Source organism: Xyrauchen texanus, chromosome 27, assembly GCF_025860055.1.
Source record: "Xyrauchen texanus isolate HMW12.3.18 chromosome 27, RBS_HiC_50CHRs, whole genome shotgun sequence".
Taxonomy (NCBI): domain Eukaryota; kingdom Metazoa; phylum Chordata; class Actinopteri; order Cypriniformes; family Catostomidae; genus Xyrauchen; species Xyrauchen texanus.
The window spans coordinates 35,691,290-35,835,468 of NC_068302.1; the positions used below are offsets into that span (position 1 = coordinate 35,691,290).

Genomic DNA, 144,179 nt, shown 5'->3' on the forward strand with positions numbered 1-144,179 from the left:
ATATCAGTGGTTCAACACTGGTTTTGCAGCCTGATATCATTATTATTCATAGGTATTCATTTGTAAAATGTAAATACATTTGTGTACTGTAGACACTGAAGCATACAAAATGGATGTATATTGTATTGTATTGACTCAATAATTACCGCATATTGTAGTCTTGGTTAAAGTGATGAAATCCTTTGAAACACATTGACAGTTGCACCAGAAATCACGCAGAACAGAATGAAACTGTTATAATGTCAAATAAGTTAAATGTGTAAACTGCCTTAAATAAATGTGATGCATTGAACATTAAATAATCTCATTGATAGTAAATGCAAAAAAATTAACAGATTCATTTCATGAATTTAATATTTATGGTTTCAATAAGGATTTGCAAATATTTGTAAGTCTCTAAAGTTGTAAAATTATTTACATTTTGAATGCTACGTTTGTCTTTGCAAGCATAAGCAAATGTACATGTGCTAAAATCACACATTATGTAAGAGCTGCATATACTCATGAGATCACATTGTGTGTTGCTTTAGATCCAGATTTTACATTGCGTAATTAAGTAATGACCCAACACATCCAAAAATCATTAAGTGTACAAATGTAGACAAAACAGCTTAAAAGATAAACACTGAAATGTATCAATATTACCATGAACTGCAAATGCCCAACAATTTGATACATTATCTACATTACATAGGTAAATAGAAAAATGGTTTCATGCTCTCAGCAGCCAGTCATTCACCAGTGTGTGTCTGATAAATACATCTGCCGATTTTACAGCCACCTTGAGAACAAAACCAGGCTTTATTGTCTTTGTTTTTTTTTTTTAAATTGAATCATTGTTATCAATGGACCTGGTTGGAGGCACCTCTTGTTTACTTTGCTGTAATGGTTTTAAAGCCTGAGGCAACACACTGACTGCATTGCTTTCTGTAATCTGCTGGAACAACAGATTTCAGATGAAGGTTCTTCTACAACAGCTCCTGGAATTGGGAATTTAAGCAGATCAAACAAAAATTGTTACAGCTATGAACCTTTTTTTGCCTTATTTGTGGTTAGGCGGAAAAGTGGTTTTATGTGGGAAAATATACCAGTTAAATATACATTCGAATCTTTGATCATTAAACTGAATGTAAAAAAAAAAGTGCTAGTCTAAACAGCGGCAGAAATAACACATTCAAATAGCAAATTTTGGTTCGTCCAATCGTTTCGCTCCTTACAAATATACTTGAGTCTACACTGAAAAAAATATGTCATCATACTAACCGTCATGTTACTCAAAACTCGTATGCCTTTTTTCCCCTGTGGAACACAAATGGAGATATTATCACAATGCAACAAAAAAAAAAAAAAAAAAAATGTATGGTAATCTATAAACACAAAATAAACACAACATTGAACCCCAGTCCCCTACATGCTAAACAAACTGTGCCACTAACATCTAATAACATAGACTGATATATCTTATTAATGGAAATACTAAGCTTAAAATATTGCTTTGATTGTGACTGGTAACAATAAAAACATACACATTTATGCTAATATCTGTTATGTAAAATAATTACAAAAACATCTGTATATTTTAAGGCAAAGTGCAAATAGTCTACTTTGCTTTAATGCTTGTAGATGTCTCTAGTTGTTGACTGGACTTGAATAAGGTTTAAGTGTTGTTTGTGCAAAATAAATTAATAGCAAAACTGTTTTTGTTCTTCACATAGTATAGGTCAAACCACTCAACTGGCCCACTCAACCTGTGTGAAATTCTTTCTTCAGGTACAGTAAAGCCGTACAGGGTTTAAGACTCTGCACATGCTCTGATCATTTGTAAAATAAAGGGACAAAAGCAGCAAAGAGAGAGCGTTTGCACAGAGATGTTCAAGTACCTGAGCAATCAAGCAGCAGACAAGGTATTTTTCTTTCTCCCTTTTTCTCCCCAATTTGGAATGCCCAATTCCCAGTCCTCATGGTAGCATAGTGACTCACCCCAATCCAGGTGGTGGAGGACGGATCTCAGTTGCCTCCTTGTCTGAGATCATCAACACACGCATCTTAGCCACATGATCTTATCATGTGGCGTGTTAAATTTGGTTGCTTAGGAGACCTGGCTGGAGTCACTAAGCTCACCCTGGATTCAAACTTGCGACTCCAGGGGTGGTAGTCAGCGTCTTTACTCGCTGAGCTACCCAGGACCCCAGACAGGATATTACAAGCTCATCACAAACTCTGCTTTCTTTAAAAAGAATAAAATAATCATCATATCAGTTTTAAGTTAATTTCAACCAAAGCTAATTATTACATTGTCCCCCCCAAATTAAAATGCATTGAGTCCAATTAAAATGTAATGTAAATGCATTATTATTGGTAGTACATGCATCTATAATAGGCCAGGCTTAGGATGTCACACATAATCTAGGTGCACCAAGTGAAGACATCTCACAAGCTTTATGGCTCTCTTAACTCTTAAGAGCTGAAGCTATTAATCCAACACAACAATCAAACTCTTAAGTCACTGAATAAACTTTTCAAAATCTCCTTTGAACGGATTAAAATGGGTTTTTAACTTTAAACTTTCTGTGAACCTGACTAAATGGACGGCGGTTGCTGTCAAACAAAAGATGGGAAAATTCGTTAAACCACTGGAGAGGCACTCTAATGCAATTCCTACTCAAAGATACTCAATGCAACAATGGCTAATCATGTGACTTAAGACGTTTTTAAACTCAATACAGCAGGACAAACTGTCAACCAAGCTTACTTAGAGCCTTTATAACTACCTTCTTATTACATCTTTACGTAATCCCAGAGTACTCGTCTTTGCAAGCATGCTGTTCAAATATCACTTTCAATCTATACTAATGCTTTTCCACAAATATAAATATTATATTTGATCCTTTTTCATAGGTTTGGAGGGGAAACTGGGCTGTGATAAAAGGTAAGCTGTGTCAAATCAAGGTTCATTGTTTCTGAACTCCTTTCGAAAAAGAAAAAAATGTTTGTCCTGTAACTTTGATGCAAACCGTGCTCTCTTTCTCTCTCTCTCTCTCTCATCATCCATCCAACAAGAATAGAGCAAATGCAATTTGAGTTTGAGTATCATAACATATCGAGTGCAGTCTTTGCAATGATCCCACAGGACTCAAACTGTCTATGTTTCTTTCTCTTAAACACGCAGGCAGACATACACGCACACGCACGTATACACAAACATAGTTTTTCCATGCTTTATGGGGACTTTACATAGACCTAATGGTTTTTATACTGTAAAAACGTTATATTCTATCCCCTAACCATAACACTACCCCTAAACCTAACCCTCACAGAAAACTTTCTGTGTCTTTACATTTTCAAAAAACATAATTTAGTATGATTTATAAGCTGTTTTCCTCATGGGGACCGACAAAATGTCCCCACAAGGTCATACATTTTGGGTTTGACTATCCTTATGGGGACATTTGGTCCCCGCATATTGATAAATACATGCTCACGCACGCGACGCACGCGCACGCGCACGCACACGCACACGCACACGCACACGCACACGCACACACACACACACACACACACACACACACACACACACACACACACAGGTTCTGCACAGAATGGTCTCTAAGGATTCCCCTCCAAAGTAAACGGTTTGGTCTCAGTCTCTAACATGCATAGGCAGCCTTAAAATTGTTTAGTGCTGCTCACAGAAGCAGCTCAAGCGTACAATGATGTACAGATAAAAGCACATATACTATCCTCAGTTCACTTACAGATCAGGATGCATGATACTGACATCGAGGAACAGAGGAGCTCTGTAGAGGGATCACCTGATGGCATTGTGTGCTATTATTACACTGAGATTTTTGCTCACATTTCAAAAATAGACACGAGGACAATCTCAAAGCCTCATAAATTATAAAAGAGGCTTGTTAACCATGTATATAAACTTCCGAATCAATAAACTTTGCTCGTGTTAGAAACACTAAAGAGGTTACAGCAGAGTGGGGAGCTTGTTCGGGTAATGGACTGAGCATCCAATACTTCTTAAAGTCACCAATACAAAATTGACTATTTTAATTTTCTTGTTGGATGTTTCTTGTTTTTATTCTAAACTATTTATTGGTGCATCTGTGTTTTTTTTATGGTTTGCCCTGTTAATCTTTAATAAAAAAAAATAACTTGGCTGGAGTTTATTTATATTTTTTATTGCAGCCAGAGATTTCTTGGGGTGTTCAGTCTGAATAAGTGGTCTTCATTCATTATGTTTGTGTATTGTGATGAAGACATGAATATTTTATTTTTTACTGACACAACGGCTCCCACCCTATCTTAAGCAAAGTCAACGATGTGCTGTGTGCGTTTGTGGGCTGGTTATTTAGTAATGTTGACAGTCAGTCAGTTGTCAAAATCTTTTGAAAAGCTGGCCGGTATTGAGAATGCTTCTCAAGTTCTCCCGGTAAGTGACTCTGACATGAGCAGCATAGTGGAAAGGTGTGTGTGTGTGTGTGTATAAACTAATGTATATTGGCTTTTTTAAAAATGTGATGAGTCGTTCGACATGTCCCACCCCCATTTCCTGTTTCCGTATAAATACGTCGAACAGTGCTCACTAGGGCACTTCAGTGCAACTTTAAATGACTCAATTCAATTAGTTCCACTTCTTAAAGGGGTAATAACATGCCTTTTTTATTTTAATGTTCCTTAAGGTTCGCTTATAGTATAAGTGTTTTGCACAGAAAACAGTCATGCATTTGTAAAACATTATCATTTTCCACCCTCATTCTGAAAATCTGTCAGAAACGCTGTTTTTGTGCTGCTTCTCCTTTAAGACTTGACTATAAACGGCCACTGTTATGATTGGCTCTCTGGTTTTGACTGACCTGCTCTCTCCTTGCCATCTAACTGCTCAATGCCACAGGGCGGCCTACGAAAGTGATAAGGTAAATTAGCCATTGATGTCTGGTTGTGGAGGTTGCAAATATCAGATGCAAATGCACAAATCACAGTGTGACACCACAATGTGGAGGAAGTAGATAACGAGTCATTTTTGCAGCTTGATTTCAACAAATGCTCTTTTTGCAGTGAGGAGGAAGTTTTGAGTTCTGAAACTTACAGTATGTTTTTATAGTACAATAACCACTGTCAATGTCAAAAGATCAAGAAAATATTATTCCTGGTGTAAAGTCCACTTTAAGGAGCATCATTGATAGTCATAGCCAAAAAAAAAAAAAAAATAAAGAAAAGTATTTGTCTTTTTTTTCCCAGTAAAAATATTTTACAAATTTTCAGACACATTACATGACTGTGGCAACTTTATTGCTAAATTATTGTTTAGTGGTGCATCTATGACAATTTTGGCTCACATGTCATTTGCATCACAAGTGCAGCGCTGTAACAGTTGAGCTACTCCAGAATTTGATCGTGTTTGAACAATCTTTTAAATGTAGATGGTAATATAATGCAAATGTTAAAATGTCTCACGTAGCAAGTAAAGCTATGGTAAAAGTGTTTAGATGTAATAAGATAGTATTGTGTGAGAAACAGGGTGAAAAGTGTTTATGAACTGATAATCTGCTATTTTACTTAATAGTAACTAGTGTAGCACCTTACTTCACCAGGAAACTTCCGCAAAACACACATCAAAGCACGTAAAATTTTTCAAAAATGCAGGCATAGTAAAGTGATTCAATTAGACCAGTTTGAAACATTTCCTTGAGAACCAAAATTGTGAAAAAAATTTTTTTTTAAAGAATATATTTTGAATTGAGTTTATCTTTATTCATCCAAAGGCAAATTAAATTTTTCTTGTTTTAAGCATAAATCTAACAACATTTACTGAGGTTTATAAATGTATCTGTTGCAGATATTTTGTTCTGGAAAATAGGACAAAATAATGATTAAGAAATGTTGTGCTTGGTCGTGCAAAAATTGCTGACACATTAATAGGGCATTTTGGGATGTTGCCGGGCCATTGCTTTGTGGTTGCTAAGGTGTTCTGATTGATTGCTAGGCGGACATTTATTGGCCAAAGTCAAAAGTGCCCTCCCACCAAGTCGATTTTTTTATCTGGTCCCTAGATGTGGCTTGGGTCTCTCCATCAGTGTAAGTCATGGGATTATTATTATTTTTTTTACCATTTTATCATCCGCTAAGCATCGTAAGTGAGATTGCTTTGAAAAGTGACAGCACATCAAGCCGCTCAACTTGAGGCATCATTCATATATAACTCAAACGGGATGAGTTATATGTCCAAGTTTAATACGTAGGTACGGTGGCCCAGTAGTGCACAACACAACAAAATTCAAAAAGCAAACATAAGTTCACAACACAACGGAAACAAGCCACAACACAACGAAATAGCCACAACACAACGGAAATGATCCCGACCACTAGGGGGCAGCATCGGCACTAAATGACTAAATTTTGACTGTCTGATCAGCCTCACGTTCTGTTCCTGTCAATCATACACAAGGTGTCAACCAATTATACGGCATGAGGGAGGGGCTGAGCCATCACACACACACACACACACACACACACACACACACACACAGCGTCAAACTCGGAGGAGAGGAGAGGAAAAACACATGTGAAAACAAAGCAAAAGCAGGAAAATGAGTCGGAAGCACAGCAGCATTTGAACCACTTTAATGATGTGGACAATGTTAAAGCACAGTGCAGAATTTGCCAAAAAAAATATCGCATAAAGCCGGTTCTACGCACAACCTACACCGGCATATGCGAACTGTGCACCCAACTGTGAAGCTAGCGGAGCTTCGAGAAACAGCTTTTTCTTTAATATGGGTTCTATTATGTTCAGATTGTATTTGTTTTGAATGTTGTTTCTATACATTAAAAAGTTCTAATGCAAATGCTTAATAGTATTATTTTTTCATAACAAATCAATGCATTTTTAAAGAAATTGTGAGACATTGCGAGTATGAGTTCATATAATAATTGAATTAGAATTGTTTTCACACCTATCACAGAGAAAACATTTTTTTTTTAAAGAGCCGTTTGTGAGCCAAAAGAGCCGGCTCTTTTCAGTGAGCTGAGTCAAACGAGCCGACTCACGAAAAAGAGCCGGATTGCCCATCACTAATCCAGACCGCCAGCGATAACGCATGGGAGATTGAGAGCAATTTACCGTTTCCGGAGACCACCTGTCCCCCTAGTGGTCGGGAGCATTTCCGTTGTGTTGTGGCTATTCCGTTGTGTTGTGGCTTGTTTCCGTTGTGTTGCGGCTTTTTTGCGTTGTGTTGTGAACTTATGTTTGCTTTTTGAATTTCGTTGTGTTGTGCACTACTGGGCCACCGTACGTAGGGGTTTAAGGATTTTGAAAACCCCTAACCATAAACAATGTCCATTGCAATATCAAAGTCATGGGTTCAATTCCCAGGGAACATTGCTTTGGAAAAAAAAGCATCTGTCAAGTTAATTACTGTAAAATGTCATTTAAAAATTATGAAAATTCTAATTAACAATGAGTTTAAAAATATAATATAGGTGTTGATGAATGCCTGTTTTTAACTTTCACTGTTTTCCAAAGCCTTGTTTGGACAAATTTGGAATAACATACACCGTAGAAAAACTAAGCATGTTGCAAAATTGCATCCTGCAAAATAAAGTCTTATATTCTCATGCATTCATTTTTGTTTATGTGAATTCTCCATTGAGTGAGAATTCTAATGACTCTAGAAGTAGCATGATGGACATGAATGTACAAATGTCTATGTCTTCAACAATAATTATCGTTTAAGCTACACCACTAGAACTGTGGTATTTTCAAACTCAAAATGTGGCCTGTCTTGTCATTGCAGAAAAAACAAACAAATTTTAGATTGGACTGGAGAGCAGGCGGAAGGTATAAAAGATGCAGTGAAGAGCTTGTGTAGAATTGTCAGATTGTCAGGCGTTGGGGCGAATGAGAGAAGCTCCGCTTGGCTGTCTCTGTTGTTTTCACTAATGCAGCTTCACCCTGACAGCGGCAGGAACATTCCCCGGCTCGCAGCCAACCCGAAGCGCAGGTAGCACAGAGCAAAACATCAATTTTTTATTGGGTTTTCCCTGTGAGCCATAAATACAGTCTTTAAAAACATACTCCTACCAACGTTGCCTTTGGGGAATCTTGCATTCTGTGAGTGGCTTGGGCAAACAGAATAAAAGTTGAATGCATATTTATTTCCCTTTTTTTTTTTTTTTTTTGGATTGACAGGATTTCTGAGGGTAGATAAAAGCACGATAAAAGTCAAGAGGCACAAAGTCCGGTCTCAAAGCAATTTTCTGTCACCGTATATGCACACAGAAGCACTTACACAGTCTAGCATTCAAATGCGACATGTCTCATATTTAAAACATAGGTTTAAGTTGTCACCAGCTGTTTTTCTGGGACCTGTACACTAAGACACACTTATGGTGAATGTTAGAGCTCAAGTGTGCTGTCGCAAGCTCACAGCTCTTGAACAACCACCCCTGGGAGGCTCCTGTAGTGTGATACATTGCTGCTTTCCAACAGCTGTCATTGAGATCCTGTTTTAAGTAAAGCTTTGGCTCTGTTAGAATGACCCCGATAAGAGATGGCTATCTTGCAGCTCTCTGTGAATGATGAATCCTACACACAAACACACACATAAACAGTTGTGTGTGGCGGACTTCCTCTCTGGAATAGTTTTATTTTATTTTTTTTGTCAAATGTAAATATATGTTCCAATAGAGCTGATCCAGTTGTAGTCCAAAAACCCAGAAGAGAATTCGTCATGGGTTCCACAGGATTTTCCTGTGGGTTTTTATAATAGGTTTTTTCAACTTGTCAGTAAAATAAGGTCTGTGGTATACATTACATGATACGTGGATGTTTTATTCTACAACATAAATTACACACATTTACACTCAAATGTGAATTTTGAAGCTGTATTGAATTGCATACTTTTTTAAAGTTCATCCTAAAATAAAAACTTTCTCACCTTTTACTCACCATCATGCCGTCCCAGATGTGTATGACTTTCTTTCTTCTGCTGAACACAAACAAGGATTTAAAAACATTATATACACTACCGGTTAAAAGTTTGAATCACTTACTCATTCTTAATATATATATATATATATATATATATATATTTTATTATTTTATTCACATTTTAGAATAATAGTCAAGTCATCAAAACTATGGAATAAGTTAAATAATAATAATAATAATAATAATAATAATAATAAATTAATGGAACTATGGGAATTATGTTCTGACTAAACAATATTGGCTGCTATTCTTTATTATTTGGTCCAAGTCATCAATTTCAAAAACTTTGTTTTTTAAATTAAAATTTACTTTTATAATGAAATAAATTAATATGGTGGCAATTCTGGGGGGAATGGCCTTAACCCTCACCCTCCGATCCATCAGGTCCCAGACGTGAGATCCGGGCTCTTCGCTGGCCATGGGAGAACACTGACATTCCTGTCTTGCAGGAAATCACGCACAGAACGAGCAGTATGGCTGGTGGCATTGTCATTCTGTAGGATCATATCAGGATGAGCCTGCGGGAGAAGTACCACATGAGAGAGGAGGACGTCTTCCCTATAACGCACAGCATTAAGACTGCCTGCAATGACAACCAGCTCAGTCAGATGATGCTGTGACACACCGCCCCAGACCATGACGGACCCTCCACCTCCAAATTGATACCGCTCCAGAGTACAGGCCTCGGTGTAACGCTCATTCCTTCGACAACAAACGTGAGTCCGACCATCACCCCTGGTGAGACAAAACCACGACTCGTCAGCGAAGAGCACTTTTTGCTAGTCCTGTCTGGTCCAGCGAAGGTGGGTTTGTGCCCACAGGCGACATTGTTGCCCGTGAAGTCTGGTAAGGACCTGCTTTACAACAGGCCTACAAGCCCTCAAGTCCAGCCTCTCTCAGCCTATTGCGGACAATCTGAGCACTGATGGAGGGATTGTGCATTCCTGGTGTAACTTGGGCAGTTGTTGTTGCCATCCTGTACCTGTCCCGCAGGTGTGATATTCAGATGTACCGATCCTGTGCAGGTGGTGTCACACGTGGTCTGCCACTGTGAGAATGATCAGCTGTCCTTCCTGTGTCCTTTTAGCGCTGACTTAGGCGTCTAACATTGCGGACATTTAAATATATTGCCCTGGCCACATCTGTAGTCCTCATGCCTCCATGCAGCATGCCTAAGACACGTTCACGCAGATGAGCAGGGACCCTGGGCATCTTTTGTTTGCCAACTGTCTATAAGCTGTTAGTGACTTAACGACCGTTCCACAGGTGCATGTTCATTAATTGTTTATGGTTCATTGAACAATAATGGAAAACATTTGGAAAGTTATTTGGATTTTTACAAAATTATCTTTAAAATACAGTCTCCTGAAAAGGGACGTTTCTTTTTTTGCTGAGTTTATATATACAACATTAAAACCACCTGCCTAATATTGTGTAGGTCCCCCTTGTACCACCAAAACAGCGCCAACCGCATCTCATATTAGCATTCTGAGATTATATTCTTCTCACTACAATTGTACAGAGCGGTTATCTGAGTTACCATAGACTTTGTCAGTTCGAACCATCTGGCACCAACAATCTTGCGACGGTCCAAATCAATGAGATAAAATGTTTTCCCCATTCTGTTGATGTGAACATTAACTGAAGCTCCTGACCCGTAACTGCATGATTTTCTGCACCACACTGCTGCCACACGATTGGCTGATTAGATAATTACATAGATGATTAATGCTGCCAGACAGGGTTGTTTGATTATTTCTGTAACCGTTGATCTCCTGGGATTTTCAAAAACAACAGTCTCTAAAATTTACTTGAATTTACGAATGGTGCAAAAAACGATAAAACATCTAGCGAGGTTCAGTTCTGTGGACGGAAATACCTTGTTGATGAGAGAGTTCAACAGAGAATGGCCAGACTGGTTCAAACTGACAAAGTCTATGGTAACTCAGATAACCGTTCTGTACAATTGTGGTGAGAAGAATAGCAAGTCAGAATACTATTCTGAATGTGAAAGTAAAGATTGATATCAAAAATCTTTGGTGGTGGATGATGATGACTAATGAGTCTAAAAGAATGTAAGAACGGACATTGAGAAACAGCAAAGGTCTTTAAGATTACTTGCAGGTGTGTTTGATAAGGGTTGGAACTAAACTCTGCAGGACAGTGACCCTAAAAGGAGTGGTGGTGGCGTAGTGGCTAAAGCACAGGGCTGTTAATCAGAAGGTCTCTGGTTCGAACCCCACAGCCACCACCATTGTGTCCTTGAGCAAGACACTTAACTCCAGGTTGCTCCAGGGGGATTGTCCCTGTAATAATTGCACTGTAAGTCGCTTTGGATAAAAGCGTCTGCCAAATGCATAAATGTAAATGTAAAAGACCAGAGCTGTATAGCCATAGGGATTCGGCTTTCAAAAAAGGTTAGAAAGCAACCCTTGCTTTAGAGGAATGAGCTACTGCCACTCTTGCATCCTCTGAGAAAATGGCTCCTAACACACACCATCAGATTCAGCACTATCCCGCTGTACACACGTGCACTTAACTTCCTGCACACATGGTCTTCAAAACAATCCAAGTGCACATAACACAAAGCCCAAACCACACACATCAAAACCCCCATCAAATATTGTATATCCCAGCCTAGCATAAAACAGATTATCTCCCTGGTGGCTATGCTAGAGCTTTAGAGAACTATTTAACAATCTCCCTCTCTCTCTCCTTCCAATCTATGGGTTATCCAAATTGTTCCGCTAACTCATTTAACTTTAAACCTGCAAAGATTTCAGATTTATAATAGTGTTTAAGACACTCTTGGTTTTATAATGTGCCTGTGTTCGAGACACTCTTCTCTTTTATTTCTGCTCTGGGCTTGTGCTCCCTTTTTCTGGAAAGTTCTTTCATTCATATTGGGTTGTGCACCACAAATGTGAGTGATAGCATTGCTGTGTTCTTGGTAGTTACAGACCAAAGCATGGAGAGATCAGTGACTAAATAGCCTGAGCAGGTTGCTGGTCTTAGCTGGTATCCCAGCCTGGTCAGCCTGTTTGCTGGTTTTAGAGGAGATTTGGACACTTGTCAGCTGTTCAGCCTAATCTAAATCTAAAACCAGTCTGGGTTTCTGGTCTTAGCTGGTATCTCTGCCTGGTCGGTTTGCTGATTTTAGAGGGGATTTGGACACTTGTCAGCTGTTCAGCCTAATCTAAATCTAAAACTAGTCTGGTTTGCTGGTCTTAGCTGGTCTCCTAGCTTGGTCAGGTCACCTTTGGCTGGTTTGCTGGACTTTGCTGGTCAGGTCTTATTTGGCTGGTTTGCTGGTCTATGCTGTTCTCCTAGCCTGGTCAGATTAACTTTGGCTGGTTTGCTGGTCTTGGCATGTCTCCTAAACTATTCAGGTAAACTTTTTCTGGTAGCTGGTCTGCTAGCCTGGTCAATTCAACCTATGTCTGGTATTCTGGTTGTAGCTGGTCTTCTAGCTTGGTCAGGTAACCTTATGCTGGTCTAAGATGGTCTCCTTGCCTGGTCAGCCAAGTTGCCTCTCCTAAATTATTCAGGTAAACTTTTGCTGGTCTTAGCTGGTATGCTAGCCTGGTCAGGCAACCTTTGGCTGGTGTTCTGGTCTTAGCTGGACTCCTAGCCTGGTCAGGTCACTGTTGAATGGTTTCCTGGTCTGAGCTGGTATGCTAGCCTGGTCAGGTAACCTTTGGCTGGTTTTCTGGTCTGAGCTGGTCTCCTAGCCTGGTCAGGTCACTGTTGGCTGGTTTCCTGGTCTTAGCTGGTCTCCTAGCCTGATCAAGTAACCGTTTGATAGTTTCCTGGTTTCCTGGTCTTAGCTGGTCTCCAAGCCTGGTCAGGTAACCTTTGGCTAGTTTTCTGGTCTTAGCTGTTTCCTAGCCTGGTCAGGTAAACTTTGGCTGGTTTGCTGGTCTTCTAGCCAGGTCAGGTAACCTTTGGCTGGTTTGCCAGTCTTAACTGCTCTCCTAGCCTTTTCAGATCCCCTTTGGCTAGTTTGCTAGACTCCTAGCCTGGTCAGGTCACCTTTGGCTAGTTTGCTAGTCTTAGTTGGTTCCCCAGTCTGGTCAACCTGGTTTGTTTCTGGTTTTAGAGGGGTTTTTGGGCACTTGCTAGCTGTTCAGTGTTTCCCTGTTGAAAAAACAAAACAAAAACATCTTACACCATTGTGGTTTGCTGGTTTTATTTTGTCTCCCAGCCCAGTCAGCCCAGCCTGTTTGCTGGTTTTAAAAGGGTTTTGGCTAAGGATTTGCCTAACCAGCTGATACCAGAAATCCATCTTAGGTTGGTTAACACTTTTTTTCCTTCTTTCTGCAGCCTAAACTGGTATGCCAGTCTCTGTTTGATGGTTTTAGAGGGGATTTTGACATTTGTCAGCTGCCCAAGCTGGGAGACAATCTAGACCAGGTGAATACCACATTGACCTGGCTGCAAGTGCAGATTAGACCAGCTAAAACCAGATTAGGCCAGTTTAAACTATTTTACTTTTCCCAGCAATAGCATGCCATTTGATACAACGAAATTAAGTTTTCTTTTTCTTTTCACATATTCAAAGCTTTACACTCTTTAAAAACTGCATAAGTGCATAAGTTATAGAAAAATGAAAGTGGAGTCTGCAGACAAAGTGGATGATCAAATCTCACTATTAACATCCTCTGACAGGGCGAATACCAGCACACAAAATTAATAGTCTGGGGTTGCCAAGCAACGTGCAGATTCTGACGATAACCACGTACTGTAACATAAAGAGAGAACCTGGTCTGATCACATGACTCTGACTGAGCACTAACACATGAATTACTGTGATTGACTACTAAATTATGTCGACATTAGCTATTTGATGGATTCTGGGATTTTAACCAGTCGTACTCGTCTGTTTACAGCAAGGTTTTGCTCAGTAGATACCGTACTGATTGGCCACTTAAAGCAGTTGGAAATTACAGGTCGAGCAGAAACCACACAGGGACACTGTGTGGGAGAATTTAATTCATGCTCTGTTAGGTCACTTGTCAGAGCTCTTTTGAATGTGCAACTGAGCTAATCTCATTTTTGGCCACTTTTATGGATGTGAGAGATAGGATAGGAAATGATTGGGAGAACATAAGAGAAATGGGATCATTGCTATTTGTATTCAAGTTTCCCACCCACAGCTCCATGTGACAAGAGCAGAGGTGGATAGTAACACACTACATTTACTCTACGTTACATTTACTTGAGTAATTTTTTAGATTTCTTTTATTTTATGTTTATGTTTTATGGTGGGTACTTTTCACTCTTAAGTAAATTTCTGATGATAAAAATGTACTTTTACTTTGTTACAATGGGTTGTGTTCTTGTCATTACATTACTGGTTTTAATTTGTGTTAATAAATGTTATCATCAGAAATTTATTGAGTGTTAATAAATGCATAATTTATTGAGATTTTTGAATGGGACTCTTACGACAGCAGAACTTCACAGCTGCATGCTGTCACTCGAGTTGCGTTCAACACTACAGTAGCAAGCGTGCAAAATGAACATTTCTTCACTCCACACATGCCTTCATTTAACACCAAGACAAGGATATATTTCAAGATTAAAACTGCAGCTCCAACTTAAGAAAGCACAGTGAGGTATATTTTAGAGCTTGTGACAATGTGGGCATGTCTGTGTCATGGTGATACTCATTCATTTTCAGTGTGAATCTGTAAATGTGGGCTCTTATGACCTCAGTCTCTAAGTTTACATTTTTATATCAGCGCTGCAACATATCAGTGCCTACTGTATACATCCTTGTAAACATATGCGTTAAGTGCAAATTTGTTGTGCTAGAAGAACTGAAATGGATTTGAACACGGGCCACCAGCACAACATATTTGGCCACATGCACTACCTGTGCTTCTCTGTTGAATTCACTCTACTTTCCTATATTTAAGCTTAATATATTATATTTAATATATTACACTCACACTTTTAGTTCCTTTTAAGCTTTAAAGAGAGTCTCTTTAAACTGCCATTGCATTGAAAATACAGACCATTTGTATTTCTGTGTTCAACATTAAAATAAATTAATGTAGTTTTAGAATGACACGGGGGTGCATACATTAACAGAATTAAAATTTTTGGGTTAATTTAAGGGATACTTTAAAATACACAATTTTCATTCTTTTTAGCTCACTTCAAGTGATCAATCCAGTCTTAGAAACAAATCAACCTTTTGATCATTGGATGACTTCCAAAATTCTGTGCAAAACCTAGAGAAAAGAAAAGACAAAAACACAGAGAGAGCTATGGAGGAAAAGAGTAAGTTAATAAAACACATTGTTTTTTTTCTTCCCTGTGACTATTTATGAATGCATCTAATGCTCTAGGTGACAGTTTTTGTTTAAAATTTAAATAATTTTCCCATCAGGATTCCATTTCAGATATTTGTGACAGTGAAGGATGAAATGTAAATGTGCAATGAAATTTCACCATAGAAAACGTCCCACCATCCTCCCTGATGCACATGGGCGCTATACATCAAGCCTAGCTGCCCGACCCCAGCACGCATCACTGTTTTCCACGCCATAATGGAACCTTTGCTATCTTTTCATTTACATTTGTTTGAACAGGGCACCTGGCAAGAAGCAGAAATCATTGCACAGTGGGAGAACTATTTGAATAGTAGCTCCATTTGCTCCGATAAATTTTTCAGAAAGATGTGACAACCTCATGCATACTGATATGATGCCTCTGTTTTGCATATGGGCTCCATGAACCAAGACTTAAGGGGCAAATTCACTAAACACATGCACCAGTTTAGCACATATTTCAGTGCAAAAATCTTATTCACTAACCACCTGTTGTCTAGTTTAACCAGGCATTATCAGTGTATGGCACAATGCTTAGTTAAATTAAGCAATTGTCATTATTCAGCACACACATGCCACCTTAATATGTAAAGTAGGCTAATTGAAGATTGCACATTATTTACAAAAGTATCATGTCTCATTTAACGTTGCAGAAAGGGAATTGTGTTTAAACGAGTTGTTTGTGCACACATAGCGATAATGTCTTCAGCAATTCATCATATGTTAAGACACAATGTGTGGACAGGCTCACTTTTGGCATTTTAAAAAGCCAATTCAAGTTCCTGGAAAATAACTTTGTGTAAATTGTGATGAGACTTTCCAGTGTTATGGAGGTCGCTATATTTACTGTAGGCACTGTTACTGTGGTTATCTGTGCTTTTAATGACAATTGTGGGAATAGAAAGTGGCTTGACAGGTGGCGTAGTGGGCTAAAACACGGAACTGGTACAGAACGTTTCCGGTTCGATCTCCACAGCCTCCACTCCACCATTGTGTGCTTGAGCAAGGCACTTAACTCCAGGTTACTCCAGCTGCTTACAGGGACTGTCCCTGTAATAAATGCACTGTAAGTCGCTTTGGATAAAACATCTGCCAAATGCATAAATGTAATTTTAAATTTGTGCTACTTCTGTTGAATGAATTAGACAGTTACACCTGCCGGTAAATGATGTGATGCTCATGTTTCTGTCCTAATCTATCAAGTTATTCAAAAATACATAAAACAAAATGCAATTCACACATAAAAATACCCTGAATACACCTCTTCTATAATGAACATGTTGTCAATAACTGAGTTCAAAGTCATATATATATATATATATCCCCTGGGGTTTAAAGCAATAATAATAATAAGTCTCATTAAAAGCTGAAATTCTTGAAAAAAATTGTTTTTTGGCATTTGTACGTCAGAATAATGGCTTTTATTATTATAAAAAAATTGTTTTTACTTTAAACCTCAGGAAAAAAAAAAATAATATATGTATATATATATATATATATATCAAGATTACAGCACAAGCTCCTCAGCTCAGACACTCACTAAATAATGAGACAAGACAAGAACAGTAGAACGAATCTAACAGCTTTAAACAGTGCAGAGGAACTAGATAAGTGAGAGGAAAGGACGAGTTTAGATGAGGCGGGGAGAAAGAGAACGAGCAGATAAGACATAATCAGCTGTGAATACAATCTACGAAACGTACAGATATAATATGGTATTCCAGCTAGGCTTCTGCCTCAGTAGTAAGGTGAAGCAATCATCATTTTCAGGAGAATGTGCAAAAAGTTCTGCGAGATCAATGCTGTGAATGTGGACTCGAATCCATCAATCAAGATCTCAGACAAACCCCAGATCGTTGGGCTGGTACTGAACTCAAGGTATTGAGAAATTTAGGCAGCGTACCGCCTGACCTAGCACAAGTCTTGTGGGCCACCAACCCAGCAATTAGTGGCCGACCCGCTCTACCAATCGAGCCACAGCCACCCAGAAGTGCCTAGAGGCCCTAAAACAACAATAAGCATTTTACTTGCACGTTCTTACACCGATTATGCTTAATAAGAAAACAACATGTGTGGTCATGTAAACTCATGAAACGGCTCTACTTTATTGGTGTAAGGTCAGAAAATTTCAAACTCGATAAAGCATTAATCTTCTCAAGTAAATTTACATAGTTTAAAGGATATTTGTACTGGGAAACAAGACAAAAAATACTGACCATTTTGACCATTTACAGCAGTTCTAAACAAAAGAAGCTATTTTTGAGAAATGTAGCTGAAACTTACAAACTAGCAATGCTATTATGTCAGTAGAACAATGCAATTATTATTGTTTAACAGGTTCATTTGTTCAATATAATTGACATGGCTGCATACAAACAACAGGTGCCATGAATCAGCCAAGCATTTCGTTATCCAATTGTCTTTATAGAGCTCACTGTCTCATGGACTCAGACAAACACCCTGTCTCGACACCACCGTTGAACCGAGCTGGAGAATAATGACTGAGCGCAAATGGACCGAGTTCCATTCGCAACCTGAATTACAACATACCGGTAAATAGAGTGACTTGTCCTAATTAGAGGACAGAATAACAGGATTGTTACAGTAATCTCGGCCTGTTGCTCTGCGGTGCTGTTGTCATTGACTGAGAGCAAAAACAGGAGGGGGAACTAGAGCAAAAACTATTCATTAGCCATAGTCTCCAATGCAATCAATAACACGCCTTTCCAATTACACCACTCAAGATCCGCAGGAAATTCACGCTGTATTTAAATCAGTAAGCACTGAATGCTTGGAGAATTTTCGACTAGACTCCACTTAAGCCAAACCAACTAGAGACATGGAAACAGCTCTAAGCCCCTCTCATTCCTCTTAAAATAATAAAAACAAAAACGCTTGGAAAATGTGTTTTCATCTTCTTAATTGATCTTACATTCAGTACTGGATTTGATTCTGCTGTGATTTAAACACCACTCTTTCCTCCCCGGAAATATAAAATTACATTTAATTTGCATTTTAATCAATTTTTTAACAGATACATCTGTGGGAAATGATTAGAATGATGGAAAATGAAGCAGTCTGTTTACATCCACTTTAACATGATAATCTCGCCACGGATATTGGCACATTCATCTTAAAGGGCAACAGAGGCAAATGTTGCATACAGTTTACAAATCCCCTTAAATACGATTGGTTCTGAATGTGACTATTCGAAATTCAGCTAGCATATAAGGGCAAGTGAACAATTTATGGTAAATTTGCATCGGCATGTCATGTTGGCAAGAATACAGTAATACACATAACCAAGATTGAAATGTAGGCACATAAACATTTATTTTTAAATAGAATCCTACCTAATAAAAAATAATCTTAAACAAGCCTAAACTGTTTTTTCCTGGTCTTTCCTGGTTTAAGCAAGTCTTTTAGCCTGACCAAGTTGTTGCTTGGCTGGTTTAGCTGATCGACAAGCTGGTCTACCAAACTGACCTGCTGAAAAGTTCCCAAACCCCATCTCAAACCAAAAAATGTGCTTGACCAGGATGTGAGACCAGCAAAGACCAGAAAAACAGATTAGGTTGGTTCAAGATGTTTTTGTTTTTTCAGTGGAGTAATCAGACTACGAACAAAACCCACTAAAACCAACAAAAAGGCAAGCCTGACCAAGCCTGATGACCAGCTAAGACAAGTTTAGGCTGGTTTAAACCGTTTTTTTTTAAGTGACATGATCAAACTATGAACAAAACCAGTCTAAAACCAACAAAAAGACCAGCTCAGACCAGTTTAGGCTGGTTCAAATATTTTTTTTAAGTGGAGTAATCAGACAATGAACAAAACCCAACCTAAACCAACAAAAATTCCAGCCTGGCCAGGCTTGAAGACCAGCTAAGACCAGTTTGGGCTGGTTTAAGCTGTTTTTTTAGTGACATATTCAAACTAAGAACAAAAACCAACAAAAAGAAAAGCCTGGCCAGGCTGGGATACCAGCTCAGACCAGTTTAGGCTGGTTCAACATGTTTTTTATTTCAGTGCGTAATCAGACTATGAACAAAACCTCTCTAAAACCAACAAAAAGACCAGCCTGACCAAGCCTGATGACCAGTTAAGACCAGTTTAGGCTGGTTTGACATATATTTTTTGTAATTTTCAGTGGCGTAATCAGACAATGAAAAAAAAACCCATCTTAAACAAACAAAAAGACCAGTCTAGCCAGGCTTGGAGACCAGCTAAGACCAGTTTAGGTTGGTTCAAGATGTCTTCTTTTTCAGTAGCATAATTAGACTATGAACAAAACCCCTCCAAAGCCACTAAAAAGACCCGCCTGGCCAAGCTGGGAGACCAGCTAAGACCAGTTTAGGCTGGTTTAAGCAGTTTTCTTCAGTAATATATTCAAACTATGAACAAAACCCCACTAAAACTAACAAAAAGACAAGGCCGCGAGACCAGCTCAGACTAGTTTAGTCTGGTTTCATCAGTTTTTTCTGTTTCAGATGAGTCATCAGACAATAAACAGTCCTCTGAATATTATTTACAGTATGTCAGTGCAAACAGTGTGATGGCCGGCCACCAAGAAAACAGACAGCAATTCTCAGAGGACTAAAATGCAGGAAGTTTTGTTTTGCGTATACCACTTGTTCTCAACGTGATGAAGGCATGCAACGACAATGCCCTGTTTGTCTTACTGATATACACACACAAACGCACACATTCGCTTCCAAAACAGTGGCGATAATACTGTTTACATCATCTTTCACCGAATGCACAGAGACAATCACAATCATCATCTGGATTCATCTGATGCACTCCCGAGTGCGTGTAGTGACAGCCCTGGGTTGTGTGTTATAAATAGCCCTGTTGTAGCTGGGAGGCAGGGAGGGTATGAGACTGAATGCATGCCATAAGAATGCTATGATGTCTTCCTGCGCAGACCTGCACCTCTTGCCCCGCCTCCCACCTGCTTTAGCTGGGTAATAAAATATGTCTGCTTTGATGTATGGCTGCTTGAGAGACCCAAATCGAAAATTGAATCACACGAACTTAATTTGCGGTCGGGGCAATCAAATTACTTGTTTTGGCCAGAGTATTTCAACCCGTGCTGACGATGAATTCATCTTGGTGAAAGGCCTGTCAGAGAGAGGCATGTTAGGGGATACCACCTCCAGCGAGAGCTGTGTGATCCAGGGGGCAGAAAATATGCTGGCGGCCAGCGTACGAAGGTTATTATCCCACAAACAGCAACAAGATGGTCTTTTTGTGGAGTAGTGGTGGCTTAGTGGGCTAAACACATAACCTTTTAATTAGAAGGTCGCTGGTTCGATCCCCATATCTACCACCATTGTGTCCTTGAGCAAGGCTCTTAACTCCAGGTTACTCCGGGGGGATTGTCCCTGTAATAAGTGCACTGTAAGTCGCTTTGGATAAAAGCGTCTGCCAAATGCATAAATGTAAATGTAAATGTAAAAGTGGGGAGCATGGTCCCTGGAATGATATGGACTAACAATGACAAAAGACAATTAATTGAAACAAAGCTGCAAAATCAGCTTGCTCTGCAATCAGATAAGACAGAATAAGACAGGTAATATTATTCTTAAACACCAGAAGGACTAAAGATAAAAGTCAAATGTGTGAAAGTTTGTAAATTTGTGCTGTTCCTCACTGTGTTTAGTAGGGATACTCTGCCACCATTGGTGTATGAATGTGTGTGTGTGAATGGGTGATTGGGAAACAGTGTAAAGCGCTTTGGTAACCTCTAAGGTTAAAAAAAGCGCTATATAAGTGCAGACCATTTACCATTTAGGGATGTTCAAAACTACAAATTTTCATAATCGACTAGTCGGTCAATTGTTTTAATGACTAATCGACTAGTGGGTGTTAAATATAATAATGTATAATTAGGTTCTGTTATGTTTGTGTGACCCTGATCAGATACCTTTTAGAGTGATATATGGACACCAAGTGCAGCACTTCAAAATGGTGACTAACAGACATTTAACAAATAAATAGGCTAAATAACATCTTATTGCACAAAACTATCAAACTAAGAAAATAACTAAGAAGGGCTCCAATACATAGCGGCTGCTTACGCACATTCTGCATGCAGAATGACACGCTTCAATATAACAGGAGTGCTTCAGGGTGATCCTCAAGCAATTTAAACACTTTTTTTTGAATGCAAGAGAAATGGACAGGAGTAAAGACATAAGCAGCTTTGACAAGGGCTAAATTGTCATGGCCATGGGTCAGAGCATCTCTGAAATGGCATGGCTTGTGTGGTGCTCCCAGTCATCAGTGGTGAGTACCTACCAACTGTAGTCTGAGGAGGGACAAACCACAAACCGGCAACAGTGTGTTGGGCACCCAAGGCTGAGCGATGCTATCCCGTCTAATCCGAACCAACAGAAGGTCTACTTTGGCACAAGTCACAGTAGGTTAATGATTGTTACGAGAGGAATGTCACAACACAATGCATTATACCCTGCTACGTATGGGGCTGTGTAGCAGACCATTTAGAGTGCCCACAATGACATCTGTCCACCATCACAAGCACCTTCAATGGGCATGTGATCGTTGAATTTTTAGTGGAAGGAGGATGCCTGGTCCGATAAGTCCCAATTTCCTTTAAATCACGTGGACAGCAGTGTAGGTGTGTGCCGTTTACTTGGGGAAGTAATGGCAACAGAATGCACTGTGGGAAGACGACAAGCCGGTGGAGTGAGTATGATGCTCTGGGCAATGTTCTGTTGGGAAATCGTGGGTTCGGCCATTCATATGGACGTCAATTTGGCATGTCTCACCAACCTAAACATCGTTGCAGTCTAGGTACACCTCTTCGTGGCAATGGTACTCCCTGATGGCAGTGGCTCTTTCAGCAGGATAATTGCAACACATGGTTTGAGGAACATGATAAACACTTCAATGTTTTGCAATGGTCTCCAACTTCCCCAGATCTCAATCCGATTGTGCATCTGTGGGATGTGCTGGACAAACAAGTCCAATCAACGGCAGCTCCACCTCGCTGCTTACAGGACTTTAAGTATTTGTCTCTAATGTCTTGGTGCCAGATACCACAGGACACCTTCTGGGGTCTTGTAGAGTCCATGCCTCTGCGGGTTGGATCAAAATCAAAAGGAACAGTTAGTATCTGGTGTGGCCACCAGCTGCATTAAGTACTGCAGTGCATCTCCTCCTCATGGACTGCGCCAGATTTGCCATTTCTTGCTGTGAGATGTTACCCCACTCTTCCACCAAGGCACTTGCAAGTTCCCGGACATTTCTGGGGGGAATCGCCCTAACCCTCACCCTCTGATCCAACATGTCTCAGCTGTGATCAATGAGATTGAGATCCGGGCTCTTCGCTGGCCATGGCAGAACACCTGCATTCCTGTCTTGCATGGTGGCATTGTCATCCTGGAAGGTCATGTCAGGATGAGCCTACAGGAAAAATAAAAATAAATGAAGACTTTTTGTGACCAAAAAAATAAAGTGGACTCCCTTTTCCTGCTTGACTTACAAAAATGCTGAAGCCCTACATATGTGGTCAACAGGTGGCAAGAGTGCAATTAGGAAAATTACTTCTATACTAAAGATATGTGCTTCCTGTAATGGTCTTCAAAGCCAAAATGTTCACCATGAAAATAGCAATGGAAGCTGGTATGGTGTTAAATTCCTAACAAACAAACAAACAAAGCCAAAAGTAAGTAATTACAGCAAAAACTGAAAATAATTAATTGAACGTATTATTGTTGATCATGTCTCCACATGATAGATCATAGTTCATGGTTTTAGTCATAACTCATTTTTGTCATTTTTCAAAGTATTGACAAAATTTCAATGTTTCTGAATTTTGCAATTACATGGCAGTGTCCATCAAGTATTAAAAATTACAAATAAACCTAGCATTTTTATTACAAAGTATTTTATAAATGAGAGCACAATCCATAGTCCTCTGAAGTTAAATTCTAAAAGTATTTTAAAGTTCAAACTTCCGACTTACAAAGAGCTATCCCCTCCGGAAACTTTCAAAAGGGTCTCCAAAGAGAAGAAACTTGTGGCCGCAGAAACAACATCTTCAGAGCGCAGATGGCGAAGAGTGAGATGGCCACTTGTTTGCATTCCTTGCTTGAAGAAAGAAAATCAATCAGTGTGACAGACTCTTTCACCTCTCAAAGACTCCAGCTCACTCGAACTTGTCATGTAATTTCTCCAAACACAACCGGCAGTGCCGGCCACACACATTTACACACCTGATACCACACTTCCTCTGTTATACCTCATCTTTCGAGTTTCAGCCTTTTTCTACAAACCGTTTATCAGCACTTTAAGCATATATGAAGAAAAAGAATATTTGACTCACACTCTCTTTGAATATTAAGCAAGCCTTTATGGGCTTAAAAGAATGCAGAAATTATGGGAAGTGCCTTAAAAGTGAGATTCCAAAATGGACACACATTCACAAACATACAGTGAGGTCCATATAAATTGGGACATCGACACAATTCTAATCTTTTTGGCTCTATACACCACCACAATGGATTTGAAATTAAACGAACAAGATGTGCTTTAACTGCAGACTTTCAGCTTTAATTTGAGGGTATTTACATCCAAATCAGGTGAACGGTGTAGGAATTACAACAGTTTGTATATGTGCCTCCCACTTTTTAAGGGACCAAAAGTAATGGGACAGATTAACAATCATAAATCAAACTTTCACTTTTTAATACTTGGTTGCAAATCCTTTGCAGTCAATTACAGCCTGAAGTCTGGAACGCATAGACATCACCAGACGCTGGGTTTCATCCCTGGTGATGCTCTGCCAGGCCTCTACTGCAACTGTCTTCAGTTCCTGCATGTTCTTGGGGCATTTTCCCTTCAGTTTTGTCTTCAGCAATTGAAATGCATGCTCAATCGGATTCAGGTCAGGTGATTGCCTTGGCCATTGCATAACATTACACTTCTTTCCCTTAAAAAACTCTTTGGTTGCTTTCGCAGTATTCTTCGGGTCATTGTCCATCTGTACTGTGAAGCACCGTCCAATGAGTTCTGAAGCATTTGGCTGAATATGAGCAGATAATATTGCCCAAAACACTTCAGAATTCATCCTGCTGCTTTTGTCAGCAGTCACATCATCAATAAGAGAACCAGTTCCATTGTCAGCCATACATGCCCACGCCATGACACTACCACCACCATGCTTCACTGATGAGGTGGTATGCTTTGGATCATGAGACGTTCCTTTCCTTCTCCATACTCTTCTCTTCCCATCACTCTGGTACAAGTTGATCTTTGTCTCATCTGTCCATAGGATGTTGTTCCAGAACTGTGAAGGCTTTTTTAGATGTTGTTTGGCAAACTCTAATCTGGCCTTCCTGTTTTTGAGGCTTTCCAATGGTTTACATCTTGTGGTGAACCCTCTGTATTCACTCTGGTGAAGTCTTCTCTTGATTGTTGACTTTGACACACATACACCTACCTCTTGGAGAGTGTTCTTGATCTGGCCAACTGTTGTGAAGGGTGTTTTCTTCACCAGGGAAAGAATTCTTCGGTCATCCACCACAGTTGTTTTCCGTGGTCTTCCGGGTCTTTTGGTGTTGCTGAGCTCACCAGTGCGTTCTTTCTTTTTAAGAAAAGGTTGATTTTTCAGCCTAATGATGGCTTGCGTCACTGATAGTGACAGCTCTTTGGATCTCATATTAAGAGTTGACAGCAACAGATTCCAAATGCCAATAGCACACTTGAAATGAACTCTGGACCTTTTATCTGCTCCTTGTAAATGAGATAATGAGGGAATAACACACACCTGGCCATGGAACAGTTGAGCAGCCAATTGTCCCATTACTTTTGGTCCCTTAAAAAGTGGGAGGCACATATACAAACTGTTGTAATTCCTACACCGTTCACCTGATTTGGATGTAAATACCCCAAAATTAAAGCTGAAAGTCTGCAGTTAAAGCACATCTTGTTCGTTTCATTTAAAATCCATTGTGGTGGTGTATAGAGCCAAAAAGATTAGAATTGTGTCGTTGTCCCAATATTTATGGACCTGACTGTACATACATACATACAGTCAGTCTCTCTCTCTTACACTCACTCTCACTCACACGTTGGTGTGGCTATCCTTATGAGGACTCTCCATAGACATAATGACTTTCATACTGTACAAACTATAGATTCCATCCCCAAAATCTAACCCTCACAAAAAACTTTCTGCATTTTTACATTTTCATAAAAACTTTGTTAAGTATGTTTTTCAAGCGATTTGATTTATGTGGACACTAGAAATGTCCTCATAAACCACATTTATAGCATAATCCCCTAGTAATTACCAGTTTGTATCCTAAAAAAAATGTCCTGGTAAACCACTCAAGCCCGCCCATCAGCACGCGCACGCACACACAGATACATTATTTTTTTTATATACAACAGCCTGATTAAATATGCATTCAAGCTCCTCTGCTGCATCTATCATGTTTTATGGAGATATTTGGGCCATGTGGGGGTTTGGAAACTCTCAAATTTTGAATAGTTTAAAACAGCAAAAGCATCTTATTCGTGACTCAAAAACTGCTGCGTTATAACCTTACATCACATTAATAAAGCATGTATAACACCTGTCATAAACAATGTGATCAAAGAGATTGGAAAATAATATTCCCTACAAAAATATTCACTGAATACAGGGATGTGTTAAAAGTTAAGCAAGACAAGCAAACTTCTCATTTCCACACCATCTATGTCTGCTTAAAAGTTTGGCACCCATTGTAAAACTTTTGTTGTCACTTACAAGTTGTTGGACTATTATGTGCATCCTATCACCTCTCTGAAGGTGTGTACGACATATGCTGATTACAAAGTTTGAGATTTGTGTAGGAGTACATAAGTGTGAAATATCGCAACCCATATGTGAAAAAGAAAAAAAACAACTTGCAAAAACATATCAAAAAGCCAATATAATGCTTGCACAATAAAACTGGATCCATCGGAAACTGGTAGGAAGATTGTGGGCTTCTATATGCATTTGCATAACATGCATAAACACCCAACTAATATATCATGTTGCCTGACCTAACATTGAGCTCATGAATATGAGGTTGCGATCATGATATTTATTCAAGCTGAATGGATCTTTGATGTTTGTTGGTTGAGTTGTGTGCATTGTGTAACATCATCCAAATGGCACGGCCTCAGAGACTCTTCTGGAAATGAGATATGCAGAGTTAAAGGAAACAGGGGGAAACATCTCTTTTATTTTGATTCATAACACGTCTCATCAACTGTATGACTTGGAGTTTCAAAGGGGACTACTGCAGTTAGTTAAAAGGATAGTTCACCCAAAAATGAACATTTTGTCATCATTTACTCACCCTCTTGTTGTTCCAAACCTGCTGACTTTCCTTTCACCTGTGGAATACAAAAGCAGATGTTAGAAATAATGTCACAATACATATTTCATGCATGTATAAAATTTGCATAATGTGCACAATATTTAGTACATACTATACAGAATGAATAGACTTTTCCAAAGATAATCTGTTATAAGGACACACTCACATGGAACACAATGACTTTGACTTGAAGACCTTTTGTTCAGACTCAGTAAAGAACAGAGGACATTATTCTGTTAATAGCACTGTTTCTTAATGTTCCTTTTCCTTCGGACATGCTCAGTGACTACTCAAAGGCAACAATCAGACCATTATCCCTCCATCTGCAGATAAGAGACAAACAGAGCGAGAGACATGGCTAGAGAGAGAGCGAACACGTGGGCGGAACTGTCAGTCCCTGATTAGCTGCTGGATGGGAACATGGAGGAAATGAGGATAGAGAGAGTGAAGCGCAGAACCATCAATGACCTTTCAGTTTTAGCTTTTACTCGTTCTCAGAGAAAGAGAGCACACATTCTATCCATTATTGAATTTCTGAATCAGCTTCCCTGAATAATGGCACTCTGTGAAGGCACACAGTAGAGGATCTGAAAGTATGGATGGGTAATTCCTGTTATGAAGTACCTTTATAAAATTTACAGTACCAGCTCTATAACTTAAAAAAAAGCACTTTTATTGTAATTTAAGGACATATTTCTATGAAAGGGTATACTAGACTTCAAGAAATATGGTCTGGTCAAGCTGAGGCACTTAAACTTGATCAATTATAACTTGATTATTTGCACAAGGACATAAAAATGAACAGGATGTCTAACAGTACGATCCCTAACATAATGGAATCCTAACAGGACAGGAATAAAGAAATTAACATGATTGATCCCAAAAGGATTCAAATACAAAAATGAACAGGGCACCTAACAAGATGGAACCTAAAATAAAGAAATAACCAGGATAGGAATAAAGAAATTAACAGGATGGAACCTACCAGTATGCAAATAAAGAAAATAACAGAATTTTTAACAAGATAGGAATAAATACATTTACTGGATGTTTAATCGGATGGAACCCAAAAGGATGAAAATAAAGAAATTAACAGGGTGCCAAACAGGGTGGAACCTAACAAAATAGAAATAAATCAATTACCACAAAGAAATAAAAGTAAGTAACTGGATAGAACCTAACAGTATAGAAATTAAGAAATTAACAGGTTGTTTAACAGGATGGAACCCAACAGGATGAAAATAAATAAATTAACAGGATGTTTAACAGGATGGAACCTAACAGGATGAAAATAAAGAAATTAACAGGGTGCCAAACAGGATGGAACATAACAGCATGGAAATGAAGAAATTAACAGGATGGAACCTAGCAGGATGAGAATAAAGAATTTTAAAGGGTGCCTAACAGGATGGAAATAAATAAATAACAGAATGTTTAACAGATTAGAAATAAACAGGATGTTTAACAGGATGGAACCCAACAGGATGAGAATAAAGAAATGAACAGGAGGAACCCAAAAGGATGAAAATACAGAAATGAACAGGATGGAACCCAACAGGATGAAAATACAGAAATGAACAGGATGGAACCCAACAGGATGAGAATACAGAAATGAACAGGATGGAACCCAACAGGATGAGAATACAGAAATGAACAGGATGGAACCCAACAGGATGAGAATACAGAAATGAACAGGATGGAACCCAACAGGATGAGAATACAGAAATGAACAGGATGGAACCCAACAGGATGAGAATACAGAAATGAACAGGATGGAACCCAACAGGATGAGAATACAGAAATGAACAGGATGGAACCCAACAGGAAAAGAATACAGAAATTATCAGGATGGAACCCAACAGGATGAAAATAAAGAAATGAACAGGATGGAACCCAACAGGATGAAAATAAAGAAATGAACAGGATGGAACCCAACAGGATGAGAATACAGAAATGAACAGGATGGAACCCAACAGGATGAGAATACAGAAATGAACAGGATGGAACCCAACAGGATGAGAATACAGAAATGAACAGGATGGAACCCAACAGGATGATAATACAGAAATGAACAGGATGGAACCCAACAGGATGAGAATACAGAAATGAACAGGATGGAACCCAACAGGAAAAGAATACAGAAATTATCAGGATGGAACCCAACAGGATGAAAATAAAGAAATTATTAGGATGGAACCCAACAGGATGAAAATAAAGAAATGAACAGGATGGAACCCAACAGGATGAGAATACAGAAATGAACAGGATGGAACCCAACAGGATGAGAATACAGAAATGAACAGGATGGAACCCAACAGGATGAGAATACAGAAATGAACAGGATGGAACCCAACAGGATGAGAATACAGAAATGAACAGGATGGAACCCAACAGGATGAGAATACAGAAATGAACAGGATGGAACCCAACAGGATGAGAATACAGAAATGAACAGGATGGAACCCAACAGGATAAGAATACAGAAATGAACAGGATGGAACCCAACAGGATGAAAATAAAGAAATTATCAGGATGAAAATAAAGAAATGAACAGGATGGAACCCAACAGGATGAAAATAAAGAAATGAACAGGATGGAACCCAACAGGATGTAAATAAAGAAATGAACAGGATGGAACCCAACAGGATGAAAACAAAGAAATGAACAGGATGGAACCCAACAGGATGAGAATACAGAAATTAACAGGATGGAACCCAACAGGATGAGAATACAGAAATGAACAGGATGGAACCCAACAGGATGAAAACAAAGAAATTAACAGGATGGAACCCAACAGGATGAGAATACAGAAATTAACAGGATGGAACCCAACAGGATGAGAATACAGAAATGAACAGGATGGAACCCAACAGGATGAAAACAAAGAAATTAACAGGATGGAACCCAACAGGATGAGAATACAGAAATTAACAGGATGGAACCCAACAGGATGAGAATACAGAAATGAACAGGATGGAACCCAACAGGATGAGAATACAGAAATGAACAGGATGGAACCCAACAGGATGAGAATACAGAAATGAACAGGATGGAACCCAACAGGATGAAAACAAAGAAATGAACAGGATGGAACCCAACAGGATGAGAATACAGAAATGAACAGGATGGAACCCAACAGGATGAGAATACAGAAATGAACAGGATGGAACCCAACAGGATGAGAATACAGAAATGAACAGGATGGAACCCAACAGGATGAGAATACAGAAATTAACAGGATGGAACCCAACAGGATAAGAATACAGAAATTAACAGGATGAAAATAAAGAAATGAACAGGATGGAACCCAACAGGATGAAAATAAAGAAATGAACAGGATGGAACCCAACACGATGAAAACAAAGAAATGAACAGGATGGAACCCAACAGGATGAAAATAAAGAAATGAACAGGATGGAACCCAACAGGATGTAAATAAAGAAATGAACAGGATGGAACCCAACAGGATGAAAACAAAGAAATGAACAGGATGGAACCCAACAGGATGAGAATACAGAAATTAACAGGATGGAACCCAACAGGATGAGAATACAGAAATTAACAGGATGGAACCCAACAGGATGAGAATACAGAAATTAACAGGATGGAACCCAACAGGATGAAAACAAAGAAATTAACAGGATGGAACCCAACAGGATGAGAATACAGAAATTAACAGGATGGAACCCAACAGAATGAAAACAAAGAAATGAACAGGATGGAACCCAACAGGATGAAAACACAGAAATTAACAGGATGGAACCCAACAGGATGAGAATACAGAAATTAACAGGATGGAACCCAACAGGATGAGAATACAGAAATTAACAGGATGGAACCCAACAGGATGAAAACAAAGAAATTAACAGGATGGAACCCAACAGGATGAAATCACAGAAATTAACAGGATGGAACCCAATAGGATGAGAATACAGAAATTAACAGGATGGAACCCAACAGGATGTAAATAAAGAAATTAACAGGATGGAACCCAACAGGATGAAAATAAAGAAATGAACAGGATGGAACCCAACAGGATGTAAATAAAGAAATGAACAGGATGGAACCCAACATGATGAGAATACAGAAATTAACAGGTTGGAACCCAACAGGATGAGAATACAGAAATTAACAGGATGGAACCCAACAGGATGAAAACAAAGAAATTAACAGGATGGAACCCAACAGGATGAAACTTAAAATTATGGAAAAAAGAAATGATCAAGATGAATAAAAGAATTAAGAGTACGGAATCTAAAATAGTTTTAAATTCACCCCTATATTCAATGAAGCGTGATAACATTCAACTAATTAATACGATTTCCATAATTGAAAATTGTTTAATATTTCATCTAATATATTGAAACATGCAGTTCAAGATGGGGGATTAAAAATGTACTGCATAACAGAAATGACCCAGTTGCACTCCTTGTTTCTCGCTCCCACCCCAGCACTCTTTTCTCCACCAATTTCAGCATACTTGAGACTAAAAAGCTGTAAGTGCCTCTGGTTATATCTAATCACACAAAATAAGTCACCTCTTTCTTTGTTACAGTGACCCGGGTCCTGTCACAGGCTTTCGGATGGCAGTTCTTGAGCACTCTCCACGGGCAGCTATGATCAATATTTCAGCTGTAGATGGATCCATAAAGAGGCCTCCTGCTGATAAATATGTGAAAAGGAGATTCCATTCCTGCCTCCTGTTTCTCACTATCACTGCTGATGGATGAGAGCTCCAGGGGCCCATAGAGCAAAGGGGATGCAGGAGAGGTAATATTTGGACAGATCACAATAGTCCACCTGCAAATAGGGTTGTGTTTGAAAGCAAACCAAGTGGAAAGACAGTGAAATGGAGAGTGACAGGATGAGGGGGAATATGGTGGCAAAATAAGCAAAGCCAGCTTAGAAAGACAAATAAGAAAAATAATAATTTATTTATCGGTGGCACTCTTTACATATAAAATGTTATTTTAAAAATCTGTTTGGAGTGAAAAAAACCTACTGTATGGCAATGTTCGTTTAATCAAAAAGGAGATGTATGCAGTATCTACTGTACTTTTGACCTAAACAAACATTTTTGGGTTTTTTATTTAGAATTTTTTTCCAATACAGATGGGTTAAATCCATTCTACAGAATTCCACATATTTTGCCCCCCAAATCAGTACAGAAAATATTATCCTTTTAATAGAAAGCTTATAAAACAGAAATTTCCGGCTCTGAAATCAAAATAAGATGAGCTGTATTCAATGCATATGTAAAACAGATCTTAGAATATTCTTTGATCGCAACCAAAAAACAACGGTTAAGATAATGAACTAAATCGTTTGTTGTAAGAATTGTTAAGTGTGGTTTATTTGTATAATCATATATTGAACATTTATTGCAATTTCCACAACAAAATTCACTGTGGGAGGCTTAAATCACAGTTAAGGGGGTTAACCGCTTCACATCATGGCTAGCGACAGTTCTTACCCATAGCTTATTGCGTCACTTACAAAAAAGAACTGCAGTTTTTTAACTGTGGTAAAAATGACCACACTTTTACTGTAGTACTGGAAATTGCAGGAAAACTGCATCCAAATTACCACAATTGTACTGCATTACTGGAAACTTCAGGAAAACTGAATCCAAATTATCACAATTGTACTGCATTACTGGAAACTTCAGGAAAACTGAATCCAAATTATCACAATTGTACTGCATTACTGGAAACTGAGGGAATACTACATCCAAATTACCATACTTGTACTGCAGTACTGAAAACTGCAGGAATTCTGCATCAAAATTACCACAATTGTACTGCAGTACTGAAAACTGCAGGAATTCTGCGTCCAAAGTACCACAATTGTACTGCAGTACTGAAAACTGCAGGAATTCTGCATCCAAAGTACCACAATTGTACTGCAGTACTGAAAACTGCAGGAATTCTGCGTCATAATTACCACACTTGTACTGCAGTACTGGAAACTGCAGGAATACTGCATCAAAATTACCACAATTGTACTACAGTTCTGGAAACTGCAGGAATACTACGTCCAACTTACCACACTTGTACTGCAGTACTGGAAACTGCAGGAATACTGTGTCCAAATTACCACACTTGTACTGCAGTGCTGGAAACTGCAGGAATACTACGTCCAAATTACCACAATTGTACTGCAGTGCTGGAAACTGCAAGAATACTGCGTCCAAATTACCACACTTGTACTGCAGTGCTGGAAACTGCAGGAATACTACGTCCAAATTACCACACTTGTACTGCAGTGCTGGAAACTGCAGGAATACTGCGTCCAAATTACCACAATTGTACTACAGTTCTGGAAACTGCAGGAATACTACGCCCAACTTACCACACTTGTACTGCAGTACTGGAAACTGCAGGAATACTGCGTCCAAATTACCACACTTGTACTGCAGTGCTGGAAACTGCAGGAATACTGCGTCCAAATTACCACACTTGTACTGCAATGCTGGAAACTGCAGGAATACTACGTCCAAATTACCAGACTTGTACTGCAGTGCTGGAAACTGCAGGAATACTACGTCCAAATTACCAGACTTGTACTGCAGTACTGGAAACTGCAGGAATACTACGTACAAATTACAATTATTTGGATGATTTTTCATAGCGTATCACAGATTTTGAAAATGCTAAAATTAGCATGAAATATACTTGTCAAAATACATTTAGTTCCTACTTCAGAATGAAAAGAAAAAAAATCTTCATCTATAATATTTTATTAATATTTTCCAAATAAAGCCTTTCACAGTTTAAAGATAGAATTGCTCTAAAATGGCTCAAAGTAACATAAAACATTCCCAAAGTCTAAGTGGGAGGTACACAATTTTAAAGAACTTGTCCCCATAGGTTGCATATTCATTTTAGTGCACATTAATCCCTTAAACACTCTTAATAATCCGACAGGCTGTGGCTGTCCCCTTTGTTACAACAATTGCATTAACATGATGCGCGCTGCTTTAAACTCCACATGAAAGGCGCAGTGTCTTAAGCCCAATTAGAATGTTAAGGGTCCAAACATACATCGCCAACAAATGGACAACACGTGGTCCCGTTGTACATACATTATGTGCATTCTTGCGTAACTCTGGCTTTTTACAAACCTCAGACAAAAAGAGGGCAAAAGAGTTTTTAGGCACCACGAAACCGGATGTGGTGGAGTCAACATGTAATTGTATTTGCTTAAAAGATGACAGAAAAATACGTTTGTATAATCTAACATGTTCGGCAAGACTCTCCTCAAATTGCTACTCTGCCATGAGAGTTGTTGATTGAAAAAAGAAAATCCGCTGTAGTGCTCCTTGCGGTATTGCTGAGAATACAGTGCATACATTTGTTAGGTTATGAACTGCGCTCTGGCATATTTCACAATTCAGCGACACGTGAAGTTGAGCTTGCATAGCAAGATGCATCTGCTTTGAATAGTTGAGTGAAGTATGTTTGGGCCTTTGTTTTACATAGGGATGTAAGGCAATTCCAGTATTTACCAGGGCTAGTCAGAAATTGTATTGCCATCCAATAAAATCCAAATGTCCGTTTTTCTCCCACCACCAGCGAGAAAATTCACGGCTGTATTACCCGCTGTTTTTTTGACAACCACCAAGTTTGTGTGGTAATTTAATTTCCATCCAAATCCACATCTCTTAAAAGCAGGAATCAATCCAAAAGTTGTTTTGGAAAACCTTTGTGACCTCTGCCAAGTGCTGTATAGCTAGTATTTGTCAAGATGTAAGGTAATGTGCATGTGTAGAAATGTTGGAAATTATTCACATTAATAAAGTTACAGCCCCGCTCCACTTCACTGAGTGGGATCTAAAACCTATTACACATTTTTTACTGTACTCGCTCTTTCACCGTGAATTAATTGTCATCGGAAGTCATGCATTTTCCTTTACAGACGTCACCCTGAGAAACTATTACCATCTGAATAGGGCTGTTTGCTTTTAGAGCTAAAACTGGCCACATAATGAGACTTTATCTGAATAATCCAGTAAAATGAAAGTACAACGAGGCACAGAGACGCTGGCTGCTTCACTCTAACAAGTCAGGCGAATGTGGTTTTAAGTTTGCTGCATCTGTGCTTGTTTTGTACAAATAAAATACCATTAAGAGTGGTATTTTTTTCTTTCTCCAATTTGATCCCCAACTCAGAATTGCTGTGTTTGTGGTGTGTGCATCTCTGTATAAGGTCCCCCTGGTTACATTGCAAAGGTCCGTCCTATTGCAACCCGTGTTTAGATCTCACACAAAGCTTAACAGAATGCCAGAATCTAATGTCAAATGGGTAATTACGTTAAATTATTCACATGCGTTATTTTCGACAGTCCTAACTCAGACACTCTAGAACTGCAGTTTTGGTCAATGTGAAAACTACATTTGCAACTGTAGCTCCATTTATACTGCAGTGCAGCTGTTTAACTGCACTGAACTGCAAGTGAACTACCCAAACTACAGCTCTACTGCATTGATTTGAAATTGTACTACACTGAGCTGCTCATATTTAGCAATGTACTGCATTTATACTAGTGTGGAATGCAGATACACTTCTGCATCTACTGCACTGTAGAAGTTTTTTCAGTATTGCAGTTAAAAGGCATTGTAAGTGCAGTACAGTTTGTAAATGTGCAGTACATCATCATTGTACAACACAAAACTGCATGTATTACTACATAGATTGTAGTAATACTTTGCACTCAGACTGCAGTTTTACTGCAGGTTATTTTTGTAAGGGGTTATTCTGTTATGTTTTGTGTTTGGTTGCGTATATGTTCTAAAATAGAGCAGTTGACATCCAAAAACCAAACATTCCTCATGATTCAAAATGACTCATTTAAAAATCTTATTATGACAGCATCCCAGAGGCCCAAAACACATTACCTGACAGTCCGTCAGTGTCTAACCTCCACATACTCACTCTCAGTAGACTGGACCAGGTTGTCTCTGTAGATTACTTGTCACCCAATATTGGGGCATTGCTGAAAACACCTTTTTGTCCTACGATTTCCGTCCCCTACAAGTGTTCCGATGTTTGACAGGCAACCAAAAATCTAATAATTTAGCACAAAAATCTTTATTTGCAGCGCAAAAGTGATATGTTGAATCATACAGACATGCACAAAAAACTCCAAGTCAAATGAATGGACTGTTCCTTTAAAGAGGCATTCAGTAGTTCTCTAGCTAGCATTAGCATGGCTCTTCTTTGTGTACTTTAAGTACCGATACGACAGTGGTGTTAGATGCTGTACCGCCATTTATCGATGTGGACTACAATAACACTATACTATAAGTGCTTTTCCTAAAAACAAACATCAGAATTTAATGAATAGACTTCTACAGTTCAGGACAGATTATTATTATTATCTTTGGAGACTTTCTACATTTCACGTTATTTCTAAAGGTTAAAAGTTATAACCTTTAATAGAGAACCGTTTAGCGTGAAATACACTCACCTAAAGGATTATTAGGAACACCTGTTCAATTTCTCATTAATGCAATTATCTAATCAACCAATCACATGGCAGTTGCTTCAATGCATTTAGGGGTGTGGTCCTGGTCAAGACAATCTCCTGAACTCCAAACTGAATGTCAGAATGGGAAAGAAAGGTGATTTAAGCAATTTTGAGCGTGGCATGGTTGTTGGTGCCAGACGGGCCGGTCTGAGTATTTCACAATCTGCTCAGTTACTGGGATTTTCACGCACAACCATTTCTAGGGTTTACAAAGAATGGTGTGAAAAGGGAAAAACATCCAGTATGCGGCAGTCCTGTGGGCGAAAATGCCTTGTTGATGCTAGAGGTCAGAGGAGAATGGGCCGACTGATTCAAGCTGATAGAAGAGCAACTTTGCCTGAAATAACCACTCGTTACAACCGAGGTATGCAGCAAAGCCACAACACGCACAACCTTGAGGCAGATGGGCTACAACAGCAGATGACCCCACCGGGTACCACTCATCTCCACCACAAATAGGAAAAAGATGCTTCAATTTGCAAGAGCTCACCAAAATTGGACAGTTGAAGACTGGAAAAATGTTGCCTGGTCTGATGAGTCTCGATTTCTGTTGAGACATTCAGATGAGTCAGAATTTGGTGTAAACAGAATGAGAACATGGATTCATCATGCCTTGTTACCACTGTGCAGGCTGGTGGTGGTGGTGTAATGGTGTGGGGGATGTTTTCTTGGCACACTTTAGGCCCCTGAGTGCCAATTGGGCATCGTTTAAATGCCACGGCCTACCTGAGCATTGTTTCTGACCATGTCCATCCCTTTATGGCCACCATGTACCCATCCTCTGATGGCTACTTCCAGCAGGATAATGCACCATGTCACAAAGCTCGAATCATTTCAAATTGGTTTCTTGAACATGACAATGAGTTCACTGTACTAAAATGGCCCCCACAGTCACCAGATCTCAACCCAATAGAGCATCTTTGGGATGTGGTGGAATGGGAGCTTCGTGCCCTGGATGTGCATCCCACAAATCTCCATCAACTACAAGATGCTATCCTATCAATATGGGCCAACATTTCTAAAGAATGCTTTCAGCACCTTGTTGAATCAATGCCACGTAGAATTAATGCAGTTCTGAAGGCGAAAGTGGGTCAAACACAGTATTAGTATGGTGTTCCTAATAATCCTTTAGGTGAGTGTAAACCTCAATTATCAAGCGATACAGAATGATGTGGTAAAGGAAAGTTTAGAATTGTTTTTGATGATCAAATTTAGCATGTCCATTAATACTGTATTTGAAGAACTTGTTTCAAAAGTAATCCAATGACATGGTTTACTCAAAATCCACAACAACTGCCATGCCAAGCTACTAAATGAATGAAGACATATGCCATTTCACAGAGGTGGCGGTAGATGGGGCCCCCCCTTACTATAGCTGTAATAACAAAAAAATTTAATTACACATTGCTTTCTGGTTAAGCTGAAAACTGTCCATTACTAACATTAGTTGACTACACACGTAATTATAAAAAGTTCAAGGGAAACTTGTATACATTTTCTGTAAATTCCATTGATAGTATTTTAGAGAGTGGTTTGAACAATTAATAATTCCTTACCTGTCCAACAAAAAAGAAGCAACAGCGACATCACTACTCATGTTTTTCTCCATCATCAAATCTTACCACCTTATGTTCGTCGTACTGATGTTTACAAAAAAAAAAATTTTTTCTTTCGATCTTCTTGCTTCTGACCTTTTTTGCTTCTTCGCAGAACAGCTACTGAATCTCCTGTTGTCTCCGCTGCTATAGCACGATAATAAGTATGTTCCGTTGCTCTTCGCATCACCAAACAACAATGCACCAAGCATAGCCAAGTGTATCTACTGTACACAGGCGGCAGCCAATGAGCACGAGGAATTTCATCTTTGACGTTTAGTGCAACATCGTGGGTCGTGTGATTTCGACATGGCGATGTTTAATAAAAACACTTTTTTATAGAAAACTATTATGAGTAGTGTTCATCTTATGTAAGTGTACACCATTCAGATCACTCATCACAAAAACACAATTCATTTTTAATGTGAAAAACCTTTTAAATTAGCCCCAAATTATTGAACGCTCCTTTAAAGACTTCTTAGTCTTGAATGTTAGATGTTCTGGACAAATGTAAACATTTGTAACATTGTTACTCATCCAAAATCTATTTAAAGATGCTGAAATACAAACATTTTGAACCCAATTTGGTAGTATAGTTTCCAAATTTATTATTTACAGAACTTAGAAATTGTAGATGCTTTAGAAATGTAGAAATTTTAGATTTTGCTTAGCGATTAAAGAAATTCTCTAGCCTGTTTTTTTATTTTATTATTATTTTGGTCACCTTTTAGCTTTTTAAATATGTAGAGATTCTTTGTATTCCATTAATAAATTTGTCTTAAAATTGCATGAGCAGTGAAATAATCTCAGTGCTCAGATTTTATTACTCAATCATGGCGAGTGAAATCTGAAAATGTATCAGCCAGTGGCTAATCACAGACATTTTAAATAGTATTTCACCTCTTAATAAAATTGACAAAATATATTTTTCTATGGACTTTGTGTGCAAGCTTTCCCTTTTCTTGGATTAGATTTTTTTTAGCCTATTCATCGAATTGTTCTGCAAATTGCAGTGATTAATAGTTCGAGATGCATCGGAAAATAAATATATTTACCCAGACCTTCAGGAAAGACCAGAATCTTTGGACCAACTTTAAAAACAAAAATGAAACGTCCCTTTTTTCAGGACACTGAATTTTAAAGATAATATTGTAAAAATCCAAACAACTTTATTGTAAAGGGTTTAAACAATGTTTTCCATGCTTATTCATTGAATCATAAACAATTAATGAACATGCACCTGTGGAACGGTCGTTGAGACACTAACAGCTTGCAGACGGTAGACAATTAAGGTCACAGTTATAAAAACTTAGGACACTCAAGAGACCTTTCTACTTACTCTGAAATACACAAGAAGAAAGATGCCCAGGGTCCCTGCTCATCTGCGTTAATGTGCCTTAGGCATGCAGTATGGATGCATGAGGACTGCAGATGCAGCCAGGGCAATAAAGTGCAAAGTCCGACGCCTAAGGCAGTGCTAAAGGGACACAGAAAGGACAGCTGATCATCCTCGCAGTGGCAGATCACGTGTAACAACACCTGCACAGGATCGGTACATCTGAATATCACACCTGCGGGACAGGTACAGGATGGCAACAACAACTGCCCGAGATACACCAGGAATGCACAATCCCTCCATCAGTGCTCAGACTGTCCGCAATATGCTGAGAGAGGCTGACTGAGGGCTTGTAGGCCTGTTGTAAGGCAGGTCATTACCAGAAATCACCGGCAACAACGTTGCTTATGGGCACAAACCCACCTTCGCTGGACCAGACAGGACTGGCAAAAAGAGCTCTTCACTGACGAGTCGCGGTTTTGTATCACCAGGGGTGATGGTCGGACTCGCGTTTATCGTCAATGGAATGAGCGTTACACCGAGGCCTGTACTCTGGAGCGGGATTGATTTGGAGATGGACGGTCTTTTTATGTTCATACAAATATTTACACATGTTAAGTGTAAATATTGCAGCAGTTGAAAGTGAGATGGCGCTCTTTTTTTACTGAGTTTAGAAGGTGTCTAACTACTTTGTAACTTATGCTTATTTTATTTATTTTTTATTATGACAATATATTTATTGTTTACATACGTTATTAAACCTTATCAGTAACCCAACCTCGGTAGTAGCGAATGCGAAACTTCAAGAGTTTTAACAGAACGACAGGCATTGTGCATAATAAGTACATTGTACCAAATGCTTAATTTATCTATGTTAGCACACAATAGTTAAGACACATTAATTTAAAGTGGATTTTTTTTTTTTTTTTAACAGTGTAGCTATTATGAGATATTTCCCAGAATTTCACAACATCCAGGAGTGCCCATCAATGCTTTACTGAACGGTCAAAATGAATAATAAATGTTTAATTCTGCTCTGGTTGCAGTTGGTCAACAGACTTTGACTGAGCAGGAGACGATGAGGTCATTAACCCTGCCATTTTCTTAACAAGTGCTAATTACAGCTGACATTTCCACAGGGCATTTCTGAGAGTCAGCTGCCTGGACACATCAACTCAAACACACACACAATGCAAGTGCTTTCAGGTTTTACACAATGTAGAGGAAAAACCTAACCCGCAGACACACACTCAAGCATACACAGACAAAAATAATCAAATTAAAACAGAGTACCAATTGTTTAATAGAATCCAAAAATCAAATATACAACAAAAAACTAACATTTCCTCCAGAAGCACTGATTAAGGAGAATAATCCACTGTAATGACTAGAGGATTTTGGCATTTTTCAAAGAGAGGAAAACAATGCAAAAAAAAGAAAAAAAAGAAAATGCAGAAATCTGGCACGGGGACGCACCATGAAGCCGTTACAGCAAGTCATTTGCATTGCAAACTGTGAACACAATCAGGACGCTGAGCCACATAAACCAGAGTACCGTTCTTCAACACTACATTCTCATAAAACTGCAACACCACCCCCAAAAAAAAATCATTCTTCTGATGAAACTCACCACAAGTAGAATGAATAAAACAGGGAGACCAAAGGCAAATATTTGATCCTAAAATTATAGAGTACATTTTGAATACTCAGAGGAGGAGGGCGTATCTTCCAAAAACAGCCCTGATAGATGGAACGGATAAATGAAGACCGAATAATGCCAAGCAGAGAGCCTTAAAAAGGACAGTGGAACAAAGGAGGAAATCCCAGGACAAGTTTTTTTTTTTTTTTGGGAAGGACACAAATAACTTAAGACAGAGTACACGTCTATAAATAGACATGCCGGCTGTATCAGCAGGGCACATACTTTTCCTTTTTTCTTTCTTTCTTAAAAAAAAAAAAGGAAAAGCAAACAAAAGAAACCCTAAAATATCAAGTTGACCACTCAAAAAAAGGGCAGAACAAAGCAAAAACTTTCTTTTCACAATATAATACTTGTAAGCAGATGAAATAATATATATTTTTTAATTTAATGGGTACTTATGAACACACACATAGCATGATTGCACACATAGCAATCGGGATAATTTATTTATAGATGGAATGCAATCTGACATGTTCCAGAAATCCAGACTTTTTAAGAAAAGATGAAAGATGCCCAGAGCTGTTTAAAACAACATTAAATCGTATTTGTAGCCAATTTTACTTCCATAATGTGAAGTATTTCTGGGTAAAAGTGAATATTTAAGAAAAAGAATGTTGAATTTATCCATTGGGAAGTGATTGGATCGATAAAGCGTGCGTTACACAACGGTTACAATTTTTAAATGGATTTTTAAATCTATCGTTATTATTGTCACAAAATGTTTTCATTCAAGTTAAAAATCGCTAGATATTAGACAGGCTGCATTATCTAAAATAATGACTAAATAGCTATTTGGCTATTGGATAAAGGAATATTCCAGGTACAGTACCAGTTAAGGCATAATGCTGATTATCACAAACCATTTATTTAAAAGGGAGGTGAATTAATTCTGTTTAAAAAAAAAATTAAAAATAAAAATAGCCACAAGACCTAATCATCATACGTATTAACTAGAGCTGTCAGAATTAACCCATTAATGCATGCGATTAGGCATTTATTTGTCTTAATCATGATTTATGCATTTACCGTTAATACAACATAAACCAGCAAAAACACTTGTTGGAAGGGCGATGTGTCCGCTTTTCATGTGGAGATCAAAGCTTGCTTGACGCTGGCATTGACGCCCTTCACAAATCATGAACGGGGCAAAGGGAATAGCAACAGTCTGCCGACTAATTAATATTGTGAAGGATGAGCGTTTGCAAGATTTAATGACCAATGCAATGAATATGCAGTTTATGTGGGGACTAGTTCTTTTAATTAGTCAATCTCACATTTAGACTCTGGGAAACGTTTAATGTTACTTCAATTAGTGCCATTTTAGTGCATTTCTATCTTTATACTGTGGAAGACTTAGTTTGGAAAGCATTATATTGCTACATATTTTGTTTTCTTTATTAAATAGGAAATAAATGCATTTTTGACAAGAAGCTTTTATAGAGTAAAATTTCAGCTCTTTCATAATTTACAATTAAGTATGAAAAATAATGCTATTAAAATGTTGACTGATTGACAGCACTAGCATTAACATAATTTTAGTGTCATAAAACTGCTTACTAACCTCATCTGTGTAAAGTTATATATATACAAAGTTGTAATATTGGATACAACTTTACACAGATGAGTAACTATTTATTTTAGCATTTATGGATTGGCCCCATTGACTCCCATTGTAAGTGCCTTCCTGTAACAGTCCTTTTTGCTGATTCTTCTTTTTTAAAAGGAGCAAATCCAAATATAGATTTAGTTGAAATCAACATCATGCCATAATTTTCCTTTTTCCCTTTTAACATTATAATTCTCGCTCACACAGCCTAGGTGATGTAATTTGAAAAGGAGAGTGAAGCGAGTTATTGTATCTTGAAGGATTACAAAAACTTTTTTACCCTTTGGAATAATGTCCACTGATGAATTGGGAGCAATAATAAAAAAGAACAATTTAGAATGTAAATGGGGGAAATTCTGATTTCATGTTGACACAAACAATGTTTAAACACATTCAAGGAGGGGCAACAGAAGTAATACAATCAATTGTGTTAGATGGAGAAATTTAGATTTTTTACAACTTACAGTATATTACAAAAAAAGATGCCCAGAATTGTTAAGATGCTTAATGCATACATTTACTCCTAATTAAATAGTACCCAACTTGTAGCTGTAACTAATTCAAAACTTTTACTCAACATGTACCATATCCCAAGGAGGTAAAATAAGAACCTCTCATGAATAATTACTACCCCATATCTTCACCAGGGTCAGCGATTTCAACCCTCTAAAATAAGTCGCCCTTTAATTACCGCACTTTGAAAGGGTGACGAGAGAGCTAATTACCATCTCTGGAGAAAATATCAGCTCATTAAAATATGCAAAGACAAACTTAATTTTAAACTTGATATTAGAAAAAAAAATACATTCCAGTTCACTTCAAAATAGAGTGCATCACATAAATGCTTCAAAAATGGATTGTAACAGCAAGACCGTATGTGCAGGTGGTTTCAAATGCCACTGACAGATGAAAAGACAGCGAGCTGACAAATGTACATAATGCATTTAACATCAGCAAACTCACAAAATGCTCCACTCTGCTGAGCTAGGACAGTTCAATGGAGTCACTTTTAACTGATTCTGACACCTCTCTCTAATAAATACACTCCATTTGCTTCAATAATTAAAGCAGAAGGACACTTATTGAATTTATTATTCAGATTATCCTTGCAGGGGTTTGGTCCTAGCTGACTGCCAAGTTATAAGAGATGATTAGATATTTTAATGAAAATATTTTCTTTTGATTTCTCAGAAAATAAATCATCTCGCATTAAGCAGCAATTTATAAAGATCACACTTGTACTTTGGAATGGAATTATGCGGAAGATTCAGATGAACTTTAACAGTTAATCACCAATCAAATTGTATCAACTGGAGTTAATAAATGAACTGAGAGGTGAAACGTAGGATCAAAGGGAAGGGGAAGATAATCAGATCATCTACATCTGATTAGCATAAACATCTGCATAAATCAGTTGCTCTGGGAGATTGAATGGACATGTGCATGGTAGATGTCTTTATCATAGTGATCCAAGACTACATTTACTTTTCTCCAAAAGTACTTAGGATTACAATTTGGGCTTGGGCCAAAATAAGCTGCTAAAGGGCATATTTTTCAGGTATCCTTTGCACTTGTTTTAGTACAACACAGTGAAATAAACAAAAACACTGAGTCTATCATATTAAGTCAGTAGGTTTCCATTTTTTAACACAGTCCTTTGGTCTCATACAGTGACCTCATATCAGACTGATTCACACTTGGTAAGGGTGAATCTCATGAAACCTGTCAAGAACATGTCTAGGTAATATTTCACATCCAAAAAAATAAATAAATACAAATATATATATATATATATATATATATATATATATATATATATATATATATATATATATATATTTATTATTTGCCTATTTTTTAAAATGTTTTGTACTGTGGCACTATGACAATTAAGCACATTTTACCAATTCTATTTACCTATTTTATTATTATTTATATAGAATATATACATATATACACACATGCACGCACACACACACACACACACACTTATTTACACTGGTGGTTAAAAGTTTGGAATAATGTTCAGATTTTGCTGTTTCTGAAGGAAATTTTTACTTTAGTTCACCAAAGTGGCATTCAACTGATCACAAAGTATAGTCAGGACATTACTGATATAAAAAAAAAGCACCATCACTATTTGAAAAAGTCATTTTTGATCAAATATAGACAGGTCCCATTTCCTTTACTCAAACCCATTATCCTTGAGTAATCATGCTAATTTGCTAATTTGGTACTAGAAAATCACTTGCCATTATATCAAACACAGCTGAAAGCTATTTGGTTAGTGTTGTAGAAATTTTGATACTCATTGATCAGTAATAGTCATTACAGGGGAATGCCTCTGTGTCTGAGGGATGCAGAGGGGGAGGATCTGCTTCTGTCAGAAAACCTTGGGATAAGAGTATAAAATACAAGTCAGCCCTCCCTTTCTTGGTCCCACTCACGGCACAGATTAACTCCTGTGTAATGACCGGGTCCTTCTTGCAAGAATAAATAATTTTAAAAGACTGTTTGAGTCAGAGTGTCTCTTACGCAGTGATAATGGTTGGTTGATAATTTTTTGCCACAACATTAGTTAAATAAGGCTTAACATTGTCTTTGTGTTTGTTTTTGAGTTGCCACAGTAGGAAATATACTGGCATGTCTTAAGGTCAATATTAGGTCAAAAATGGCAAAAATAGAAACACCTTTCTCTATAAATTTGTCAGTCAGTCATTGCTTTGAGGAATGAAGGCTATACAATGCTTAAAATTGCCAAAGATCTGAAGATTTCATACAAAGGTGTACACTACAATCTTCAAAGACAAAGGACAACTGGCTATAACAAGGACAGAAAGAGATGTGGAAGGTCAGATGTACAACTAAACAATACGATAAATACATCAGAGTCTCTAGTTTGAGAAATAGACACCTCACATGTCCTCAGCTGACGGCTTCATTGAATTCTACCCGCTCAACACCAGTTTCATGCACAACAGTAAAGAGAAGACTCAGGTATTCAGGCCATATGGGAAGAATTGCAAAGAAAAAGCCACTTTTGAAACAGAAAAACAAAAAGAAAAGGTTAGAGTGGGCAAAGAAACACAGACATTGGAAAACAGATAATTGGAAAAGAGTGTTATGGATCTTAACCCCATTGAGCTTTTGTGGGATCAAACTGGACAAACTGACAGCTAGAATGCCAAGGATCTGCAAAGCTGTCTTTGCAGCAGGTGGAGGAGGTGGTGAACTCTTTGATGTAGTTTAAGAAGTTCAGAATTTAAAAAAAAATTGTAATAGTCATTTTTTACATTATTAATGTTCTGAATATACATTATGATCAGTTGAATGCCACTTTGGTGAATAAAAGTGCCAATTTATTTCCATAAGTGCAAAATTTGTACATTATTCAAAACTTGTGGCCGCCAGTGTATATGATTTGTGTGAATTGCATTTGTAATACATTTTTGAATATTTAAAAAGATGTGGAATAGTTTCACTAATGTCTCAATGGAAAAAAATCTTAAATGTTCTAAACTAGGCAATTTTCTTCAAGCAAGAATCTCTTATGTCTTTCTTTGATTTTGGGATGGTATGTTACCTGGATCATGTTTTCGTGAGATTCACCCATAAACCAATATTAATATTTCACCACAGTTTGATTCAGCCATCTGCGCTGAAACATCACGTCAGTAGTTGAGCACTTAAGGTAAAACTCTAAAAGAACCCACTTTCTAAGAAATCATTGTGCAAGAGGTTCATATACATATAACACCACTTTAAAAGATTAGATTCTCATTTTAGATGGTTAAATTCACATTGTTTTGATTATAATAAACAAAAAACCAAAAGAAGTCCAAAACGCATCGCTCAAGCAGTTGTGTATTGATTCTTCGAATTTTCAGACAGTAACGCTTGGCTGCGTCTCTTGAGAAGTGACCCTTTATTGCAGAGATTCAATAATACAGTCTCTGAGTGATTACAGGCAGGAATCGACCTGTGTACCTGCTGCGGTACAATCAATGTTGGAGGCCAAGGAGATGACATTATGGTGTAATAATGGCAAATGTGAGCAATCAAAAAGCATGAGAGGGTCCACCACATCAGAAAAAAAAAAAAAAGAGAAATATAAGGGAAACTCTTCGGAATAAACAAGTTACTAGTAGTTTTGAAGGATCTTTCTGTTTTTAGTTTGATACTTTTTTGCATTACTATAAAAGCTCTCTTCTCATTGTCAGTTATTTTCCCAAATAATCTGACTTTAAATGAAACTCTCAGCAGAGATTATTTGTAGTTTAAAATATCTATTTTGTTCTTGGTTGTTTACTTTGTCTCATCCTTGATCGTGAATTGTAACAAACGATAACCAATGTTTGACATCGCTAGAGAAAATTGGTGACCGGTCTTCGTTGAGTCAGATTAAAGAGCAAAGAAGTGGTGTTTTGACTGATCCAAATCATTGTCTGGGCTTGTGGAGTCAGGGTCAGTTATGGTTCTCATCTCTTGTAGTGGCTTGGAGCATCAGCAAACATGTATTTGAGTCTGTAGGCCTCAGCCAGCAGCATACCCACCTCTTCATTACCCCAGTGGATTGTGGGAAGGTTCTGCAGGAGCATCAGCAAGCTCTGAAATTACAAAAACATAGTTTTATATAGTTTATTTGCACATATAACATTTAAAATACTACTTTACAAATCCATTAACGGAAAAAAAACAGAAAGAAAAAACATACTGTGCGGGAGAGAGTGAGAAGACCATGAGGTCTTATAAAACCACCTCCCCAAAATCTCATTAAATGGACATAAAATTACATGATCAAGCAAGACAATACAATCAATACATCAATCATTTTAATATAACAAATTAACAAGATAAACTTAATTATATGTTAACATTTTTTTCAGCTCTCTTTTAAAAGAGTTTAGAGTGATTTTAGTCTTTAAAACGGGGTCTAAATGATTCCAGAGGGAAGGCCCTCTGTATTTCAGTGTAGACTGATTAGCTGTAGTTCTACAAAAAGGAAGATAGAAATCTTTACAACGCCTTGTGGAATAGGCATGAACATCCGAAGAATAAATGAAAAAATTATTAAAAGCTCTGGGCATAATATTTGTCATATTCACATACTTATACATAAAAATATTTATGCAATAGATGTTAACATTAAATATTGTCAAGATGTTATATTTTATGAATAGCGGAACAGATGATGACAATCTATTTGAATTACTCATAATTCTCAAGAATTTCTTTTGTATTAATAAAATCTTATTTAAATATGTTTTGCATGTTGCGCCCCAAATAATATTACAGTACAGAATGTGGGGATAGATTAAACTGTAATATAATGTTTTCATACATGAAATATAAATTAAAGAGCGAACTCTACTCAATATACCAACAGATTTCATTATTTTTCTGCAAACATGTTGAATATGATATTTCCAGGTTAGTTTTTGGTCGACAATGACACCTAAAAATTTTATTTGGTTCACTTGGCTAATTTTTAAACCATCAATTGATACCTCTATGTCCTGGCAATCTCCTTTGTTTTTTTACTAAAAATCATAAAATTAGTTTTTGTATATTAAGAGAGAGTTGATTAACTTTAAACCATTTAGAAATATTTTCTAATTCTTCATTTGCTTCTCTTATTAATGTGTCAATGTTAGAATGAGATAATAGAAGACATGTATCATCTGCAAACATGAATGGCATAACATTTTTACATACAACTCTTAAATCATTGATATAAATTAGAAATAATAGAGGTCCCAAAATGGACCCCTGCGGTACCCCACATAAAAGTTGTCTCCTATTTGAGCTCAGGTTGTTAACAAACAAATTGCTCTCTCTCTTCCAAATAGTTTTGTACCCAAGTTAAGGCTATATGTTTAATGCCATAATTTTCTAATTTTGCTAAAAGAATATTATGATTTACAGTGTCGAATGCTTTCGACAAGTCTACAAATATACCAATAGTGTTATTTTTCTCATGCAGATTTTTTGTAATTTTTAAACTGTATAAGAGCCATTTCTGTAGACATGTTCTCTCTGAAACCATACTGGTGATCATATAAGGTCAAATTTTCTGTCAAGTGTTTTAATATCCTTTTAAAACTAATTTTTCGAGTATTTTAGAAAAGAAAGGTAACAGTGAAATAGGTCAATAATTGTTAAATACATGTGAATTCCCAGACTTAAACAAGGGAATTACTTTAGCTAATTTGAAATCTCTTGGTACAACGCCTGTTTTGAGTGACAAAGAGAGAACATAAGTTACAGGCTCAATAATATAGCAAACTACTTTCTTTATGAGACTAGCTCTAATTTCATCATGTCCTGGAGCTGTGTCCTTCAGCTTTAATATAATTTCAAGCACTTCATTAGAAGTTGGAGGATCAAATTCATTTAAGCAAGGATATGGCAAATCAAAAATTTGAGAAGTGAATTTTCCTGTATTCGTAATATTTTTTGCCAGTGAGGGTCCAACATTCACAAAGAAATCATTGAAACCGTTTGCTATATCTATGGGGTTTTGATAATTCTCTATACCATCGGATAATTGACCTGGAATTCCTCGAGTTATTTGTTTTTTATTTAATAATTCATTTATAACATTCCAGGTCTTTTTTATATTTTCACAAGAATTTCCCAACTTCTCAGAAAAATATTTTTTCTTGGCATCTTTCAGAAATTTGCTGAATTTGTTTTTATATTTTTTATAGTACGCAATATTTAACAGTGTGGGGCTAATGAGAGATTTTTTATACAACTTATTTTTAATAATGGAGGATTTTCTTAATGCATATTTCAAAATGAAGGATATCTGGAAGATAATTCTGTGATCTGAGGCAACATCCACTCTAATACAGTACATTTTTGGTTGAAAACGCATGGAATTTGGTACAATCTCTAGTTTTTAAATTAAAACATTTTAGTGTGGATAGGGCCTTACTGTAACGATTTTAAAGAGTTCTGTGCAGTGCTTTTATCATTAACAGAAACTAAACCACTCAAAATATTTTCTTTAACTGAAAAAAAAATAAAGAACTGGAACATTTTTAAATAAACCAATATAAATATATTTTTTATCACTCTATTTATTTTAGTTATATATATATACACAGTATATTATATGATGTGAAATCTTTTCACCCCGCTTTCATTTAACATAAAGATACAATTATTGACGTTTAGTCACAGTTAACTGAGTGTATGTAAACTTCTGACCCACTGGAATTGTGATATAGTCAATTAAAAGGGAAACAATCTGTCTGTTAACAAATGTTGGAAAAATAACTTGTGTCATGCACAAAGTAGATGTCCTAAATTACTTAATAATAAATGATAAAGGACAAACTGAAAGTAAATTAGAAATAAAAACTAAATAACATTAAGAAGCTGCAGGTAGCAGCTTACCACCTCAGAAAACACTGTGTTTCCTGGCAATTATCAGTTCTTTGAAAAGCTTTTTACTGTTCTCACTTAAAAATTCTTGTAATCATGGCATGATTACAATGTTAGTATAATGTGATTCATGATTGGCACCACTCTAGTGTCTATGTAAGAGGGGGTTTTATGAAAGAGCTTGTGATGTGTGTGTGTGTGGGCTGTTACCACCTACAGCTGCTGTAAGTGCACAGTATCAGATCTATCGTAATCAGCTTCACTCTGCGTAAGATCAGATCTTAGGTTCTTTGGAATCATGTGAGCTGAAAATCAATGATTTTCAAGTTGCTAACCAGAGCACCTATTGAGCTTCTTGCAAAAATGGCACCCCATATACAGTACATGCATATACAACAGCCTACACATCTAGAATTCTATTCTCAATTACATCATATATATATATATATATATATATATATATATATATATATATATATATATATATATATATATATATATATATATACACACACACAGTGAGGAAAATAAGTATTTGAACACCCTGCTATTTTGCAAGTTCTCCCACTTAGAAATCATGGAGGGGTCTGAAATTGTCATCGTAGGTGCATGTCCACTGTGAGAGACATAATAAAAAAAAATAAAAAATCCAGAAATCACAATGTATGATTTTTTAACTATTTATTTGTATGATACAGCTGCAAATAAGTATTTGAACACCTGAGAAAATCAATGTTAATATTTGGTACAGTAGCCTTTGTTTGCAATTACAGAGGTCAAACGTTTCCTGTAGTTTTTCACCAGGTTTGCACACACTGCAGGAGGGATTTTGGCCCACTCCTCCACACAGATCTTGTCTAGATCAGTCAGGTTTCTGGGCTGTCGCTGAGAAACACGGAGTTTGAGCTCCCTCCAAAGATTCTCTATTGGGTTTAGGTCTGGAGATTGGCTAGGCCACGCCAGAACCTTGATATGCTTCTTACAGAGCCACTCCTTGGTTATCCTGGCTGTGTGCTTCGGGTCATTGTCATGCTGGAAGACCCAGCCTCGACCCATCTTCAATGCTCTAACTGAGGGAAGGAGGTAGTTCCCCAAAATCTCGCAATACATGGCCCGGTCATCCTCTCCTTAATACAGTGCAGTCGCCCTGTCCCATGTGCAGAAAACACCCCCAAAGCATGATGCTACCACCCCCATGCTTCACAGTAGGGATGGTGTTCTTGGGATGGTACTCATCATTCTTCTTCCTCCAAACACGGTTAGTGGAATTATGACCAAAAAGTTATATTTTGGTCTCATCTGACCACATGACTTTCTCCCATGACTCCTCTGGATCATCCAAATGGTCATTGGCAAACTTAAGAAGGGCCTTGACATGTGCTGGTTTAAGCAGGGGAACCTTCCGTGCCATGCATGATTTCAAACCATGACGTCTTAGTGTATTACCAACAGTAACCTTGGAAACGGTGGTCCCAGCTCTTTTCAGGTCATTGACCAGCTCCTCCCGTGTAGTTCTGGGCTGATTTCTCACCTTTCTTAGGATCATTGAGACCCCACGAGGTGAGAGCTTGCATGGAGCCCCAGTCCGAGGGAGATTGACAGTCATGTTTAGCTTCTTCCATTTTCTAATGATTGCTCCAACAGTGGACCTTTTTTCACCAAGCTGCTTGGCAATTTCCCCGTAGCCCTTTCCAGCCTTGTGGAGGTGTACAATTTTGTCTCTAGTGTCTTTGGACAGCTCTTTGGTCTTGGCCATGTTAGTAGTTGGATTCTTACTGATTGTATGGGGTGGACAGGTGTCTTTATGCAGCTAACGACCTCAAACAGGTGCATCTAATTTAGGATAATAAATGGAGTGGAGGTGGACATTTTAAAGGCAGACTAACAGGTCTTTGAGGGTCAGAATTCTAGCTGATAGACAGGTGTTCAAATACTTATTTGCAGCTGTATCATACAAATAAATAGTTAAAAAATCATACATTGTGATTTCTGGATTTTGTTTTTTAGATTATGTCTCTCACAGTGGACATGCACCTACGATGACAATTTCAGACCCCTCCATGATTTCTAAGTGGGAGAACTTGCAAAATAGCAGGGTGTTCAAATACTTATTTTCCTCACTATATATATATATATATATATATATATATATATATATATATATATATATATATATATATATATATATATATATATTAACACTAGGGCTGCAACTAACAATTATTTTTTATAATCGACTAATCTAACGATTATTATACTGATTATTACACTATTCGGGTGATTATTGCAAAGATCATTAGATCTTAATCGACTATTCAGCTTGTGTCCCAACATAAAAGGTTGTATTAAACGTGCTTATTGACAATAAAGAGGACAAAATCATTTTTTAAAAAAACCTCTAAATGACATTCACTGAAATAAAAGGGAAAAACTACTTGGATTTTTATTGTTAAATTAATTAATAATTTATCGTCATCATTAGCGTTTCAAAAGATCTCATGTTGTGTTAAATTAAATCAGACGACTATTCGACAATGAAGATTTCGTTAGTCAATTTTTTATTGTTGACACTGTCGATAATGTCGACTAATCGTTTCAGCCCACACACACACACACACACACACACACACACACACATACATACATATTAAAACCACCTGCCTAATATTGTATAGGTCCCCCTCGTGCCCCCCAAACGGCACCAACCCGCATCTCAGATTAGTATTCTGAGATGATATTCTTCACACCACAATTTTACAGAGTGGTTATCTGAGTTACCGTACACTTTGTCAGTTCAAACCAGTTTGGCCATTCTCTGCTGACCTCTCTCATCAACAAAGTATTTCCATCCGCAGAACTGCCGCTCACTGGATGATTTTTTGTTTTTGGCACCATTCTGAGTAAATTCTAGAGACTGTTGTGTGTGAAAATCCCAGGGGATCAGCAGTTACAGAAATTCTCAAACCAGCCCATCTGGAACAAACAATCATGCCACAGTACAAATCAAAGAAATCCAATCTTTTCCCCAATCTGATGGTTGATATGAACATTAACTGAAGCTCCTGACCCATATCTGAATGATTTTCTGCACTGCACTGCTGCCACGCGATAGGCTGATTAGATAATTGCATGGATGATTGTTGGTGCCAGACGGGCTGGTTTGAGTATTTCAGTAACTGCTGATCTCCTGGGATTTTCACACATCAGTCTCTAGAATATAAATATATACATACAGATAACATTTCTCTTCTTGTAATTCTCTGAGCAAATTTTGAACTTTTGTATTGCAGCACTTGTTATTATTACCTCCTTAGAATTAATCATTTCTAAAGTTACAGTTTACTAACAAACTCTGCCACTTCCAGGTTATTTTGGCAGCCCAGAAAAGAACTACTGTCAATGGTCGCACAAACTGAGCTGATAAATGCCCCCAAAATTGCGTTTGTAGGGTTGAAACACCTGTTTCCTACAGATTATTGGAGATTTGGGCTTCTATAAATTTCCACCAGAATCATTGGGTCAGGAAGGATTTGAAATAAATCATGATATTTCACAGATCATAGTCATTGTTTTCACATCTGCTCTATTAGACCCATTTGACCCGCAGCTGATGTTGGTAGATTTGAAATTGTTTACCAAGAAATCACACAAACTCCTATCGCAAATGACTGTTATTAATTTCCAAAGTGCCAAATATGATCAAACGATGATCTTAAATGGACAAAACCCAAGGAAGATCTAATGGGACTCAGTCTCCACCAGAGGTGGGTAGTAACATGTTACATTTACTCCATTACATTTACATTAAAATGTACTTTTAGAGTAGGTTTAAAAGTGGGTGCTTTTTACTCTCACTCAAGTAAATTTCTAATGATTTTTTTAAAACTTTTATTTCTTTACAATTTGTGGCGTTACTGTCATTGCATTACTGGGTTAAATATGAATTAATGTGTAATTTATTGAGGGATTATTGAATGGGAATTTTACGAGAGCTGAAGTTCACAGCGGAGTGCGATGCTCCAACGTGGATGAGACTGTCACTGAAGCCATCAGTGCAACAGCATCAAACTCTTAAAAGTTAAAAAAAGAATAGTTTGTCATGCAATGCCTTAATTTAACACCAAGAAAAGCTGATATTTCAAGATTAAAGTCACAGCTCCAACTTCAGGCTGGACGCAAAATACACCATCAATGGTACTAATGTTAATAAGAAGTACAACGGAGGCTGCAGCGACATCAACACAATGTCTTTGATGTTTGCCGAGAAACTAAATACATTGAAACTACCAGCAATGCATTTTGAAATAAAAATATTTTTCTAGGCAAAGATATTTGCAACTAATTGCACTAATGGGAAAAAACAAACAAATATTGATCTTAATGCATTGACAGCCCTAGTATAAACACTTGCTCTCAAATAATTATCCATCAAACCACTCTATGCCAAACCTGACGATAAGGCAAATAATAAATGAGAGAATTAGAGATGGAGTCGAGCCGTAAAGATCCCTCGAAAGACATAGTGGGAGAAGGGAGAGAAAAGGGGGTGAATAACAGAACAGTCTTGTTTGGCGGGCGCTGAGGTGTAGTGAATCCACTGGCCTGTGAAATTCAGTTACAGCAGAGGCTGCTTCACTAGAGGGCCAATTATTCTGATAGTCCCTGAGTAAGTGAATGCCTGGCTGCTTTTCAGTGGTGCACGCATGTGTGGAAAGTATCCAGCACACATGCAGACGGTCACATGTAGCTCACACATGCGTATTCTAACACAAAGCTCATCGACCGTGATGCACAAAACACACAGGGACATGCCAGTACCTGAAAGTCCACCATGGAGAGGATCTCTTTGCGCCATTTGATGAGGAAGGCAGCACACACGTAGAGGTGGAAATGGGAGAATCCTTCTGACTCCGCCTAAAGATGTAAAGAACAGAGTTGAAAACATAGGGTAGCATATTTAAATATGTACGTAGTTATTTCGTTATCTAGTGTTTCTCAACCAGGTTTTCTTAAGGACCCAGATTTACATGGACATAAAGTGGCGACCCAGCATTGTACCAAAATTGTACGTAATGTGCAAATTGGTGCATTTTTTATGAGATAACGCCTAATTTGCATATAAAAAAAGTCTTATATTTTTGGGTATATTAATCTGGTAATTTTTCATTCTGATAGAAGAACAGTTTTTTTTTTTTTTTTTTGCCTATTCACCTGTAGTACCTCCCTTTAAAATACGGAAGTGTGCTACATTGACAGAATGATCATGATTTCAAACTTCGTCACATTCCAACTGTCGATTTGTTAAATGTAAACAAACCCACACAAGACATTTAAGCTGTTATCCATCCATCAATCCAGCCATCATTCTTTCGGTCTGTCTTTCTGACTCTTGGACTTGTACATCCTTCAAACTTCAAGCTTTTAAAACTATTTTAAACTTTTAGGCAAGGTTGTAGTCTAGTTGGCATTTATGTGCCTTTATTAGTTAGTTAGTTAAATAAAGAAAGAAAATATGATATTTTGAGGGTGGGCAGGGAATGGTATCAGGACATGTCACCCCGTATTTGAACCTGCATTTTTATAGGAGCAGTGCATGTGTGCTACCGCATCACCATGGCTCTGCAAAAACAAAACTGTTTACTTCCATCATGAGCAACTATTGTTTTAAGACGACACATATTACTTCACTAAATTATTCAGCTAGCTCGGAGTCGAGTGCCTACACACTGAGCTCCTAATGTACTTTAACCATCCATGTAATTTAAAGGATTGGGAATCAGGTCATGTTAGTTATTCCCAACGTATCTAAATAAGACACCACATATTCTGCCTCTAGTTCTCCATCCTCTCCTCTGCATCCCTCTCTACTTGTTTTATGTACAATGTAGTACATTCAGCTACTTAAGAGGCAGTGAGCGGTTATAAATAGGTTTGCTTACTTTCTGTTGGTCCCTCTTGATGTTAAGTGGGAGGAGGTGGGGGGCTGTTGGGGTGTGGAATGAGAAAATAAGAGGAAAAAGTTGGAATTTATAAGAGAGGGAGAGAAAATGCATATTGTTTGTTGAGTTTCGATGTGTCGAATTTGTCGCAATAGTTTAATAGCTCCAAAGACCCATGTTTACACTTTATCTACAAGTGACAAACCATCTTTAAAAGAACGGTTCACAAATAAATGAAAATTCGGTCATAATTTCAGGCTGTTTCTTACCAAAATCGTATGCCTTCAGAACACTTGGAATATGAAAAATGCACAAAAAGTAAAGATGAAAGAATGAAAGGAAAGTTAAAAATGATTAAAGAACAAAAACAAAGGAAGTAAACAGGAATAGAGGACAAATAAATGAAAGAAAAATTTAACACACTGTCTACATCGCACACGGCGGCGCATCGCATCAAAAGCAGTAGAAACGTGTTATAATCATTGATGCCGTCTACACTGACAGCATCTGTTTGCGGCAGTAAACTGCCATCCCCATTCGCTGCACACACTGGCACTACTACGGGCAACAACACAAATAAAGGCTTTAGAATGTCTGTGTTAATGAGTCCAGTGCAGACACCATTATGACATACCTCTATATAGTCTGAATAACATCGTCCAATGTGCATTTCCAGTTTAATTGTATCCGACTTTATGATGTTATAAATATAGTAGACATATGTTTATATAACTGACAGCAAAGATTTTGCTCTTTGATTGACTTTAGTGAAATTAAGCTTTGTCACTTAAAATAAAACCTTTATATATATATATATCTTTATTGAAATAATTATTATTTTTTTTGTCTGGTAATTAAACAGCAGTATCATCTTTAGAAGATTTATAAATAGCGACACAATTTTCGCCGGCTTTTGCCACATCCCACAGCGCAGCACATTATGTATATGACTTACTTTACTTAGGCTCCGTTAGCATTGATAAGGCATCCGTTGTCGCACTGAGGAGTCTAAGGGCAGGGTATCTCAGGTTTTTTTCGGAGCATTTTTTGCTATTTTCCAGTCCGCGGGTTGTTCGACGTTTAAGCATTGATTTGGTAGTCTGATGATCTCCATGCGACAGACATGGCCAAACCACCTTAGTCATTGCGTTTCATACATGTTTCAATTGATGCTTTGGTTTTGGCAAGTTCGTAGAACGTCCTCATTTTTCCACCGCTCTCTTAAGGTGATATGGACTATGCTGCGAAGGCACCTAAGTTGGAATCGCTCGAGCAGATTTAAGTCACTTTTGAGCAATGTCCAGGATTCTGAGCCATAGAATAGGATTGTCCATATTGAGGCATTACAAATGTACATCTTTGTTGAGTTTGACACATCCTGTTGGTTCCACAGGCATTTCTTTAAGGAGGCAAAGGCTGTAGTGGCGCTACCATTGCGGCTATTGCTATCCTTTGTAGCCGCTATGCATAGGCTAACTATGATGGACCCCAGGTATTTGAAAGCGTCCACCCGCTCGATCGGGTCACCGTTTAGTGTGAGACGAGCCTGCTGGGTCAAACTTTCTTTGGATAATTATTGATATTGGGACTCAAGAGAATCTTTCTGCACTGATTTGGTTCCAATCGGTCGAATGGCCTAGGACTAGTTCGCAAAAGTAGGTTTTGTGAAAAATCACAAATTGTGAAAAAAATGTCATGGTGGAAATTAAATCAGAGATATTTTGTTCGGCTTGAGCCAATGATTCAAATAACATAAGGCAACTGATTGAATGACATACAGTTTAGGAGTTATGTCCCAAAATGCATTTGGCTTTGCTACAGCGCCACCTATAGGCCAATCACGGCGAGAACATGCACAGCCAGGAGGAGTACTACCATTCCTCAAAGTTTCGTGTCTCTAGGCCTTACAATTTGGTCTGCATGATAAATTTTAGGACAGAAGAATAATAACACAAATCTGAGCTATTAAAATAGGGTTTCAGCAATTCGTGCTTGAACCACTAATAACAAGAACGAAGGACGGACAGTAAGAAAGAACAAAAGAAAGAAGTTATGGATGGAAGGAAAGAAAAAAAAAACGAAGGAAGGAAGGAAAGAAATAAGGAAGGAAAGAACAAAGGAAGGAAGGACAAAAGAAAGTAAAAAGGAAGTAAGGAATGAAAGAAAGAACAAGAAAGAAAGAAAATAAAACAAAGAACAAAAAATTTGAATTATGGAAGGAACAAAAGACCAACAGAAAAAGGAAGTCAGGCAAGGCAGTATGAAAGATTGAAAGGGGGGTCTGTGTATCTCAGCGAGCACCGATCCTGATGAGTCGCGAGTTCGAATCCAGGGTGTACTGAGTGACTCCAGGCAGGCCTCCTAAGCAACGAAATTGACCCAGTTGCTAGGGAGGGTGGAGTCACATGGGTAACCCTCCTCGTGGTTGCGAAATCCACAGTTTTCCTGAGCAACCACTGGCCGGAGCCATGATGATTCTAATTGCCTGTTTTGTATTTCTGGTCTTTATACGCCAAGTAAAAACTGCCAAAACGAGCAATCCAGAGAACAACAGCCATTTAAGTGTTACTTGCTGTAAAAAAAAAAAAAATTATTTCAGGCTCAATTTGTACCATAGTTGGCTGTGATAACTCACAGAATTAATTATATCAAGGTAACTTATCTCTGACCATCGCTTCATGTCATCTACACACTCAGGTGAGTCACTGTCTATAAAAAAAAATCTTGACTCTGCAAAGAATCTGCATGTTTTTTGACAATTTTTACAAATGTAATACCTTAAACATTACATTACCCGCTAAGAGTACACGCAGATGCAGGCGAGAACACTAGAGACCGGAAATTGAAAACATTCAAATCGTGGGATACTTACCTGTTCAGGAAAAATGTGGACTGTGGTTGTCGCTCTCATGGTTAGCAACTCCGCCACCATGAGGACATAGTGAGCATTGTGAATTGGGCATGCCAAATTTGGGAGAAAAGGGTGTGTGTGTGTGAATATATATATATATATATATATATATATATATATATATATATATATATATATATATATATATATATTCAGTATATATTAAAAAAGAAAGAAATGAAAGGAAGCAAGAAGGAAGGAAAGAAGAAATGGATGGATCTAAAGAGGAGTGAAGGCTAAGCAACAAAAACAGCAGAAGACAGAAGCGCTTGTGATCAAGTTCTTTCAGCTAAGAGCAAATTCACAGCCAAGTGTTCCTCCTCCAGCTCTCAACAAAACCCATCTCACTAATGGAAAGCATGTGAGATGCAGATGCTTTAGAACATCAGCCAGACATTAACAAAACTTTCCTTTTTGTCTTCACAGATCTCTTTCTCTCTCTTTCTTCATTAGTTTCATTCTCATCTTTCACTCTCTTTTTGGCCAGAGCTCTTTGTGAAACTCTAATTGATCTAGAGTCTTTGTGCCAAACGTGCAATTACCGAGGAACCAGATAAAAGAGATCCAGCAGAAGTCTAGGGTCTTTTCTCTGCCTTTAGCCTCATATAAGTGGACAAAACCCTCATCTAATCATGCTCCTCTGGCTCACTAAATGCTGCCAATCACAGGATGTGCAATGTGTGTGGTAACTGCATAACTCCAATGAATGCATTTATTAACAATGAATTAGGAACATATTATTCAATGTTTCAAACCCAAAATGTAATCCTAACAATGGCACTTTAATGTGAAATGACAATAAAAAGAACAGTAATTAATGCCTTCTTGTAGACAAAATAAAATCAGTTCACCCTTATGCTGTAACCAGCAACACAAAAGCTTAACTTTTGTACATTCTTTAGCTCTTTTTCCATACAACAAAGGTTAAATAGACCAAGTTTGCCGGGTGATTTTTTTTTTACCCAAACCACTTGAGCGCAAGCCACGGCCCTTATTCAAAACTACCAGCAGGTGATGGTCTGCATCGGATGCATTCTTTCTGGAGTTTGAGCTATTCACAGGTGACTGCGGGACTGAGATGACCAATCAAAATGTTGCTGAGGGTTTAGTCATGACTGTGGGGCGTGGCTTGTGCTCAAGTGGTTTGGGGGAGAAAAAAAAAAAAAAAAATTATCACATTAGTTGATTAACACAAAAAAAGCACCATCAAAAGGGCTGCAGAAAGATTCTTCAAATCTGTCTACTTTTGTGTTCCACATTAAACACAGATTTGGAACGAAATTACATTTTTGAGTGAACTATTCCTTTAATAAATTTCCTTGGTCCTTATTGTGCCTAATTCATCAGTGCACATTATTAAAAAAAAAACTCACATGGTTTTCATAAAAAAATTGGATCTAAACTTTCTCCATCTCTAAAAAAGGGAATTGGACAGACCGTTTATGGAGTCATGACATCTAATGAATATTAATTAGGCAATTCTCACATTGCAACGTAATCGTCCTGGACTGCCCAGTTACAAAAACAAATTAATATTGATGAGCCAGTCCTGAGCAGTTATGTCAACCCTTGCCAACTTCGCATTGAGATGCTTTTTCAGAGCAGCTTTACGTTGGCTCACATTTATTTACACGACCTTTACGTGTTTTGATAAATATTTGAGAGCACACATATCCTGACTCACACACTAGAAATGTATAGATATGGAGATCTGGTCTAGAGTATTTGCTCATTTCAGAGACATCAAAACTGTAATATTAATAATTTAACATCAAATTTCGATTAAAAAAATGAAATGTGTAAAATCATTTGAAGAATTAACATTGGCTATTTATCTGCATAGATATAACTTCAGCCAATTTGTTTGCAATAATTGTGACATCATTACGTAGAAATTGCACAAAAAGAGCAAAATAATTTTCTTTAGGCTGCTTTTCACAATTCAATCAAATACTGACTGATAAATAAAATCAAGCCTTGTCCAACATTATTTTTCACTGAATATTCAGTTTCACTCAGAGATACATCACATTACTGACATTAAAAGTGCTGTTAATGTTGTTTCATATGGTCTTTAAATAAATAAATGTGCTAAATTAAGTCCAGGATTTAGGCCCTCTTCAAAGACTTGTCTATATAAAAATGATAAGCACCTCTATCCCTGTAATCTTGTTACATTTGCATACAAAGTGTCGTGAAGACGGCAGGACAGGTTACATACGCAAAAGTGTAGTGTTTAACCTTTTAGCTTCTCTCACTGTGTTCAAATGACCTCATTCCAACCTTTACTTCCTCTACCTCAGTGAGATGGGTGAACACAGACTTCACTGCCTGCCATGGCCCTTCTGTGAAACTGCCCAAGGAAATAAAACCCCCAAAATATTGAGAACAAGGAATGCAAAGTCAGAAGTTCAAAGGCTGCTGTAAAGCAGTACCGGACAAGTCTTTAAAAGGATGGTTCACTCAAAAAAGAAAATTCTGTTATCATTTACTCACCCTCTTGTTGTTCCAAACCTAACTCTTTTTTTATTTTCTTCCATGGAGCACATTATGGGGCATATCATTTTCCATGACATGTCCCCTTTATATTTGCTTAGAGAGGTTGTAGTGAACGGTCACATGACTGAAAATGCCTGTCAAACAACGTCTTGCAGAAACAGAATGCTGACTCATTACGAACAGGAGCAAATTTCATGCAAGTATGTCTGATGGTGGATCCCCACTCACCATTTCCTATCTTGGATTGCACTTGTCATTTGACAACAAATCCCCTTTATCCACTAAAACCTACCTTGTGGGAAAGGATGTCAAACCGGTGAGCGTGAGAGATGGAATAGCATATAGATGGAGGCAGATATAAAAGGACAAAGACATGAGCAAGGAGATATATCAAAGGAAGCCTGAGGATTGAGAGGACATGCAGACAGGACACGAAAGGAAATCAGCGGAAGGAAACTTTCAAAGGAATATTAATGAATGACAGGCATACCCTGACAGGTTCAGATCATTTTTGTGGCATTTTAACAAGAATAAAAATGAGGTACGATGTAGCATATAGCCTTCCAAGGACACGTTACCTATAACCTATAATGTTGTTTTAAAAAAGTATAATAAAATGGAGAGTTCCGGTCCTCAATACTGATTGGTCGACATTCATCACAGCTCTGACCTCATCACAGAACTTCTATTGACCTGTTTTTTGTGACGTCACTGTATGACCACGCCACCATGTTTGTGACCAAGCATACATGTGGTTAAACATGCGCTGCACTGTGGGATGCGTCAAAAGTCATCTAAATATTTATTTCTATTTATAAATCTATATAAAAGTTGATACTGCAGTTTAATTACCAGAGCCAAACTATTATTTTTCTTCAATAAAACAGGGATAAAAACACTTGTGTGACTTATGCTCATTTATTTAGACATGTCAGTTATCTGTACACATGTCAATTACTGTATATTTATACCATCATCAATTTGATACAATTAAACTGGAAATGTGCATAGGAAGACTGTATTCATAACATCCAGACTGTATAAATGTATGTGATAATTGTAACACACAGTGGATGAAAAAAACACTATGTGTATATATTAATGATAGTCAATAAACCAACTTTATTCACACCACCAGACCACAATGTGAACATATTAGTCTTATTCACTAATATGCCTCGTGATTTCAGTGTATTCTTCACTAGATAAAAGCAGCTCTTACATTCATACAGATGGAATCACAGACGTTTTGTAATATTTTGACCATACCAGAGCAGAAAACTTTTGAATGAGAGATGTTTATGGTGATGTACCGGTAGGCGTGTGTACTCACTGGTCAAACGTCATACTCGCCGGCATGAAAATATATATCGAAATGTCCGTGAAAGTCAAATTTAGAAATATTTGTGCTGAACTCAGACCAGAATACACCTTTATTGGGACATGGCATGGATCAAAAGTGTTTTTTTTTTTTTTTCTTGATATAGTTTTACAGGTGTTTTTCCATTCACCACCATTGTTTCCTCCCGCCGATGGCAACAAATATGGCGGCTGTGGCGAAAAAGTGACGTCACTTAAAACAGGTCAATTTGTATCACTTTACCATAGCTGACAGTTATTCTTGTTGCCTAGCAACGTTCTGTTGGAAGGATGGCATTTAATCATTCTAATTAAAAGGATGACGTTTTAATTAACACTTGAGTCCTTAATTTTGCTTTCCCAGTTTTATGAAAGCAATAAGGGACTCACAGCTGTGCCTTAATATTGTCACAAATATATTCACAATATAGCACGGCCTCTCATACCTTATTGCTTAATTAAGTAAAGGCGCAGTATGTAAGATTCAGAAACCCTTGTTATTAAATGACACCTGTGGCCATTATGTGAACTGCAGCCAGCTACCTGTTGCACGTACTCGCGCTCCTGCACACACTCCATAGGGACGCAAGCATCGCCCAAAACAACGTCGTAACATACAAAGAGACAATGTGATTCACTGGCATCATGCTGACAGATGATAAGCATAATTCAAATTACACAGTTAAGATTGTTTTACTACAAACTTTGAGACTGTATATTATATTTGACTCTCCAGTGCTGGAACAGTTCTAAAACAAAAGTGTGGAGATAAAAGTAATCACTTTTCCATGAACTCATCAAGATATTTAAAATCAGGTTGCTCCAGAGGCACTGTCCATGTACAAAGAAAACAAAGGGAGATTCAAGGCAAAATGTTAGCCTCTGTCACCATTCACTTTCAATGGAAGTGAAACTGAGGCCTCCTCTTGTGTTCCACAGATTAAGTCAAACAGGTTTGGAACGACAAGAGGGTGAGTAAACAATGAAAGAATTTGAACTGTTCCTTTAAATGGCTATGTTTTAATCATAATCGCCTTGTTGGATTTGGTGCAGCAGTACCTGGTAGGTGTCCCACAGTCTAATGGTACAGCGTAACGGCAGCTCCCTCATCAGCAAATTGTTCATCCAGCGGAACGCAAATTGTAGGTACTCCACTTCACATTTCTGAAAGTGCACATGGACATCCTCTGTGGGTGTAGAGAAGAAAGCAAAAGGGTTTACATCCATTTGGTGGTTGTTTCTACAAAGTACAGTACTGGAAATAGCCTTGTGTATATGTAAGACACCCCATTGTTTAAATAAGCACCCAGGCCCTGAACTAAGACCATCAGGCTATTGTTGCATTCTCTGCACACCGATTTCACCGAATCAACATTATAGACCCCAACGCACGTGTAATTATATTCGATTGAAAGGAGAGAGAAAGCGAGAGAGATTTGCAGGGAAGGGAAAAGTAGGTATGGCGTTGAGTTTATTGAGAGGCTGATTTCTCTGATAAGCTCTCTTTCAGTCTTAGAACAGAATTAGAATGCCTCTTTCAAAAGCATTCGTATTGACTAGATTCCTGGTAGATATTGATGGAAAAATGGTGACAGCTCTCCAAAAGTACAGAGAATGAGTCAGATCTAGCTGAAGGAAAATGGAAACCTCACTGAGGCCATCAATAAAAGCAAAAATACCATTTAAAAAAATGGTTTTAAAAATGAATGATTTTGGCAATGTTGCATAAAGGTTGCATCATAATGGATTCGGCTAATGAAGTGTCACCGGTGTGTGGTTTTATCATTATCAGAAATCTCTTTGCAATCCCAGTTCTTAAAAACAACAAAAGGACTGTTCACATCAAGTCAGATGCTGGTTAATAATTTCTCATACAATTTTGTAACACCAGTGCAGTCTCTGAAAGGCATGTTTTGGGTTGAATGCAAGTTAAGCTCAATTAACAGCATTTTTAGCATAATTATCAACTCGTACCTCGTTTATTTCAAAATAAAAACATTTGTGGTAACAGGAAGTTACTTACGGTACAATAGAAGTAAAAGGGAACAGACCACAAACGTGAAAATAAACACTGTTTCAAAAGTATAGCAACAAGATTTGCAAAGTTATATCCAATATTACAACTTAATTGCCATAATGATATAAAGCAGTAAACCCTGCAAGTTATTTTATCTCACTAAATCATGTTAACATGTATAATGCTTACGTCCAGTGCCAATAGTTCTGAAACGGCAAATATTTTAATGTGAATGACCACATTCACGACCATTGAATGTGCCGTACTGTAACAGACATTTTAGCTTTTTGTTAAATAAATGAGGGAGTCGAAATTATTTTCTGTGGTAATCAGAATTATGCCACAAATGCTGTCGATTGAGCTTTAACATGTACTTAAAGCCAAACGTATGTGAAAATTTGGAAAGGGTTTAAAAAAAAAGTCTTAATGCTGCATTCCTTTTTTCAGCTATAATCATGTTTTTACATAAAAAACAATAAAAGGGATTCTGTACAAAGATTGAAAAAAAGTCCTTATTGCCAAAGGCATTTTGAAAGTTAAAATAACTAATGGCTGACGGCATATTAAAGACAGATCTTAAGGAATGGTAAATATACTCAAGTGTAATTAATTATATACTGGATAATGTATGTGCTAGACAGACAAGGCGAATAGTTAACTTCGATTCAGAACCAGCATGTTATTATTCAAACTTGTCTAGTTATTGGAGCAGCGGCAAATCTCATTTATCAACCTGAATGACGTTGATTTTCTTTTAGAAAGAGAACGAAAAAGAATTCCCATTTGAAATACCACATTCTAAAAGAACTTGTGAATGTTTTCAAAAATGCTTGCCTAAGCTAGCGCACTGATTCTCGACTGGTTTTGCTTTGTCTCTGCAGAACAAAATTAGGTGTTTCCCCAATTAGTGGGCATTTTCAAATAGGTGATTTTCAACAACTTTACATGATTTACCTACTACATTGAGATTCCCTACTTTCATTGGTTAGTTGAGAAACGCCCATCCTGGTTTGTAGACGCCCATTGTGTACAACACTGTGTTTCCCTACCTTCATTTGGATAGTTGAAAAACACCCATCCAACGATTGGGAAACGCCTATTATTGTTCCGCAGAGACATATTCCTCACTTTAGTACCTAGATTTTACATTGGACATCAAGTGTAGACCCAACACAGTATTAACATTTATTCAACCAATGAAATTATTATTCTTATTTATTGATAATTATTAAGCAAATAATCCACTGCACGAAACTGTTTATCTTCACGGCAATTAAACCAGTATTTTCAGCCTGATCTCATTAAAATGATGGGACGGTGGCAACATTTTTGCAAAATGACGTTACGCGTGCAGTTCAGAGGTGAAATATCCACATTGTGGCACTAAAAGAGTGTTCAATATTCTTCGTTTGTAAGCTTAATGCCTTATAAAAAATGATAAAATCTATCTCCCTACCCTAAACCTAACCGATGGTGTCAGACAAAGCTAATTTGAGGTGAAAAAAGCAATTTCTGATGCAACCATGTCATTTTGTGGTGCTTATGTGACACTTTTGACTCGCATGCTCTTCAGGACTCAACCCCTGCTCTATCAATTAGGCTCCCGCACAATTTGATCACACATGAAAAAGTCTATAAATGTATTTAGTTATGTAGCGCAAACATTTTAAAGTCATTCACTATAGTCAATGTGTTTTTATATCATAGACAGCATTGTGTGAGGAACAGGAGAAAAGTAAGTGTTTATGAATTGGTAATCTGCAGTTTTACTCATGATGTGTGCGAAAGGGAATTAAAGTCATTGTTTTAGCAACTCAAGTATTCATTTCACAAGGAAAGTGCCACGATACTAACAGCAAGGCACAAATAGCAAAAGAGGTAGGTATAGTAATGTGATTCTTTTAGAATGGGTTGCATATTAAAATATAGTCGGAGGTGAATTTCTTTGCCCTCATGTTGTTTTATCCATGTTGGCATCAACACAAGTTGGTTAGCTTATACCTTATGAACTCGCACACAAATGTGTAGAGTTTGACTAAGCCAAGCTTACACTACATGACCTGCAGTCAGCACCCTGCGAATCAGTCCTGTTTTTCATCGAGCGGTTGCGAACACTTCAGTACTGTAGTGTCTCAACTACACGACCATTCGTCTCCGACTGAGGACATGTGTTCATCAGGTGTAAGATGCGTTTTGGGTGATCCGATCACAAATGCACAAGCAAGATATCACTGTAACCCCTGGTCATTTCATTTGAACACTTGTGTTTGGATTTCGGAGAGAGAGTCTCTGATTTCATGAGGATATTTATCAATCATTACATCTGTGTTTTAATAAATGATAATGTGCAAAAAAGTACAAGATGAGAAAGAAAGCTCTAAAAACAGGTGTACAGTTTCTCTTATTTAATCGTAAACATGATGTTTAGAGCAGAATTCTGAGTTAGTTTAGTTCAGTACCTGCAACTGAGCTTCTAATGTGCATGCTGTTCATTTCTGTGTCCCTATTGTAAATGTTCATGCATTCACACTTATTTCCCTTTAAATCTGCACATAACCAGTGAAAAACCTGTCTTTAGCGTCATCCCAAGGATCGCCCAAAAGGCATCTTATAATTAAGATAATGAAATTAATTCACAAACTTGCACAGTTTATTCTTGATAACATGTCAACAAACATGAAAGAATGGCTCTTGCTCGATTGAGCACTTATTGGCACCACTTGCCAACAAAAAAAAAACAGCTGATAATAATAAAAACAGCGAGTAGGGAGATGTGGGTGAGGGTTTATTTTATTTTATTATTATTTTTGTTTCCTACTACCCAACACCTTGCTCTCCTCTTTCAACAAACATTAAAGGGATAGTTCACCCAGAAATGAAAATGTTCTCATCATTTACCCACCCTCATGCCATCCCAGATTTGTACGACTTACTTTCTTCAGCAGAACACAAATTAAGATTTTTAAAAGAATATTTAATCTCTGTAGGTCCTTACCATTGTGTCCTTGAGCAAGGCACTTAACTCCAGGTTGCTCCAGGGGGATTGTCCCTGTAATAAGTGCACTGTAAGTCGCTTTGGATAAAAGCGTCTTCCAAATGCATCAATATAAATAATAAGTAAATATAAGTGATATGATAGGTGTGGGGTGAGAAACAGATAAATAGTCAGTTTTTACTAGAAATTCTTCCCCCTGCCCAGTATGTATGCATAAAGGATGTGAATCACCAAAAATACAAGAAGAATGTGAAAGTGAAAGTTAAGGTGGAGACTTTACTAATTTATAGTAAAAATGGACTAAAATATTGATCTGTTTCTCACCCACACATATCAAATTCTTCTGAAGACATTGATTTAACCAGTGGAATAATATGGATTACTTTAATGCTGGCCTATGTGATTTTTGGAGCTTCAAAATATTGCCACCCATTCACTTGCATTGGGAGGACCAACAGAGCAGAGATGTTCTTCTAAAAATCTTCATTTCTGTTCTGCTGAAGAAAAAAGTAATACACATTATATGTTGTGAGATCCGAGACTTCTCTCATCGCAGACCAGTCGCCGATTCACAACATCAAAGGAGACGAGCGTGAGTAATGTAGTGTATACTATGCTTAGATGCACAGACTCTGATGTCAACCACAAATGATATAGGAAGTGTTTTTTCCTCCCTTTTTAAAAGCTGATCAGCCTATTTATTTTGCTTTGCTAACGATGCACAATTATGTGATTAGTTGCATTTTATTGTTTATTTTCAGCATTGTCCCCGTTTCCCCAAAGCAATCAGAACAGAGCTGCGATCCATTTTGGGTTGTGACCCACCAGTTGAACACCACTGCACTGGAGTATTTTTCTCACTTTTTTCACCCTCTGAAACCACAATTCGTCTCCCTACTCTCCGGTCACTCCATTCTTCTGTCCTCTCAGCTCACTTCCATTTTACCTTCACAGCCTAATCACAGTGGCTTATGGGAATTGATTTCTCGCCTGTGCTCCCCAGTGAGACTTTGGGCTCTGCTATTGCTCACAGTGTTTGTAGATGCTGATGGATGGGAGAGAGGCGCAGTGTGGGCTGTTCAGCTTATCACACCAAACACTCTTAACAGGGAGGAGACGTCCAGATGGTATAAACACTAGCACAGAAAAACAGAGGCGGACTAGTGGCATAACGCAAATGTGTGATTCCAGGAAATAGAAACGGCCAACACCTAAGGGAAAAAACAAAGTCTTTTCAAAGGTGACAAACAAGACAATCGCCCCCAGTCAGAAAAACAATTCCTTGTTATTTTGAAGGTTTTAAACCATTATTTATGGTTCTGAACAACTAGTTTACCTTTTTACAGAGGGAAAAAAAAAGAATACTGGTGGGTCGTGAGCCAACAATGGCCCACAGGTCTGTTCAGGGTTACGGACGGCAAATATAAAACAATTCTAAAAGTAAATAACAAAATGATTGTGAATAGTAAGGTTAGTAAAATAAAAAGGCTTATCAACAAATTAAAATACAACTCGGACAACATTAAACACAGGTTCACGTGCAATACGGATAATTATGGTTTGTGAAGACCACAATGTGATTTATGCAGTGAATTATTGGCAGGTGGGTGCATGAAATCATTCAAATTCATTAGACTTTTAGAAATTAAATACCCAATTTTGCATATTGTTGGGCCTGGGCAGAAATACATTTAAATTTATGATTTTAAGGGCATTTTTGTTTACTTTTGTGTTATAAACAATATTGGTTGTGCTGGTTTGCCACTTAATTTTCAATGTAAAATCTGGATCCTGAAGCAAAAATCCCTGTTTTAAGCCACCATTTATGGTTCAAAACAACTAGTTTACCTGGTTTTGGGTGCAAAAGGGTTATTTAAGGTGTATCAAACTGTGCTATTTTGCTCTGGCATTCATGACATGTTATTTTTGCTAAAGTTTGAGGGGTGTGAAAAAGAAATAAACGGACCTGTCGCAAAAGGTACAGTAAGTGGCATACAGTTGGCCCCAAAGCAGCTTTGACGCCTTAATTTGAATTATTCTTTGAAACCTGTCAAAAAGTTCAGTGCGACAACGGCTACAACAACAGACAAGAAAATAAGTGTAAATTATAAGACTGGCTTTAATAGATGTGCTAAAACGTCAAAGACAAGGTAAGTGTGTGACTCTTATCTTTTAAATAGCTTCAAAATGCACCAGGACTGACTGTCCCCAACAGTGTAAAAGAACATTTTCACACAAACATTACAATTGTCATCAATTACTTGCCTTCATGTGATGTATTTTTCTCCATAGAACACAAAAGGAGAAATTTTGAAGAATGTTCAAACAGCTCTTTTCCATACAGTGAAAGCATACAGTGACAATAAGCTATAATTTTTTTTTTTTAAAAGTCCAAAAAAAAAATCACCATAAAAACTTTTATAAAGAATGCACTTGAAGACAATATAAGTCTTCGGAATTTTAGGAAAAGACTGAAATTGAAGTTGTTACTTCATGATAATCTTCTACTACTCCTCTGTAGTTGTTAAATCTCATTCGCACCTGCGCATATTCAAACTTGGTACATCAACATGCGTTGCGGCATGTTTGAAGTCAGTGACATTAGACAACATTGGTTCTTGCATATCTTATAACCAAATGTCAAGTTTGAAACATTTTTGAAGTCAATTAAGTTTGGATTGACATGAGAGTAAGAGTAAATGATGACAATTTAGTTTTTGGGTGAACTATTGTACTGTTAATTCTATGTTGAGTGAGTGAAAGGAATTGGTGTACAATGGCGTTTATGAATATCATCTTACCATCTATTCTGCTGACGAGCTCTTCCAGTGCCTTCACTATAATCTGAATCCCAGGCTGGGCGAATGTGTAGTTGTCCTGATTGAGAAAAACAAAAGGGAATTTTGGAAATTTAGAATAATAAATTAAGATGTTAAGCTAGTTTACAAATACGCCTGTGCTGTTCCGGGGCCCAGGACAACCTTAATTTATACAATATCTGTATATATTTTTTTATTAAACATTTAACGTGTATAGAAGCATTAATTTGTGTACATAGCAACACATTTTTTTTTGCTTTCTCGGGGAAGGAGAAGGGGTGGGGGGTCTATGGGACAACCAGATCTTTTGGTTCCCTCACCTCCAGAATCTTACCCTTGTTACAACTCTGGATTTATATGCAAAAAGGCATTATGGGCAAAGCATAAAGCTTAGCTCCATAGAATTCAACGCATTGGGGAAGGTTTACATATGTAAAAAGGTCATTAGAGATTTGCTATCTTGGTACCAGTTGATTAACTCCAGGAACAGTGAACGCTATAATGTGATCGTTATTTCATAATAATGTGGTTTTTCCTCTACTCTTCTCTTGTGGGTCATTAAGGGCCAGCGGCATCTGCTGTGCTCGTGTTTTAGCCAGAGGGGACGTTTGTACGGGAAGACACATTCAGTGTTCTGATCTGTGCATATTTTCTGCCCTTCAGTCCGAATCTGCTTAGCCAATGAACACAACAGAGCACTACCCACGGGACAACCTGACGCTGGCCTTTGACCCTTGCTCCTGCCTGCAGACAAACAGCTAGACACGCTAGCTTCACTCTAACAGACGGTCTTTCTCCAGGAAAGATTAGCTCATGATCTGAATCCCTCCAGCATCCTAGCTTTAACTTCCTGTCTTGAGTTCTTTTTGGTTCTCTACCCTTGGAAGGATAGTGTCTTATCCATCGAGGCTTAAGTTGAAAAAAAAAAAGCAGTATTCATCTCCTTTTTTACTGCATTGCATTCAACTTTGTCTCTGTCTTTTAAAAAAAGGACAGGATGACCACTACAGGGTATAGTTTGACTTAAAAGACACGATTAGAGATATTGGCTTTAAGTTCCAAATCCTAGAGAGCTGCCTCACTTTTTGAAGTATTCATCCATATGTATTTGTTTTCTATTCTGTAATCTTATTCAACATATTTGTAATGTACGTTTTAATATATTTTTCATAAAATGGTATGATTGCATTTTTAGCATAATCTGAGGAAAAGAAACACAATTATTTATACCAGTTGTGACAGAACGACATGCCCTTCCCATGGACGCCCTGGCTCGTGTGATCCCAATGAAGAGCCTCAGCACCACTACATTTAAACAGGCGTGCCTCTCCTCAGGAGATAAGTCTCTACCTTTTGGTGTCTTTACAGGTCCCAGGAAAGGAGTGGGGAAGATCCGGTGCGAGTTAGATGTGTCACCGGACCCACACCCCAGAACCCTGGTGAGAGTTGGAGCACGTGTCACGGCCGACGGGCCAGGTTGTCAGGTCGATGTTCCCCTCAAGTGCCGAGGCCCAGGGAAGCCGGACCGCTCAAGTGAAGCCGCACAGTGTTGTCAGTTTTTACTGCTTATATGAAATATGTTTTTTTATCTTAATCTTGACCAACCGTTTTGGAGATTTCAGTCTTTCCCCATTCAAGGAGATGGGAGCAGCACTTACATGCCGCTTGTTTACATAGCTACACAAACTACCAAAGAGTGCTCCAAAAACAGCCGGAGGGTGGACTGACTTATCTTGAAAAAGAGACTTTGTTGAATGGATCTGTATTAATTCTTTTGTTTAGATTCTTGAAATGGTCTATATAAATAAAGCTTTACTTACCTTTATTTGTAAAGTTTACAACCCACATTAACCACCCTGTTTTGGGCACTTGGTAGCTGGTAAGGCTTGCAAACTTTTTTTTATTAAATGAAGTGTGTCTATACTGATCCTCAAAGCAAACCAAAACCCAAAATTGGATTTTTATTTTATTATGATTATTATTATTTAATTAATTCATTCAAATCCAGTGGTTAACATTAGAGCATCACAGTATTAATGAAAGTGATTAGACTCTTGCTTGAGAATTAATTATTATTGATATATTATCATTGTTATTACTACTATATTGAATAATACATTTTACTATACAGAAGTAATAGATTTCTGTAAAACAAACAAGCAAAAAAAACAATTATACGTGTCTAGTTAAATGGAGCTTTTTAATTTTGTCTTATGTTTTGGCGGACAACCGAATGTTTTTGAAGGCTTCACTTCACACCTCCGGAAAGGCAGTTCGCTATATGGGCTAATGTGCATATTAACTGCAAAAGGCTGTGATTTAATTATACAAATATACAGTCTGCTTGTGGTATGTGCTTCCCAGTGAAGTCCTCTGCTCTTTGTCATTAATGCACACACAATGCATGAGATTTTGATGATGCGGTTAATGTATAGGCAGTGGCTTCTCACATTCATTTACTGTTGAAGCACACGGCTCATGCAAACCATATATTTGTTTAATTAAATCTTACCCTTTTTGTGGTTTATATCTAGTATTGATTAATTGTGCATTTATACATTAATTTCATCCCAAATAATTCCGCAACATGGAAATCATAGGGCCCTTTGTATGATGTTTTATTTTCTTTATTAGTTTGATTTTTAATTATAAGATGAAATGTCACAAATTAGCGCTGTAGTGTGACATAGATTTCCATAAATGGGCACTTTGGGCAGTTTAAGATATACAAAAACTAAAATAAAATGATCAGTTATCAAATCAACCACAATGTGTTGTGAATTATCAGTTAGCGATATCGGCATGGAAATTCCATATTGGTCCATCCCAAATAAAAGTATATATATATATATATATATACATACAACACATACAAATATTTGGTAAACAAGTCCAATATTAATTGTATTGAACAGTGTTGTAAGGGATAGTTTACCCAAAAATGAAAATTTAGACATTTACTCACACTCATGTTGTTCCAAACGCATATACATTTCTTTATTCCATGGAACACAAAAGGAGATGTTAGGCAGAATGACAGCCTCGGTCACCATTCACTGTCATGGTAAGAAAATGCAATGAAAGTGACTAAGACTATCATATTGCCTAAAATATCCTTATTGTGTTCTGAAGAAGAAACCGTCTTACGCGTTTGGAGCAACATTACGGTGAGTAAAAATGACAGATTTTTCATTTCTGGGGTGAACTGTTCCTTTAAGTATTAAATGACAAAATAAGGCTTCTTTTTGGAACATCCTTTGTAACTGGAGCACCTATAATTACTTAAAATGCTGCCTACGAAGGTAGCACACAAGGTTTTGGAACATATTGACGGTTTTAGGGGAACTGTAGTTAAACACACACACACCTGTATCCCGTCCAGCAATTTGCTCATGCACCAAAAGCTGTCGGCTTCAATGTTTCGTTGAGTATCCAGGGGTAAACTCGCCATTTCAAAATTTTCCACATCCTCCTCTATGGAAAAGAACACACACACACACACACACACACACACACACACACACACACGTTTGTGATGTGACTCGTATGCACAGACACCACAAAGCCATTAGATCATTAGCCGGAAAACTGCATTCTTTTTCAACACATTTCATCAACCCTGTATCTGCAGGTGTTTCACTTGCAGCTATGACCTTTCTTGACTCTTTAAACATTATGTACTAAATTATGCTGATATACACACAATGCCCCTGAGAGCTAGACCTGGCTGGGAGAGACTACTCTGTGCCACTCACCATATGACTTATGTGGTCTTCAATCTCTCTCTCTCTCTCCCCCTCCCTCCCTCTTTTCTTAATAAGGATGGAGGGAGGGATTGGGGAGGGAAGGACAAGGGGCTATTTGAAGAAGCATGGAGTAAAGAGAGAGAGTGTTCTAGGCATGTTTGCAAACAGCTTGCACATTGCCAAAGCAATTCAGTCAATCACGCATCTGTTATCGCAGTACATGAGCAGAAATGTAGATAAGAAGGTCAGATAGAAGGTCAAAGACGCAATGAAGAAAACATGCTCTCGAACAACAGATGATTTTCAACTGAAGATGCCACTCAACATGTGCTGATGGGCACACTTTAGCAACTGCCACTGGATTCTGTTGTTAAGCAGACTAAACAGAGATTTTGGGAGGATGATGCAATCATAACCAGAATCAGGCTGCATTTTGCATTCCTAAGTGCATGTACTTCTGCATGCTGGTAATGGATAGTATAGTTTTAAGTATTTTGTAAGAAAATATGCCAGTACTGGGGCACATTACAATGTCATAAAATTGCATATTTGTCACATACTCTTTGTGTTTACATGAAAGCTTTACCACCTTAAAAATATTTTTTAAAGGTGACTTAATTAATCCAATGTTAAAATCCTTTCTCATCCCATCTGAATTTGACACAATAAAACATTGCTCTGTTTGTTTGAGCATCCCATTAAAAATCCTCAATGGATCCATTAACGATAATTTTAGTACTTTTAAGGAAGACATAGAAATGCATAGATATTTGGAAATAGAAATGCAAATTTGTCTTAGATTTACTGCCCTCAGCAGCCTGATACCAAATGATCAGATCATTTAATATTTTAACTTTTATTTTAATTTTTTAACTTTTCCCTAAACTATTGCAGAAGGAAAAACAGCTGATGTGGGAACGAGTGAAAGCCAGAATGGGATTCAAGCAAAAAATATGGATGGACAACAAGCTGGAGATGGAGCTGGCAGGATGAAAAACAAAAAAGCAGAGTAAATGGCCCTCTTTGACCAAAAATGAAGCGTGGAGTGCCCTGGTGGTCACAGCCTGGGCCACTGCACAGGAAAGACTCCTGATCCGTTGAGCTTTCCACATTTCAACATCACTCCAAAGCTTTGGACACAAACACAGAGTTCTGCTGAAAAAAGCTGCTTTGAAGAATGCTGGGGAAATCATGTTTGTGCCACAAAGAGAGGCTTTGCCACCCTGTATTCTGACCCTGTGGGGAAGAAAGGGTCATTGTTCTGTGTCTGAGAAAGAAACCCATTGCTCCAGATGATCTGAGAGATCATTTGATAATGTGTGAAGACATACAAACGTGGAACAAATCAAGGCTCATTGAGGTTGGCTCTTCCTGCTCATAATTGGCTTCCTACATGTCTTATATTAAGCATTAAATGATTTATATTATATAGCGCTGACACTATATGGATGACCCATATTTAAAGCCATAAGCAAAACATCCAGACAACTGTGAGAACTAAACAAATTGACGCTTCGGTAAGCTCACCGTTGCTCGCTCTGACAAGCTTTGCAGAAATTCCCATTGGAATTATGGGAGAATGCCGTGAATGATGTGGCTTTTGGCTAAATATTCTCATGAACAGAATTGATAATGTTTTTATGTGGGCTGGAACGAAAAGTTACAATTTAAAGCATATTTATCTGATGTATTTTGTAAAAGAAATTGTTAAATTACACAGTAATTTGACTGAAAATTGTGGAAACTGTGAATCAGAATTGAGGTAACCGATTATCACAGCCACTTCAAAAGAGAAAAGTGTGATTTAATAGCGATTACACACTTGATAACATTAGTGTAAGTAAACAGAACTGCTCATAACACACTCACTATGATGCCTTTTCTGAGATCTGAATCAATACATGAATTAATTAACATTAAGTTATTAGCTTAAATTAACCTTGGAGCAAATGTAGGTGTCCTTGTTGAAAATATACATGTTCATTTGGGAATGAGGGCAGACACCATTTAATCCATAGCATGCTATTGTCAAGATTTATTTAAAGATTATTAAAACGCAACCGTAAGAAAACTGTAAACAGCGTACAATTTATGATCTATAGTTGACATGTAATATATTGGGAAGTTGACATGTCCTGCATACTGAATCTCCCAAACTATTTGCCCAAACCAATTATTTTATAATTATACAATACAATTTTTTACATATTAATTGAGACCACATGGACTACATGTTTAAAAAAAAAAAAAAAAAAAAAAAAAAATCACACCACAGGATATATAAAATGAACTAGAAGGCAAAAATCTATGAAAAAAAATTATTGTGACCAGTTACAGTACCTAAATTAAGAAGTTCTTTACAGTTCCTTACATTCAAACAAATTTTAACCTAAAAGCAATAAAATGATTATATTGTAAATCTATGGCATCATTTTATAATATATAATAATTGTTAACAAAAAATGGTTAGGGTCAAAATGATGTTATTGCATCAACTACTGGATGTCGGAAGAATGGTTTATTGTGAGAATGATGATTATAATACTACATTTATTTATTGAACATTGGCGTCTTTTATATCAGATTTGAAAAAAACAACAAGAGGTGGTGCAGTATTGCTTTTACCCCTTAAGCGTGGTACAAAACACTGTAATGAACAACCTCTCGTGGCTTATTGCTTTAATCAAATTCAACACCAAACTACAACAAACTTGTCACAACCAGACTATCCTTCTAGCCCAGACTGTCCACTTAATACTAAAATTGCACAGTAATGGCACAAATAACAGCCCATAAAACTAGTAGGACAATAAATAAAAAGGTGAAAATATCACACTCCCTCTTAAGTCTTCATAGAAAATGAACGTGTGTGTGTGTGTGTGTGTGTGTGTGTGTGTGTGTGTGTGAGGGACGGAGAGAGAGAGATAGGGCATTGATGCTTTACAGAGGAGATTTCCCTGCTGTCCTCTTTGCCTGTCAGGGTAAATGTGATGATTTACCCTTTGAGAATATTCTCTCTCTCACCGGCTCACTCTCCACTTCAAATCCTTCGGTGCATCAATACTAACACTTTAAACCGAAGGGCGCCTTGACTCTCCTTCCTGCCGGCTACTCTTTAAAACACTACTCTGATATTGAGCTATGAATGAAGCGCCAATACTCTCTCCTCCACTCTCTCTCGGAGGACGACCTCTGCAGAAAGCTAAAAAGCTTGCTGAGGAGCCCTAGAAAGCCACTGAGCCGTGCCGTCCAAGAGCAACAGCAAATGGAGAAGAAGTGAAATTTCAGCGAAAACAGTGAAAACTTCATACTTTGAGAGCAGCCATATGCCAGAATATGTGCACTTCCATGCTACACAGTATGCAAATAGCAGTACGTCAAATGAGTAGGCTATCCAAATTCTCAGTATTCATGAACAACTGGGCAAACAATACCTGGAAGATGTACTGCATCTGCTGGGATTCTGAGTGTGTTCCAACAGTTGACATTTTCTAATAAAGCCAATGGAGTCAAAGAGCTGATTCAAAAAGTACAAAATTCTCTAGGAACCAAAAAAGTTGTCATTTGCAGTTAAATTGTTCATGTGTAACAACACTAGTGTAAAGTGTTGACTTGAAGATTAGGGAGACTTTTAATAGACTGAATTAGCCTGATAAGGTGTGTAAAATCACAACCAGGCCCCGCCCTCCTCCCTGTCACACACGGTCTTTGATTTTTCATGGGAATAATAGCATGGCTGTGAGGGATAGACTAACCGGCTATCTCTCACAGCAATGTTGTCATTCACATCAAAAATCAAAGATGGCACTACTGTGAATACGGTCTATAATTGGAAGCAAACATGCCAAGATAACATCAATAAGCCAAAGAGAGCAATTTTTTCTATGTTAAAATACTTTCTTTAATTCCATTTTAGGCGCAGAAATTACACAATTCACCTTAAATCAATAATATAGTGACGAAACTGAGATTAGAGCTGGGTTTCAATTCAGATTTCCCGATATTATTTAAGTCCGATTCACAATCTCTTGATTCCGATTTTGATTGTGATTAAATTGCAATTAGTTTGGTTAAATTTCAGGTATAATGTCCATTTTGCTTACATATGAAAACAATTTAATGATTCACAATACCAAATTCAATCCCACAACAAAATGCTAACTAATGAGCAGGCATGGGTAAAAAAATATAAATTTCCCGATGCATTGTCATCTTCATTTTAACTGAATTGATTTCAAATCTTAAATCCCAAGATCGATCTTCTACTCTACACACAAACCTCTCCTACAATGAGAGTAAATCACTCACAATTGCAACCAAATTTCTCAGTATCTTAAGACAGTACCGTTTTTTTAGCACATGATCAAAACAATCCATGTACTGTAAATACTTGTAAATAGAACAAATTATCCAATTCAACAATAAACATGTAACCAAATATAATATATGCAATATAGTATAATTATTGATCGAATACATTGATTTGTGCATTTTTAAAAAGCTAAAATGTGACCAAAATGATTAAAAACTAATTAAATTAAAATGTTCTTCATTTAGAAGTTCCCCTGTATAATAAACAGCATTAGCCATGAGAGAATTTCTTTCATATGGAAGCAAAAGGGATATTATAACTGAAATACACCCATATACCCAGCCCTAAATTTGAGTATGCATTGTTTCAAGTTCTCAAGTAATTATTCAAGACAAGTCAGTAACTGCCAAAACAAAGAAAACATTTACAAGCAAAAGCACAAATAAAAAAATAGAACAATGATACAAATTAAGAGAACAGTGCTTTAAAGTTTTTAACAGCAGCATCACGTTCAATTAAACATTCATAAATTAAAAACTACTTAAATTACTGGTCTTCACTGTATGATAATACATTAATACTTTTTAACGTGTTTTAAGTTATCCAGCCAAGAACAGTGAGTGGTTCTCATTTTCTTGTTATTGTTATTGTTGTTTATTTTACTGACATAGTAGACAGCGGCAGGTTTGTTGGGCTATATTTACACCCAAAGTTGATATTTTGACACAAATCTATTGTTTGTCCTGCTGTTTAAAGTTCACTTTAGACATTTTTACATTAATGCCTCACCAAGACGGAATTTTGAAGTGGAATTTTACCATTTAGTTGAGGATCTGCAAACCGTAACTCCGTGAGCGTTCTCAGAGCACATGCGCAAATAAGCGTGCACATAAGTGCATACAAATAAGCTGCCTGACAGTCAGTCAAACAACACGTAGTTACCGAAATTTGGAAGTAAAAAGCAATCTTTAAGGTTTGTGTTATTTGTGTAGTTTCTCCCTGTACTCTCTTTTACTTTTGGCTTGTTAACGATAACCAGTGGTTGTATTGCGGTTGACTGGTTGACGGTCGACCATCAGAATATTGAGAACCTCTGGCATTAGAGCAATGGATCTTGTGATTTTGCAAACCGATATTAGGATAGTTCAAATTGAAATCACGATTAATCGAAAAAAAAAAGTTGTTTTTTTTATGTCATGTAAAGCCAGTGTTGCTTCATTAATCTGGGCTCAGGTCCTTTAAACTTTCGTAATTGTTGCTAGTATGTCATTGATAACAAATTTTTTTTTTAAATTAAACATTGCTTAAAGGAAATAGCAACATGGTGGATGTACACTGGCGGCCAAAAGTTTGTAATTATGTACAGGTTTCAGAAGGAAATTTGTACTTTAATTCACAAAAGTGTCATTCAACTGATCACAATGTATAGTCAGGACATTACTGATGTAAAAAACAGCACCATCACTATTTGAAAAAAGTAATTTTTTATAAAATCTAGACAGGTCCCATTTCCAGCAACCATCACTCAAACACTTTATCCTTGAGTAATCATGCTAAATTGCTAATTTGGTACAAGAAAATCAATTGCCATGATCAAACACAGTTGAAAGCTATTTGGTTTGTTAAATGAAGCTTAACATTGTTTTAGTGTTGCAGTAAGCAATAGACTGGCATGTCTTAAGGTACATTTTTGGTAAAAAATGGCAAAAAAGAAACAGCTTTCTCTAGAAACTTAGTCAATCATTGTTTTGATGAATGATTGACTGAAATTTCATACAAAAGTGTACATTAAAATCTTCAAAGACAAAGGACAACTGGCTCTAACAAGTACAGAAAGAGATGTGGAAGGCCAGATGTACAACTAAACAAAAGGATAAGTACATCAGAGTCTCTAGTTTGAGAAATAGACACCTCACATGTCCTCAGCTGACAGCTTCATTGAATTCTACCCGCTCAACACCAGTTTCATGCACAACAGTAAAGAGAAGACTCAGGTATTCACGCCTTATGGGAAGAATTGCAAAGAAAAAGCCACTTTTGAAACAGAAAAACAAAAAGAAAATGTTAGAGTGGGCAAAGAAACACAGAAATTGGACAACAAATAATTGGAAAAGAGTGTTATGGATCTTAACCCCACTGAGCTTTTGTGGGATCAGCTAGACTGTAAGGTGCAAGAGAAGTGTCCGACAAGACAGCCACATCTATGGCAAGTGCTACAGGAAGTGTGGGGTGAAATGTCACATGAGTATCTGGAAAAACTGACAGCTAGAATGTCAAGGATCTGCAAACCTGTCATTGCTGCACGTGGAGGAATTTTTGATGAGAACTCTTTGAAGTAGTTTAATTTTTATAATTTTTTTTAAAATCGTAACTGTAATGTTTCACATTATTAATGTCCTGACTATACATTGTGATCAGCTGAATGCCACTTTGGTGAATAAAAGTACCAATTATATAAGAGCAAAATCTGTACATTATTCCAAACTTTTGGATGCCAGTATAGTAAGTTTGTGAATGTGATTATACTACACACGCTTACATACAAAACATTATTCTGACATCAACAGTCGAAAAGTTTGTTTATTATCTAAATAGTACATGCCACAGAAGAATGAGAATTAAAATGCAGCCTAAGTTAATTCGTTAAAGCAATGAACTCCAGCCATGTCCACCCTGGTAGTCTCGGATGACCCCATCACGCATATCTGAAGGCAGGGGTGAAACCCACGGCATGAAAGATCGCCTTGCAGGCATGCACTTATCTCTTTTATCTCCCGTTGACAGCCTGTTTGGATCATGAGGTCCATTCAGATGCATCGATTGGTGGGTCAAGCCCCCTACCGTGTGCTCGGCACCCTCTACAAGCCTCCGTAAACACTTAAATCCTGCCGATCAATGCGGCTCATTCAACCTGCTGTATTGAATCGCTCACTCACACTCACGCAGAATCCCAAACACATATTCACACTCGCAAACAATTTATAGGCATAAAGGACCCAAAGAATGACATGAAAGATTCAATGTGAAAATTTACTTTTCAGTAAATGAGCTTCATGGAGAACAGAGAGAAGGAGGGAATAAAGAGAGAACTGAAGCAGAGGTAGACAGCAAGAGAGGGAGAGACAGACAGGGGAGAGAAAGAAACAAAATCGATTGGTGATCCAGGTAATCTGTGGGTATGTCCCGGTGTTTGGACTGGTGACATTGCAGTAGCAGCACAGCAGAGAGATCAATGAGCCACCTTCTGTTCTTCTGTAATCCTTAACTATCCATAAGTAATTAACCTTCAGATGAGAGGACAGGAAATAAATAAGGAAGGGAGGGGAAGACTGTTGGTTGGAGGAAGAATAGCAATAAGGATGAGAGCTAAAGTATACTTTCCTCTTTATCGGTTTGTCCCCCACCCCCCTCTCTCTCTCCTTATCCGTCCGTATCCTACTTCCTTCTCTCACCGTATGTCTGTCTGTCTCTCCATATGACTCCCTAATATCTTACTTTCAGTTTCCCTTTCCTTCTTGCAATCTGTCTCTCTTTGTATGTCTGTCTTTTCCTCTACCTATGTCTCACTCTCTTGTTTGTCTCTTTCCCCAGTCTCTCCTTCTCCCAGTCTGTTGGTCTTTTTGTGTCTGCATTTTTAGCCTACAGATTCATTTCACCTGATAGGATATTGTCAAGTTTGTTTATAACTGTATAACAATTTTCCACCTCTGTCTGTCAGTTACAGGCCTGTCTATAAGTCAAATCTTAGACTTGTAAGATCAACGCACTATTAGCTGAGCAACAGAACTAATGTGCCCAAACAAAATTCAAAATTATGATTTCAATTTTTTGAGTCAAATAAGAGATGATAAAACACTGTCAGAAAGACACGTCCCTTACCTACAAATTCAGAGAGGAAAACCACAAAAAAGGGTGTGACTAGGTCATTAATGCCCTGCACGTATCCGCTGGCGGGGTGACGGATAGCCCAGATGAAGAGAATTCTCTCAAAGACCTGAAAAATAAGACAAAGCCTCTGAATAACCACAAAATTATTCATTTCTCAAAAGAGCTTTGATTGTTGTTGAATTCAGACTCTTGGAAAACCAACAGGTCCGCTCATTCTGATGCAAGCATCTTCAAACAGCTGCATTTCAAGTGTGTTCCTTCAGTACTATGTGTTACAAATGTTCAATACTTCTCTATGTGTTAAAAACACCACAGCACCCCCTGCTGATTTGCAATCACATTTTTTACAAAAAAATACTACATTTCTAAAAATATGATACATTTTCTTTAAGCAAAATATACATTCGTAATTATTAAATACCTTTAGCTACTACATTTATGAAAATTAATCATATTTTTAGAACTGAGATATTTTTTATTGACATTATTTTCATGACAATTAAAAAAATGTAAAACACACATTACAAATTACCTCCCAATTCTCATTACTGTAATGCATGGTAGTATTTGTAGTAATGCCTTTATTTTATGCTTAATTAAATAAAAATCAATGGGTTTTTACTTTTATACAGCAAAACAAAAACAAAAAAACTTATGACAATATTGAAAATCACCATTGACTCAAATGTAAATGTAAAAGAGACGCATAATGATCATTAAAATTTTGGAGGATGAAAATAATGTCACTTAATGGCTAAAATAGGCATCATGTTCTTTACACAAAATATTATATTCTTTTTGACTTTGGTGTGAAATGTGACCCAGAGTCTCTAAGCTTTATGAACACATTAAGAAATCAATACATGCTGTGTGAGACTGCATGTGTGAGATCAGTTGTTTTGTATGATGCTGGTGGGTGTCTGACACAGGTGCGGTGTGATGCAAGACTCAGGTGTTGACGAAGAGAAAGATATCACCCACCTCCTGCACCAGCGCCTGCTGGAACAAAGGAATCAAAGGGTTTGTCCTCGGGATATCGATGTGAATCTGTCAAAAACACACACAGACACAGGTGAACTAAAAAAATACACCCACACAAACACAAACCAGTTACCGACTCTGTATGTCAGAAAACACAGGTGACCCGGGTGAACATAAGAAATTAAATCAATATGCCTCGCAGCACTAAATTAAGTTAAATGTGCCTTTTTTCTTCCAATAAATGAAGGAAAAACCATCAGGGACCAAACTGAAAAATAACTATTTCAAAAAGACAAAATTCAAGTTAATTTATCTTACCGCTTATGGCATATACTTTTCTTTTTGCATCATGCTCACATACATTGTGTTTGGCATTAAAACATGCAAGTTTTTGTGTAAGCACATCAATCACTGTAACAAGCTTCTTCTCATAGTTCTCGGATGTCAAGATTTTCACCAAAACATGACTTAAATTCCACATTATTTCTCGTATGCCTTCAGAAGATCTGGAATATGACGCACAAGTCGCACCGACTAATCCATTTTAAGGTCCTTTTTTAAGCTTTGCCGCAAGTTCCTAAAAAGTGCCATCAAACTGAAATGCTGGACTAAGTGTGTTTAGAAAAACAAGACAAAAATACAGAGTATGACAATAATTCCATCATATCTTCACATACAGTAAATGTTTCTGCAGTAATACAGGTCACTCAACGGCCACCTAAGTATAGTTCACTTGTATCCACCGTCGTTCTGTAACCTATCAGACTGTCACCACTCTAAAAGATAATTTAGGAGTTTCTCCCCAGACAGACAGGGGCCAGTCCAACGGCTCTGTACAACCATATAAATCCTTGTAAAAGTCTGTGTCCGATTTGCATTGCAGTAGACAAAATGAGGGGCTGGGAGCCGGCGAGCCTTGAGGAACAGGACAAGTGAGGAGAGGACACAAGGAACAGCAAACGACTACCAGCCCTGCACCATTAACCCAAGTTTTACAGCCCATGAGAATATTGATTCCAGACCCCCCCCGCAGTGTATTACTAAAGCTTTTCAGACACCGCTGTAACCTTAACAGACTTACTGCAGAAATGGATTAGCATGGAAGGTGGTTGGGCTTTTCAAATGAGTGAGGTGGTCAGCCTAGTGGTAAGAGATACAGGCTTTTGTAGGTCTGTAGGTTCAAACTAAAGGCCCGAGTATACTTTGGTTGTCCGCTTTGCTGATCGCTAAGCGCACAGTATGCGTGACGCAACTTTTGTCATCAGCACAGTTGGCTTGTGGCCTGGATTGTCGACACATGGACAGTCCTAGACGGTGCGCATCGTAGACCTATGAGTCTGCCGCTGACTGTAATAAAAGTATATCTTAAAGCAGTTTTAAAGAATGGCTAGAGTAATTTTCAAAAATGTATAAAACTAGTGGTGCTCAATTTTTTTTGTCACACCCCCCTTTGAAACAAGAAAAAATTATCTGAATGAACATGTGGATTGTCCATCCATGATCGGATTGGATTATTATCATGCTACAGCTGAATAATAGAGTTAAACTAACAGCTGCAGCATGCAACATGGGACAGCTGTGTTGTTCAAGAGACGCAGGCGAGGGAGACAAGCAGGCGACCTGGTCAAGCTCCGTTGGCGCGGCTTTCGAACTGCTCATCTAGCGAATCTCCGCCTAACAAAATGGATGAACTACATCTCCTCACCCACACAAACAAGGACGTTTCAAACTCTGCTGCCTTGTGCTTCACAGAAACCTGGTTGAGTGAAGCCATTCCGGACAGTGCATTACATCTGCAGGGCTTCCAGCTGTTCAGAGCAGATTGCATTGCGGAGTTAACGGGGAAAACGAGAGGAGGTGGAACATGCTTTTTTAACGTAACAACTTTAAAGATGATGTGCTGTCCTAATTTGGAAGAGCTCTTTGTTAACTGTTCTAGCCGTTCTACTCGCAGCGGGAGTTTTTCTAGTTTATTCTGGTATTTACATCGGGTCAAACGCGTGTTTGAATGCCACGCTGCCTGCAACGGCTGGTTGATGAAATCACAGACACAAAACAACAATACCCGGACTCAGTTGTTATTATTATTCTTGGGTATTTTAACAAAGCAAACCTCACACGTGAACTGCCCAAATACAGACAGCACATCAAATGCCCCACCAGAGACAGAAATGTATTGGATCACTGCTACACAACAAAAGAGGATGCATATTGCTCTGTCCCTAGAGCAGCTTTGGGACTCTCAGATCACTGTCTGGTTCATCTTCTTCCAAACTACAGACAAAAACTAAAATCTGCTAAGCCTGTAGTAAGACCTGTAAAGAGTATACCAATGAAGCAGAGCTGGAACTACAAGCCTGATTAGACTGCACTGATTGGAATGTTTTTGAGGCTGCAGACACCAAACTGGACGAGATACCGTTACATCATATATCAGTTTCTGTGAGGATATGTGCAGCCCTACTAGGACTTACTAGGACAGAGGTGGGGATAAAGTGTTGTACAATCAGGCCAGGAATACACTGAATAAGTAAGATACTCTGAGAAGCTGAAAAACAAGTTTTCAGCTATCGACCCTGCATCAGTGTAGAGTGGCATGAAACAATTTACAAATTACAGGACTCCTACCCCCAAACCTGTGGTGGACCAACAACTGGCTGATGACCTGAATGTGTTCTACTGTAGATTTTAACGGCCCAATCTCACACCCCACACCCACTCTGACCTTCACTTCAAACAAAAACAAACACCTCCTTCAGTCCGCCTCCTCCCCCCTCCTGCTACTCAAACTGCACTTAAGATCTGTGAAGATGATGTGTGCAGTGTCTTTTGAAAACAAAAGATAAGGAAACCACAAGGCCCTGATGGCGTTTCACTTGCATGTATTAAATCATGTGCTAACCAGCTGGCCCCCATCTTCACACTGATTTTCAATAGATCACTGGAGCAGTGTTAAGTTCCCTGCTGCTTCAAACGCTCAATCATCATTTCTGTCCCAAAGAAACCAAAAATGTAATGACTTAATGAGTACAGACCTGTCTCCCTGACGTCTGCGATCATGATCAGGACATCACTGGACCCTTTCTAGATCTTTTTCAATTTGCTTATCGAGCAAACAGGTCTGTGGATGATGCAGTCAACATGGGATTGCATCATATCCTGCAACATCTGGACAGACCAGGGACATATGCAAGGATCCTTTTTGTGGACTTTAGTTTGCCTTTCAACACCATCATCCCAGCTATTCTCCTGACAAAATTACACCAACTCTCTGTTCCCACATCTATCTGTCAGTGGATTACCAGCTTTCTGACGGACAGGAAGCAGCTTGTGAGACAGGGGAAATTCACTTCCAGCATCTATACAATCAACACTGGTGCCCCCCAGGGATGTGTGCTCTACCCACTACTCTTCTCCCTCTACACCAACACCTGCATCGCCAAGGACCACTCTGTCAAGCTCTTGAAGTTTGCAGACGACACCACTGTCATCGGCCTCATCCGAGATGACGATGAGTCTGCATACAGAAGGGAGGTTAAACAGCTGACTGTCTAGTACAGTCAAAACAACCTTGAGCTGAACACGCTCAAAAGAGTGGCGATGAATGTGGACTTTAGGAGGAACACCCAAACACTGTCCCCCCTCACCATTCTAAACAGCACTGTGGTAGCAGTGGAGTCATTCAGGTTCCTGGGCACTACCATCTCACAGGACCTGAAGTGGGAGACCCACATTGACTCCATTGTAAAAAAGGCCCAGCATAGATTGTACTTCAGGTGATGCTGATACAGTTCTACTCAGTGGTCGAGTCTGTCCTCTGGACTTCAATAACTGTCTGGTTTGGTTCAGCTATGAAATCGGATATCAGAAGACTACAAAAGGACAGTTAGGACTGCTGAGGGGATTATTGGTTGCCCCCTGCCCTCCCTTCAAGAACAATACACTTCTAGAGTGAGGAAACAGGCAAGGAGAAAAAAATAATATATATGTCTATTGTGTATTCTATATACTTTAATTTCAATATTTATTTTTTATAACATTTATAAATATTTAAAAAAAAACAATGTTTTGTAATGTTGTGTACTGAAAGCTCCTGTCACCAAGAAAAATTCCTTGTATGTGTAAGCATACTTGGCAATAAAGCTCATTATGATTATGAAAAGCAAAATCACACTTGTAATGGTGCTGTATTGTCCATCTGTCAGCACAACTGTGAAAGCTGGACATACAGCACTCTTGCTTGTGTGATATTGCTTTATTAAAATGTGTATTGTGTACAGCTTGTTTCATTATTATAATTGAAATTTCATGACATAAATTGATAGAATGTGAAATGTTTAAATTTTTAAAAAGCTTAAATGTCATTAAAATGATGTGAAGTCATACATATGAATACTATATGTATATATATATATTTGAACGTGTCTGTAGAGGGTTGAAATAAGAAAACAGTGCTTAAAGTTTATCAAAGCAGTAATAAGCATTCAAGTAAATCCAGTAAAAAAAAAAATACTTAAAATTACTGTAAGATTCTTATTAGGGCTGTGAATCGATTAAAAAAATTTCTGTGATTAATTGCGATTAATATTTGCATATAGAATTTAAGTAATTAAAAGTTTGGCAAAATCTTTTAACTATTTCCAGTGGACTTTTTTTTTTTTAATAATAGGATCAGATGGGCAGATTAAATTCATATCAAATTGAACATTGCCAATGCATTATTAGACACTATACATACATATATAAAACAATTTTAATTTAAAATTTAATTTGCTGAAAAAAAGTCTTGGTTCAAAACAAAACAAGGGTGAGTTAATAATGAATGAATTTTCATTTTTGGGTGAACCTTTAAGTACCTTAAACATGACATGTGCTCAGTGCTCCATGTACGTTCATGTTGAACTTAAAGATAATCAGGCATAATTAATTATTTATTAAGTTTTTCCATTACAGATTCAGGTCACGACAAACTTCCTTTATTATTCCAAACAAAAACAACACCTAAGCCTCTTCTTTGACTATGTAATTGTGTACCTCAGTTCTCATGGTTACAAAGCGCTGAATCTAATTAGTTTTAATACAGCTGTATTTTGCACTAAATTTTCCCTCTAGGATCAATAGTGTGTATATAGCTAACTTCCTACAAGATAGCAGGATATCCAGTATTTGCCTGAGGGCTTTCAAGGTTTAGTAGACAAAATTAGGTTTAAAAATGGTTTAAATTTAAAGAAGGTGATAAGGTCAGACTATAGCCAAACTTTTGACTATCAGCAAAAAGTCTGGTCCACTCTGAAGTGTACAGTGGCCAGGAACTGCCCAGTTAGATAGGAAGTGGCTGCCTGACATTTATTTTAAATTGACAATCCAAGTTATAGTAAAGTTTAGGCCTGGTAAACCTGAAATCGATGATACAACAATAAAAAATAAAATAATATATATATATAAATAAATAAATAAATAAATAAATATGCAGCAGTCTCTGCAAAAGTAACAAAGCATTAAGGAGTGGAAAATGTGTGCAAAATAGGGTTGGGAACCGAGAACCGGTTCTTCTTCAGAACCGGTTCCATTCTTTACAAAATACCGGAATCGGATGATCTTCTTGATTTCGGTTCCGTTAACTGTACCCCTGCGTGAATTTCCAGCCAATGCAGATGCAACACTGTACTAAAATACTCTGACAGTGTTTCCAGCAGTACATTTCTACAGAAGCACTGCTCTCTACTGGGTCAAAAGCGTAAAACACACAAACAAATTACTTTTCAGCCAGCTCTGTTGAATCTACAGCTCAAAACAGGCAGTGCTTCCAGTATGGTTCAATTCCTGAAAGAATGATTTAGATGAGGCGGTTCTTTTGAATCTACGGTGCAAAACGTACAGTGCTTCCGGAACAGTCTGGTATTGTATTAATCTTACAATGATGTGCAAGTTATGGAAATCCAACTCGAAATCAAATAAGAACTCACACATTGCTCTTCGGAACCAGAACCACCGGGCTGGCCCATTTACTGTGGGATTTTTCCATTACCCTCATATCGAGCATGGCCTTTAATTCTCCCTGAAACACTTTATTTTTGTGCTCAGGTAATCGGTAGGAACGACTGTGTACCACTACCCCTGGGGTTGTTTCGATATGGTGATTTTATGTGGTTTGTAAGACCGGGAAGGGACGAGAACATGTCCATCTCACCACCTCCCATGGGGACCACCTCACTCCACAGCTTTAGCAGGTTGAGGTAGTAAATTTGCCATACTCTGCCCTGAGTAATTACTCTGAGTAATTTGGAGCTTGATGTGGGTAGTGATACATGGACTTTATCTCCCTGTGTAAATTCCAATAGCCAAGCTCCCCTGTTATACAGCCAGGACTGAGGTTCTTGAGCCTGTAGAAAATTCTCCTGTGATAGTTGCCCCAATGAATGGAGTTTTGCTCTCAAGTCAAGAACGTATTGAATTTCGTTTTTGCTGTTTGAAAGTAGGGACCTTGACCTGAGAGCAAAACTCCATTCAAGCTCTAAATTCCTCCCAATTTTCCCTCACAACGTCTAAGACACTGGAGGCTTGCAGGATCTCTCGAACTGCAAATAACAGGGGTTCAAGCCACTTATCCCAATTCTGAGCATCTTTGTGCACAAACTTATGAATCATGTTTTCAGGGTTTGATTAAACCATTCAACCAAGCCGTCTTTTTGGGAGTGGTACACACTTGTCCGAATCAATTTAAAACCCAATAATTCGTCCAGCTCACGTAGTGTACGTGACATTAAATTAGTGCCCTCATTAGTGAGGATTTCTTTCGGAATCCCCACTCGGGAGATGATTCTGAAGAATGCCTCCGCAACACTACGTGCTGTAATATTGAGTAGAGGCACTAGAGTCCACCAGAATCAACATAAACCGATGTCCGTGTGATGTCCACTCAAATGGCCCAACGAGGTCTATACCAATTCTTTTGAAGGGGACATCAATCATAGGAAGTTGATACAAAGGTGCTCTAGGGGTGGCCGGCGGATTAAACAGCTGGCATTCACGGCATGCCGCACATCTCTGCTAATGCCCGGCCAATAGAAAGGGGCCATTAGATGGTTTAGTGTCATTTCCAGCCCTAAGTGAACCACCATCATATTACAATGAGCCATCTGGAATAACTTTTCACAACGGCTCTTCGAGGTCAACAACTGGGTTGTATCTTTTGTCTGGGCATCCTGCATCACTCAATACAACCGGTCGTTTATAATAGAAAAGTATGGATATGCCAGAGCAATGTCTGGCTGAAGACATTGACCATCAATCCCTTTTACTTGCTCGTATGCATGCCTTAGGGTCTTGTCTCGCATCTGCTCCAAAGGAAAAACCCTGGTGGGGAATCCTCTTAAGGATTGGGGAAACCAAGTCTTCCCCCTCCCTTACATCATCTTGATACGGAGCTGATGTAGATGGCCCCGGCACCGGCTCCGCCTCCCCAGCCAGCGCATCAGAAATACCACACCGAGACACTTTGTTACAGGACCCATCCACACAAATTTCCCTTAATAATGTGGTAAATGCTGGCCAATTCGTACCCAAAATTAGGGGATGGGTGAGAAGGGGACTAACTGCTGCCTTGACACGATGCTTTTGTTCCTGAAATTGAATAGTCACAGTCACTACATGATAATCGTGGATATCACCATGCACACACTTTACCTTCACCTTGTGACTAGCACCCAAAGCCTCATCTTGAACCAGGCACTAAAGGATGGAGGCTTGGCTGCAACCCCAATCCACCAAGGCCTGGTATGTACCCCCTCAATACGGGTATGTGGTACGTCCCAGCTCTATCGGGGGTGGCCTGCAGTGCGTCTGGGACCCGAACCAAGGTTCCCACCTCCATCACTGGGCACTGGTCCCGGAAATGCCTGTGCTCCCCACAGCTCCAGCAGACCGGCCCAGACTGTGAGAGCAGAGAGGGACATGGGAAACCAGCGGGTAGTGCAGTCCCCAAAGCAGAGGAGCTGGTATGGGAGGGGACACCCCCATTTTCAGGGAGGTGGAAGAGGACGGAAAGAAGGGGAAGGAGGGGAGACAAGCGAGAGAGAGAGAGAGAGAGAGAGAGAGAGAGAGAGAGAGAGAGAGAGAGAGAGAGAGAGAGAGAGAGAAAGTGAGAAAAGAATCTCAGGACTCACCGGCTGCCAAATATGCCGCCATGTGGTTCTCTGCCAGCTGGATGGCCGTTTGGAGCGATGCCGGACAGTGGCACTGGAATCACTCCGCCGTCCCTCTTGGAAGTCGAGCAATACCACCAGTACCACCAGGTCAATCACAGTCACGACGTTGCGTTTCTCAGCTTGCCAAATGTCAGCAGGTGTCCGGCCGACCCGTTGCAGGATGGCTTTCCTCAAGTCGCCTTCTACCAGGAGGTTCCCCATTTATAACTGCTGCACCATGAGTTGGGTTTACCCCAGACAACAGTGGTATTAAACGGACCACCCACTGGGTGCTCGGCCATCTGTAGACTCCAGCCGTCCACTCAAGAGCTCCAGGAAAGCCTCCAGATCGTCTTGGGGGTCCCATCTTGACTAGCGTAACATGGGACGGCATGGTCATGGGGTCCGGGATTGCAGTGGCAGCACCCTCCTGGGGCAGCATGCTCTCCGGAGCACCTGCTGGTCCTTAGCTTGGTCCTGGAGGAGCGCAACAAACCGCTTCTTCTGTTCTGTGCGCAGCTTGAGGAGAGCCTGATGCTGTGACTGGTGGATGCTGGCGAGGATCTTGAAAACATCCTCCAGAGGTGAGGCATCCATGGTGGAGTTCTTCCTCCCTAAATCCCTGGTTTCAGCACCAGTGTAACGGGTTTGTGATGGGATGCAAGGAGGAAACGGGTGTCAGTGAAATCCAACACAAAAGGTATTTATTATCACAAACAAAACATACTCGCTTTTCAGCGCAATCTCAAATGTTCATAGGAACAGCACAGTCTCTTTGTGTGTGCGTAGCTCTCTCTCCCCCTCACTGATGTCTGGCTCGCTCTTAAATCCATCTCCAACTCTCACTGCAATGACAAACAGCTGTTAGAGACAATTGCTGCCAGGTGATGATCCTTACCATTCTCATCTCCTGATCTCGCTCTCCATTCACAAGCTGGCGCCCCACCATGACCCACCACCACAGCATGTAATTAATCTTATTGTGAATGATTCATCCATGCATATATTTTTTTATTTGACCACGTAATCTTTAATCAAAATGTATTAATTCGATCTTCCGGTGAAACGACAGACTTCTCTCTGGTGATGCATGCAGGACTTCTCCAATCATTTATTCTGCTTAAACCCTGCCCCTTTCTTATAAATATGTTATTTACCTCATTTTGGTGAATATGGCAAGGTGTATTGTCATCTATTGTCCTTCAAAACTATCGTTCCTTATCCAAAACTTCCTTGGTTATGTGTCAGCTGGCTTGAAGGTACATTGAGGAATAACGGCAAATTCACTGCTGAGATGATCACTAATGAAAACAATGGTTCGGATGCCTCTGGAGTTTATTTATATTTTTGAATGCAGTTATCATGGGATGCACAGCATGAGCAACTGTTTTTTTCCCCTTTATATGTAGTGTACTGTGATTCAAAATGTAAAAATAAATCTTTTACTCAATAAAGCCTCTTCGTAAGCAGAAACCACAATGCGCTTGTGCATTTATATTGTCAGTTTGATCAAAAATGTTTTGAGATTGCTGACTCGAGCAGTGCGGTGTTAGGGGTGTGTGTGTATGTCAACTGCAAACTCGCATTCAGATCTGCCTCCGTTCTGCTATGCAATGCCCATATTTTCACAATCCAATCAACAAACAATAGATGAACTCAAATCCCCACGCTATAATTTTTTCTTGTTCGATAAGCTGTTTCACTCGGAAATATGTCACAATACGCAAGTAAAGTTGGCCGCATCTTCCATTTCATTCAAGGAGTTTTTATAAAAAACAATACAAAAAAAATTAAATTAAATATGCCACCATACACCAGATATAGCCTAGTTAGGAATAATTATTGGATAGTATATATATATATGTCTCTAAAAAGACACCTTTTATGAGAATTGTATTAAATGTATTTCTGATTTGTTATTTCTGCTCTGTAGAAATCTTAAAGAATCTCATCATTTGGCAAGAGACTGCAGAGGACAGTAATTCCAATGAGAATTGCATTTCTAATTGTCAAATAATTCTTCCTCAAAAGTACTAAAAGAACTACTGGAACTGTTAAGGAACCAAAATCGTTAAGAGGAATTGGAACAGGAATCGTTAAATTCCTAATGATTCCCATCCCTAGAGCAAAATGGTCAGAATTTGCATCCATCAGATCACTGCACGTCATGAACAAAACTCTGAAATAAAAGGCACAAATAAAAATATTTTGCTATGAACCATGCTAACTTTGTCAAATCTGGTGACTATTTCTGCCTCATACATGCTTATTCAGTAAATTTACACTTTTAATGTTGGACTAAAACAATAATTTGTCTTTTTAAAACGTCAATGAAGAATCTATGCATCTTTCGTTCTTTTCATATTTAATTAAAAATCAAACATTGGAAAACTAAAAAAAATATTATAATAATTTGTCATTATTCATATAGAAATCCAAATTTAAAAAACAAATAATTACCGGTTTTCCTTACTTTTGATTTGATGCTCAATTTACAAATTTAAAATGAGAAAAATTGCCAAAGACGAGATGCATTTGGATAGTTTGATTTTCCATTCAAAAATAATTGAGAGAATAAAAAAAATAGCCACAGTTCATAATATTAATTATTTATCATTTATTTTTCAAAACAAACAGCCCCTTTTCTTATTTCCTATATTGCAAAAAGAAAATATTTTTGTCTTATTTTTCGTAAAAATATCTAAACATACATAAAAAAAGAAAGAAAAAAAAAAACTACTGGAGAAGCAGAATGGCATAAAATATTAAGTCTTGTTTTCAGAGACATCTAACAAAATCTGGTGGAGTAAATGCTAAAAGAAAATACAAAATAAATAAGTAAAAAATTATTCTCCAATGGGGTAAATCCAACTCCAATGGGGAAAGATAAACTTATTTTCTCATGTCTTATTTCATTTTGCTTCTCAAGTAAATTTATCTTGTTTTAAGAATGTTTACATATTTTCACTGAAAATATATATTATTTCCAATGTTTATATAGTATTATGAAAGTAATGAAAACAAGTAATTATTTGATTTTTAATATTGGATTTCTAGATCAATAATGAGAAAAGTTGTTTTTTTATTTTTCTGATATTGGATTCTTAATTGATTATGATTAGAACAAATGATTGAAACGCTTTAGTCCGACAATAATTGTTGTTTGACTTAGCAAAAAAAAACTGTTGTAGCCCTTCAATGTACAACTGCACATGTAAACGTACTGATTGTAGCAATCTGGTACCTTACAAATGTGACTGTTTCCCATCGGACTGGCTGTTTTGTGTGCAATATGCATCATACAGTCTTGCTCCATTGTCAGTACTTTGCCGTGCCATCTGAGACTTAAAGCTACTCAGAAAAAGGCTAAATTGAGTGTTACCTGTCTGTATGTGTCCTTGTGGTTCTCATCTGTTCTGGAGTGGTAATACTGCTCAATGAAGCCATAATACTCCTTCCTCTTTCTCTGGAGAACCAGATCCCGGCGTTCCTTATTGGCTGGAAGATAGCCCTAAAAAAATAACAGCAAGAGAGGAAAAAGGAGGGGATTCAGCAATAAGCAAATACTGTGCATTTAATGTAGGGCTGCACGATTTGGGGAAAATGTCATATTGCGATTACTGAGGTTAATATTGCGATATGCGATTAATATATAATATATAATATGTTCATAGCGGATGTTTTCTTGCTTTACAATAAAGGACTAATAATAAAGTGCACAAACCAGTGCAGAACCAAATCTAGGGGATTTTTTCACCAGTTTTATCATCCACCAGGTGAAAATCTCAAGTCTAATCACTAAGGAAAGTAATAACACAACAAGCTGCAGGATTTGAGGTGCCAATCATGTTTGTAGCACCTATAGGTGACAAATTACCTGCTGAAATGTAATACTTTATTCAAGTATGTATGAGCAGCATTAATAGTAATACTTGTCTTTGCTACAAAGAAACGAAAATACAGAACATGAAGAAATCATGAGTAACTGTTACCGAATACTTAATCACGTTACATCTATTCTGTTACTCCCCAACCCTGATCACACAGGCATGAAGTCACTGTGTATGTACATAGTTAATAGCTACTGAAAAGATTCTAAAGAACCGGCAGCAAGTTCAGGTTTTTGTAGAGCAGCCATGAAGGCGTGGAAGCTGTCAGAGAGAGTTGTCATGCTAGTCTATTACGTTTCTGAAAATTATGTTTTTAAAGCGTCTTTCCCTCCTATTCTTTCTCAACTCGTTATAATGAGCATGCACAAAGAGCTGCAAACTGCTTGAAATACATTAATAATAATGTACATTCTCTCCATTCCGTTCACGTTTGTTGCTTCAGGCAAATAATAAGTGCAAGAACTAGCATTCCGCCCGCTCATATGATTCAACCCATAATCGCCTTTTCAAACTTTTAAAAAGAGCAATTAAATTCCAAACTGAAAATTGAAACGATCTTAAAACGGGTTTCCAATGGGATTCTGAGAAGGTCTTGGAAAGTTTGCATTATGTAAATCCTTGATCGTAATTTGGAAACATACAAACGTACAGCATGACAAGTGCAGTCCAACTGCAAATGAATGACTCATATGAGCTGATATCTTTACAATGAATTGGTCAAAATGAGTCACAAGTCTGTGATACTTTAGATAATGCATTAGTTATCATGAACAAACAATGAACATATATTTTTCAGCATTTATTCATCTTAATGTTAGTTAATAAAAATACAATTGTCCATTGTTATTGTTCGTTCATGTTAACTAATGTTGTTAAATAATGTTAACAAATGGAACCTTATTGTAAAGTGTTACCGTATTTGTAATCTTGCTTAATGTCAGTTACAACATACACTGAACACATTTTTTAAATTAAAAGTTGTACATGTTAAGAAAGGTTTAATGTACAGTCAGCCAGTTGATATTGCACAGTAAACCTTGATAGGGTGCTCAGGACCCCAACATGTAGCGGAGATGTCTTGTATTAACATGAATGTGTTTATTTTGTGATAACAAATGTCAGACTGTACATTATTCCACGTATTACATAGTTACTAACCAAATCCATAAATACATGGAAATAAAATATTAATTTCCATTGAAATTGTGGAATTTGAAAAGAAAGAAATCGCTGAACAGCTCAAATCAATCTCTGGTGTGCGTCGGAGATCTGTTGACGTGAAAGTGACTGTCTGACTCCTTATTCAGCCTATTACAAGACTACTTCCCAAACAAACAATAAATTGACATGAAACATAGATTTGCGTTGCAATTATGTAATTATGTGAGAAGAAATAAATAGTTGAACAGCTGAAATCAATCTATTATTACAAGACTACTTGCCAAATAAATATATAAATGCACATGAAACATTCATTTTGAGTTTAAATTATTTCATTAGCATACTTGTAGAGATCGCAGAGTGCTATGAGAAGCTGGAGAGATGGCTCACAGACCCCAGATGAGTGGTCTGATACGTGGTTGTGCGGTTGTTACAGAGCAATAACAGACTGCTAGATGGTGCCATTGACCAATCCGAATAGAGTATTCCAGGCCACGTGTAATAACATTAGTTAATGCACTATGAACTTACATGAACTAACAATGAAAGATTATTTATTTTTATTAAATAATATTAATAAATGCTGTAAGAAAATATACTGTTCATTGTTTGTTCATGATACCTAATGCATTAACTAATGTTAACGAATTTAACCTTATTTTCAGGTGTTACCACAAATGCTGTAAAAGTATTGTTCATTTCTAATTCATGTAAACTAATGATGTTAACTAATGTTAAAAAAGTCTCAAGTCTCACCAGCTGATTTTGTTCTCAGATTTTCAGTCGTAAGCTTCATTTAAACACATAAATGCACATAAAATGGCTTCACACTCACTCAAAGACTAGGTCGGAGTGGTTAAAGGGGTCATGTCATGGGGAATCAAATTTTCCTTGATATTTTGACACATAAGAGGTCATTCTATTATAAAAAACACACTATAAATGTAAGAACTCTTAACTTAATCCCTGATGCAATAAAAGCATGTATTGTATCCAAGCTGCAAATATGCCTCGTTCTCTAATTACGTTACTTCCCTACGTCACTAGGGGGAGCCTTTAATGCCTCCACAGTGAAAAAACATCAACAAGTAATTTACATAATCACATTCATAATCTTTAAGTTTGAGCAAAAACGCATCCTGGACAGCTTTTTGTACTTATCTGCTCTATTTTTAATTGTTGGTGTATGTAAACATGCACTTGATGGATGTCTTTGACTGAATTTATGTGTTTCGGTGATGTGTGCATGATGATACTATACAGTATGTTTGTGCGCATCTTGCTTTAATGTGCTTTGGATTATGTATGTGCAATTGTTTTGGGTCATATCAGTGTGGATAGCTTGTGAACCAGTCAATACTTTGCAAAGGAACTGTTATTAAAGGATGGGGCAGTTAAATACACTTGGACCCAATAGCAAATCCATAAGTAAACAGTTTCATTCATGAATATTTCATATTGTCAGGACTATTTGATAGTTTATGGTGCTGAGTGTTAACAGTTGTGCTTCAGATGAACCGTTTAATATATTTGGATGCAATGTGTTGGATGTGCATTATGTGTAAACCCTACAAATTTCAGTTTTTTAATGTTGTGGAGCTTGTTCTTTCTCTTCTGATTGAGTTTCAAATATGGCTGTATATGACGGGCTGCACAATGTAAGCCCATCAACACAGTGGCCATTTACAAAGATGTTTTAAGGAGGCGTTTAGGCCAAAATGGAGCGTTTAAAAAAAGAGGGCCAGAAACAGGGTGGAAAATTATCATGTATTATTAAATTATGACAAATTTGGTGCACAAAAAAAAAAAAAACTGATAGTTCATACAAAATGTACTTAAAGATACACATTTTGCTTAAAATTATTTTACTTAAATAGAACTGTATTTGTCCAGTATTTTTAATTGTAGTATATAAACAAAAAATAGTATATGATATAATATAGATTAGATAAATTATTTGGTCCTTTCACAAGTTCTAAAATAATCATGAATGGAATCGTTCAGTGGAATCGGAACGTGAACCAGAATTGTTAAATACCTTACAATTCCCAACCAAATGGACGGTGACATAACATGAATGTGATGCAGGCCAACAAGAACGCCAAGCCCAGAAAATAAATAATCGATGTGATGCTCTTCACAATCAAGATCTGCATACGAAAAGCTTAGACGAAACGCTTATATATGGCACATTAGCATTCTTTCAGTGTGCGTCTACCTCTGCAAACTTAAACATATGAAATTATTCCATATGTTTAATTATTGACCAGCAAACATTGCATGAAGCAGTAAAATCTTTGAGTAGCCGGTATGGGGTGGGGATTTGCTTGTACAACTTAGCTCAAAGGTGTGTGCTATTGACTGTGTAATGATGTGCCAGAAACACAATTGAGGCTTGTATAGCCTTCTCCGAACATCCACGCACATACAACCATAACTGCAGCCAACTATAACCTTTCTATGATGACTCTGTCAAATGTCAAGTGCTTGCCAAGGGCAATAATGCAAAACAAATCAATAATGCACATTAAACTGAGAGTGCCACGGACGTTTTATGCCCTCTGATAAGCTTTAAAAAAAAAAAATATTGTGCATTCTATGGAGAACTAAATCGCTAAGTTATAGCTGAGTTAGTGATGATTGCTTAAAATAAATACACACAAAAGGGAGTTTTTTTTTTTTTTAGATGAATTGCAGCTGGTTATTGAATTACAATGGGTGTTATGTTCTGATCTACTGAATTTGACAAGTTTCACATTTCGACTAGTAATCGCAAGAGGACATTTTAAAGCCCAACCCAATACAGTGATTTATCCTCCAGTTAAAATATAAAGATAAAAAAATAGCCCTTATAGCTACTTACCGATAAAAGTCTCCATGTGACTGGGCGAACTTCACGTGGGATTCCTGACCAGCTATGCTTTCGTAACTCCTCTGTATGAATTTAAACAAAAAGCACATTCCCACACACATACATTAGTGGAGCATTGTTAATGTACACTTGACACATACAATCAATCAGGGCTAAAACCTAATTAACACTTAAAAAGCATGCATTAAAAGTTCATATGTATGATGTGATCATGCAAAACGTACATTAAATAAACAGTCGTCCTCAATCACAGGACTGGTGACACTCTAATTTACAGTTCTGTTCTCATAGTCAATAAACAATTATTTTTAATTAGCAAATACAATCTCACTTTTCATAGCTATGCCATCTTGATCTATGGTAACTCCAATAAGAGGGTTATGCCATGACTGCACATTGATTTTAAAAGTTATGGCTTGAGATTACATGTAATTAAGCATTGGCTTGGTATGTTTGGAGAGCACATTCAGACATGCAATGACTTTGGAGCCATGGCCTAGCAGTACAAATATGTTGAGCTGTGGTATTCACATGGGCAATACAAGTTCGAGTCTAGATCATGAAATTTTTCAGAATTTAAAAAAAAAAATCAGAAGCTTTAAATGCTTTTTTCTTTACAATTTGTAATTGATTCCATTAAACAAAACAAAATGCAGAATTAAATTATATAAAATTAAAACCTTCCGCCCCGACCCCCCCAAACCTTATTTAGAAACATAAAAAAAAAAAACATAAAAAGTATCCTTTCAAAAAAAAAAAATTACAAATAACTCCCCACTGCCCCTCCCCGAGAGACATCCAAAAAAGCCAAATAGCCACCCCAGATCCTATTAAACCAATCCAAGTTTCCCAGCCTTCTACATGACATTTCTTCAAATGCCGCCACCCTGCCCATCTCTGTGCACCACCCTTGAAATGAGGGCACTTCAGCTGACTTCCATCCCCATATCCCCTATATTAATGACTGCCCCATCGCCTGCAATGCAGAGTCTGGGGCAAAACGAAATGAGTGCCCAATACGTCACACATAAAACTCTGAACCCTCAACCAAAATTCTTAGATCTTAACACACCACCAAAAAACATGGGTTGTGTCCCCATCTTCTGATTGGCATCGCCAACTGGTGGGTGGGACTTTGTGACCAAGCCTATACAATCTAGAGGGGGTCCAATAGAATCAATGTAAAATCTTAAATTGCATAAGGTGCACCCTTGTATCTCTAGATGTAGATTTGATGTTTTTTTTTTATTAAAGCCCAAACTCCCTCCTTCAATACAATGTTTAAATCTTTCTTCCATAATTTCTTGAGAAATTGAAGCTCTGTCCTCCAGACTCTTTAGCAGGAAGTAATACACTGACGCCTCATGACCTTTTCCAAAAGCAGTAATCACCACTCCCAGAGCATCTGCCACTTTAGGAGGTGTATGATACTCCCAAAAATAGTACAAAGCAGGTAGCACAGCTGTAAATACCTACAATATGAATATAAAAGATTTGAGATCTGTGAATCCCAAAATGTTGAACCATATTTTCAAAGGATCTCAACACTCCACTCTCATATAGGTCACAGAGCACATAAACCTCCCTCACAATCCACTCTGTCCGGCAGAAAGAGGGCTTATTTATACATCATTTTGGATTCAGCCATATGCTCGAGGCAACATTTAAATACATGTCTGAATTAAACACTCTGGACACTTTTGTCCATACAGAGTGCAAATGCGAGATAATGGTTGTATCTTAACTTCTCCAATAAGGGGGAAAGAGGGCAACCGTGCCGAGTGCCCCTTTCCAGAGTACAATTATCTGAAATTACTCTATTCATTTGAACCGCCGTAACCGGGTGTATATAAAGTAACTTAATCCACCTAATAAACGTATTCCCGAACAATTCCAAAATATTAAAAAGATAATCCCATTCTATCATATCAAATGCCTTTTCGGCATCAAGTGAGATGGTAGCGACCAGAGTCTGATCGTTCGCCACTGCCCACATGACATTAATGAAATGCCTAATGTTATCAGAAGAGTTACGGCCCCGAATAAACCCCACCTGATCTATATGTATAAGAGATGTCATAACTATACATAATCAGTCAGCCAAAATTTTTGACAATATTTTAACATCTAGCTGGATCAGGGAAATTGGGCGGTAACTCTTACACTTTCTTGAATCTTTGTCATTTTTAAGACTGATCCCGGCTTGTGTCATGGTTGGTGGAAGCTTTCTATTCTTTAATGATTCTGTAAAATCTTCTAGCAAAAGTGGAGTCAGTTCTGTAGCATAAGATCTTAAAAACTCAGCGGCAAAGCTGTCTAGTCCCGAAGCCTTGCATGTAGGCAAGGCCTTAATTACCTCGCCAAGCTCCTCCAAGGTACTTCTGAATCGAGGCAATTCCTTTGCTCAGTCATCAGTTTAGGAAGTTTTGATGGTTCCACAAAGTTTCTAATATATCATAAGTAGACGAATATGTGGAACTATAGAAATCAAGATAGAATACTTTAAAAGCATTATTAATATCAATGGCTGAGGTAAATATTTCACCACCAGCAGAATTCACTGAGGGAATGGTAGAAAAAGACTCTCTCTGTTTTATATATCAAGTCAGAGCTTCCCTGCTTTTTCCCCCAACTCGAAGTATGATCCTGAATAGCCAAAACTCCATCTTTCGTGACAAAATAGCATTATATCTGTATTTCAATCGGGTCAATTCCCTGAGGCCATTTGACGATATTGTGCTTCAGCTCTGCCTTAGCACTTTTAAAATTCCCTTCCAATTCCATGAGTTCTTGTGCTTTGGATTTTTGGCAAATTAGGTATATTGTATGATTCGACCCCTAAGAACAGCCTTAAGTGCCTCCCAAGCCATGGCCACAGAGGACACTGAGGACCAGTTTGTCTCCACATAGACATTGAATTTCAGCCTTTAACATTTGTTGGAATTCAGGATTTTGCAAAAGGGATACATTAAAGCACCAACTATATGATTTATTTTTCTCCATATTTGGCAACCCCTCTAAAAACACCAGGGCGTGATCAGAGATTAAAATGTTTCCAATTGATCAGCAACTGATGAAATTAGGGACTTCTAAAAATCTATTCTAGAGTAAATCTTATGGACTGATAAAAAAGATTATAGTACTAAATAGATGGGTTAAAAAGTCTCCAAATATCTGTAAGACCAAGATATTCACACATCCTGTGAAGTGTCAATATTGCAGTAGGGGGCTTGCAAACTTTTGCTTCACTATGATCAAGGACTGATTTCATTAAAAGATTAAAGTCTCCTCGCAATATTATATCACGAGGGGTGCCAGCAGCTTGCAACATCCCTTCAAGATCTATAAAAAGCCCTGATCATCAATGTTAGGTGCAAAAATATTAGCTAAAATAAGACTTTGTCCCTGAATTTCAGATAAAACAATAATGACTCTTCCTTATTTATCTTTTATCTGTTTGAGACATTTGAATGAATGTAATGACTCCCCTGCTCTTACTTTAGTCAGCACTAAAGACGACATGCCCACCACATATCCTCCCAGATTTTAAAGCTTCCTGCGGAGAAAAATGAGTTTCTTGAAGAAACACTATATCATATTTCTTATGCTTAAGAAGAGAAATAACCTTCCTTCTTTTTATGGGGTGCCCCAACCCATTCACATTCCACGTGGAGAGAGACAATCCACTCATATTAACATTTTACATTTAATAAAAAAATAGATTGGGTGTCAAAAACAAGATTATAAAGACCACATTCCAACATTAGTGCAACCATCAAAACCAGAACTTCCATTAACCCCATGCACGACAGCGCCAACTGGCGTCCATCCCTCCAAACTCAAACAGTCCATACACGCCTACGAGAACCCCCACAACAACTTTGCCGCCGGCTACGGCTCTCCATGTCCTCAAAGTTCTCCCAGACATGGTTGCTAGCGGATTAGCAGATAATTCTCTCTCCGATGACTCCAAATCCATCCATTTCTCGAAATCAGTGAACTTCACCTCCAAGTCAGCAACGACCTACATCAGCATTGCTGACATGTTCAGCATCTCTCGACGCATATCCCGCACCTCCCCGTCTAAATTGACTCCCAGGCTTGCAGCCTGCTCGGGGGCATCAGCTTTAGCACGTAAGTGTCTTTTAATGTGTCCAGAGCCAGAGAATTTTGAATTCTTTGACATATTGTCCTCCTAGTAGTGTGTATCAAATCTCACTGGTTTATGTCAATAAAAGTATTAAAACTAGCAAAGTGCGCAGAGCTCGCTGTTCACATATCCGATCCTCGCATGGCGTCACGTGATTCTCCAATGCTTTAAATTCTTTAGAAAAATAAAACAAAATTATGTTCAAGTAATATCTCATTTAAAGTAAAAGAACAATTTCCTATATTCCTTTTTGTTTTTATATTTTTTTAATTGAAATTTTTTAAGACATTTTGTGAAAAAGCTTGCTGTTATGATGGAAGATTGTTGTGGGAGGTTGATATGTGTTTTCAAGGGCGTTTGGTGTGGTTGCTAGAGCATTACAAATTGGTTGCTGGGGTGTTCTGAATTACTAGCTAATTCAAAAGAGCCCAGCTCCATACAGGTTCCAATATTCAGTTTCCTCTTTCAATGTAATTCTATATTTCTTCATCTGTTTTACCATCCACCAGGTTAAAATCACATTATTGGCAGTTGAGAGCATGTAACCTAAAAGATTCATGCATTTCAAGAGAAAAAATTATTTTCAACCAAAGATCATTTTAATAATTTAGCAATTGCAAAAGAGCCATCAATGCGTTTTGATGTTTGCTTTTAAGAACAGTTTTGTTTTCTTCTGTGCTGGGTCACTACTTAAAGTCTAAAGCAAAATTTGAGTCCTGAATCAAAACCAATTAAGACAAAACCACTGCTCTAATTTTGCCTTGCGAACTCCTGCCGAGCCCCTCTGGGTCATTGTAATCAGTGAGTGTAAAACCAGTTTCCACAATGTCTATGAAATCTTAAAGGCTTGCTGAGCAACATCTGTTAAGACGGCTCCTGGGTCGTTTTGAGTTAGAACAAACACAAACCCGTTTTCAAAGTGCTTCTAAAATACTAATGGTATTGGACACCTGCCAAACGCTATACGATAGCAGAGTGTTGAAAGATCTCAGAATCCATTATAAAACTAGAATTCTGTGCGAGGAAACCCCTCCAACATTATCACAGGCACATTTTTCATAAGGCACTGTGGGAGAAGTGCATACGCATTATTTCCCTCCAATGACTGATGGGTCTCATTTCTCCAGTGATTTCTGCCTGTTGCTCAGAAAGCAAAGAGCAGAAGCTCAAACTTGATTATAAAGTGTGAAGGAGTGAGTTTCTTTGATAAGATCATTATAACATCAGCAACGTAAATGAGCAAAGGTGCACAAAGAATTTGTTTTTGTTCTGGGAGCTTGCAGGTTCGCTCAAAGAGAAGATCGTTGGAGAACACGGAGAGAACAGAAGGGCCTCCCAGCGTGAACTCAGGAAGACTGGGATAACACTATGGATGGGATTCAAGCATCCTGACATCCAAAACTGTCTTACCTGGCAGAGAGATTTAGCAAGAGGTGAAAATACGGCTTTCTGCTCTGAGATGGTCTAAACACAGATGGACTTTCAAAGAGTTAGTTTACCCAAAAAACAATGTTAGAGTTGGTATGTTCAAATCACTTCTGTGAATAAGTTCATAATGTCAGTTGTAATTCAAAGTGGGTATAAATATAGATTTTCCAATTCATCACGATTTCCATTTGAATGATATCAATTCTTAAATCCAAAGATCGATCTTTTAATCTATGCACAACCAAAGTCCTGGTGCAACCCTTTACCTAAATGAGAGGAAATCACATTAGCAACCAAATTTCATGCTTTGCGACTAACATGTATATATTTGGCAACTGGATGGTAAATGTTTACATTTCACAAACCAGTGATTGCATAGTATAGTGGTGGAATTTTCAGCAGCGGGATCCTTTCACAGTGCGTTGAGAGTAAAAGTTATTCTGTGTAATGTGTGTCCAAAGACGAGATCCACGTAACCCATTTTTCATTGAAAAATGTCTATTTAAATACTCTCTGTTCTCTACAGTCAGTGGTTGATAAAAAAAAATAAATAAAAAAAAAAGCATTTAATTTTAATTCCACATGGCAGAGATGAGATTAAAGCCATTAGAGTCCGGTCCCATTAACATGCGCTCATATACATATGCTCTTTACAGCAGTGTTTTCCAACCTTTTTTCTGCCACGGAACACTTTTTACGACAAAAAAAATTCTACGGCACACCACTATCCCACATAGGCTAATCATCGTCTAAACCTTTTCAAGAACTTGTCCATGTTTTTTGTCCATCTTTGTAGCATTAGACTTTATCATCGTCCGTCATTTAAATGGACAGGGTCGTAAAAATTCAGTCATAATCTATTATTACCCGTCATTTTAATTTTCACATTTTAATGATAATAATGATTTAATAGCTTTTATTTTCATTCACAATTTCATATTTAATCATGAATTTACAGGACGAGCATATAGCAGATTATACATTTATTTATTTATGAAGAGAACAGATGAACACCACATGAAGCAGATTAATGTTTTTTCCCTGCAGTGACAGCGGAGGTCACTAAAACACAACATATGAACAACGCAATATAAAAGAAATAAAAAATATGATTAAAATATGAACAAAACACGTAAAAAAAAAAAACAGAACAGAACTCAATCGACAACTAAAAACGTCCTCCTGTTCGACTTAAACTGGGTGCTCGCCTGTGCGTACTCAATCGCATGAAGAGAGACTGATGCTGAGGCAATTGTCATTAGATTTTGCATCTTTGCCTCACAGACGACTTCTCATGGCAGTTTTAATTTGGTTCTGGAGGCTGAACCCAGCATCAAGCACTGCATCGCCCTCCACATGACAAGAGTTGCAGAAAGCATCACAGACGGGCGAATTTATTAGTTTGCCACGTAAAAAAGTGTGAGGTGTGCACAATAAACATTGAAAACATGTATTTGGAAGAGAGAAAAAAAGCTTGCAGTTGCTTTGATAGCAGAAAGTAATAAAATAACATGTTTATGTTTAGGTCTAAGCATTTTCTTGGTGAATTTAAATTAGTTCAATAACTGGGGATATTCGTAAACGATAAGGTAATATTTAATTAAAATAAATTCTGAGACATTCAATGTCTCTTCACAAATGTGGAAAGTTTTTTTAAATATTTCTTGTTTCTTAGTACTCTCAAAGACATTATTGGTGAAGCACAAACGAAAAACACTTTGGTGTGACGTCACTTCATAGACTTGTATTCTGCTGCGCTGACGCGAGTCACATGAAAGACCCTTAACGTGTATAAATATCACTCACTTTTGCACATTAATCATAGCTCTTCACAATCACAAAAGTGACCGATTATGCTTTCAAAAGACGACAATCTTTCATGGCACACTTGTGTACCGCGGCACAGTGGTTGGGAAACACTGCTTTACAGAAATGCCGGGTTTGTTAAAAAGACAGTACCGGTTTTAGAACGTGTTCAACAAATCAATGCAATTAAACATTATGCAATTAAATAGTGAAACACAATATCTTATTTATTGTTTGAACATGATTTATTGATTGATACATGGAATTGAATATTTATTTTAAATTATGAAAAACTAATAAAATATAATTAGTAAAATTTATATTTTCATATTGTACCTAGTTAGACCTGTATTGTACCGGTCTAATTAACAGCATTAGCTGGGAGAAAATTACTTTGAAATGTAAGCAAATGGGACATTATAACTGAGATACACACATATGAAGCGTTATCGAATCGAAAGCTTGTGAATCAGAATCTGGACATCTGCATCAAAACCCAGCCCTAGTTGTAATGCATCGATTCGAAATGCAAAATAAACTTTTCATTTGTGTCATCATTCAAAAATGTAATTAAAAGTCTAACAAAATTTTTAGTAATATACAAAGGTAAATAATGAAGGTAAATATTGCTGTTTATTTGGTATTTGGTTCTAAATAAAAATGATTAAATATCCTCCTTGTGGTCATTTAGTGAAAATACATACCCTGGTTATTTTTTCTTTTTTTACTTTATGGGTAAACTTCCTGCATTAAAACATTTTTAATCTTCTTGGGAACAATGGCTGTTTGGTTGAAATTATGGTTTCTCTGATTAAATAATAATAATAATAATAATAATAATAATAATAATAATAACACTATTTTAAGCAATTTAAAATAGAATACCTAAATATTGAGAATTATATTGAATAACCTAAGGCTGAAAATATTGAGATTGTCTTCAGCTATATCATCCAGCCCTATATAATACATTGAGTAAAGTTTTCTGGTTTGGTTTGTTTTAAACCTACCCAAGTCTGTGTTGGGGCTGGTGAGCAGCAGCTTGAATTTGTCCAATCGTGTCTTCTCTCTCACAGTCATGGGTGGCGCTCCAGATGTGTTCTGGTCTGAAATGCGGGCAACCAACGGAATGACAGGCCGTACAGGAAGTGACTTCTGTTTCTGCAGAGTGTTACGTGCTAGACAGAAATGGGTAGAAATGGGTAAAAATGCTGAACATTATATAAAGCATTAGATTTTTAGCTGCCCAAGATTATGAAAGTAATAATTTAAACTCTTTAGTTTGGTACATTATAACAAAGATACAAAACACAAGCTTGCTTTCGTTAAAATTAACATCCAAGGTGTTTATACATTTGAACCAATTTGAAATGCATAATTTGTATCCCCACCCTTACTCTTAAAACAAAAAGACCCATAGTACAGAATTTTAGACTTGGTCACTATTCACTTTGATTCCATATATCCAATGAAAGTAAATGGTGACCAAGTTTAACATTCTGCCTAACAGCTCTGGAAGAAAGTCATTTGGGTTTGGAACATGAGGGTGAGTGAATGATGCCAGGATGTACATTTTTGGGTATCTATAAAAATACACTTACTGATTTTGAACTTCTTACTATGGCTTATCTTAGAAGTAGCAGCTACCAGCCTACCTGCATTAACATTCAGCTGGGCATCACTACAGGACTTCACCACCCTGCCATTGGCTGGACCGCTCTCCTCATCTATTTCATCTTGATCCAATTGTGTGCTGATAGGCTCCTGCCTGTCTTGTGGGTGTGGCTCTGGCTCTGTGTCCTCTGGGGCTTTGAAGAGTTTAAGGCGGGGCATTTGAGGCATGGATATTGATTGGACAGGTGAGGATGAGGACTGTTTAAGACAGAGCATATCATAATCTTCTTCATCATTAATGTCCCAAGCATCATTGGTGCTCCGTGCAAATTCGTGGAATGTTGATGTTTTTTTGGATTTGGTGTTGACGTTGCTGGCCTTAGGAGTGTCTTGGAATCTGAAACATTTTGTAAAAACAAATACAGTGTATAATTTTAAAAGCAGTTATAATTGCACAGATCAGTATTTCTCAAATGGTTTTAAGTGATGATGCAGATTTATATTAGATATTAAGTGGTGACTCAATACAACATACAGAGATTTTTTATCGTACAAATCTTAACAAAAAAAAACTATTTAAATGTATTAAATTTACCATGTACTGCATAGGCCCAACAATGTCAAATTTATTAGCATGTCATTGGCTGAATAGGAAATTGACAATTCTGGTAACTAAATGTCTCTGAATTTTAATGGTTTCACACTCTTTGGCAGCCAACTCATTGCAACAAATTGGGGTCAGCACAAACCATGTTTTTTTACCTTGTGAGAGGATGTCAAGTAACCTGTCCATGTTGGCATCTGCCTAATTTTCTAGCTTCAAAATTTGCAGAAAATACAGTAGAGTTTGATAGGACATGCAAAATTTGACATCAACACTAAAGGATGTTGGAAGCATTATCTCCTACTTCTTAAAGTTTATAAGCCCAATTCTCTTGCTACTGTAACTATACATGATCATATTGTTACTGGCATTTTTGTTTATTGCATTTAGCATTGTTTTTCCATGCCGTCCGCAACCTTATCAGAAATGTAAAAAATCTTTAGGATGCAACCCATCAGTTGAGAAGCACAAACACCGAATACATACAATGAAAAAAAAATATTTTGAGGTGAGGTGTAGTATATAGCAGAAAAGAATACTTTTTACATTGCATAAGTTTAAGTGCAAACTTGAAAATATGAATTCAATACTACATTTGTACTCAATTCAAGCATGTGAAAAGGAATGCTCTAGCTTATAAGTAAATATTATTTATGTTTCTTTGTTTTCTTTAAAATGCATCATCATTTATCAATCCTAAAGTCATATTTAGAAGCTAATTTTTGTAAATTTCACAGGTAAATAAAAGTAGTAAACTTTACTTAACTTTTCGAACCTGCCATTCCCAGCATGCATCAGGCTTGAATAATTAATGCGCTTGCATGGATTCACTGTTTGCAAGTTTATTTAAACAGTTTTTATATATCATTTTGTTGTAATGTTTGATAACGTCTTGTTTTGTGAAGTCTGAAGTTAATTTTCTACTCAAAAATGAACCGTTCATGGTGTGCTGATTGTTTCCGTCATCGTGTTTTGTGCACCAATATTGAGGTATGCGTGTGCAGCTCTGTATCTAGTTTATATTACCAGCAATGCAAGGTGATGTTGTCTAATAGACTACATAGCGTGCAATATGCTTCAATGTGGAAGGAGTCCGCAGGCATCTTGCATTCAACAAAATACATTCAAAAGAACAATTTTAGACGGATTTGGGCCACAACGAAATGGTAGAAAACATGAATAAAGAGAATGATGGGAAAATAACTGAAAGAGCAATGGTTTATATGACACCAGACAGTTGACAGGTAGCAGCACTTACGCACAGTGTCCCAGTGGGTCCAGAGGGGGGTGTTGTGCTCCATATACAGACTGTAAGCTGAGAGAGAGAAAGTGAAGTGTGCTGGGAAGGTGAATCTACAGAGCCCCATATAGGACAGAGAGGGAATTTATTTTCTTAATTAGCTTGCATTCCCTCACAATTGCTTCATTCATCCCTAACGAAAATTAACCATGGTTTAACTAGAGTTACTGTAGTTCAATTATGATATTTGTAGTAAAACAATATCCACAAAACTTACCATGGTTTTACCACAGTAACCATATTTTAACCGTGATATTCGTAGAAAAAACATATTAATTATACAGGGTAGCCAAAACTATAGTAGTAAAAAAAACATTAAAAACATGAATTGTGGTACAAGTGGTTTTAAAACTTTTATGATTCTTACCACAAAATGGTTACAGGTTTACTGCAGTTTTACTATAGTGAAATCATGGTTAGAGAATGTTTTTGGTGGAAACCATGGTTTAGAAAAATGCTACATGTACCACAAATTATTAACCATAATGTGACTATAGTAAAACTAACCAAGATATTTTTGGCAGAATGATAATTATTTTTTACCATAGTTTTCTTTTGTATCTATTATGGATTTACAACAATTATCATGGCAAAATCAGGTTACTGCAGTAGGGTAAAACAACGGTACATTTTGTGGTCATGTTGTACTACCGATACTACAATTAATATAGCAAAACAATTGAAACTTTTATTTACTCTGGTTTTGCTACAAATACCATAATTCAATAATGATTACGGAAGTAAATCCATGCTCAATTTTCCTAAGGGATGGAGAAAACTATTGCAAGGGAACGCAAAATTTATAGCGAGGAAACGCAGAACTATTTCAGAAAATAAATTCCCTCCCTTTCCTCTAAAGAGCTCAGCATGAATCATATTTCACACAAGCCTAATGTAAAAAAAGAAAAAGAAAAATTCATATTTAGCATAAAGAAAAATAAGCCTATTTTAGGGCGATTGAGATTTTTGCATCGTGCCATTTCCCTCCAAAATCTCATTTCTGTAATGCACAGTAAAAATCTAATTCTCATTACTGTAATGAAGTAATATGCATGACATTAGTATGCATTTTAATTAGTTTTAGTAATTAAATGTAAATAGAATTTGGGGTATAAATGCATTATTGTCAAAAAATAATGTCACATTGCAAAACTAATTTTGGGGTTACATTTGACAGACAATTCTTAACTGTCTTTGAGAGATTTGCTTCTGAACAGAAAGAATGAGCCTGAAATGGAGAGAAAAGAAAATAATACAAATCGGCAGCTCTTCAGAGATAAAGAAGACAATTCTTGAGCAAAAGCACAGACCTGCTAGTATTAAGTGACAGCAGAAAATACATCTCAAATTAAAAGCCAAGCAGACTGTTGTCACTTCCACATTACTAAAACAATCCAAGTTGAAATCTCCAGAATATTAGTGGCTATTGTGAGTTATTGTGCAATTTCCTGCATAATTGTGAGATAACTCAGAGCTGCAGTTGTAAGCAGAATTTTCAGGGGTAACATAGGGCGCTAGGTGCGGTCACATTGTTGAAAGGAAAATTAACAGAATGTTTTTTACAAGGCCTCTTTCTGTTCATAACATTTCCGCTGAAATCAACACAATACTAAATGCATTATGTGCAAATGGGAGCATAGGGTAATTGGCAAAGGGAAACACAATGCAGCTGAAACACGGTTCATCAATTTTTATGAGAGTAGAAAATTAAAGGTAAATTACTTCCAGATATGTAAGCAACCTGCCTGCATTTACATTAAATATGGGGCTGTGAGTGAGGAGCATATTTGAGTGAGTGATTTTGCCAGAGGGCATCATTATCTTAGACACATAGTTTCTGGGGTTTAAAGCTGAAGTGTGAAATTTCTGCACTACACCAAATGTTAATGCAAACACAATGACTGTTTACAAAAACAGCTTTCTTCGGGCCTGCTCCAGTGATCGAATGACAAATGCCAGATCTTCTAATCCTGATAATTCCTCTCATGCTAATTGGGTTCTTCAACTGCATGTACAGATTTGATTTGAGTTTTCTGAGATATTTGCACATTCCTGTTTTGATTGAAAAGGGAATATATATTGAGAGACAGAACATTGATCAGCAATGCAGTGAATGGTTGGCGACACAATAGACCTATGTGATGACGTCATAAACTTTAGTAAAAGCATGAACATGACTGTAAAGGGATTACAATGGAAAGGAGGAGGTGAGAACCGGCTTGACGATGCAAATCATATTTTAATAGTAAACTTAAAAGACAACATAAACACACACACACGTGACGGACATGTCCGTAAACGATCTCCCTCTCCCGCACGATCCTCTGTAGTCGACCTTTAACCCTCACGGAGGCATAATTAGCCTAATACGGGACCGGGTGTGTAGGATCACGACCCGGCCCCGCCCTCCACCCTGCCACAATTACATAAATCATTACATGTGTGTATTTATTAATATACAGTTTTGGATTTGTAATTTGTGTACAGTATATCTGTGCAACATTGTGAATTTCTACATGAAAATAGGCCTATACAGTATTTACATGTATACTATTTCTGTATAAATTAATTTATGGAGAGACGTCAACATTAAATGCTAACTCCGGCCAAACAGAAAGTAATTTTTTAACATAGCCAATTGAACATAGCCAAAGTTGCCTAAATAAAGAGATTAAAGAGATCTGAATAAATTGAATAAGTAACTGTAACATTATATTTAAGTTACACTTACTTTTGATTTGCTATTTTTTTTTTATTTCAATGTCACAGATGAAAAAAGAAAAAGAAAATGTATGAAGTAAATTATTAAAGCAGTATCTCTAAATAAGCAAAATAGGCTTTTCCTATTACCTACAAAACAGCTTTTATTGATTTTGTTTGAAATTATTCATAAAATTAAAAGTAAACTAATTATTTTGGTAAACTAAATAAATTATTGACAAAAATGTTCCCAGACAAAGAGTTTTTTGTTTAGTTAACCCTAACAAAGACTCTCTACAATGCAAGTAAATCACTCACATATGCAACCAAGTTTTGCTCTATGTAAAAAAAATTATGTTACACCAATAATTTTCTACTCACACTAAGCAATCTGTACCGTGCCAGAGAACATTTGACCCCCAAAGTCCAGTTTGTTTGACTAGTGTGATCGCTCCATACCATGCCTGGGCACGGTATGCTGAACCATGCCTTGGCCCACTTGAAGAGGTTGGCTTGGGCACAGTTCAGTTGGCTCAGGTACAGTACAAATCTAGTGTGATCGCTAACCGTGGCCGAGCACGGAACTCAAAACATGACAACAATGATGCGACTGGGCTAAGGGATCACTTTGGTCTATGGCATAGGTGCAGTGTTTACTGGATATTTAGGCAGACGAGAGTTTACCGGAACAACTGGAGAACACACAAGATCCACAAGAGATTTGGTACAATTTGCGACCATCTTTGTGCTCGTGGATACCAAAGAACCATTGAGCAATGATGTGACAATCTGAAAAAAACGGCGGGTTCAGTATCTGAAGGTACAGAACGCACTCGTAAATCTGGCATCTCGACGGATGAAAAGGATAAATTCCAGTGGTACGATGCTGTCGACAATTAGGCATGTGAGAGGGCCATGTGTCACCGTGCCCCAAACGACTCAAAATAAGCCACAAAGTAAGTAAAGTTACAATGATGGACTCCATTGTGCTTGGCAAAAGAGCCATTTTCTTCAAAACGTGAAATTGCATCGTAATGACGCAAGTGTGCTCAGGCCCGAAAAGTTAAGTACAATGTGAGTGCAGGCCAGCAGGGACGTGGGGAGGGGGACAATCGTGCTTGAGCACGGTGCAAGGCAACCGGGCCTAGTGTGAGTACACCCTAAAGCACTATGAAAAATGTCAAACATCGCATAAGGCCAGACAGACCTGACATTCAAAACAGCACTAACAAGGAAAAGATGAGAAAACATAATGTGTGCCATTACTGAAGCATTACAGACTTAGTAACAACAGGTATGATTTGAATGAAATATTAAAAATATACAGAATGTTTAAACTATAAAAGGGGAAGAAGCAGTCAACTTAGTTTTTATAATAAAAAGCAGTTTTAATTGTAGATTTTAAATTTGTTCAGGCTACTGTTTTTCCAATGCTATATTTTGTTTTATAGAAACCATAAAGGGCCTGAAGCAAAGGTGCGGGAAGAGGGGTGCTGAGGGTGCTGAAGCACCCCCTAATGAGCAAGACTGGAAAACAGTATCAATGAAATATTATTTATTTGATTGTTTTTATGCAGTGTATATATAATGCAAGTTTCGCTTTCAGTATATGATGTTAATAAAAATGCTGTACTGTTTCGATGACATCATGCTTGTGCGCAGGGCTCTTCCGAACTGAAGACGTATACTAGTTAACTTTTTATTCTCCCTTTTTCCTTTTATTTGCACAAAAGCCACAAAAAAAAGTGATTGTTAACAATGAAACGTAATAATTTGACAATATATTACGATTAAATTGTGTTATTTTATCATTACTGTTGTTTAATAATAAATACTGTAGTGTAATATTACAGTTTACAGTATGAATAAAAGCAAATTATCAATCTTCAATATTACATTTCAATTATAATAATTTACAACAGAAAAAAACAGCACATTAGAAATGTTATGTTCTCATGTCACCCTGTGGAAGGTGCTAAAACCTCAGCTGAGCAAAAACTTCATCTTTTGATTCATCTTTTTGGATTTATAAAATCTTATGAAGACATTTTTAGCAACAACCCTGAGTGCAAGGCCACATTTGGGTCTTCAATTAACAGTTAGGACATTTCCTAATAGCTTAATATTGTAGCATGTGGGTTCATTTTAATAGATGTTTTATCTAAACATTTATATTGTGTTCTTTGGTCATTTCTCATGCACACGGACACAACAACAGTTTTGAATGTGGTAGAATGTTGCTAATGCATTGGTTGGCTCATTGATTGGCTTAATTGCAAGTGAAAATATTCCATGTGCTGTGTATGTGTGTGTATGTACAGTGATCAAGATGGGAGAAAGATGCCTCTGGTTGTTCCTTGCAGGGTACTCAGCCTTACAGGCTCCATATGGTTAGGATTACAGTGGGGGTGGGGTTAGGGCATCTGCTGCATCCCAGGAACAAACTGAAGCCCCTTTGTACAATGGGCATACAGTGATAGGGAGACACATTGTTCTCTGATGCCCTTGTTGGCAAAACCTCAGCACCCCTTGGCAAACAATTGTTTCCATGCCTTTGCGTGGGATTGCGGGTATTGTGCACAATTTGAATCATTCCCGCATGTTCCATGTTCGTAATGGGGGAAATAATGATTTCAGAAATGTCATTTTTGGGTTAACTGCCAATTTGTTACAGTGTTTGTTAAAGGTATCTGCCAAGAACCATATAAATGTAAGTCGGCATATGATTGTATCATGTCTTGCTGGAAATTTACTGAACAGATGGGTCAAAATTACGCAACGTACTTTAAAAATAATTCCAACTTCAATATTCAGCTTCAAATCCATAATTCAGTTATCAGCTCATGTGAAAACACATTTGTGCATACAGTAGTATCAGTTTTGCATGCTTTGTTCCCTCTGTTGAATGAGATAAATTGGGGGAATTTGGCCACACTTCTCATCCACTCATGTTACAGCAGAACCCAGTCCACTCTGTGCCCTCCAACTGCTGTGGATTCACTTGAAGAACTCAAATACCACGCCTCAATAACAGCTCTGCTTTACTCTAGTCTTCCCTTGGTCTGCATTGTTTTTTGTTATATGCCTATATGTACCGATCATGAGACCAAATCCTTGCTGTTTAAATAAATATAAGGAATTTCGTGCTGGACAATTTGATACATCTTGAGAACTACCACTGAAAAAAATTCCTGAATTGCTACCATGAAATAAATGCAAAAATTGACCCTTTTCACAGACTGATTATGCATTTCTGTCCTTTTTTAGTATGGATGACAAAGCCTTCAAAAATTATAAATAAATAAATAAATAAACAAACAAAAACACACATTTGTACATAAATAAATATATAATTAAATAATTACATGTGCAAGGAGTTATACAAATAATTAAATAAATGCACCCATTAATGCAAAAATAATATAATATAAGTCATAAATAAATGGTTGGGAGAATCCAAAAACATTCAAATAAATGCAATATTGAAAGTTGATTTTTAATTATATTTTTCTTTAATCATTCATGTATTTCTGTATGTAATTAAATATTTATTTTTCCTTCACACAACATGATAATGAGAGGATGTCAATCAAACATAAAGTAGGTGGAATTTATGGCACCATTGGCTGATCATTGTAAAAGTGCGGCACTTGACTGACATAACCTAATTTTCAAGATCAATGAATTAATAAATTCATGGAAAAAACTGCAAACTTCTGCCAAACCATTGCACTAGAGTATCTACTTGGTAGTCACTAAATCGTTTTTTTTTTCCCCTCCCCTTTTTCTCCACAATTTGGAATGGCCAATTCCCAACGTCCTCGTGGTGGCGTAGTGACTCACTTCAATCCGGGTGGCGGAGGACAAATCTCAGTTTCCACCGCATCCGAGACCATCAAGCCACGCACCTTATCACCTTTAGACCTAGCGCGTGTGGAGGATTCATGCACAACTCACCACGTGCTCCACAGAGAGCGAACCACATTATAGCGACCACGAGGAGGTTACCCCATGTGACCCTACCCTCCCTAGCAACCAGGCCAATTTGGTTGCTTAGGAGACCAGGCTGGAGTCACTCAGCACACCCTGGATTCGAACTCATAACTCCAGGGGTGGTAGTCAGCGTCTTTACTCGCTGAGCTACTCAGGCCCTCAGTCACTCAATAGTTTGACTGTAATACCTGAAGAGCTGTGACATGGAACTATGTATAAACTTTTAATTTAGCATTTCCACCACAACTTATATTCTATTATTTTAGATCAGTGCATTTATTTATCTCCTCACACATTTAATAATTTCTATCCTTATGTATGCACATTTATTATTTTTGCAGGTTTCGTCCTTCATAATTTAGCAGCACAAATGTGTCTCCAAGTTTATGTTTATCTTTAATGATAAATACCATAAATAAAATCCATGCTCTCTTAAGACAGTGTTGTTGATGTATAATTGAACACCCATGGTAGCAGTACTAATCATCTGAAATCATCGCAAGCAAGTTCCTCTTTATGCTGATTATGCAACTGCCTAATATAATATCCAGTTGACAGAGTAGAAACTGTTCAGTCATACAAAGCCCTCTGATGAAAGTCAAAAGTCATCAACCAAACAGTAACATGAACTGATTCCCTGTTGAGCAAACTCAAACATTGCATTAACACATAATTGTTTCCTTTATAATGTAACATTAACCCACACACAACAAACATGGTAACTATTGTTTAGTAGCATAGCACTATGACTGATACCAAGTTACCGCAGCTTTATTGTAGTAGCAGAAACTGTAGTAATCAAGGTATTTTGATTGGAGCTGTTGTTAAAAGGGTGAACTTTTGAACGGGTTGGTATAAAGCAATGGCCATGAGTGTAGGTCAAAACAACTGTGATACGTCCCGAATAATCTCGTTTGACAAGCAAGAATGTCAATGAAGTCAAAATAGGCTGGAGGCGCCAAGGATGCGCAAAATGTTGTCTAGATATTCTCCAACACATTTAATTTTGAGACAGTCATAGGTTTTAATACGCATGGCGGAAACACAAATATAAAATGACACCTGAACATAAAATAACATAATTAAACTACTTTAAGGAGCAAAATAGACTATAACATTTACCTTCCGGGAACCTTTGCGTTTCTCCTCCAGAAATGAATCCTGTTGTCGGTGGCCATGGCGAGAAGGCGCCCAAATATCTCTCTCAAACAGACATTAAACCAGACACTACAACTTCTACCCACTTGAGCGGATGTCCAACGGCGATAACGCTCATTCGTTGTGTTTATTGCGGGTATTTTGTCAATACAGAACGAGCTCTTAGCTCTTCGGGTATGGACGTCGCCATCTTGGAGGAGCGGGAGGTCAAGATGTAATTGGATGAAATGTCGAACAGGTGTAACGGAGCGAACCAATAGGGTTTGAGATTTTTAGACTGAGTCGCAGTTCAGTATTTTGTTATTCTTAATTATTGATTGTTGCATGCTATATCTGACGGTATTTTATTGAATCAGATTGAATAAACTTTAATAGCATGGCAACACACATATACATATATTACCAGTCCATATATATTATTTAATATAAAACTGGTAACTTGATATTAGCCACCACTGTTAACAAACCGAAATTGAATACAGTAACGGAAAGATACTGTCTGAAGGAGATCTTATATTTGTCAGTGTCTGGTGTAATTAGATTACAATGTAGTTAGGTACTGTAATCTGATTACTTAAAGTGCAAAAGTAGAGTAAAGCATTACATTTTGAAATCTTGTAATCAGATTACAGTAACTGACTTCAATGAAAGTTGGTAGGCTACTTTTAAGTTCATTACTTGGGGTACAAATATTTCATAAACAAATAATTTATGAGTAAAAAAATTCAAATGCGAATTCATATGTACGTCTGTTTGCGTTACTGTGACAACTGTAGGGTGTGACAATGAACAAGGAGAAAACAGACAATATTTAGTATTTTAGAAAGTAACTTAAAAGGAAAGTGATTAGGAATGTGATTACTTTTTCAATGAAGTAATCAGTAAAGCAATCGGATTATAATGTTAGAAAAGTGGTTAGCAATTTGTAGTGGATTACTTTTTTTAGTAACTGCCCTGTAATATACATACAATAAAGGTTTCACTATAAAAGTATAACGAATAGTAGCTATAGCAGAAAAGAGTCAACTTTATTAGATTTTTTTTATTGCACTGTTGCAGCAGCAGTCATAGTTGAAAATAAATATACACAATAAATCTACAGAAATAGACCAAATACTGGGGCAGGCACATACCTTGAGAACTCCACACACACACACACACACACACACACACACACACACACACACACACACACACACACACACACACACACACACACACACACACACACACACACACACACACACACACACACACACACACTACTGCTGGGTGTGGAAGCAGGACAGGACAGACAGAGGTGTGGATCCAAACCCGGTATTTTATTAAGAATAAACAAATAAGAAACAAAAGGTAAACACAAAGAAAAGTCCACAAGGGGAAAACTGGAAACTGATACACAACGAGACAGAAATAAACACGATGAAACAAACTCAAACTCTGAACTCGGGTAGGGAACACGGACCAGGCTAGACGACATGCAAGAAACGAAACATTACCAAACAACGACCGACAGAGAGTAAACAAAGAACCAAGGTTTAAATACACAGACAAAGTGGAGACTGAACGAGACACAGGTGAAAACAATGATGAGTGCAGGCAGTGGGGGAGGCCGGGAATGTGGGAAATGTAGTTTAACACACGGACAGTGAGACTCAGGGCGGACAACAGGGAAAACGTGACATGGAGCGGGATCGGTGACGGGTGAAAAGGAAAACACGGAGCGGACAACAAGGAAACGTGAAATCAACGTGATAGTGAAACAGAACAGAGGGCAGACAACACAGGAACGTAACATAACCCCCCCTAAAAGGACCGGATTCCAGACGGTCCTAAAGCCAAAAGAAAACCTACACAGAAGAACAAAAACAAAAGATCCAGGGAGTGAGGGGGTAGACCCGGGGGAACACAGACAGAGAAAAGGGAGCACAAGGGGCACAGAGACAGACCAAGAAGGCACAAGGGACATGGAGACAGACCACGGGGGCACAAGGGGCAATTAGGCAGTCCACGGGGGCACAAAGGGAAATGAGACAGGCCACGGGGGCACAAGGGGCAATTAGGCAGTCCATGGGGGCACAAAGGGACAGGTTTGGGTGGTCTGGGAGGTGGCCATCGGACAGGGACAGGTCCAGGAGGCGGCCACAAGACAGGAACAGGTCTGGGGGGGCCTAGGAGGTGGCCATCGGACAGGGACAGGTCCAGGAGGCCTGGGAGGCGGCCTCAGGACAGGGGCAGGTCTAGGAGGTCTGGGAGATGGTCGCAGAACAAGGACCGGCACAGGGGTCCTGGGGAGTGGCTCCGGGACAGGGACAGGTTGAGGTGACCTAGGGGGTGGCCACAGGGCTAGGGCTGGTTCAGGGGGCCTGGGAGGAAGAGTGGCCCCTAGGGGAGCTGCAAGGGGCTCTGGAGATGAAGCTGAGGGAGGCTCTGGAGGCGGAACCGATGGAGGTGGCGCCGTAGGAGGCTCTGGAGGCGGAGGCCTGGGAGGCTCTGGAGGCAGAACCGATGAAGGTGGCGCCATAGGAGGCTTTAAAGGTGGAGGCCTTGAAGGCTCGAGTGACCTGAGAGGCGGAGACCTGGAAGGCTCTGGAGGTGGAGCCGAGGGAGGCTCAGGAGGTGGAGCCGAGGAAGGTGGCGCCGTAGGAGGCTTTAGAGGCGGAGGCCTGGAAGACTCTGGAGGTGGAGCCGAGGAAGGCCTAGGAGGCGGAGGCCTGGAAGGCTCTGGAGGTGGAGCCAAGGGAGGTGGTGCTGTAGGAGGTTTCAGAGGCGTGGCCCTAGAAGGCTCTGGAGTCTCTGGGAGCAGAGCCATAGGAGGCTCGGGAGGCGGAGCCGTGAAAGGCTCGGGAGACGGAGCCGTAGGAGGCCCGGGAGTTTCTGGGAGAAGAGCCGTAGAAGGCTCGGGGAGAAGAGCCGCAGGACGCTCCGGAGACGGAGCCCCAGAAGGCTCTGGAGTCTCTGGGAGCAGAGCCGCAGGAGGCTCGGGAGGTGGAGCCGTAGGAGGCTCGGGGAGAAGGGCCGTGGAAGGCTCGAGAGGCTTGAGAGGCGGAGCCCTGGAAGGCCCGAGAGGCTTGAGAGGCGGAGCCCTGGAAGGCCTGAGAGGCTTGTGGGGCGGAGCCCTGGAAGGCTCGAGAGGTGGAGCCCTAGAAGGCTCGAGTGACTTGAGGGGCGGAGCCCTGGGAGGCTCGAGAGGCTCGAGAGACTTGAGAGGCAGAGCCCTGGGAGGCTCAAGTGGCTCGAGAGGCGGAGCACTGGAAGGCTCGAGTGACTTGAGGGGCGGAGCCCTGGGTGGCCCAAGAGGCTTGAGAGGAGGAGCTCTGGAAAGCTCAAGAGGAGGAGCTCTGGAAACCTCGGGAAGCTTGAGGGGCGGAGCCCTGGAAGGCTTGAGAGGCTTGAGGGGCAGAGCCCTGGAAGGCTCGAGAGGCGGAGCCCTGGAAGGCTCGAGAGGCTTGAGAGGCGGAGCCCTGGAAGGCTCGAGAGGCTTGAGGGGCAGAGCCCTGGAAGGCTCGAGAGGCGGAGCTCTGGAAAGCTTGGGAGGCGGAGCTCTGGAAAGCTCGGGAAGCTCGGAAGGCGGGGCTCTGGAAAGCCCGGAAGGCGGAGCACTGGAAAGCTCGGAAGGCGGAGCACTGGAAAGCTCGGAAGGCGGAGCACTGGAAAGCTCGGAAGGCGGAGCACTGGAAAGCTCGGGTAACTCGGAAGGCGAAGCTCTGGAAAGCTTGGGTAACTCGGAAGGCGGAGCTCTGGAAAGCTCGGGAGGAGGAGCCCTAGAAGACTCGAGAGACTTGAGAGACTTGGGAGGCGGAGCCCTGGAAGACTCAGGAGGAGGAGCCCTGGAAGGCTCGAGAGGTGCTGGCTCTAGTACGGTCACGGCCACTGGCGCTGGCTCTTGGACGGTCACGGCCACTGGCGCTGGCTCAGGGCCGGTCGAGGCTACAGGCGCTGGCTCAGGGCCGGTCGAGGCTACAGGCGCTGGCTCAGGGCCGGTCGAGGCTACAGGCGCTGGCTCAGGGCCGGTCGAGGCTACAGGCGCTGGCTTGGGTTCGCTGACCGTGGCTGACGAGGACTCAGGCTCGCTCACAGTGATGTGCGTGGGCGCTGGCTCGCTCACCGTGGAAGGCGTGGGTGCTAGCTCGCTCACTGTGGAAGGCGTGGGCGCAGGCTTGCTCACCGTGGAAGGCGTGGGCGCAGGCTCGCAGACCGGGGCAGGCGTGGGCCGGGAGGCGGAAGCCCGTCTTCTCTTCCTCCTCCGGGCAGACAAAGTGGACCGTGCAGGCTCATGGGGAACGACAGGCATGGGGGTTGGCTCGCTGGCAGGTGGGGCAGGCATGACAGGAGGCGCTACGGACGACTGGGGAGTCACCACAGTGGGTGGAGAGGTTGGGTCCTCCTCAGTCACACCCACAGTGAATGGCAAGCCACAGACCAGCACGGTCTCCTCCACGAATTTCAGGAGTGTCCAACCGCGCGTCGCCGGTGGTAACCGCTCCTTAAGCGTACCGTCCAGATTACCCCTGAAGAAGGCCACAAGGGAGAATTCAGGGAAGTCCGCGACACTCGCCAGTTCCATGAAGTTGCGGACGTGGTCCTCTATAGGTCGGCCTTCTTGCCTCAGGCTGAGCAGCCGGTAGTTAGCCTGCTGGACCGCTGGATCCATTGGTGGGTCGGTCGTTCTGTTATGCTGGGTGTGGAAGCAGGACAGGACAGACAGAGGTGTGGATCCAAACCCGGGTAGGGAACACGGACCAGGCTAGACGACATGCAAGAAACGAAACATTACCAAACAACAACCGACAGAGAGTAAACAAAGAACCAAGGTTTAAATACACAGACAAAGTGGAGACTGAACGAGACACAGGTGAAAACAATGATGAGTGCAGGCAGTGGGGGAGGCCGGGAATGTGGGAAATGTAGTTTAACACACGGACTGTGAGACTCAGGGCGGACAACAGGGAAAACGTGACATGGAGCGGGATCTGTGACGGGTGAAAAGGAAAACACGGAGCGGACAACAAGGAAACGTGAAATCAACGTGATAGTGAAACAGAGAACAGAGGGCAGACAACACAGGAACGTAACAATATTATTACACCCATTACTGATATTATATATTTTATTCATTACTTAATAATTAATTAAGAACATGATTGGAAATGTGTGCTTGATTGATAAAAAATATTAATAAAACATTAAACACGTTTATTTTATTATAATTATTATTATCATTGTGCATCATTATCATTGCATATTTGCATTATTATTGCATATAATTATAATAATTATTGCATTATATGCATTATTATTATCATATTTCTGTAAACGATAAGGGCATTCCACCATAGTTCTACTGTAAGAACACAAGATGGCAGTAGTCGCACATCAAATTAAGGCACTTCAACCCACAGCTGCAGGCAGATTGGCGCAGTACATTTAGGTAATAGAATATTTCCACTATTTAACCAAGTCATTGCTGAGAAGAAAAACTCATGAGCTGATTTATTATTACTTAATTTTAACTCTCAAGTTTTTTGAGACTGCCTTTACTTTCTATATGGATACCATTCAGAAAATTTTATCATGTCAAAAATCATTGCAATTATTCATGTTTTTTGAGGCATGCATCCAAGTTGTTAATCTAATTAAATATCATCCTGATAATTTATTAAGTACATTTTAGAGATATCAAAAACGCCATATAAACAGAACATGAGTTAAGTGTGTGTGTAAATGATAGTTTCTTTAATTAATTTGTTATGAATTGATCTAGTATTATATGACACCAACCGTATTATAGTGCTGCATACAATAGTAACAAAAGTGTATAGCCTATTATTACAACTTATAACAATTATAACAGCTGCAGATGCATGAATGATTGAGTAAATGTGCCTGGGCAAAGCAGTTTTGTAAACATCCTTAGTGGAAAGTTGGAAATGATACTTCCTGTGAACTGTAGATGGGGAATAAAGCTCCCCTATTGTGAGTCTTAGAACCTGTTGACTCAAATAGCCCTTGTTATTGTTATTCTACAAGGGCCCTTAAAGGGAAGAGCTTCATCAACATTCATACTGTAACATTTTTCTTCTGAATTTCTTGAGTTTTGTGTTCATGTCATGTTCTCCTTCAGCATGTTTTACAGTTTTTAATGCCTTAAAGAGCTTTTTGAGAAACTCTGAGGTGGATTTATAATGTCTGTGTCCCTAATGGATGTGGCAATGAGTGTGAATGAGTTCACTCCCACTTCTGTTTGTGTGCTTGAGACCCTCCAGGTTGAAGAGTCGCCCCTCATTACCATCCTTTGAGTTCATTCAGACCAGAGACACACACACACACACACGAAACAAAGAGATGAAAGGTCACGCGGCCTGCGTCCTTCAGGAAAGGCACGGCATCTCTGGAATGCCACATTATTTTCCTAGTAATTTCCTTTTTTTTTTTTTTAAAGAGTTAGTGTGTGAGTGTGTTGATTCCTCAGTGCCGCACACCCCCAGAGAAGGTTTATCAAGTGCATGCAGCAGTCCATTTGTCTCATTGGTCAGCAGTATGCAGACAGGAAGGCTTGAAAGACAATATCCTGCTATTGCAGCATTGATGTCACTCTTTCCAAAGGGGAAAACACACACACACACACACACACACACACACACACACACACACACACACACACACACACTAAAGTAGAAAAAAAAATCTGTTATTTTAACAGAAAAAGAATGTAAAAATGCTGCAGTGAGTTGCTTACCAGGTAGTCTCCTTCACATTTACTATAAAAAAATGTAAAAAAATCGACTCATGGTCATCTTTTTTTTTAGAGGTAAAAATGTTAGTGTCACACATTACCCAGATGGTGACATGTGTATTGGTCATTGCTCCTGGAAGGTCACGCTTGATGAACTTTAAATCATCATGTGACCATCTGTAGTTACTATGGTCTTTAGCAATAACTTTTACAATGAAAAGCAGATTGTTATAGCTCCAGAAGTTAGATATGTTAAATGCATTTAATTTAATAATCACGGTAGTGAACCTTAAAACCCGTAATGCCTGAAACACACGGTCACAGTATTTTGTACAGGGAATTTCTGTACGGCTGCCAGTATTTTACTGCTAATTTTAACAGAATACTTTGTACAGAGTAGTTCGCCCAGAAATTCTGTCTTTATATATACACTCTCATGTTGTTCCAAACCCAAATTACTTTTTGCTTCTGTGAAACACAAAAAGATGTTTTGAATAAATGGAACCATGTTTTTGGAACCAGGTGCGAGAATGTTTAAAGTGAACACACAGGGTTTACATGAAATGCACGGGGAGATCAACATACAGATTGGATGATATAGTTAAGTTACAGTAAGTAGATTTCTCAGGATGAAGGATCAGCAAAGGTGAGTATCCAGGTAATATTGTCCACAGAACTTAGGAGGAAGGGTCAGGTTAAAGAAACTTGGTAATAATAAACAAGGTCAATCTTGTTTGAAAAAAGCTGGTGATCCAGAAGCTCAACTGAGCAAAACACTTGCAATGCCACGGTCATGGGTTTGATCACAAGGAAACAAACTGTAAGTTGCTTTGGATAAAAGCATCAACAAAATGTCGATGAAAAATAACGGCAGACTAAAATAACTCATGCATCTTACTGAGTTCTTTCACACCAGTCTTTCCTATTCATTAAGAACTGAGTATATAAAATCCAGTTATTACAACAAGTTAATTTTACATTCGCCTCAATGAGAATGTCTGAACGAAAGCAGATTCTTTACTTCTTAGTCAGTGCCATATTGTTCTGCCTCAAGGTCTGACACATTGATATCGTCCTCCATAAGGGGTGCGAACACAATAGTTCTATGCCAAGGACACGAACTCTCTGTCTCCACCACCCACAGAGAGCAAAGTGTGTTAGTCACTGACTGTGGCTCGAGTGAGTCTGTATCACAGCTTAAGACTGTAGAAAGATAAACGGCAAACGGCATAGTTTATACAAGAGGCCTGGTTGAGGCTGGCACTGCTGGCGGCTACAAATGTTAGGTCAGTTGAAGCACAGGAAGTGGGTCACGGAATGGAGGTCGGCGGTACCCTGACTGGAAGTGTGTAGGATATGAGGGAAAAACTGAAGCGTCCCCCACCACTTTATAAACGTTCTATATATAAAGCAGTTCTATGCGTGGGTGAATGCGGAATTTCACTAGAGCAGAATACTTGTGTCAAAGCATCCCATAGGAAAGAAAAATTACTTTGTTTCTAAAAGACAGCAATGAGATTAAATGGAGAGCCAATGGAGATTTTTAATCTCAGATTTTTCACAGGAGACCTCAGGAATGTCTCAAACTATGCTCAGATGCTGCCAGTGTAAAATATATGCAGCTGCAGCCTCACAGCACCAGCAGTTTCAGGACACCTGTCTCAGGGTGGAGTTATGACATGCTGTGTCATGTTAATATCATTGTTTGATTACAGTGTTGAACACTTTTTATTGAGATATTGCATGCTTTGTTTATCAGCAACCCTTTTATTATATTTTTTAGCACGATGATGTTTTATCCACCACACATTAATGTTAAAAAGCAGTTTCCGGACTGGCTATACCCATAAAAATATAATAAATGTATGATATGGCTGATGTAGGTTTAATGGAAGACCCTTTATTTTTATATTGCATTTTCCAGCCTCATGGAACAATGCAAGTAAACGCTGTTAATATAAAAATAGCAAGCTACAATAAAACTGTAAAGTAAAGCACAAAGAATGGAGAAACAAAAACTCAAAAGTACTACAAGAATCATTAATGGAATTGTTGAGGAAATGGAATCATTAAATACATTATGATTCAAGAGCAAATAGCTTTTTTTTTAAACAGCTAATAGCCTTTTAGGTCACAGCTGTAAACCATGATTTTCTTTTCTTTTCTTTTTTAAAATTCAATACCTCTGCATTATCTCTCTCTCTCTCTCTCTGTATATATATATATATATATATATATATATATATATATGTATATATGTGTGTGTGTGTGTGTGTGTGTGTGTGTGTGTGTGTGTGTATACAGTATAAAGTAAAATTAATGTATAAATAATAAGTAAATTATATAAAATAAATAAATTCACTGATATATATATATATATATATATATATATATATATATATATATATATATATATATATATATATATATATATATGGCCTATATATATATATATCAGTGAATTTGCATTTTTGAATATGACATTTTCAAAAATTGAATTATTTAAATTCCAACTTTATGTTAGGTGTCTTAAACTACTATGCACTAACATTAAAATATATACAATACATGTATTTTTGTGTTACTACGTTGTTCTGCAAAATTCTCATAAAATTCACATTTGCTGTGACTGAGGTTTAGGTACTGCTACGTTTATGAGTAGGTGTAGGGTTAGGGTTAGGTATTGGCCCGGTTGCTAGGAAGGGTAGAGTCAATGGGGTAACCTCCTCGTGGTCACGATAAGGGGTTCTCGCTCTCAACGGGGATGTGGTAAGTTGTGCGTGGATCGCGGAGTGTAGCATGAGCATCCAGTGCTGTGAGTCTCCGCGGTGTCACGCACTGCGAACCACGTGATAAAATGCGCAGATTGTCTCAGAAGCGGAGGCAACTGAGACTTGTCCTCCACCACCCGGATTGAGGTGAGTAACCGCGCCACCATGAGGACCTACTAAGTAGTAGGAATCGGCATTCAAAATTAGGAGAAAATAAAATAAATAAATATAAAAAATAAAATAAAAAGTTAGAGCAATGTCCCTCTGCATTGCAGTGTAAAAATACAGATTTGTAGCTCTGACATATCGGTCAGGGGAACATAGTAATTGCACCTTTACAGCAGTTTGCTAAAGCTATTGACTAATATTGTTCTCAAAGTACTTGGTACAGGGAATTATGTTGTGGGTTATGGTGTAATATTGGGCAGATGTCAGTGTGCATAAAAATATGATTGTGCAAGATCTTCAATACTTTAGGCATCGTGTCAAAACACGCCTCGACATCACACAAACAGTACATGCAGATCTGATGGCTCAATATTGTACTCGGTCTAGTCATGTACCCTGCATCGGTTTCACAAAGGGGGGTATTGGCAATGTCACACATTTTAACTGAACACTTACCTATTTGATCATGAAAAGACTGAATGTAAACGCCCTCCAAGACACATTAATGATGGATTGCAAACTGATTTGTGAGCACATTTATATGCACAGCAATACACTGTTTAATATAAAAAATCAGCTTATTTTAAAAACCTGACAACTTGAATATTCATATTATTCTGTGCTTTTGACATCATGTGTCAAAAGCATGTTCACAACACTTGCACACTTCGGATAAGCCAATAAGCATGCCAGTAGAGGTGTTTAATGGGCAAAAACCAATGAGTGCAAATCTGATTATGCTTAAACCATTTATGACACCAAACCAATAAGGGAAAACCATTTAAGGAATTTACATGACCTTATACACTGTCGGCTTATTAAGAATAGTAATAACAATATCAGCCTTCAATTGAAGTCAGAAATATCGTAGTTATGAATTTTAACACATTTTCCAGTGGGAAACTCGCAATTCTAGATGATACCCGAGTTCCGACATTGGAAGTGGTGTGTCATCATGAAAGATGATGGAAAGTAATGATTTTGCTCAATTATTTACAATTCAGTGCTTTCTTATTATAATGTTTGATGTTATATATGAAAGAGATTTTAGTGTACTAATGTAAAGCTGATTATTCACCCTTCACAGTTTGTTATATGCAAATTAATTCATAATTTGTTAGGTAACATGCATTAATAAACCATATATGTTGAGTAAAAGTGCCGCAGGTGTATTCGCTTATGCTTATCCACAAATATAACAGAAAAAAAAGAGCTTTTGCCATATTGTTTGTAATTTCTTTTTTTAGTCTGGCTTCTTCCGTATCTTGTTTCCAACTTGAATAACAAAAAGCCAACTTGGACGTAGGAGCTTCCCAGGTGCACTTGACATGTTAGACACAACTTGGCCAAGTGAAAATACATCTGATTAGTGAGGCCACATACGTAAATGGAACTACATCCAAATACAGACATTTGGGAGTGCAAAGACAACAACACATGACAGCTATCGCCTTTTGTATTAGTCTTTGAAGCAATTTAGTCGCATCCTGTTTTAAGGGTTTATGAGCCACATTACTGTAAGTGCAGCAAATGTGTTCTGCCTGGCATTTGCATCATAATGGACGTGAAATCTTATATATTTTCAAATTGCACTGGAACAGTATATCGGATTTATATCATAAATGTGTGTGTATGTAGACAAATGTAAATGAAAAGTACATACCCAATTGGATGGCAATCCAATCGAGTAAGATGCATGAAGCGACTAAAGTTAGGTAAAAAACAGCATACTACCAAATTACTCTTACTATTTCTGAAGCAAATGGCAGAAATAGTCTATAATGCAGCAACAGTAAGAGTAGCATGGTAGTATGCTACTATCAAACTGAGCCTCAGTGAAAACAGTCCCAATGATCTACCTTGGATAAAGTCCAGGATGGCGGACTGTCAGTGTGGTCAAAGGTTTCACAGTAGGTCTGCAATTATTTTGATTATCATTTAATCTTTGATTATTTCTTTTCAATTATTTCTCTCTGATTAATCGGTTTGATTCACACGGTTGCTTGCGCGCTTGATTGCTCAGTGAAGCTTAACAGAGAAGTCTGTCAGAGGCTAGCTAGCAATAAACACCTGCTTTTGAAATCATAACATTTATACATTATAAAATATAAAGAAACAGTAAAATATAAGTTATGCACTGGAGAGAATTAACTAAACAGTAGAAGCACTCTGTCAATGCACCTGATGCAGCAACCTGTCCACATTAAACTGTATGCTTATGATCATCTTTGAAGTGTTGATAATGTGCTCATGTGCGCTGGACAACTTGGGTTGTGTTTTTTCCACTTTAACTTGTCTCTGTCATTTTTCAAACGGGTTATCATGCAAACATGTTTTTCACTATTGTAAAGCGACATCACTGACGGAGCTTCTCCATGCATGCCGCACATATCCATCTAATCGATAATACAATTGGTTGTTGATTATTTTAATAAAACAATAAATAATTTTATCGATTAGTCGCTGTAGCATTATTTAGAGGTATTACTGTTTACTTTTATTATCAAAGATAATATAATCCTTTATTACAACTTCATGATCACGACTGCTGCCTTTCATTTGCTGTCAACGAGTTTCATCACGGTGGATCTAAGATAATATTGTGGTGTTCTGGTTTTAGACTGACCACAATCCAGGGGCATATTTCCTTTCTCGTGTAGCTTTCGATGTTCCAGTGTTGTAACACAATGCCAATGAGAACTAACAGGAAGTAACACCAGCAGTGTGTCCTCTGTCCTCATAATGCCAGTAAGGGAAGTGTGGCCTCATTTCGGCCCCTTTACAGCACCTCTGTTGCAAAAGCTTTGATGTCATAGAGTTCAAGACATTTCCTCACGTGCCACTTAAAACCAAGTGTTTACATAAGCACTTTTTTATGTAATGTTCAGAATATTCGGGGTGCAAAGGGGTCTTCTGGGAAAAAACATGAGAAAAATATTGACATTAGTTGGCGTTACCATTTCATTCCATAATCATAAGATTAATCACAATTCTTTCATTCGATTGGCGGTCACAGTTTTAAACAGTAAGAAATAAAAATTAAATCTGCATATCATTTCATACATTATTAGGGGGACAAATCTTATTTGTAAGAAATAAGGATTGTAATCCACTATTCTCTTAAAAGCATATGTAATTGTGAACCCTTTGGAATGATCTGATTTTCTGCACTAATTGGTCATAAAATGTGATCTCATCTTCATCAAAGTCACAAGTATAGAAAAACACAATGTGCTTAAGCTAACAAAACACTATTGGGAATATGTTCAGTAATTACATGAAAGAATTTAACTGTTAAACAATTAAACATTTAGAGTAATGTGGAAAAAGTAAGTGAACCCTTGGAATTAATAACTCTAATTTAATAACAAACCTGCACAATGGAATTTTGACCATTCTTCCATACAGAACTGCTTCAGCTCAGCCATATTCTAAGAATGTCTGGTGCGAACCGCTCACTTAAGGTCATTCCACAGCATCTATATTGGGCTGGGTCTGAGCTCTGATTTGGTCACTCCAAAAGGTTTTTGAGGCCATTATGTAGTGGATTTTCTTCAATGTTTAGGGTAATTGTCCTGCTACATCACCCAAATTCTACTGAGCTTCAGCTGGTGCACAGCCACCCTGTCTTTATCCTGTAGGATGTAATGACAAACTTGGAAATTCATTTTTCGATGATGGCAATCGGTCCAAGCCCCGAAGCTGCAAAGCAGCCACAAATCATGATGCTCCCTCCTCCGTTGGGATGAAGTCTTTTTTATGCTGGTATATGCGGTCCTCTTTTTATTCCATATGTAGTCCTGCGTGATCTTCCCACACAACTCAACCTTAGAACATTTCAACTCAACCTTAAAACATTTTCCCAGTAGCGATGTGGAGTTTCAAGGTGGTCTTTGGCAAACTTCAGGCATGGAGCAATGTTTTTCTTGGAAAGCAACGGCTTCTTTTGTGGTGCCCTTTGTGCAGTTTTCCATATAGTAGACTCCTGAACAGAGATGTTAACCAGCTCCAATGATTCCTTCAAGTCTTAAGCTGTCAGTCTAGGATTCTTTTTTACCTCATTGAGCATTCTGTGGTGTGCCCTTTGAGTCATCTTGGCTGGGTGGCCACTTCTAAGGAGAGTAACCACAGTACTAAATTTTCCATATTTATAGACAATTTGTCTAACTGTGGACAGTTATATCTACGCTTTTCGAAAGGGTAAAGGGTAACTTTGTAATCCTTTCCAGCTTCATGCAAAGAAACAATTCTTGATCGTAGGTCCTCTGAGATCTCTTTTTTGCAAGGCGTGGTCCACGTCAGCAGATGCTTCTTGTGAATAGAAAATTCAATGTTTGAGTGCTTTTTATAAGTCAAACTAGCTGTAGCCCACAGCTCCAATCTCATTTCATTAAACGGATGCCAGGTTTGCCAACCCCTGACTCTAATCTAGCATTTGTCCACATAATTAGCCTAGGGGTTCAAACGTTTTCCAATCTACACTGTGAATGTTTGAATAACGTGTTCAATATTTACAAGAAAAATACAATAATTTGTGTGTTATAAGTTAAAACAGGTTGCGTTTGTTCATTATTGTAACTTAGAAGAATATCAAACCAGATTTTAAGATAATTTTTTCCATAAATGCAGGTAATTCCAAAGGGTTCACATACTTTTTCTTGCCACTGTATTGTGACAAGCGCTATACAAATTAATTTGAATTGAAAATGTTTCTCTTCGGTTTATACAATGTATACAATGTAAAAAAAACTATACAATGTCAACACAGAGAAATGTAAATATATTGTAATATATTTAATATTTTAATATTTTCTTTAGTCTTTTGTACAGTGACAACATAAAAGCTGTCTTAAGTCTTTACAATATCACGTAAACAATTTTTCTCACATAGGGTGTCATCACATTTGGGGGTCCTTGGCTTCAAAAAGTTTGAAAACTTATGTTCCAATGCAATGATATTTGTATATTTTTATGTGTGGCTCAAGTGTCTAAATATGTTTTGCTGCCACTGTTTATGACTGCAACTGACAAATGAACTCACCTGTAGTATTCATATTTATATATCAGTTTTCTTTCACTTTGTGTACTACAAAAATATGCAACGTTTTTCCTAGAAACATTTGTATCATATTGTACCCACAACATTAAAGGCCTGTTGATGCAGCACAAAGCCACAATTAATCCTTCTAAGAAAAGGGAAAGTGCACCGTGTAGTCTGTGAATCCTATGGCAGTTACTGTATGCATTTAGAGTATAACTGGTGTACAAGGCCACCTATGAAGCTCACTTGTCCTGACTGGTCAGTGCTGAGCAATGAGGAAGTAATGTGTGGCTTTACGGGAAACCTATTGGGAGGGGCTGATGGGAAGGCATGCTATGTAGGAGGTGTTATGACAGATGTGTGAAGTAAACTGTTCTGTTTGTAAATTTAATCTGTTTTTGGCAAACTGATCTCTGTTATGAAATCTCTGTGGTACATTTTTGACATATTTGAAATTCTAAAGCACATTGTGTTATCTGTGGGTTTCACTGTTGGATAATAAGTAGAGTTTCCAAATCCATAAGGACTAAAAGATCAACAATTTGGTCTAACTTTTTGGGACAAACTTTGATGTTGGCTTGACAAAGCCTTGAATGAAAGTTTAAAGCTTTGAAGTTAGATTGTTTGTTCAGGTATTACAGAAAGACAAAAAGCCAGCCAGCTAGCTAGCTAGACAAACTGCCAAATTTGGTGGAGGTAGCTTGAAAGCTCTAGGAGTTAAAATTGATCATTTTGGTCTTGGTTCATGCATTTTGGAAAAACCCTAAACAAAGTTGGCCTTGTCCAGCCAACAAACTGAATTTTGAATACAATTTTTAAGAAAATGGGAGTGGTGCTTCCCTGTGCAAAGTTGCCGCTAAGATTCTAGAGTGTAGTGGGTGGATGGTTGCCAGGGTGTTGCTATGCAGTTGCTGGGGTAGTTGTTCACTGGCCCAAGTAAAAAAAAGCCCACCACCAAGTTTCCATGATATTCTGGTCTCTACATCTCAGTTCCTCTCCATCAATGCAAATCTGTGGAATTTCTTCTCATTCTTTTTACCTGCCAGGCAAAAATCGAAAGTTGGATGGCTCAGAAAAGTAAGACCACACTTCTCCTTTGCAAGCCACATGATTTTAGTTATCATTCATGTCTGCAGCACAGCAAAGAGTGCAAGACGAGTTCAATAAAAAATCTGTGTCAATGTTTATTGCTTAGGGTTATTGAAAAACTCTCTAACAATGGCAAAAAAAAAAACAAAAAAAAAAAACTAATGTGACACATTTCCCATTCTAATGCATATATGAGTGTATCTTTACTTTAAACAGATGCCTCCTACCGCTAGTCATTCATAACCATGGGAACTCACTCCAGTGTAGTTCTCAAGTCACTCAAACTCTACTGCGTAATTTTGCTCAGGAGGAGGAATTCTGGAACTGTCCTCTAGACTGCACAAGCTTGCCCCATCCCTCATATTTGTCCAAACTTGACTGCTGCCACATAGCTATTTACTGAAGAATGAATCACAAGCGGTTCGTCATCATCAATGTGTTTGCCGTGGCAGGTCGGCATATTGATGGACAGGAATGTTGCAGAGGCTGGCACGCCATCTGCCCTCGCAAAACTTCTGTTTGCTCTCGGGTTGATGACCTTTAGCATAAATGATCAGGGTGCTGCACTTTATAGCTGATAGTTGAGTGAGTCACAAAGAAAAGAATGCTGGGTACGGTGTTATTATCATTAACGAAAACTAAAACAAAAGCTATACGATAATATTTTTGTTAACTGAAAAATAAAAAACAGTATTGTAATTATAGAAACTTAAAAACGTTTCCATGACTCCAAAATGAACTAAAATAGAATTAATTAATTGATTAATTAAATAAATTGTAAGTTTTGATTCACAGTATGTTGTAAAACATTTACAACCACACTCAAACATTTACAACAGGGCTCATTAAACATCAAAATGCCACTAGATAACGATAACACTAAAGTGCCCTGAGAAATGTAATTGTGTTAAACATATTTACAGTATTTACATTATGTCAAAAAAGAAAAATTAAAAAGTCGTAAAATGAAAACTAATGAAAGCTAAACTATATTGAAAGCACAAAAATAGAAATAAAATTTATTAATTAATTACAAAATACCAGAGAGCCAAAGACTCCTCTTGCAAAGGCATGGGAGAAATAACATTAACAGGTAGAAACAGGATGCAATGAGAGAAAAGGTCACTCTCAGACAGTGGGGATTTCTTTAAGACTGCAAGGGAAGCTCAGCTTCCCCTATAATGTCAAACTAAAATTGACTAAAAATGCGTTAGAACACGTTCATCTCGAAGACGAGTTCGTTCAGAATCAGCTACATTACATATAGCAGGTCGGCTGACTCGATTTACTTCTCATACATTCCCGTAGCGTCAGTGCATTTCCCTGTTGAAGCCGAGCGTCCATTGACTTCAATGGGGCTGCTATGAACAGTTTTTTTCAGTGCTCCGAAAATAGACGGTCATTGGATAAATGCTGCGATTATGTCCCGCCCACGGACGCTCAGCGTCTCTGGGGGTGAATGAGGAGTGGGCTGGCTCGGACTCCGGGCTTCCGCGTGATGACTGGAGGATCTGTCGAAAGACTGCATCTCCTTTTGATTGACAGCTAATCTGTACTATAAGAAGTCACTGAAGCAATTTCGGCTCAGTCCCATCATGGATTTCTCAAGTGTAGTCGAAAGACAAACTGCTGCAACCTATTTCTTTATATTTGTTTGGCTGAAATTGCTAGTCAATTTGCATAATACATTTCACACAATTATACACCACATTCCTTGTTTCAGTTTTACCAAGTTTAATATATTTTGTTTTAGAGCGTTCGTTCGTTCGTTCGTTCATTCATTCATTCATGCAGTAGGCTAGGCTAGCGTCGTACGGGTGAAACTGCGCACGATGGCAGACGGTGCTAATATTGTCGACCTGATTTTGGCGAAGCCATTTGAAAGTCTTCCTTACGAGGAAAAAATTAGAATTAAACAGCAGGGCAGATCAACACCTAAGATTGATTTAGTGCAAAAAATAGGGTAAATAAGTTTATAATGTAGGCCGAAAATGAGCTTCCCCTCTTTGAAAGACCAGCAGCCGCCACTGCTCTCAGAAACACATTCCAATTTGAGGAGCTCTGAAATGTCTTGGAAACACAGGAAGAGCTTTCTGAAAGCAAACACTGATCTCACTCCCACAGTTTATTCAATGCACGCACGCACACACACACACACACACACACACACACACACACACACACACACACACACACACACACACACCTTGTAATTTAGAGACTCACTGTGCATGTTAATGTGATGTATACAATTACACACATAACACAGAAAAAATTGCCTTTTGGATTTACTAAATCATAGGTAAGTGGTTGCGCAATCTTGATTTATCTGAATTTGACATATGTAATATAACTTGAAAATACTCATAATTGTTTTGTTAAAACAGCTCAATTATATTTAGTTAAGTGAGTAAATCCAAAGAAATCTAATCATGTTCATTCTACTTATAATACGTACATGAGTCTTTATATAATCTATTCTGAAAGTCTCTGTTTTTTCCCACTATCCTCCAGCAAAGAACAGCTGCAGTAGTTGTTTTGCACATATACATACATATATATATATACATACATACATACATATATATTATAGAGTTTTAGACATCAATTGTCTATACTAAACATATGTTCATTACAATACAGCTGTAATGCCAAGAACAAGATTTATCTAACTGAGAAGGAACCTTAATCTCAATGATGGTGACTGAAAATAAAACCCCACAATTTAGCACAAAACAGCATGAGTAACACTAAATAGAACTGTAAACACAACTACAACCCTTAATAATGACCAAAAAATTCAATTTATGTTCCACATAGGCCCCAATACCTGGCCCGGGCCTCCAAGAGCCCATGGCCACTCCCCCAACACAGGTCAGCTGAAACAACTCAGTTTTGTCAAATTGACCTTAAAAGGGTCATGACACGAGGAATCAAATTTTCCTTTATCTTTTGACATAAGAGGTCAGTGTACACTGTACGGTAGACATTTGCATCTGGCAGCCTCCACAACAACACATTATTGCCTATTTTACCTGATCACATCCATAGCCCACCCAGCACGGATGAGCAAGAAGAGAGCAGGCCAGTCAAGAGCAAAGAGCTAATCATAACAGTGGGCGTTTACTGTCAAGTCTTAAAGGAAAAGCAGCACCTAAATTGAGCGTTTCTGACAAAGGGTCAGAATGAAGGTGGAAAATTAATATGTTTTTCAAATATATGACTATTTGTGTGTGTGTGTGTGTGTGTGTGTGTGTGTGTGTGTGTGTGTGTGTGTGTGCAAAAAACTTTACAAATATTATAAACGAACCTCAAGGAACATATTAAAATAATTGAAATAGGTTTGTTCAGAACAAATAAAATACATTTAAAACAATGTTTATAATAAAATTATAAATAAAAACAATTTCCAGTGAAGAAGATTTATATAAGCTTTCTAAACAGTCTTTAATGAGTGTTTCACTGTGACGCAGGCCCGGTTCCAGATCAAATTCACTGAGCCCATTTCCACTGAAATTGCTATGGTTCTCGTGCCGAGCCTGTGCTCCGCTGGTTCACGGCCGGAGCAATCTGGAGCCTATTGTAAACCGGCCACGCTTCTCCACTGCCCTAAGAGCTGAACAGTGACGTAATGTGTTACTGTTGACGTGGTAGTTACACGTGACTACCTCAAACTTAAACAAACATGGCGTGTCACAGTGTGTTTGCATACAGTCATTACTCTTGTTTTTGAATACATATTTAAACATATGGATTAATGCAATCCATCATTATTTCATTGCTCAACAAGTTTGTCAGAGATGACATCTACGCTAAAGATAACAGGTAATGTAATTGTGTTATATTGTATGAACTATAGCTTAACTTCAGTTCTGTAAACTGTTAGAGTGGAATCATTATTAACATTGGTGTAGCAGATGGTTTTAAATGTAACAATTTTCATGTAATACTCACCTTGGTCGCTTTTTGCCGGGAAATCCAAAAGATGTGATGTTTATAAACGATCCCGAGAGCCTTGCCTCAGTGATTCTCTTCAGCTATTCAACAGCGACAACAAACTGCAACACTAGGTAACGTTATTTTAGAGATGGAATCCAGCAAACCTCCGGCTCCCAGCACAACACCGACTCCTACACAAACTCAGTAAGCCAAAAAAAAAACAAAAACATTTATCTACTGAAATGAGTGAAAACGTATCGGTTACCTAACGTAACCTCGGTTCTCTCTAGATGAGGGAACGAGTATTGCGTAAGCTAGCTTACGCTACGGGACAGATTCATCTTTTCTGAGATATTGAAGCCAAAAAATTATCCTTAATTTTGTATCCATTGTCAACGCAGTGCGGCAGCTGCAGACCTTGAGCAGGCTAGCTAGCGAGCTCATTGGTTGCTCTGCGGCAACTGCTGCAGCCTATAGACGAGCTTGGGCGAACTTGCATCCAATGAGAGGCGTCCGCGCGCTCACTGCATCAAAGCCCGCCAAAAAGGGCGTGACTAGAGTGCATATAAGCGTAGTTCGCAGGCTGGAACCCTGGTTTTCATTGACTGAAGCGAAAAGTCGCTCGTGGCGCGAGCACGGCCGGCTACGCAATACTCGTTCCCTCATCTAGAGAGAACCGAGGTTACGTTAGGTAACCGATACGTTCTCTTACGAGAGGTTCTCTCGTATTGCGTAAGCTAGCTTACGCTACGGGAACACATTGTCAACGCCGTGCGCGCCAAGCATCCACTGTATGAGCCCCAGGGAATTAAGGGGGAACCCGGGGGAGCCCTTATGAGTGGGGAAATAAGATCTGGCCGGCAAGAATGCGGGTCAGTGTTTGTGTAATATATAAGCACATAGTGGGAAGGGAACGACAGAGTGGCGGTGCCGGTCTGTGTGGAATGTGTCCCATCAGTGCAGCTCACCAGGGGAGCTGTAGCGTATTAAACCGCTAGTAGTTTTGCCTGCAGAGCGGGCACTTCCATATTGTAAAATCTGACAAAGGTGGAGGGGGAAGTCCATCCCGCTGCCACACATATGTCGTGAATGGGAATCCCGCTGGACCATGCCCACGAGGATGCCATGCCTCTAGTGGAGTGAGCCCTAATGCCCAACGGGCATGGCAGGTCTTTTGACGTGTATGCAGCAGCAATAGCGTCCACTATCCATCTAGATAGTGTCTGTTTCGAGGCGGCGAGACCTTTGGTGCGCCCTCCGAACGAAACGAAAAGCTGCTCAGAGCGCCTGAAAGCGGCGGAGCGCCGGTATACAATCTCAGTGCTCTGACTGGGCAAAGGAGATTGGCGTCGCGTTCACTATCGGATGCTGGTAGCGCCGATAGGGAAATGACCTGTGCTCTGAAAGGAGTACCGATCACCTTGGGAACATAGCCGTGTCTAGGTTTTAAAATGACCTTGGAGTCACTTGGTCCAAACTCAAGACACGCAGCGCTGACAGACAGCGCGTGAAGGTCTCCCACACGCTTGACTGATGACAGGGCAGTCAGAAAAACGGTTTTGAGTGAAAGGTATTTCAAATCCACGGATTGAAGTGGTTCGAAAGGGGGCTTTCATAGTTTCGAGAACTATAGAAAGATCCCAGATAGGAACCGATGGGGGCGCGGGGTTCATCCTTCTAGCTCCCCTAAGGAAGCCGGATGACCAGCTCATTTTTTCCCCATGACTGGCCGTGCAGGGGTTCAGCTAACGCCGCAACGGCTGCCACATACACTTTGAGCGTGGATGGGGATCTGCCCTTATCCAGCAGCTCTTGTAGAAATACGAGCAGCTGACTGACACCCCACATGTCCGCGGGTCCAGGTCTCTGTCGGTGCACCATTTTGAGAGCACAGACCATTTTGACGCATAGAGTCTTCTTGTGGAAGGGGCTCTAGCGTGTATAATGGTATTTATTACTCCTTCTGGCAGAGCGACGGGTAGTCGCTGATCACCCACGCATGCAGCGCCCAGCTCTGGGTGGGGATGCCAGATTGTGCCGCGAGCTTGAGAGAGGAGATCTGCTCTCACTGGGATGGGCCACGGCGCTGTCAGTGACAGCTGCGTAAGCTCTGGGAACCATGTCTGATTCTCCCAACGCTGGGCTATGAGGAGCACCGAGTGACGCTGCTTCCTGATCCTCTGCATTACCTGTGGCAATAGCGAGACGGGAGGCGTAAAGCGGCGCCTGGGCCAGTCCTGGGCCAGCGCGTCCTCGCTTTGAGAAAAATATCGGGCAGTGAGAGTTCTCTTCTGACGCAAAGAGGTCTATCTCTGCTCTGCCGAATAGGTGCCATAACGCCTGGACTGTTTGAGCGTGCAGGGACCATTCCCCTGGGGAATATTGTCTCTGGACAGTCTGTCCGGGCCGCCGCTCAGGTGGCCTGGCACGCGCGTCGCCCTCAGCGAGCGCAGGTGGCACTGGGAACAACTCAGTATGCGCTCCGTCAGATGGAAAAGGTTCCTGGATCTGACACCGCCCTGACGGTTTAGGTAGGATACCACAGATCTGTTGTCCGAACGGACCAGGACGTGGTGACCCTGAATGACCGGGAGAAAGCGCACGAGCGCGCACTCGACCGCTATCATTTCCAGACAATTTATGTGAAGGAGCTTTTCCTGAACTGACCATAGGCCGAAAACCGAGAGCCCTCGCGAGACCGCGCCCCAACCCGTGTTGGACGCTGCCTGTCGAGATGACTTTTCGGCGCAGATACAGCTCCCATTGTCACTCCTCGCTGATACCACTCGGCCACTGTCCAAGGCTGCAGAGCTGAAATACAGATCTGAGTCACCTTGATGGGCTGGCGGCCTGTGGCCCAAGCCCGGCGAGACGCCGGTGCTTAGCCAATGCTGAAGCGGGCGATGTGCAGTAAACCCAGCTGAAGTACTGCTGCGGCTGAGGCCATGTAACCTAGCACTCTCTGGAATTTCTTCAGAGGCGTGAGGCTGTTCATCTGAAAAGATGCGGCTAGTCGCTGAACACGGCACGTGCGCTGTGTAGATAAGCGAGCCGTCATTGCCACGGAGTCTAGTTCTATCCCAAGGAAGGAAACTGCAAGACCCAAACTGTTCAGATGGCTGAGGAGAACTGCTCTATGAGACAGAAGCTCCATATGTGACTGAGCCATAATCAGCCAGTCGTCCAAATAGTTCAGAATTCGCAAACCCTGACTCCGCAGGGGTGCGAGCGCCGCATCCATGCACTTCGTGAAAGTACGGGGTGCTAAGGACAGGCCGAACGGAAGGACGGTGTATTGATAAACCTGGCCGTCGGCTGAATCTCAAGAATGGCCTGTGACAGGGATTTATCTGAATCTGAATGTATGCATCTTTCAGATCGAGAGAAATAAACCAGTCCCCCTGGCGCACATGCGCAAGGAGTTTCCTGATTGTAAGCATTTTGAACGGTCTTTTTGCAAGCACCTTGTTCAAAACCCTGAGATCTAATATGGGTCTGAGGCCGCCGTCTTTCTTGGGAACAAGAAAATAACGGCTGTAAAGCCCCAACTCGCTCAGAGAGGGTGGCACTTTCTCTATGGCCCTTTTGCACAGAAGGCTTGCTATTTCTGAACGAAGCATGCACGCTGCTTCCGTGTTCACAGTGGTTTCGAGCCGCGCTCTGAAGCGAGGAGGGCGGCGATCGAACAGTATCAAATAGCCCTGTTGTATTGTGCTTAACACCCACTTGGATATCCCTGGAATAGCTTCCCATGCTTTGAAGCGTAACGCTAGAGGGTGAATGGCCAATTCGCTCTGATTGCCGCACACAGAGCACTGAACAAAATGTGTGAGCGTGTTTAGTGTGTTTATGCATGATTGCTCGCAGACAGCATGAACAGGCTGTTTTGTGAGTGACTTCCCGATTGGAATGAATGGGGAAAGAGTCACATCTGTTACGTGATGCGTAAGCATATTCATGGGCACGGGACTTACACACAGAGGAATGTTTGCTGGCCGTGTAACAGAGCGGGCAGAGAATGGGCGCGCGACGTATTCGTGGGCGCATTTATTGACTCTAGCGCTCGAGCGGTTCAGTAATCGCTTTATGTGAGCATGCTCTGGTGGGGACACGAGACGTGCTTGTGTGCAGAAGTGAACACTGGATTGTGGGCACGCTTTCTACACATAGGGCTGGTCGTGTGACAGAGCTGCCAGAGAATGGGCGCGCACGACGCATTTGTGGGCTTTCATTGACTCTGACGCCGAAGTGGTTCGTGAATCGCTTTATGAGAGCGTGCTCTGATAGGGGCACGGATGTGTTATGCTTGTGTGTAGGGGCTAACACAGGGTTGTGGGCACATTTTCTACACATAAGACATGTTTGCTCTTTACAAGATTTATTTGGGTCGCCGTGAAAACGGCTTTTGAGTGCAGGCAAGCGGGCAGTGTCACCGGCTTGTTGGCTGCTAAATTCACCACTGCAGTAGCCTGAGAGAAGGGGACTGACAGGGGCTAAGCTTTGACGGTGGTCCGCCGCGGCGGACTGAGCCGTCGCTTGTTCAACAAAGCTAGGAGGACTTCGGTTGTTCAGGTTTCAGCACAATCTTAGGCCAAGGCCCGCGGGGGGGCGGTGGTCTACGGCGGCTGTCTGAGCGCGATCTGGGGCGGCCGCCCTGTCGGCGCTGGGAAGTCTGGCTTTGTAGAGCTGGGCGCTGTGAAGATGCTCGTGCAGGAGGCTGGTTACGTGGGCGGCCTGCAGAGGAGCTAGCGCGGCGAGGCAGGAAGAGATTCATGGCTTGGGTGGCTTTCTGGACTTCCGAAAATCGGTCAACAATGCCACTTACCGCGGAACCGAAGAGACCGGACGGAGAGAGCGGCGCGTTGAGGAACGTGGAGCGCTCAGTTTCTCCCATGTCGGCTAGCGTTAGCCACAGGTGTCTCTCGGTTACGGTCAGCGAGGCCATGCACATCCCTATAGCTTGGGCTGCAGCTTTGGTGGCGCGAAGGGCGAGGTCCGTCGCGCTCCTTAGATCTGTAACAGCCTCTGGGTGCCTGCCTCTCTCATCCCACTCCCGAAGAAGGTCCGCTTGGAGGATCTGCAAGATGGCCATGGAATGCAGAGCAGATGCGGCTTGGCCGGCGGCGGAATAGGCGCGGCCAAAACAGGCGGAAGTAGTTCTGCAGGCCTTAGACGGGAGCACTGGTTTAGACCGCCATCTCGCGGAGGGCGGGCAAAGGTGTGCTGCTACCGAATCCTCCACCGGGGGGATGGAAGAGTAGCCCTTCTCGGCAGCGCCGTCCACTGAAGCGAGAGCGGTGGAGATGTGGGATCGAGTCTTGGCTGAGAGAGGCGCGTTCCACGATTTAGAGAGCTCGGCGTGGAGTTCCGGCAGGAAGGGAGCGTCCGGACGCTGGCGCCGCGGTGACGGCTTTGAAGAAAACAGCCGCCGAGTCTGTTGGGAGCCTGCTCAGGGGCGGTGACCACTCGAGCCCGAGGCGGTCGACGGCCTGTGTGAGGACGCGTATCAGTTCCCCTTCGACTCGGGCGCGGGTCCTGCTGGATTCCTGGGCCGTTGAGGAGGCTTGTGACCACTCCTCGCTGTCCGAACCATGATGGAACAGCAGCCTTTGTCCTCCGCCTCGCTCTCCGAGGTGGCAGCAGTGCGGCCGCTCGGCAGCAACCGCGGCCCGGGGGCGGGAGGGTGAACGTGATGCTCGAGGGAGGGGCTCCGGCAGAAAGTCGCTTCTAAAACCGGTTCCGCAGCCTTTGGGAGCGGCGCTTCTTCGGCGCGGCGAAACAGAAGGCGGCGCGTCAGCTCCGGTTTTGCATACTTCGAGTCGAGCCCGCAGGGTCGACATCGGAAGCTCCTCGCAGAGGTCGCATCCGCCGTCAGCGAGGGCGAGCTCTGCATGCCCCAGTCCCAGGCAGAGAGCGCAGATGATGTTTCGTTCTCCGGCGCTGAGAGGAGCGCGGCATGAGCCGCAGGAAGTGCGAGGCATATTTAAAAAGACGCTCGATACTCTTTTGTGAAGTTCGCTGAGGAACTTAGCTTGCTCTAAAAAAGGATACGTCGCCGGATGGCGTAGCTCGCAGGATGGCTGAAGGTGGCGAAGACGGCCGGCTTCTTCGAGCGCTGTCCACGCTTGCTAGATGCCCCTCGAACGGCGACGCGGCTTCCAGTTCAGAGATGCGAAGAGCTTCGCTGAAGAGATGAAAATCAGGGTTCCAGCCTACTGAACTACGCTTAT

General features: G+C 38.8%; 1 protein-coding gene across 3 annotated transcripts; it reads right to left on the reverse strand.

Annotated features, from left to right (window-relative positions):
• Positions 1-44,338: 44,338 nt before the first annotated feature.
• Positions 44,339-118,388, reverse strand: LOC127620982 (TBC1 domain family member 22B-like). 3 transcript variants are annotated; one of them, XM_052094369.1, is made up of 12 exons: positions 118,170-118,388; positions 108,492-108,847; positions 107,847-108,014; positions 99,444-99,514; positions 94,912-95,040; positions 83,344-83,409; positions 82,354-82,468; positions 73,784-73,890; positions 70,399-70,474; positions 63,645-63,772; positions 54,696-54,791; positions 44,339-47,092 (listed from the first exon to the last, which is right to left on the reverse strand). In XM_052094369.1, the coding sequence occupies exons 1-12, from the start codon at positions 118,223-118,225 to the stop codon at positions 46,964-46,966; spliced, it is 1,497 nt and encodes a 498-aa protein (XP_051950329.1). In that variant the 5' UTR covers positions 118,226-118,388; the 3' UTR covers positions 44,339-46,963. The 3 variants fall into 3 exon arrangements, with proteins under 3 accessions (XP_051950329.1, XP_051950331.1, XP_051950330.1); XM_052094371.1 differs by lacking the exon at positions 63,645-63,772; XM_052094370.1 differs by lacking the exons at positions 44,339-47,092; positions 54,696-54,791; positions 63,645-63,772 and adding an exon at positions 67,534-68,808.
• Between the last annotated feature and the right edge of the window lie 25,791 nt (positions 118,389-144,179).

What these genes read in the sequence shown, in the direction of transcription:
- LOC127620982 (XM_052094369.1), bottom strand. Translation starts at nt 118,225, where the DNA reads ATGGCCACCGACAACAGGATTCATTTCTGGAGGAGAAACGCAAAGGTT. An exon ending in GACTGTGGGACACCTACCAG is followed by an intron (nt 54,792 to 63,644) that starts GTACTGCTGCAC and finishes TTACATCTTTAG; the next exon opens with GCGGAGTCAGAAGGATTCTC. An exon ending in TCTCCATGGTGGACTTTCAG is followed by an intron (nt 47,093 to 54,695) that starts GTACTGGCATGT and finishes TTGTAATTTCAG; the next exon opens with AGCTTGCTGATGCTCCTGCA.